At 41.7% G+C, this 144,179-nt stretch overlaps 3 protein-coding genes and 1 non-coding gene across 11 annotated transcripts; 2 read left to right on the top strand and 2 right to left on the bottom strand.

Annotated features, from left to right (window-relative positions):
- The first annotated feature begins 10,640 nt into the window (after positions 1-10,640).
- On the top strand, positions 10,641-14,392 carry LOC129783018 (syncytin-A-like). Its single transcript, XM_055792643.1, has one exon. It carries the CDS (start codon positions 11,537-11,539, stop codon positions 12,677-12,679), a length of 1,143 nt encoding a protein of 380 aa, XP_055648618.1. The 5' UTR covers positions 10,641-11,536; the 3' UTR covers positions 12,680-14,392.
- A 1,100-nt stretch (positions 14,393-15,492) lies between these two features.
- Positions 15,493-16,000, top strand: LOC129783220 (phorbol-12-myristate-13-acetate-induced protein 1-like). Its single transcript, XM_055793099.1, is given in 3 exon segments — positions 15,493-15,544; positions 15,853-15,911; positions 15,914-16,000. Coding segments are annotated over 3 exon segments (198 nt in total).
- A 32,510-nt stretch (positions 16,001-48,510) lies between these two features.
- LOC129783017 (zinc finger RNA-binding protein) lies at positions 48,511-94,892 on the bottom strand. 8 transcript variants are annotated; one of them, XM_055792635.1, is made up of 20 exons: positions 94,750-94,892; positions 94,399-94,483; positions 80,782-81,064; positions 78,199-78,343; positions 77,267-77,485; positions 73,455-73,699; positions 72,258-72,449; positions 69,719-70,019; positions 68,628-68,821; positions 65,839-65,958; positions 64,107-64,252; positions 63,589-63,751; positions 61,772-61,977; positions 61,373-61,523; positions 58,667-58,808; positions 53,784-53,881; positions 52,851-52,946; positions 50,256-50,367; positions 50,048-50,145; positions 48,511-49,305 (listed from the first exon to the last, which is right to left on the bottom strand). In XM_055792635.1, exons 1-20 carry the CDS (start codon positions 94,784-94,786, stop codon positions 49,126-49,128), a joined length of 3,213 nt encoding a protein of 1,070 aa, XP_055648610.1. In that variant the 5' UTR covers positions 94,787-94,892; the 3' UTR covers positions 48,511-49,125. The 8 variants fall into 8 exon arrangements, with proteins under 8 accessions (XP_055648610.1, XP_055648611.1, XP_055648612.1 ...); XM_055792636.1 differs by having other exon boundaries at positions 69,731-70,019; XM_055792637.1 differs by lacking the exon at positions 72,258-72,449.
- On the bottom strand, positions 83,607-83,742 carry LOC129783231 (small nucleolar RNA SNORA66). Its single transcript, XR_008745169.1, has one exon. It is a non-coding gene; the product is annotated as a small nucleolar RNA SNORA66 (small nucleolar RNA).
- Positions 94,893-144,179: the final 49,287 nt, after the last annotated feature.

The raw sequence follows: 144,179 nt of genomic DNA, 5'->3' as shown, positions 1-144,179 counted from the left end.
TGCAAGGCATGCCAGGAAAGTACCAAGTGTCTCCCACATGGGATTTCCCATTTTTTTTTCAATCCCACATCTGCTATATTGACTATATACAAAAATTATGACAAAGTGCAGATGACGCATAGGGAATGGGGGAAATAGGAGGCAGCCAGACCCTGAAAAAGATCTGGCAGACCAGCAAACAATGATGAATTCCAGAAATGGAATTTAAATTCTCAACAAAGATAGCAAGACAGAAAATAACCATAGTCAACATCCAAGGAAGGACTTCTGCAAAAAAACAGCAGTGATGGCGCAGCTGTATTCTTGGTGTTTGCAAAGACACCTACACACACGGAGGAGAGTTCTTCAGCAAATACTCCACCAGCCTGATAAACAGTGATCAATGCCGATATTTACTAATACCTACTTCTTCTGGATAGCAGTTCAAAGACTGGCCTTTATAAGGATATTGTCATTTTCACAAGTGCTAAAATCCACTTAACAAACTACCTAATGAATTTTGCCATCTCTTAAATTCTTTTTAGCTCTTTAGAAAGCTTTTCAATGACTACCAATGAGCTGAATCAGGAATGGCCTTACAAGGCGCCACCTGCAGCATCTTTGCTTTTTGCTTTCACAGAAAATTCAGCTCACCAGATAATCTGCCCCAGCTAATTTAGAATTGACTGTATAACAACCTAATACCAGGAAAATTCAATCAACTGAGTCCTTTTGCAGTTACTCCTTGACTAAAGAGCATGCAGTCAATATAAACTCTCTTACACTCCAGTTATATCAAGGAGGAGCTCTGGTATCCAACCTCATCCTCAACCAAATGCTACTGCTGTCAGTAGGAAAACTGCTTTGCCCACCCTGTCTTTGATGGGCACCAGATAAGACACACACAAGTCATCTTTCAGAAGCATTTTACAAATAATTAGTGCAGCCTGCTTGGCACACAAGTGCTTGTAGAGGAAAAAGATGGGTGTTCATCGCCTCTACCAGTGACAGAGTACTGTGATATATGAACAAGCCATGCAGTTCACCTTTTGCTAAGAAAATTATATGTTTAAGCTTTCAAGGGAAGCAGGCAAGAGAGAGCAACATAGGAGGAAGAATCTAAGAATTAGTGGTAGGGCCATTAGGTAATATTTAAATAGAAGATAAGACCTGTGCAAGTGGGGGTTACATTTGAGCAGTGGGCAGGCAGTTCTCCTTAGTTTCTTTTCCTGTCTGGTGCTGGATCACACCAACAACTGAAAGTCAAATTAGCTGGAGTATTTCACTTTATTTAAATCTGCATTCACCTCTTCTTTCACCATAGTGGAAGTGTCAACAGTGTAGCAGCAGCTGCTGGAGGCCGAAGCTTTGCTGCAGTTGCCACCAGAAAATCACTAACACAGAACAAATCTGTTTCCTTGAAAAGTGAAGTTGAGATTAATGCTTAAGGCTTGAGGATTTATGAAGCTTTACTTGTAACAATGAGAGAGATCCCTGGAGTAAAGGTACCAAAGAAGAGCAAACGAGAGTTAGAGTGATTTAGGAAATGGAAAAAAAAAAAAAGTCAACTGAGGCCAGCACACAGTGATCATCACCCATGCTTGGTGCAGCCGCACCCTGCCGAGCTTTCCCAAAATGCCCTTTGGTTTGTACTCTTTACAATAGAGCTGAGTTTCCTGCACCTGTGGTTGGACCTGTGAAGATCAACAGGAACCACCAACTCTGCGGTCTGCAGAAATGGGAAAAGGGGGAGAGAGAAACAAACAGCTTCTCAGTTAACACAAAAGCTGCCAACACCAGACAGCCTTTGGAAGATCAGAAGAACTTCAATAACGAAGAAGTACCAGAGATTTATTTAAGATCTTATAGGGACGTGCAGAAACAGCTTGAAGCCGATTCAGCACAAATAACTGAAATCAGAGAAAAACCAGATAGTTTCCTTTCTCTCCTACTCTTGATTTAATTTCTGCAACATTTGATTTCCTTTCAGCAAGTCTGCCCACTGGTATTATTTATACTGAGTCAGTCACATGTTGGCTTTCAATAACATGTTCCTGGTTAGACCGCATCACCCAGACACCGGCAAAGCTCTGAGCATGTTATCTCAAGATGATTCTCTCTTCTAAGCTATGTAATTGTGCTAACTTTAAGTTATGTTAAACAGAAATAAACTGGAAGAGTGCTCTGAGAGGCTTGTGCTCCTTGTGCTGCTGCTCTCTGCTCCCCCACCACAGCTGTGCCCACCTGATGACCTGTGGTCCCACTCAGTGGAGCCACAGCAAGAATCAGCTTTTGTGGCTGTTCTGGTAGAGCAGCTTCCCAGACGTCTGTGCTTCCCACAGCTACACTGCTTTATTTAAGGGAATTGAAACAAAAAAATGTCAGAGCTCACTGGTGTCTTGAAACTACAATGGACTTCTTTTTGCTCTGCCTCTGTTGTGCAATCCTATAATTGACAGCAGCCCTGACGTGTGCTGCTCCTGCCATAATGGACTGTGATTTGTCACACATCAGTAAGGCACAATCAGGTTGACCTCTCCCTACAGGGAGGTGGGCCAGATCTGGAGCTAATGCAAGTCAGCTCTTCTCTAAACAGTGAGGCTTCCTTCCTTACACCACTGCACTCACATACACAGCTCTGACTGCAGCAATGAGGTGGCACTCAGCCAGAGATGAGCACTTCAGATACTCCAGTTCACAGGCGGGTCTATTATCCCATTTTGTAAAGTCCCCCACTGTTCTTATTACCCTACCACTATTCTGAAATAAATGAATGCCTGCGATTCTACTAGCCCACTGGTTTGTGCCCAGCTGCCCTGGCAGGGAAAGCATCTCCTCACCCACATAGGCCCAAAAGAAGTAGCCATCTCTTGGTGTTGCCACAGAGATATATGGAGAAATTGCCTTTAAAGATCATCCCCCTTTTGGATGAGGAAATATTGCTAAGCAGGACAAGATTGAGTTTTATTTGGTTTTGGCCTCACTGGAGGAACGATTGTTTAAATAATTTGCCCAAGTATTAGATCTGTCTCCGAATTCACAAAGAACAAGCCCTAGGTCATCCCTGGCTCTGCCTAAATGAGCAAAATAGATGCACAACCTAACATGTGTGTGCCCAGCAGTATAAGGGACTGGTGTATCTCTCTTTCCTGCAGCCTGAGTTCATAAGCACTTTCCCTGCATTTGGGACTGCTGAGCATTGAGAGCACTGGTAGCACACGGAGGTCTTTGTAAGCACCTCAGCCTCCTGTGCCGGTTTCCTGGAGGAGCTGCCATAATTTACAGAGCAGCCGTCAGGCTTTTCTCAGCCTGTGTTATGGCCATGAGATACAGCCCTGAGAATCACGTGCTTCAGACCACAACATCTCTACCGTGAGGGACACAACATCATGCAGTCTGACATGCTTCTGAGCTGTTTACCTGCCTTTTTGCCATCTAAAACCCAAATGACTTATTTTTAAGAAAGTTTCTTAATGTAACAGGAATGATACAGTCAAAGGGCAGCTCTCCCTGAACGGGGCTGGGTTACAAACAAGGGTATTCACACTGAAAACCAACCCTGAACACATCAAATCAAGCAAATAAGCCTATATGCCATATAGGGTTATACCAAAGGATGAGGGATGAAGGCAATACCTTCTCAAAAAACTCTTCTGTGGCCAACTTAAAATTCACTGACACCAGATGCCAGGTCACAGCCCAGCAGAGCACACTGCAGGACACCACCAGAGCCAGCGCCTGCTGCAGCCCAGCCACCATCTTGGGAATGGCCGTGCAAAAACCTCATCCAGCCATAATCTTCATTTGGACAACTCACTCTGAGAAACACTCTATCCACAAACCAGAACTGCTGCCTCTCCCACATGCCACTGTCATGTTAAGAAGGGGGTTTTCCTCAAACCCTTTATATTTGATCAACCTGTCAGTTTCCCAAGAAAGACTTGTGTCCTTGTGTCCAACCAGCCTGTCTGCTACCTGTGTTTTGACAGCCCACTGTATCGGAGGGTGATTCAACCAACCTATTCAGGGACCCCCACTGACAGCATCACTGAGTCAAATCCCTTATCACAACTACTCAAATCTCCAGAGCCTTATTACACAACGAACTTCAGCTGAAGATTTTTATTATACAAAATACAAGTTTGTGACAGAGTAAGGTTCAAAGATTGCCAGTGATAATACACTGACTGCAAAAATAAGCTTAAAACAATACACTTAATAACAGCAAGCATGAGTTAGTCATAGAATAAAGTTCTTACCCAGTAGGCATCCCTATGGGAGAGAAGACAGGTTCAGCCTGTTGATAGATCCCAGAAGTTACAGTGGAGTCTCCCCTAACTTCTCCCCTCATCTGTCCACTTTTTATACTTCATAGTACATTGCATATTCATTCATCATACACAGGATAGGTTACAAGTTTCTTGCTTCTAGTGTAAATGAGCACGCATCCTCAGATAGCACTACTGAAGTTTTTCATTAACTACGCATGCTCTCCAAGTGGGGGTTTGCCCTCTTTCAAGGGGGCTATTTGAGTTGGAGGTCGCGATCTCCCACTACCACAATTACCTTTGTCCTACTTTTGACTAATTTTCTGTTGATGTATGGGGGTTGTAAGATCTTATCAGCTTGTCTTTTCCTGCAACCAGAACTTCCTCGCTTGAATGCTCCTTTCTTAGATAACGGTATTCTTTTCACCATCTGTTCTTTGTCACTCATCCTTCCCAAGACTGACTCCCTTGATTAGAAGTCCCTTCATTCATAGAGAGTGGGTCAGCTTGACCTAACTTTGTGCACAGATGTGTTTAACACTAAATCGGAGTGTGGTAATTCGAGAATTTAGACAGCAATCCCCTCCCCTTTTGGACTTATTTCAGTCCAGGACTGTGGAGTGGCTGGAAGAAAACGGGCATATTATGAGCAATCCAGACCGAATAACTTGGTTGTAATAACAGGCCGCAGCTCTAACAAGCTGCAGGTGTTATGAAGGACATATGCAAGGCCAAGGGAGACAAAGAAACTGTGTATTCACAGAGAGATAAGAGAGTTGGACAGAAAGATGAGAAAAAACAGGATGCCCGCACAAGGGGGGAGCAGCGTGTGGGCACCACACCGGGACCAATCATAGGGGAAGTGGAAGCATGTGAACGAGTAGTTTTAACCTATCACCTTTTACATAACAAAGCATGCGTAGTGTGTGTATTTTTAGCTGTAGAGTATAAATTGGTGTGAGTCTATTAATAAAGTGGCACTAACTTGATCACATTGGTCGTATAAGTTGTGTCCAAGCCTTCTGCGTCAACAAGTGGCACCCGAACAGGGACCCTCTTGTCCATGCTTCCAAGAGCGAAGAGGCGGGTCAGAGGGGGTGGAAGAAGCCGGCCGTAGCAGGCACTGCCCCAGTGCCTGGGAAGACGCGCGCGCGCAACCGTTGGAATCTCGCCCTGATCAGGTGAGCGGTTGGGGAGGAGATGGGGTCCACGCTGAGCAAAGAGGAAGCAGCAGTGGTGAAGCTCCTCCAACATATCCTCTCTAAGAGAGGGTTATCTTATGATGAGGGAAGCCTGAAGCGGTTGCTGTCATGGGCTCGGCAGAGTGGATTAATCCCCTCAGTGAGTGCAGCCTTTGAACTAGACACTTGGGAAAAGATTGGCGCGGCACTGTGGGAGGACATTAGTTCAGACTCTAAAGACAGTGGGAAGCTCTCCACAGTGTGGAGAATGATCCTAGAGACTCTGAAAGAGATGAAAGCAGAACGACAAACTACCACATCTGCTTTCGCTGCCCTGTCGGCAGAAGTTGAAGGTGCTAGAGCAAAAGACTCTGCTACTGCTATGACATTCTCGGGATCCTTGTTCCCAAAAGCCAAAAGAAGGGACAGGGATACGTTGCGTGTAGCAGTAGTGTGGCTAAAGGGCCGAGAGCCAAAGGAAACGAATCCGCCACCGCTTGAATCTCCCGATCCAAGTTCGATAGAGCAATCCCCAGAACGCACACGTAGCATCTCGACAGAGGACAGCTTCTATCCACCTCTGCCTCTGTCCACGCCTCCGTCACCCTGATCGGCATCTGCAGAACGTTGCTGTGGTTTGGAGAATGTGCAGCTGCAAGATCTCATGAAAAAATTGGAGCAACTTGAGACGTGGGTGCAAGTTTTGGCGCAGCCAGCTCCTACAGCACCGCCACTATCTCCCTTCTCTACTAATCCTTTTTTACAGGGTGGAGGGGGGGAGGACGTCTCTGGGGAGACATTAGCGGCGGGACCGTTACCACCGCCAGTTCCAATGGGAGGCGTGGGGGGTAATTGTAATCCATCACGTCGATAGCTGGGAGTCATTCGGGATGCAATTATAGAGGGGCAATTCGGGCAATTTGGGCCAATGGCATTTCCTGTGATAGTAACACCACAGGGTAACGAGTGGGAACCCTTAGATTGGAAGGTAATTAAAGAAGCGAAATTAGCAGTAACACAATATGGGTTAAAAACTCCATATACTAACTCAATAATTCAGCATATTTTCACGGCAGATTTATTAACTCCGTATGATGTGAGTATGGTTGTACAAGCTTTGTTAACAGCTTCTCAGCAGATACAGTTTTTTCAACGATGGCAAGCAGCCTGTGATGCTACCGCGGCCACGCCTCGTCAGCAGGGGGATCCGCTGTTTGGAGTGAATGCCCAAATGCCAACAGGCGCCGGCCCCTTTGCTAACCCTGAGTGGCAAGTGGGATTCCGACCCGAGGTGTTACAATTAACGCAGGAACTAGCTCTGAAAACGATTTTTGCCCTCCATGATGACAAATTAGCGCCAGCATTTACAGGGATAAAACAGGGACCTACAGAATCTTATCCAAAATTTATAGACAGACTGCATGCCGCTCTCATGAGTAATCCTGATCTGAATGAGGATATGAAAGCAAAGCTTCTTGATATGCTTGCTTATGATAATGCTAATGAGAAAACTAAGAAAACTTTAAGCCTCCTGCCGCGTGGGTCATCAGCTGCCCAGCTGTTGGAGGCGGCAGAAAGAATGATTGATCAGGAAAAAGCTGCCTTTATGGCTGCCGCGGTAGGAGCTGCAGTGAAGCCGCTTGCGCAAGGAAAAAATAATAACGGGAGTCAAGATAGGAGATGTTTTAATTGTGGCAGGATGGGACATATTAAATCACAATGTCATGTTCCAGGCTTACAGCAAAAGAAATGGTGTGTGCAGTGTCGGAAAGATAATCATAACACCAGTGATTGTCGGAAAAAGGGAAACGAGATGCGGAGCACGTCTCGCCCTTGAGCTACGACACAAGTCCAGGGTCCTTGGACCGCTGCTCTGCCACCACCTCCAGAAGCGCCGGAGTGGACCTGGCAACAGCAGTAGCTATTACTCTTACCGACACCACAGTTCAATTGGTTGATTCAAATCTTGTGGGACCTTTGGGACATGGTTTAAGTGCCTTATTAATCTTCAGTATCTAGGAAAGGCATTTTTGTAGTCCCAGGACTTATTGATGCTGATTTTGAGGGACGGATTAAAATAATGGTTTACACACTAACTCCCCCTATAACTGTTAAGGAGGGATCAAAAATTGCTCAATTAATTCCTTTTGAAGCAAAAGTGCCTAACGCGGAACAAAAAAAAAAAAAGGGGTGTAGAAGGTTTTGGATCCACCGGTCAGCCCGATGTTTTGCTAGCCATGGACATCAGTCAGGGAAAACCGGAGGAACAAATGGAACTGAGACACCCTAGTGGACAAGTGTGCAAATTGCAGATGATTATAGATACTGGAGCTGATGTAACGATCGTACCTTTTTTTAAGTGACCTAGGCAGTGGCCTCTAATGCCAGCGGGTACTGGCATTGTAAGGGTTGGTGGGACTCAAGCTACCTTTATCAGTAGAGATGTAATTGCATTTATGTTCTCTGATGGTAGGGTAGTAACTACACGTCCCTATGTAATGCACCTGCCTGTGGCACTAATTGGAAGAGATCTGCACAGTCAGGTGGGAGCCTGGCTCGTTACTTTGCCTTTTTAGGAGCGGCCACTGTTGAGCGGCCGATTCTAAAAATCAGCTGGAAAATTGATGATCCAATTTGGATTGATCAGTGGCCGCTAAAGTAAGATCGGCTGCAGATTGTTAATAATTTGGTGCAGGAACAATTAGATGCTGGACACATCGTGCCTTCAACTAGTCCATGGAACACCCCAGTTTTTACAATCCCAAAGAAGTCTGGGAAATGGCGTCTGTTACATGACTTACGAGCAATCAATGCTGTTATGTGTGATATGGGCGCCTTACAACCCGTGCTACCCTCTCCGGTTATGTTATCAGAGGATTGGGATTTGGTGATTATCGATTTGAAAGACTATTTCTTTACAATTCCTTTACATCCACAGGACGCTGAAAGGTTTGCTTTTACAGTGCCATCGATAAATAAAGCAGAGCCAGCAAAAAGATATCACCGGGTGGTGTTGCCGCAGGGAATGAAAAACTCACCTACGATGTGTCAATTGTTTGTTGCCTGGGCTTTAGAACCAATTCGTAAGCAGTGTCCTCATTTACTTATCTATCATTACATGGATGATATTTTGGTTGCAGGAAAACAGCTGGATTCTGAGACGATTTTATGTCAGCTCACACATAGTCTTGGAAAAAGGGAGTTGAAGATAGCCCCAGAGAAAATTCAAAAGAAAGGGCTGTGGTTGTACCTGGGTTGGATCCTTACAAATGGAATGATTCGACCTCAGAAAGTGAAAATTAACACAGCAATAGAAACATTGTCTGATGTGCAAAAATTAATGGGAGATATCCAGTGGGTTCGTAATAACTGCGGAATTACGAACGATGATCTGAAACCATTGATGCCACTCCTGGGAGCATCTACGCAGGCTCAGGAGCGCCGTCGATTGAATGAGGATCAGCAACAGGCGTTGCAGGTGATCACTAATAAGATAGTGACAACTTATGCTCACAGACGACTAGACAACCAAGCTCTTTCTTTTATGATAATTAACTCAGGAGGTGAGCGAGAACACCCATTAGGGATTATTATCCAGCTGGGAGAAGGGAGACCGCATTTACGAATTTTGGAATGGGTTTTTCTCCCTTTCCAGCCCAGAAAGACAGTGGTTACACGTCCTGAATTGTTTTCACAGCTTATTATCAAAGGCAGGCAGTGAATTGTAGATATCTCAGGCCTCGAACTGACAGTTATATATGTACTTGTGTCTCAACTGTATTTGGACTGGCTGTTGTCTGCTTCAACAGAATTTCAAATAGCAGCTGCTGATTTTTTGGGAACTCTCACTAACAGTTACCCTTCGGACAAACTTTTGCCATTGTTATCTCATCAGCGCATTGAACATTTGCCTTTGTGATCAGAGGTTCCTGTAAAAGGGATAACTGTTTTTACTGATGCTGGGTTGAAAATCTCGGACAGCTTCAGTCACCTGGAAAGCAGGAGAAACTTGGGAACATAAACTACTCCCTGGGGTGACTGGAGACTCTTTACAGACTTTAGAACTCCAAGCTGTTATTTGGGCATTTCAGCACTGTTTTCAAGAACCTGTTAATGTAGTATCAGGCTCATTATATGCTGTGGGTACGGTACAGCGTTTGGAACATAGTATGGTGAAACCTGTGCGAAATCCTGTATTGTATACTCTGTTGTTACAATTGTTAACACTTTTGAACCAGCGTTGGGACGAATATTTTATTGTGCATATTCGCAGTCATCAGAAATGTGGAGGTCTCACATTAGGTAATGCTCGGGCTGATCAGCTTGTCGCTCCAGCCTAGACAGGTCCTGTTGTTAAAACCTTTGAACAAGCTAGGTTATCACATGAGTTTTTTCACCAGTCAGCAAAAGTGTTGGCCAGGCAATTTCACATTCCTGTGGCTGATGCTAGAGAAATTGTACAGTCCTGCCCTGATTGTCAGAAGGCAGGAGTTGGCCTTGGTTTGGGGGTGAACCCTCGGGGACTTCGACCCCTACAACTTTGGCAGATGGATGTAACTCATATCCCAGAATTTGGCAGGCTTAAATATGTGCATGTTTCAATTGATACTTTTTCCCTAGCACTCTGGGCAACGGCACAAGCTGGTGAAACAGCACGGCATGTAATTAAACATATGCATGATGCCATTATGGCACTTGGAGTGCCTGCACAAATCAAAACTGATAATGGCCCGGCCTACGCTTCTTGGAACTTTACTCATTTTTGTCAACTTTGGGGTATACGTCATATCACAGGCATACCACACTCTCCCACGGGACAGGCCACTGTGGAACGAGCGCATCAAACACTGAAAGCGCTTTTGCAAAAACAAAAAGGGGGAGAGGTATTGGGTCCAGCAGAGTGTCTTGCAAAAGCGATATATGTATTGAACTATTTACAGTTTACAGGTGATAAAAATGAACCGCCAGTAATAATACATAGTTTGGGTTTGAGATCTGGGGTAAACCAGTGTGGAAATAGTGGTTTTGTTCGATACCGAGATGTCTCTACAGGAGAATGGAAGGGACCTGTGGAACTAAAAATGATGTGGCGAGGATATGCTTGTGTTGTTACAGATACCGGTGTTAGATGGATTCCAAGTCACTGGGTGCGGCCCTGGAAAGGAGATCTTAAGAGTAATGAAGTAGAGGATCAGGTTGAAGTAGAGGATCAGGTTTAATTTCTTATGTTTTACAGGACATGGGTCAATATCGACGGTAGTCTTACATCCTGAGGCACTTCAACGACACCAACATCAACTGAACTTGGTCTTGACCCCATGTGAACACAGACGCTCAGCTCAGAACAGATCAAGAAAAATGACACAGCTTGTAGAGAATGTGGTCTGAACTGTCGACCTTGGGTTTTAATACATTGCACATAGTGTGACAAGAAGACTTGGAGAGTCGCACGTGCATGTGATTGGGATAGTGTGTTTAAATGTCACTCACGTAATGATCGGGTTGTGTTTTGTTCTGAAGCGAGCGGGTTGTCTGACTTTGTAGGTGTGTTAGCATATTGGTAATCTGCTGTTAATATGGAAAGACAAGTGCGAATACTTAGAGAATAACAGTAGTTTTCTTGAGGTTTTAAGCTTAATTAAGGACCTTGGGTGAAGGATTTTTAGTAGAAATTAGTTTCAGGCTTTTAAGACGCTTAGCTTTGCAGTGTATTAATCAGAATAATAAGATAGTTGACAGGATTTGTAGAATTAGAATAAACATTCCTTGAAGCTTGCAGGTGCATTGGAGCAATTGGAAAAGGGAGGTAAAATGATGGCGACACCTCAAACGTGGAGCATAGTTATGTTGATTTGTTTTCTACCAGGTAGTGAGGGGATTTTTGACATTTTACCCAGAACGAATATTTGGGTAACATGGGCTGAGGTAACAGATTTTTGTCTGAGCTTGCAACAAGCAGATAACCCTTTTTGAACCTGTTTGATTGGTATTCCTTTGCAGGAGAATGAAACCGACTTTGATGGGTATTGGAATCCATGGAGCGTAAACCTGGCTAACAGAGAAAGCGGTTCTTGTTTAAGCCCGAACAGCAGATATGTTTGGCCCTCTATGCATGGCGCAGCTTGGCAGAAAACGGTCATTGAAAATTTAAATCAATTACATCAGTTACCTTTACAGGAGTTAGACTTATTGGCTAGCATTGTGCCTGTCGAATATGTTAATGTTACTGCAACCTCAATGCCAGGTTGTAAAAGCATGTCATCACAGCTCCGACCAGTAGATGGTACAGGGGTGATCTGGTTTGATAAACCGTGGCATAGTTGGTTTACAAGGCAAGGGGAACAGGGCCAGTATGTAGGTTATCTAAATGTCACAGGGCATTCTCTTTGGAGTAACTTGAGAACAGGAGGGTTACATGTAAGCACCACAGGGGGTTTTAAACTTCCGCCAGGAGTGTTTCTGGTTTGTGGAAATAGAGCATGGCCCAGTATTCCCATGCAACCTGTTGGTGGGCCTTGTTACCTTGGACGGCTAACATTGTTTGCTCCTCACATGAAAGATTTATTAAATGTCAGTAGGGATCATGGGAGATTGTGCAGATCCATTCGAACTTTTGATGATACATGTAATGACAACGTACAGCTGCCATCGGTAGCCGCTGCTATAGCCACATCTATTTTTCTTCCAGGAGGAATGGCAGCCATGAATGCAAAAAATATATGTAGATTAGCATGTTGGGGTCAGAAACAATTTAATTTGACTACACAAATGATAAGTGAGCTACTTACTGATGTAGAGGGTGTTAGACATGCTACTTTGCAGAATCGAGCTGCCATTGGTTTTTTATTGTTAGCACATGGACATGGTTGTGAAGATTTTGAAGGGATGTGTTGTTTCAATTTGTCTGATCACTCAAAAAGCATAGCTCAGCAATTAGCAACACTGCGCGAGAATATGAAGCATGTTACTGAAGGACATGATACTTTTTCTGACTGGCTCAATAGCCTCGGGCTAAGGGGATGGTTGCAGATTGTAGTTAAAGGAGCATTGGTAGTGGTAATAGTGTTCTTGATTTTGATATTGTTACTTCCTTGTTTGTTTCAATGTTTGCAACGCATAATGAATGGGTTAATTAAACGGATGTCTGAGAATGGGGTCTGGATTGCTCAAAAACAAAAAGGGGGATTTGTGGAGTGGCTGGAAGAAAACGGGCATATTATGAGCAATCCAGACCGAATAACTTGGTTGTAATAACAGGCCGCAGCTCTAATAAACTGCAGGTGTTATGTAGGACATATGCAAGGCCAAGGGAGACAAAGAAACTGTGTATTCACAGAGAGATAAGAGAGTTGGACAGAAAGATGAGAAAAAACAGGATGCCCGCACAAGGGGGGAGCAGCGTGTGGGCACCACACCGGGACCAATCATAGGGGAGGTGGAAGCGTGTGAACGAGTAGTTTTAACCTATCACCTTTTACATAACAAAGCCTGCGTAGTGTGTGTATTTTTAGCTGTAGAGTATAAATTGGTGTGAGTCTATTAATAAAGTGGCACTAACTTGATCACATTGGTTGTGTCTGAGCCTTCTGCCTCAGAACAGGACCCGTCCATTTTCTTTACATTTAGGTGGAGCTTGGGTGACTCTAGTCATACATATTGTTGTTACTGACTGGCATCACATGCCCAGTGATCTGTAGTAGTACCTTGGAGGCAGGTAACTTTGGGATGGAGGTGTGCACTAGTATTACAATGAAATTATTTTATCTGAGGAAAGTCATTTCACCACAGTGGTTGGCTCAGCAGTGGACATCTCATATATTCTTCATGTGACAACTTCTATGCAGCTTATCAGCTGTGTGGTGCCATCAAGTTCCCCTTCCTGCAGGGAGCACAACAGAGCCTGGCCGCAGTGTCTCCACTACGCTCCACCCTCCGTTACTCCTATCAGCATGTGTTGAGATGGAAGGGTGTGTTGCTTAGGGAGCCATGGTAGATTCTGTGCATGCCAACCATCCTGAAGATGATAGCTGTATTTTACCCTAAAAAGCTTTCTATAATACTATACTTCTGTTAGGTCCTAGTTTTCTATAATTCCCCCCCTCCAAAGTAATTTTCCCACAGCCAGCCCCACTGAACCACTGTGCCCGCTGCCTTCTGCCAGGGGCTGAGGTTTCCTATGCAGGGAGAGAAATCCCAGCCCTGTTTCAGGTGTGCCATTGCTTCCAGCACATATGCAGGAGAAAAGGTTTCTGAGCTGAACTGGTAAAAGTTTCCTCTTCTAATATACTTCAAAATCATCATTGTTTCTAGACACTTGACTTCAGAGGCTCCGATCCCACAGAAAGGAGCTTCTGGACAGCCCCTTGTGGGTCTGTATTATAATGCAGTGTCTTTTCCTGCTTGAAGCTGTGTTTTGGTGGGATAGGTGGGCATGTACTGGCTTTCAGCCACAAATCACTTTTGTTATGTCTGGCCTATCTGTGCTCTCTTTATGTTAAACTGTTTTCATTTTCCCTTGTCCTGGTTTCAGCTGGGATAAAGTTAATTTTCATTTCAGTAGGAGGTACAATGCTGTTTTTTGGATTTAGTATGAGAATAATGTTGATAACACACTGATGATTTTGGTTGTTGCTGGGTGATGTTTATACTAAGTCAAGGACTTTTTAGTTTCTTAGGCCCTGCCAGCAAGAGGGCTGGAGGGGCACAGGAACTTGGGAGGGGATACAGCCAGGACAGCTGACACAAACTAGCCAAAGGGATATTCCATACCATGGGATGTCATGCTGAGTATATAAACTGGAGGGAGTTGGCTAGGGCCTGCCGATTGCTGCTCAGAGACTGGTTGGGCATTGGCCAGCAATTGTATTGTGCGTCACTTGGGTGCTTTTTTTTCTTTTAGATTTTATTCCTCTCTCCCTCTCTTCATTACATTTGTTGCTATTATTTTTTTTAATTTTATTTCACTTATTAAATTGCTCTTCTCTCAACCCTTGAGTTTTACCTTTTTCCAAATTCTCCTCCCAGTCCTGCTGGGTGCGGGCATGAGTGAGAAGCTGTGTGGTACTGTTGCCAGCTGGGGTTAAACCATGACACCCCCTAAAAACAAAAGTCCATCCAGTGTGCCATCACACCAAATACCATCTTTCCGAGACAGGAAGTGGATGAGTGACTGGCAGCTCTCCCAGCACTGTGCAACAATCACAAAGTCATGAGGGAGACTTTATTATTCCAGTTCTTGTTTCTTGTAAAAAGCATCAGCAAAAATTACAGCAACTGCAGGTAAGCACACCCTTACGTGTGTCAGCCAGCAACATGTCATGTGGGCACTGAGCTGCCACGGGTAGAATCCAGCAGCAGGATTGAGGTCCTAAGTTACAAATAGCATATGATGTGGACCAGATTATTTCTCTATGACTTGTTTGAGGCTAAGGTCACCATCACCTTGAATAATAATACAGTGTTGTGTCAGGGGCATCTCCTGACTAAGAGGAAGCAGACCCACCCAGCCATGTCTTCTTGCCCACCACAAGCACAACCCATCCCTTGCTTCTGCTTGTCCAAGTACACCCCATGTCTCCACCTCTTCCTCAGCACAAGCACAACTCAGTCCATCTCTTCTGAACCACCACCACAAGCACAGCCCACCCTCCCATCTCTCCTTGCCCCTCCGCCTCTTCTTACCCAGAAGATGCAAACCCCATCCCTCCACCTCTCCTGGCCCACCACAAACCCATCCCACATCTTCATCTCCTCTTCCCCAAGCACACCCCATCCCTCCATCTCCTTCTCTTCCAGCACACCCCATCCCGCCATTCCTTTTTGTCCCGCAGCAGAGGTGCTGTCCCCGAGGCCAGGCCTCTGCGCCCGCCCCACCCCCGCACCGACCAGGGCACGCTCCCACATGCTGCCATGTGCCCGCTCAGTGGGAGGGCAGGATTCCCCGCGGTTTACTCACGTCACGGCGCGGGGAAAGCCCTGCTGCGCCGCCATTCTTAGCGCCGCGCTCCACCCCACCCGCTCACACTCTTGTAGCCACTGAAGCCGTGCCGTGCCCCGCCGCCACAATGATGCTCAGCAGAACCCTGCACAAGGCCGCGCCGCCCGCCACTCCCGCAGGTACCGGAGGATGAAAGGAGCTGGATGGTGGTGGGGAGCTTCTCCGCCTGGGCCACTGCCCGCCAGCTCCAGCACCCGGAGCAGGGGCAGTGCTCTTCGCGCCGCAGGTGGCAGGATGCACCTGGGGCCGCCCGTGTGAACGCGGGAAGGGGTGGGTTGAACAACCGCTGCTCGTAGTGTGTGTGTGTTAATACTGAGAAAAAAGCTGCCTTATTTACAATATTGCCAAGATCTCATTAGAATTTAAATCAATTATGGGTGGGCAGATGGCGGTGCGGGTGGCTGACGGCCGTGCGTGTGCAATGCAGAGTGGGCGGCGATGTCAAAGTGCGCCCTGCAGCTGCGCAAGATAGGCGACAAGACAAGTGGGACCTGCGGCAGAAGATCTTGAACCTCCTGAGAATGCTATTCTGCCCAGAAACAAGCTCCCCTCGGACACGGTGTGCTGAAAAATAGGGAAGACCTTGGTTTTGTTGATTTGGAACAAGAGACTTCACTGACGCGGGGAGATGAAGAAAGCTCTTTGTGTTGCACCTTCTGAATTTTGGGTCTGTTCAAATTACATTTTTTCCTGCCTTGTCATGAATTCTTGTTTGCATTGATAATGACTTTTTCAGTTAGCTCTTTTGAATCTGCCTTTGCAAAACTGTCGTTACATAGCTCTGGTCACTGTCACAACCAACTGTGTATGGCTGTTACTTGTTGACACTGATTTCACTAAGCAGAAGCTCACTGATTTTGCCTGCTTTCTGCATGGAGGACTTAACCCTGTCCCAGTGGTGTTACTGGGAGCTTTGCCACTGGCTTGAGCCACATGCATGGTTTCCTCCTCCTCTAAGCCAGCTAATACATTTTCAACGAGAACATGTTTCAAGAATAGTTGTTATTCATCTTAGTACTGCAAAATAACATGTTTTGCTGACATGTACACAGGTCAGTTTTTCAGGTATTAAAAAACAGATGCAAAGAGTTTCTGTTAGGCTAAACACCAGCTCCCAGGCTAGCACTGCATGCAACTTGGCAAAGCTGTTCATCAAAGGCAGCCCCGACTTCAACAGAAAGGCTCCCACTGTGTGCCCTGGTTTTGGTGGAGTCCTGGAGTCTTCATCAAGGACACTAAACAATGATTGTGCCTGTCCAGACTCTCAGGAAAATACAGCATTAGTATTCACATTAGTAGCTGAAATGTATTTGAATAAAAGGGTTCTGTTCAATGTATGCTGCTTTGAAATTCAATAGGAAATGAGGTGCAGGCTTCATAGAGCCCACCCAATTCTTCAGGACATAACACACATGTTATGAAAAAAAGGTATTCCCATAAATGCATTATCACGGGGATATCCAAGTTAAGTACTAGTGCAGTATTTTTCTGTCTAGATCTGCAAAAAATATTTGCTTTTTGTGAAATTTTGTTGTTTCTCTGAGGATTGTCAAGAGTGCTAGCATTCACAGCGAGCTCAGGAAAAAGACCTAGAACCAAGCAGTCAGTGCCAGTATATGAGCAAGCACCTGCTGATGTCCTCCCTAGGAGTCCTTTTGTTACTTCTCTAAAGGATCTGCTATATGACTGTCAACACGAGTTTGTTTTTCTTAAGGCCAAATCCGGATACAGGCCAGATGTTTTGCTGTATACCACATCTATGTATGTCTTGAATTCTTGCTGAGATAATAAATACAATGTTAGTGAGAAAAATGAATTGCTATAACTTAGGGTTTTTTTGCAGATTCTGAATGCATGATCATATTATACAAATTTCTTCCATGTGTCCAAGTCAGTGGGCATGCACTAAGGCAATAGCAGAGTGCCAGTAGTTATACATTGGGATATTAGGCTTTTACTTCTGCCTTTAAGAGGAACAAGACATAACCATATCTTTGAACTTCAAATGGGAAAGACACACCTATTTAAATATTTTCTAGTAACTACTGCCCGCAGAATAGTTTGGTGGTGTCAGGGGCACCATTACCTCTACCAGAGGTGTTGCAGCTTTGATGGAGAGTCCCTGGTGATAAATGAAGGATAGAAATCCAAGTTAAGATTTTTGTCTCAGATGCAGGCAGAAAAGAATGCAGCATTTTGCCAAGGTCAGATTTTTACTTTCTCCGAAGTTTGAAGCCAGAGTTTTGGAAAAGGGGTAAATGATACTGCCTACCACAAGGGAATAGCAAAGGGATAGTGCAGAGCTTATTCTTTCTCCCTAAAGCTGGGAACTGTTGGGAGAAGGGTTCGCCGGAGTCAAGAAATTACTCAATATGAGTTATGCGTCTTGCTCAACTTTATTAGTTTCTAACACTACTTATATAGAACCAATACACATGCATATTACCAAAGCAAAAATATAATTGGTTAGTAGTCTCTAAACACGCGCAGTTCTCACACCCCTAATTATCATGACTAAAATAAGCATTCTATCCACGTAGCTATTTGCGTTGCTATGTTTCAGCCTTGCGGTTTGCTACTCCCTATATTCCCATACCGCTCCCTATCTCTCTTGGCCTTGCACCTGCCTTCCCAACAGCTGCAGCTTGTTACAGCCACGGCCTGTTAGTACAACAAAGTTACTTGGTCTCAGGATTCAAGAATAGATCAAGGCCACTTTCTTGTTAACTTCAGCACAACAACTTCAGCACAATTCTAATTACAGGCCTATTCTAATACCAGGCCTGGATTGTGCAGATCTTCAGAGATTCTATGGCCACGCTTCTGCAGCCATTCTTCTACAGGGAACCAAAGACGTGTCTGTGGAGAGGAGAGCCCAAGTTCCTCACCTGCTACACTGTGCACATCAGCAGGCTTTCCCCTGACTTGTTATGCTGCTTTTCCCCAGCTTCATGGGCAGGGAGCACCATGCCTGGGGCATGTGTTCCCAGTGTGAGGAGGACTAAGCTTCCTGGCCAAAGGCTCTGGTTACTAGTAAACTAAAAACCAAAAATAAATAAATAAATAAATTTTAAAAAAAACCCAAAGAGAAGCAAATTGCTGTTCTTTCCCAGTTAGCCACCAGTGGAGACTTGGAAGAGCTTTACTTCAGGGAGCATCAGTGAAGCAATCCTGAGAAGGCACATCAGCATGATGCCATGTGCTACTGCAGGCACTGTACAGTGAAGTTTTGCACAGCCCCACCAGGAAACAAATTACACTCATAAGACTCATCAGCCTTGTGAAAACATCCAGACATCCTCAACCACTGCCTGCTAGAGGCAGGCCCCTCTCCAGCCAGGTGACTGACAGAGCGTGATGCTTATGACCTGCCCCTCCCAAAAGGGCAAGGAAAAAAAATCATCTCATCACTGGGGCATGGCATCCCTGTCTGAAGGAGCCTGACTCACCCCCAAGCACCTCATATCAAAAAAACAAAACAAACCTACCTACCAAAGCAACCTGCTGGAGTTGCCACCCTGTAGCGCTCTCCATTAACCACAGCCTGTGGGCACCTGCCAAAGCAACAAGTGCAGCCCCAGGCCACATTTGCACTGTGATCACCCAGGCAAAAAACAGCCTGGTGCCCCCAGACAGCTCATGCTCTCACACCTGAGACTGGATACACAAGCGGTATTTCCTAAACAAATTGCTAGACAGCAGATAACATCTTCCTCCTCCCCTCTCCTCCTGTGGAATGTTTTTTTAAGCCATCTGAAAAAGAATGTCTCATATGCTGCTAATTATTTTTAGCATATGCTGCTGGAAGAGACTAATTTTCTCATTTTTCTCCCATTGACATGAGACAGTCCAAGGGCATGACGTGCATTCGTAGAGGTGCAAGTAGGCTGGACAGGAAGGGCTGGGGATATGGTCTTTTGGTCTGGCAGGGTTTACCATGAAGTAGGCGACTGTCTGTCATGGTTTAACCCAGGTCGGCAACCAAGCACCACGCAGCCACTTGCTGACATCCCCCTTACCCAGAGGGATGGGGAGGAGAATCAGAAAGGAATGTAAAACTCAAGGGTTCGGATAAGAACAATTTAACAGCAGAGCAAAAGCAGCGCATGCAAGCAAAGCAAAGCAAGGAATTCATTCACTACTTCCCATGGGCAGGCAGGTGTTGTGTTGGGCCATCCCCAGGAAAGCAGGGCTCCATCACCTGTAACGGTTACTCAGGAAGACAAATGTCATAATGCCAAATGTCCCCACCTTCCTTCTTCTTCCCCCAGTTTATATACTCAGCATGACATCATATGGTATGGAGTATCCCTTCGACTAGTTTGTGTCAACTGTCCTGGCTGTGTCCCCTCCCAGTTTCCCATGTCCCTCCAGCCCTCTTGCTGGCAGGGCCCAAGAAACCAAAAAGTCCTTGACTTAGTATAAACATTACCTAGCAACAACTAAAAACATCAGTGTCCTATCAACATTGTTCTCACATCAGAGCCAAAACACAGCACTGTACTAACTACTAAGAAGAAAACTAACTCTATCCCAGCTGAAACCAGGACACTGTCTGATGGTGGAACTGTCAGTGAACAATAGTCCCAAAAGCTGTTACAGCTGTAAACAAGGGTCTTGACTCAAGTGCATCGCTATATTGTCTGGAGGATGGCATAAGAAACTGGCCACACCAAGGCTGCCATCCCTTCTCATGCATGGTCTCCTTGCTCTTTGCAATGCAAATCTCACCAGTCTGCAAGCCCTCCAAAAGCACAGAGGCAGGCATCACTAACTCCTTTAGTAACAGGAGATATCCCATGAAATGACAGCAACCTCAAATAAAACTGTTTCAGCCATTTCATATTACGGGGGCTTTAGCATCATTCCCTCCTCCGCAGGAAAGGACAGCAGGAGCACCACCTGGCTGGATTCCTCCATGCTTCTGTCACTGCTTGAAGGGCCAAGGCACCTTCCTGAAGGGGACAGGCTAGCTTGAAAACCTCAAAAGAAACCAGTTACCTTCAACAACACTGGGTAAAGGCTGGCAGACATACCTTGGAGCTGCTGTTAGGACATTGGCACCCCTGCATTGCCACCATGACACTGCTGCAGTGCTCGCCCGGGGGGGCCTCAGAGCAGATGATGGCCCTGGGATGGTGCCTGTCACCAGACTTTTGTGCTTTTGGGATTTTGCCTACGTTATCATGCTCTTCCCAGGTCAAGTACCATATTTGCACCTCCTTCCCTCAGCTCTGGGATCTGAGCCAGGATCACAGCCACCTTTGCCACTTGCTGCATGGTAGTGATTAAGGATAGATTTCTGCTTCACACTCCCAAAAGGGATGTGACTGAGATGTGACAAAGGCACAAGGCCACATCCAGGTCCCTCCTATCTGTGATCAAGAATTAGGGAAATAATTTTTCACAACAGCGGCTGCACTTTCCCCAGTGCCACTGTGACATTGTCAGCACATCAAGGAAATGGCTTTGCTAGGTAGGGAAAAATCCAAGCAACTACAGATTCAGGTAACTTGTTTCCTCAGCGCAACAGTATTAGACTGATTCAGCCGCACAGCGAGGTGAGGCCAGTGCATACGGGACCATCAATGGAAAGGCAAAAAGATTATGGTTTTAGTATTGGCTAACTTCAGAAAATACCCTGACTTCCAGAAAACATCCTTCTAGTCATAGCTTTACACACTGCAGGATGGAAGGGCAACTCCTTGTTTTGAGAAAGGATATTTATTTGCATCAAATGTTCTTTCTTATGATCATTTAATGAGAGGGATTTTATATTCTTAAAGCAAAAAACTTTAGAAATTATTGCAATCATCATTAGTTTGTGAAATCTTTTAGCCAAGTGCTTTGAGGAACACAACTACATGGAAAAAGCAAGTCATAACTGGCTTTCCTTGTAAAGGCAAATATCCAAAACAGGCCACAACTCCTTTTGCTAAGGGCTGGTGATGACAATGCGGTTTCAGCTGTACTCCTTGATGAGGAGAAACAACCCAACCTCATTTACCAGAAGTAGTGGGGATCAGCCCTAGATAATGCAGCATCACTTGCTTCCCACGTACCTATTGATACAGGGGTGCTGGGCTCAGGGTGGAGGTGCTGTGAGAGCTCTTATACCACCTAATATTGCATAGGAAGGAAGAAGAAGGAAAGAAAAAAAAGCATTGAACTGCTGGACTAAAACTTTGAATGTCCCAGCCCAGGGCAAGGCAAGGGTGAGGGGCTGTCAGCATGGAGGCAGTGGGGCAGACATACCACCTGCGGCAATGACTGGTTCTGGCGCTGGGCCTGTGTGGCCCTGGGCACCAGAAAGTGCAGCTCAGGGCCATGGCCTGGGAAGGTTTTGCTTCCCCTTGTCATCACAGTCACACACTGCTCCACAGTGTTGCTTCCCTGCATGTGCAGGCATTGCACCCATCCACTACAAGCCCTACTCCTGCCCAGCCACTGCCTCCGGGGAGGGCCATGGGGAACTTCCCCCCTGGGGGGCTCTCCTTCACGCCACCATGTGTGGGGACACACAGCAACCATTAGCCTTCAGTCAAATGTGAGGATGTAGCAATTTTGACACATTCCCATATAGATGAGCCTTTTAGATCCATAAACAGCCACACCAGAGATATGTGGATCTTATATGGACATAAGTTGGGTTGAGTGATGCTAACAGGGAACAGGAGAATGGCAAAGACATAAAAAATGAGAAATAAATCATAAACTTGATTGTAAATAACCAGGTAGGCATGTCTATCCCATTTAGATTTGAGCTCTGTAGCTCTGAGCTCACAGGAGGTACAAGAGTGGTTTATAGATGACCCACTCCCAAGACTGCTGCTCTTAATGAAAACTACATTTCACCTCTGCCATCCACACTTTTCTTGCAAAGGGGCAGGAAAAAAACTACCACAACTTCCAAGATACAAAAGCAGCTCCTTCTAACACTTAAAAGCTTTAATCCTGTTCACACTGAATGACAGTTCTTAGAGTGTGGGCGGTATTTTACTTCTAGCTTAGATGCACATATGGACAGTGTTAATGCTTAATCTTTGACTGTGCTCTCCAGGACAACTTTGTCCCTGTGATGCCAGTTCCAACTGTGGACCAGACAGACTTTAGCATAACAGAAATAAATACCTATAGGAGTACTAAGGATACCATTTATTTTCAAAATCACTAAAAAATCCAAACAAAACCGTTTATGGCAATATAGATTTACATAACAGAGACAGCAAATTGAAAAATGTACAATCTGTTTCATGTTATTGCACTCAGTTTTTATAATATACAAGGAATTTTAAACAGTTTTCATTAAAAGAAGTTTTATTTATATAAATAAAAGTGTATATATACAATATCATACAAGAAGCGTATCAGCCTAATACACAAAACCTACCTAGAGTAGGATCCCAATTTCTCACATGATCTAGTCTACTTATCATCAATATTTTCATGTATACATTTATATACCCTAAACATCAAAGCAGGTCAATATTCCCAGATGGGAATGGTTCCTTCAGTTTTTGACAAGAACCACTGCAGAACATTAACTAGGGTTAATTTTAAGTGAGGGTCATTAGAAAATATGAATCTCTCAACAGTTTCTTAACACTTATATGCCCTCATTTATTATTTTTTTTTTTTTAGCAAGAAAATTACCTGATATTGATTGCTCTCTCCCTAATTTAGGCCTAATCTCAGAGTTTTAATACAGATGCAGTCCCCACAGAAGCTGGAAAGAACTTCCAGGTACAAAAGGCTGCAGAATATGCAATGACAGTATCACATCCTGAGTTGCCCGGGGCCTGGAAGCAGCAAAGCCCTCCACCAGACCTTCTCCATCTAGGAGCAAATTCATCTTACCTGGCATGCCTTCAGGTCCCTGGTGAAGAGTTGTGGATCAAATGCATGATTTTACCCTAATTTTTGGTCTTCCAAGATGCAGCTGTGAGTCTCTGGAGAGTCACCACTCTCCTAGAGCTTGACCAACCCCTCTGGCATGGCAAAGAACCACTATGGGGACTGATATGCAAACAGCGAGGCCAAAAATGATTGTGAACCTACTGAATACTGATGAACTAATGCAACTCCCTCTGTCATTTTGGTGCAACCAGACTCTCAGAAAATGAACATTTACTTTGCCAGGTGTGTAACCAAAGGTTTACTACATCTGTTTAGTCTATCCATCTGGTTTGTAACAAAGCAGATCCATATTCCATAAATCCTAGGGCTTTTACGGGGAATGTTACCCCAATAGAGACGTCAGGAAATGCTAGTGTAATCATATCAACACTGGTAGCATCAATAAAGATGTTTATTGATCCTTCACAAAAAAAAAAAAAAAAAAAAAAAAAAAAAAAGAAAAAGTATTTTCAGGAACAGAAGCAATCGGGGTGAAATACTTTTTTTTTTTGCTGTAAAGTTAGTAGAGAAGCGTATCATTCTACCCATAGTAACTATCAGACTTAAAACAATAAATCTATCTTTTAAATTGTAGCCACTTGTCCTGGTTTCAGCTGGGATAGAGTTAATTATCTTACTAGGAGCTAGTACAGCGTTGTGTTTTGGCTATGATGTGAGAACAATGTTGATAATGCACTGATGTTTTTAGTTGTTGCTGGGTAATGTTTATAATGTCATGGACTTTTCAGTTTCTCAGGCCTTGCCAGCTAGAAGGCTGGAGGGGCACAAGGAATTGGGAGGGGACACTGCCAGGTCAGCTGACCCGAACTAGCCAAAGAGGTATTCCATACCATGGGGCATCATGCTTGGTATATAAACCTGGGGGGTTGTCCGGGGTGGGCAGATCATTGCTCGGGGACTGGCTGGGCATCAGTCAGCGGGTGGTGAGCAGTTGCATTGTGCACCACATGTTTCTTTCTTCCTTTTCCTCTGGATGTTATTCTTTTTCCTCCCCCTTTTCATTATAACTGTTATTGTCATCATTGTTATTATTGTTCTTTCATTTTCATTCTATTTCAATTATTAAATTGTTCTTATCTCAACCCTCGAGTTTTACATTCCTTTCCAACTCTCCTCCCAATCCCTCTGGGTGGGTGGGGGGAGTGAGCTAGCGGCTGCATGGTACTTAATTACCAGCTGGGGTTAAGCCACAATACCACTACTGAATCACACACAAATATCCCCACCTCTCTTTGATGTTACTCAGCCAACACATACCTACATGCATGTAAAAAAAGATACCCAACAGTATTCAATTACTGAAAAATGAAAGGCTTCTAAATTACTCACAATGAACAATACCTGCAAATAAGTGTCTTAAAATATTCACCCTGCATCATTTTAAGACACCTCTGAGTTTAATTTACAAAATTAAGACTTTACCTTTGAGTTCACACTGCTTTAGGAGTGAGCGAGCCATATGCCTCCCTGTGCTGGAACCTCCAAAATTTTAAACTGTGGACTGAAAAAAAGTGCCATTTCCTAAAACACAATTGTGATTTACCACATTAAAGTAGCAAAAAGTCGGTACTGCACTTGTATGTATTATACATATACAGGTATGCATTCACTACAGAATCACAGAATGGTCAGGGTTGGAAGGGACCTCTGGAGATCTTGCTAAAGCAGAGTTCCCTAGAACACATTGCACAGGATCATGTCCAGGCACGTGTTGAATATCTCCAGAGAAAGAGACTCCACAACTTCTCTGAGCAGCCTGTTCCAGCGCTCTGTCACCATCAAAGTAAAGAAGTTTTTCCTCATATTCAGATGGAACTTCCTGCGTTGCAGTTTGTGCCCGTTGCCCCTTGTCCTGTCACTGGGCACTGCTGAAAGGAGCCTGGTACCATCTTCTTGACACTTCCCCTTAAGGTATTTGTAGACATTGATAAGATCCCCTCTCAGTCTTCTCTTCCCCAGGCTAAACAGGCCCAGCTCTCTCAGCCTTTCCTCATAAGGGAGGTGCTCCAGTCCCCTAATCATCTTCGTAGCCCTTCGCTGGACCCTTTCCAGTAGTTCCCTGTCTCTCTTGACCTGGGGAGCCCAGAACTGGACACAATATTCCAGATGTGGCCTCACCAGAGCAGAGTAGAGGGGGAAGATAACCTTCCTCGACCTGCTGGCCACACTCTTCCTAATGCACCCCAGGATCCCATTGGCCTTCTTGGCCACAAGGGCACACTGCTGGCTCATGATTAATTTGTGATTATGCTACATAATTTTCACATTAAGATACCTTTTATGTATCTATTATACATGCTATTACAATCAGATTTTGGTCATTCCTGAACAAGCCCTCACCATTTAATTGGCATTGCCAAATGTCTTCTCCCTGGTTTTCAGCAAACATGCAGGGGTAACCTATTTTATCCCAGCACAGGCCTGCAACCTCACTGTGGTCCTCCAATCCAAAGTACTGCATCCTCCTGAAGACTCTCCCACCTCTGAGGTGACTGAAGGCAAAGACCGGTCCTGACAGAGCAGCTGAGTTTCAGGGTCACAAATGACTCAACGCCCCAGTCATTTCACAGCACTGATCCTGAATTAAACAGAAATCCTGCAGGCAAAGCAGCTTTAGGGCTACATACATCAATTAATGCAGCCCTTAAAATGGCATAAACTGTTGCTTTTCCTTTCCCCGCTCACAGTTTTCATTCCTTTGCCAAAAGAGTGATCCTATCTGCCACTGCCTGTGAGTCATACCAATTGTTTTGGGCCCAAGCCATGCCAGGAGGAGAGGGTTGGGCTCTGTAGCCCTTCAGTTTTTCAAGGAGGGGATTATCCTCCATTGTCAGATCCACAAATCGATCCCAACAACAACTGTCACACAATTCAAAAGCAGTACTCCGAAGTATTTGGCCTACTGTGGGTTTATGTACTCAGTGTGGTTCTTTACAAAAAGATCCTCTGCCCCCTCTCCTGTCAGTCACTTCCTAAGGAAGGGTCCACACTAAGGGCCCTGATACCTTCTGGTTGGTTCAGTATTGCAAGGGAATCCTGTCTGTGACACCTATTTTTAATGTCACAACCCAAAAGGAGACGTTTAGGACAACCTCCATCCCCTTGGGACCAACAACCAAGTTCATGATGCCCATGGGCTGAATTAAGGTGAAACGACACCAACCAACCAGTTTTATGATTTATTAATACAAAATACAAGGCATGTGCTTAAATACGATAGCTCAATTGCAATTACTTTACTGGATAAGCAAGTCCCATGCCACACATTTTTACTTAGTGTCCTGGTTTTGACTGGGATAGAATTAATTTTCTTGGTGTCTAGTGCAGTGCTGTGTTTTGGATTTGGTGTGGGAACAATGTGGTCAGGGACTTTTTGGTTTCTCAGGCCTTGTCAGGAGAGGGCTGGAGGGGCACCAGAAATTGGGAGGGGACACACCCAGGTCAGCTGACCTGTACTAACCAAAGAGGTATTCCATACCATGGAATGTCATGCTCAGTATATAAACTGGGGGGTTTGGCTGGGGCCTGCGGTTGCTGGGTGGCTGACTGGACGTGAGTCAGCAGGTGGTGAGCAGTTGTATTGTGCATCACTTGTTTTCTTTTCTCCCTTCCCTTTAGATTTTCTCTTTCACACACACACACACCAGACCCTAAGTGCTCTGAAGTCATATTACAGTTAAGTGATATAGTACAGTCTAAATACCCATACTTGTCAACAGGATGGCGTCCAACAATTTATACTTCTAACAGGCTCTATCAGGGGTCTATCAGCAGCCTGATGATATCTGCTAATATCAGCAGCCCTAACAGACAGATAGCCAAGGGCTAATTTGAACAATGCATTCACCTAACAGTGCTGGTCAAGGTCCAACTCAAGCCAAGTTTGAAGGAAATTGACTTCTGTAGTCAGTATGCAAATATGACTATAAAAGTCAATTATCTTACTCTATAAATAGTGGACAGCAGCCCAGAGCCGGTTTTGCTCTCCTGCATGGCAGTAGGCTGAACGACAGGATCTCCCCTTGAGTAGGGATGCCTCTCAAGGTTACTCCTTGAGGCTGAGAGATTCCTTGCTGCAACAGATTCTCGGTAAGTGATTTAATAGCATGCCATATTTTGAAATCTTAGCTAAGTAGTATAAAGGATTGATTGCGCACATATAAGCCTTTAGATATAAACCACTGACCAAGTCTGAGACTGTCTGGATCTAGCTGCACCTAAACTCCCCTTTCAGAAGGAGTTCAGAATCCAAGGGGGTCCTTTCTGAACCTCATGACTCAACGGGAGGTTGTCCCTGACAGTTTTGTCTGACCCTTTGTACATATCTTCTAACCATTACATTGAATTTCTCATTACTGAAATTCCTTCTTACCAACACTTACAACTGAAACTACATACCTAAACCATCTTTATACCCAATGTACAGATTTATACATTCTCATTAACTACTGTCCTTTGTCCTTCAACAGATAAATATTACTTTTCCATTCCATGAGCTTCCTCTACTCCTTCAGATGTTCACATGAGGCTATGACTTGGGTCCCATCTGTCAAGATGGATACTCAGGACAGGAGAAGCAGTATGTTTGATTGTTGGGCAGCAGCACCGGCTTGGTTTGGGTCATTGTTGTACTCGCCTGGTTCCTTGTGTATCTCGTTCTTTGTCGGTTCAGGTCACTCCCGCTGCATTACTTCCTACAACATACAACTCACGTCACAGATTATTTTCCCCCAAGGTTAAATCTCCTTGAGGCACACACCGGGTCTCCCCATCCTTCTGCATTACCCAACAAGTACACCCAGGTCCTTGAGTGAAGACAATCCCATGAATGGGTTTCCCTTTTCCTGCAGGAGGAGCAATCCACACCACCTTCCCCAGCCATTTCCCGATGTGCACTACAGGGACCTTATTTCCTCCCACAGTATGCAGAGGTTTTGTTTGGGCTGGACCAGGATGGTTAGCAGATCCTCTGGTGTTAACCAGCCAAGTGGCTTCTGCTAAATTTGCATCCCAGTGCTTCCATGCCCCATTGCTCAACACTCTCAACATAGTCTATAACGGTCCATTATATCTCTTAATCTTTCCAGAGGCTTGTGGGTGATAGGGGATGTGATACACCCATTCAGTGTCATATTTCTTAGCCCAGGAGTTTATGAGGTTATTTTGGAAATGAGTCCCATTGTCTGATTCAATTCTTTCTGGGGTACCATGTTGCCACAAAATTTGCCTTTCAAGGCCTATGATGGTGTTTTGGTCAATGGCATGGTTTACTGGGTATATTTCTAGCCACCCAGTAGTTGCTTCCACCATGGTGAGTATATAGTGCTTGCCTTGGCATGTTTGTGGCAATGGTCCAATATAGTCAATTTGCCAGGCCTTACCGTATTGAAAACCCAGCCACCACCCTCTATTCCAGGGACACTTCATTCATGTGGCTTGCTTGATTGCGGCACGTTTCACATTCATGAGTGACTTGTGTGACGGCATCCACGATCAGGTCCACCCCTTGATCATGAGCCCATCTGTATGTTGCATCTCTCCCTAGATGTCCCGATGTTTTGTGGGCCCATCGAGCTACAAATAGCTCACCCTTACGCTCCCAGTCCAGGTCCACCTGAGCTACTTCAATTTTGGCAGCCTTGTCTACCTGTTCATTCTGTCAATATTCTTCAGTGGCACGGCCCTTGGGCATACAAGCATCTGCATGATGTACCTTTAGAGCCATGTTTTTTACCTAGGCAGCGAAGTCCTGCCACAATGCGGCAGCCCAGATGGGTTTACCCCTGCACTGTAGATTGGTCTTCTTCCACTGTTGTAGCCACCCCCATAGGACATTAGCCACCATCCAGGAGTCAGTATAGAGATAGAGTGCTGGCTGCTTTTCTCATTCAGCAATCTCTAGGGCTACTTGGATGGCTTTCACTTCTGCAAACTGACTTGACTCCCCTTCTCCTTCAGTGGCCTCAATGATTTGTCATGTGGGACTCCACACAGCAGCCTTCCACTTCCGACGGCTTCCTACCACACAACAGGATCTATCAGTAAACAAAGCATAATGACTTTCATCTTCAGATAACTCATGGTAGTGCCTCTTGGGCACGAGCCACCTCCTCAGGCAATGCTCCAAAATCTCTGCCTTCTGGACAGTCCATGATCTCTTCCAAAATTCCTGGGAGGTTGAGTTTCCCCAGTCAAGCTCATTGCATAATCAACGCTACCCACTTCCTCCATGTAGTGCTGGTTGCATGATGTGTGAGGGGATGTTTCCTTTTAATATCCGGTGTAGCACAGGCAATCGCGGTGCCAAAAGGAATTGTGCTTCTGTACCAACAACTTCTGAAGTGGCTCGAACCCCCTCATATGCTGCTAGTATCTCTTTTTCAGTTGGGGTGTAGTGGGCTTCTGATCCTCGATACCCCCAGCTCCAAAACCCTAATGGTCGACCTCGAGATTCTCCTGATGCTTTCTGCCAGAGGCTCCAGGTGAGACCATGCTCCCCAGCTGCAGCAGTATATTTTGCACAGCTGGTCCTGTCTGGACAGGCCCAAGGGCTACCGCACGAGCTATTTCCTGTTTGATGTGCTCAAAGGCTCGTTGTTGCTCAGGGCCCCACTCAAAATAGTTCTTCTTCCAGGTTACTCGATAGAGAGGGCTCACAAGCTGACTATAATCCAGAATATGCATTCTCCAGAACCTCACAAGGCCTAGGAAAGCTTGTGTTTCCTTCTTGTTAGCTGCTGGAGACATAGTTGCTATCTTGTCGACCACATCCATAGGCACATGACGGCATCCATCCTGCCATTTTATTCCCAAGATCTGACTCTCCTGTGCAGGTCCCTTGACCTTGCTTCTCTTTATGGTGAAACCAGCTTTCTGAAGAATCTGAATTACTCTTTTTCCTTTCTCAAATACTTCTGCCTTGTTGCCCCACATGATGATATCATCAACGTATTGTAGATGTTCAGGGGCATCACCCTTTTCCAGTGCAGTTTGGATTAGTCCATGACAAATGGTAGGGCTGTACTTCCACCCCTGGGACAGTCAATTCCAGGTGTATTGGACATCCCTACACATGAAATTAAACTGTGGCCTGCACTCTGCTGCCAAAGACATTGAGAAAAATGTGTTGGCAATGTCAGTTGTAGCATACCACTTGGCTGCCTTCGACTCCAGTTCATATTGGAGCTCTAACGTGTCTGGTACAGCAGCACTCAATGCTGGCGTCACTTCATTCAGGCCACGATAGTTTACTGTTAACCTCCACCCTCTGTCAGACTTTTGCGCTGGCCATATGGGACTATTAAAGGGTGAGTGAGTCTTGCTGATCACTCCTTGGCTCCGCGGTTGATGAATCAGCTCACGGCTGGGAGCCAGGGAGTTTCGGTTGGTGTGATATTGCTGCCGGTGCACCGTCCTGGTAGCAATTGGCCCCTGCTGTTCTTCAACTTGCAGTAGCCCCACAATGGAGGGATCTTCTGAGAGGCCAGGCAGGATATATAGCTGCTTGATCTTCTCTGTATTCACAGTGGCTATACCAAAAGCCCATCGGTACCCCTTTGGGTCTTTGAAATACCCTCTCCTGAGGTAGTCTATGCCAAGGACACAAGGGGCCTCTGGGCCGGTCACAATGGAGTGCTTTTCCCACTTGTCCCCTGTTAAGCTCACCTCAGACTCCAATACAGACAATTCTTGACATCCCCTGGTCACTCCAGAGATCCACATTGGTTCTGTGCCCTTATGCCCTGATGGCACCAGCGTACACTGTGCACCAGTGTCTACCAAAGCCTTATGCTTCTGTGGGTCTGATGTGCCAGGCTATCGAATCCACACAGTCCAGTATACTGGGTCATCCCTTTCCTCCTCCTGGCCAAAGGCAGGGAGCCTCTATTCCTGTTCCTGGTCAGAGTATTCACTGTCTGACCCTTGCAGTGCCAGACCAGAAGTCCCCTCACCAGGATCAAGGGAGGAGATTTCAGTTCTTCTGTGTCTGGGAGAGCATTGATTGCCTTCTTGTGTCTCTACAGCCACTACGCTGACAGCCTTCTTGGGTGACCCCTTCTTAACAGCTGGCTTCCCTCTCAGTTCACGTACATGGGCTTCCTGCTTAAGGGTGGGTTCACCATCCCACTCCCTCATGTCCTCCCCCTGGTCATGCAGGCAGAACCACAGTGCACCACGTGGCATGCACCTGGGGCTCCCTTTCCCTCTGACTGGAGCAGAAGAGGACCGATTTCTTGGGACGCCCTTGACAGCCAAGGTGCTGGCCCATAGGAATAAGGGAGTACAGAGGTTTTCTTCAAAGTTTTGGAGCCAAGAAGATACTTTCTCCATAGTTGGTGTATCCATATCCAGGAAATACATCGCTGCCAGGCTGATAGAATATGATGCTGGGGTGCTTTGAATCACCTTCCTCCACATGGCCCATGTGCACAGAACATCCTCTGGATCTTTGGAGACCTCACCATTGTCTAGATCATTGTAGATGACTTCCAGTACCACTCAGGTACTGGATGCCTTCATCTGCAGTAGTCCACTTTCCTGGGGAGTTCACAAGATCTTCCTTGAATGGATATCTTGCCCTCACACTTGAGAGGAGCCACCTCCAGAGACTGCAGATTGCTGCCTCTTTTCCAATTCCTCTCTCAATTCCCCAGTTGCTAGCAAGGGATCCCAGCTATTGGGCTTCCTTGCCTTCCAGTTGCTGACTGTCAGCCCTGTTATCCCAGCATCAGAGCAGCCAGGCAGCAATCTGCTCACCTGGCTGGCGGCTGTAATCTTTCTGCATATCTCGAAGTTCTGATGAGGTCAAGGACCGGGTAGTTTCTGGCTCATGTCTAAATTGTCTCACTTCTTCCCCCAATTTCTTTGTCGAAGGACCAGCCTCTTGATCCAAACTTTAGTCTTCTTCCTCCTCCCTTACTAATTGATGATATGGCCCCATTGTTCTTCTTGTCCACCCTTTCTTTTTCACTACTGGGGCAATCACTCTAGTTGTTGGTGTCTGTGTCCCTGTCTCAACCATAGCGTCCTCAGATGCCGTTTGGGTCCTTGCCTCAACCACAGTCCTCTGAGAGTGCTGAACTGTGGCTCAATAGGCACAGGCCAGGCCCCAGTACAATGCTAGAAGCTGTTGGTTTTCATTGGGGTAGGCTATGGGAGGTGATAACCATCATAGAAATCTGCCCAAATTCTTCCACACACACAGCCACCCCGGGACTGGTCACCTCAGGGCACATTTCTGTATTGCCTCACCCAAAAGTTGTTTTCTCTTATACCAGGACAAAACCAAATTCCACAAAACCTGTAATATGCCAATAGTATTAATTAGTAGTATTAAACAGCTTACATAAGACCTCAGGAGCCTGCATAGCAAAACCATGCACATCAATCCTGGGCAGGGAGAGGGAGTTGTATTCCCTCATCTTCTCCACACGATAGCTCCCCCAGCACAGCAAAGCCATCAATGCCAGGGCAAAGCACATAGTCATAGTTTGTAGTAGCATGTTCCAAGGTTCCTTCATCCTCCCCACAAAATAGCTTCCCCAGAGCAGTAAGGCCATCAATGCCAGGACAAAACACATAGCCATTATTTCTATTAAAATGTTCCCAAGTTCAGCAAAATAGAGATAAGCAGTTCAGCCAAGAAACTCCGTGACCTGCACAGGAGCTTGCCACTTAATAACTGCTATAGCTATAGCACACAATATACAGATGGCCCTACATTGGGCACCAAAAAGGACTGTGGTGGGTATCAGTCCCTCCTATGCAGAAGAAGAAATGGACACAGAAAACAGCTCATTTAGTAAAGGAAGACAAAGCAGGGCAATCACAGGAACAGGAAGAAGAGATAGAGCAAGAGGTAACCACTCGATCCCTATCCCTTTATGAGCTTCGGGATATGCGAAAAGGTTTTGCCCGTCATTGCAGTGAGCAGATTATCACCTGGTTCCTTCAATGCTGGGATAATGGGGCTAATAGATTGGAATTAGAGGGTAGGGAAGACAAGCAGCTGGGATCACTTTCTAGGGAAGTGGGCACTGACAAGGCAATTAGAAAAGGGACACAAGTCCTCAGCCTCTGGAGGCAACTCCTGTGAAGCAAGAAAGAAAGGTATCCCTTCAAGGAAGATGTTATATGTCGCCCAGGCAAGTGGACTGCAATAGCGAGAGGTATGCAGGACCTGAGGGGATTAGCCATGAAAGAGATGATTTATTATGATCTGAACGACACACAGTTACCCACAGATCCTGATGAAGTCCTATGCACCTGACCCATGTGGTGGAAATCTGTACAGAGTGCGCCATTGTCATATGCCAACTCATTGGCAATAATGAGCTGGAAAGATGACGCACCACCAACAGTGGATGAAGTGATTTGCCATCTCCAGGACTATGAAGATAACATGTCTTCCTCCATCTCAGCTGTGCAAAAACTGGTTCAATGACACGATGAGGATATATCCCATTCCCCACTTGTACAGACCCACATCTCAGCTATTAATAGTAAGCATCCTCCTGCTCAAGAGAGAGAATATAGAAGGTACACATCATGTAGTACCCTGTGGTTTTACCTGCAGAACCATGAAGAGGACATGAGGATGTGGGATGGAAAACCTACCTCAGCCCTGGAGGCATGGGTATGTGAATTGCAAGGAAAAACAGTTACAAATGGGGATTCTTTTAGGAAGGCTGCTGCTCTGATTTCTAGGGGGCAGTTTCCCAGACAGAGTGTCTGATTTTACTCTTGATCCTGTGAAAAGGAATTCTAATCCATTTTTAAGTGGGCAAGACTGTCACTGCTCCACACGACAGTCACTTTGCACCGCTTGCTGCCGTGGTAGAGAATCCTATGACCAGGACTAAAGGGGCCCTGCCTCCAGCCAGGTGGAGGAGATGGACAACTGGGTTTACTGGACTGTGTGAACCCAATGGCCTGGCATGTCAGACCCACAGAAATATAAAGCTCTAGAAGACACTGGTTGTCATGTGTGGTGACGCAAGTTGAGGCGGACTGAAAAGAAACACTATGTCTGCATGGCTGGGTTCGGACAAAATGGCCCCTTTATTGTTTATACAAAATATTTATATATCTTAGACAGTACAGGTGTTAGACCCTGATAGGTTTTTGTGTTCTTGCTTGCTATTTGCTGTTGCTGTAGGTGCCCGTATGCTGCGGTTCTAAGTTACGATTCTTCACATCCTGTTTACATACCTGACAATTTGTGGCTGTCTTAAAGGTACACGGCTAAGTCTTTGAAGTCAACTAACTTGTCTGCAGACCCGCTGCAGACCCCAACAGTCATGGTTTAACCTCAGCTGGTAACTAAGTACCATATAGCTGCTCGCTCACACACACACACCCCGCACCCCCAGAGGAATGGGGAGGAGAATTGGGAAGGAGAATTGGGAAGGAATGTAAAACTCAAGGGTTGAGATAAGAACAATTTAATAATTAAAAGAAAATAAAATGTAAAAATCCAATAATAATAACAACAACAACAACAACAATTCTAACAAAAAGGAGGGATAAGGGGAGAGAAATAAAATCCAAAGGGAAGGGAGAAAAGGAAAAAAGTGATGCACAATACAGTTGCTCATCACCCACTGACCGATGCCCAGCCAGTCCCCCAGCAGCAATTGGCAAGCCCTGGCCAGTCTCCCCCCAGTTTATATACTCAGCATGACTTTCTATGGTATGGAATATCCCTTTGGCTAGTTTGGGTCAGCTGTAATGGCTGTATCCCCTCCCAATTTCTTGCGCCCCTCCAGCCTTCTCGCTGTATAAACTGTATAAATATTACCTAGCAACAACTAAAATCATCTGTTGTCCACACTATTCTCGCACCAAATCCAAAACACAGCACTGCACCAGCTACTAAGAAGAAAATTAACTCTATCCCAGCTGAAACCAGGACAGTATCCACCCCTTATTCCTTACCATTTCTGTCATGCTACATTTTCCAATACATCATCACCTTTCCTGTCTTTTAATATAAACACACAGATATCATTCTCTTAGTCTAGGGACCATCCTTCTAAATCTCTGTTGAGTTCATTTAGTCCATGATGTTGGGCTCCATCTGTCATAACAGTCTTTCACGGCAGGAAAGATGGTATGAGGTGCTGGACTGTTGCATCTTGAAGCCAGTTCTGATTCTATCACAGCTGCACTGGTCTGGTTTCAACAAAGTCATTTTTTGTTGGTGTGGCAATTGGAAGGGAGTCAAGGTCAGAGCTTGTGGTGGGTTGACCTTGGCTGGATGCCAGGTGCCCACCAAGCTGCTCTATCACTCCCCTTCTCAGCAGAACGACGGTGGAGAAAATAAGATTTAAAAAACCCTGTGGGTCAAGATAAAGGCAGTTTAATGAAGCAGTAGCAAAAGTTGTGTGCGCGGAAGCAAAGAAAAACAAAAGATGCTATTCTCTACTCCCCGTCAGCAGGTAATGTTTGGCCACTTCCCAGGAAGCAGGGCTTTAGAATGCATAGTATTTGCTCTGGAAGACAAACGTCGTAAATAACAAATACCCCCCCCCCCCCCCCTCATCCTTTCTCTTATCTTTTATATCTGAGCAGACATCATATGGTATGGAATATTTCTTTGGTCAAGTTGGGTCAGCTGTCCTGGCTATGTCCCCTCCCAAGATCTTGCCCACCCCCAGCCTAGTGATGAAGGGGGGAAGGTTGGAGAGACAACCTTGATGCTGTGGGAGCACTGTTCAGCAGTAGTCAAAACACTGGCTTGTTATCACCACCTTTCTAGCTACCAATAGAAAGCACAGCACTATGAGGGCTGCTATGGGGCTCAGCCAGACCCAGATCTGCAAATCCAAAGTGGTAGAGATGGGCGCCACAAGGCACCCAGTGTATTAATGGGCATATAGAAGTGTCAATATAAAAAGTTATATAGCAATTAACATCACACAAATCAATACATTGCCTATTTTCACCCAAAATCAAATCCCCTTGAGGCATACATCGAACTTCCCCATCCTTCCACATTACCCACCAAGTGCACCCAGGTCCTTGAGCAAAAGCAATCCCACAAATGGGTTTACCTTTGCCTGAGGCAGAAATGATCCACTACTTTCCCCAGCATATATTTAAGGTGCCGTACAGGAACTTTATCCCCTTCTACAGTATGTAAAAGCTTTGATTGGGCGGGGTCAGCTCAGCTGGCAGATCCTTTAGTGTTGACTAACCAGGTGGCTTTTGCTAGATGCGTATCCCAATGTTTGAAAGTCCCACCACCCATTGTTTTCAGTGTCGTCTTTAACAGTCAATTATATAATTCCGTTTTCTCAGATGCTGGTACATGTTAAGGGATGTGATATACCTACTCAATTCCATGCTCTTTGGCTCAAGTGTCTGTGAGGTTCTTTTGGAAATAAGTTCCTTTGTCTTATTCAGTTCTTTCTGGGGTGCCATGTCACCATAAGACTTGCTTTTCAAGGCCCAGGAGAGTGTTCCGGGCAGTGGCATGGGGCACAGGATATGTTTCCAGCCATCCGGTGGTTGCTTCCACCATTGTAAGCACATGGCACTTGCCTTGGCAGGTCTGTGGGAGTGTGATATAGTCAATCTGCCAGGCCTCCCCATATTTATATTTTAGCCATCATCCTCCATACCATACCCTTGAAATTCTCATTCCTTCCCAATCCTTCTCCCCATCACTCGGGGGGGGGGTGGGGTGGGGTGGTGTGGTGTGGTATGTGTGTGAGTGGCTGCATGGTACTTAGTTACTGGCTGGGGTTAAACCTGACCCTGGGGGTGTGGGCCCTACTGACACCTGCCCCATTGACCTACAAAGGGATGCACCCCACCAACACCCTGGGGATGGAGCCCCCCGGATTATTGAGTACGCATCCCAATGAACCCCTGCAGGGGGGATGCACCCCTCTGCCCCTCATGGTGGAGGCCACCCACTGACACCCGGGGGGGTGGGGGTGTTGCACCCCACCAACCTCCGGGGGGAAGATGAAGTGCCCCAGTACCAGGCTGGAGGAATGCACCCTGCCAACTCCAGGAGGTAGAGTCTCCAATGTAATGGGGGAGGGCTGCCACCGATCCCCAGGAGATGGAGCCTCGCTGGTACCGGGGTGGGGGCTGCACTTCGCGGACCACAGAGGGATGAAGCCCCCCCGTGCCGGGGGCGGCCGGGGGGGGATGACTCTCACCGACCGCTGGGGGTTGGAGGCCCCCCGGCCCGCTGCGTGCTTGTCCCGCTCCCACAGCGACTCTCGACAGCGAGAGGAGGGCCGCAAAGCCCAGCCCCACCGCCCCCGGACGGCAGCGGCAAGCCCCGTCCCTGCGGGAGGGATGCCGCCAGTGGGGCAGGCACCGGATGCCCGCAGCTCTCCTGGCCCGCAGCCCCGCGCCGCGTGGTGCTCCCCGCTCACCTCGGCGGTGACGGGAAACCCGGCGCCCAGACACCTGCTCGGCGGCCCCGGGACCGGGCTGCCCCCGGTCCAACGCCGCTCCCACGCCACCTGCCGCACCGCCGCGTTGCCCCCAGGCCCGACCCAACGAGGAGGGCGGCGCGGGAATCCCGCGAGGGGCGGCCAGACGGGGCGGGCGGCGCGGAAGCCCTGTGAGGGGCCGTGCCGCGAAACCCGCCCAGCCGGGGTTGTCCTACCTCCCCGGGATCCGGAGGGACCGACCGGGCAGTACCAACATCACCCGATCGCACCTCGTGCTGCCGGTGAGCCGAGGGAGTCCTGGGGAAGTAAGCGTGCGGCGGAGGTCGCCAGGTGCTCGAAGAGTTGCTTAAAATCTGCAGCCCTCGAGGAGCAGGCGTTCTTTGCAGGTTTTTAATATTTTCGGACACGTTACCCATTTTTTTAAAAAAAGAGCTAAAAGAATCCTTTTTTTAAAATTTAAAAAAGTTCTCCTTTTTACTATAAACTTAAGGTTATTAAAATGAAAGTACATTTTAAAATGTTTGGTTGCTTTTTCAGGTTCACTTTTCCTAGGCACTGCAAAAGGAAATGGTCAGCAGCTCTGTTTTCTTTCAAGCCAAAGTCTTTTTCTGACTCATGCTCCTGTACAAGGCTCAGGGAGTGCATTTCCAGTACTGCTGTTCTAAAAATAAAATAAATTTAAAAAAAAGTATTCAAATCAGCCAAAGTGTCTCTAAAGTATTGTCTTTATTAAAGACTGTCAGGTAATCACTTTACAATTTGGTCCAGATGCTCTGCCTGTCAGTCCTTTGAAGATGGTTGCTCATGACTGCAGTGTCTGTGCAAGTGGAGTGTTGTCTAGAGGCACTTGTTGCAGTGACAGGCTTGGCATGACGTACCAGGCAGTGCCTTAGTACTCTTCAACACTCAAAAGATGCTGTTACTTGAGCTGAATTGTTCCATGGATGTAGAATACTTCCATGCAAACAAAACAGTATCACAGAATGCACTCTCAACCACCCTCCATGAAGAGCACAGAGCTCTTTTCTAGCTTTTCAGTGGTGCCAGACAGGCCCTGTATCACATGATGAAAAAAAACCACAAACCACCAACCCTTTTCCATGCTGCTGAACTCTGGGATGAGGCAGAAAAACATAGTTGTGTGATTCCTGCCAGTGACCTTGTTTCAGTGAGGAAATCCCAGGCACACAGAGCAAGTAATAACTGCTGGGACTGCTGGGGCTGGCAGGAAAGTAGCTCCCAGCAAGCAGCACACCTAGTTTTCCACCAGTGCTGATGACAAATGCTGACACCATGCCACGTTGCAGTTAACCAAGCAGCGCTCAGGAGGACCATGTCCCACTGTGCTTTTCCCCCTGTGTCTTCGTGCTAAAGTACGATCCTGTTAGGTGGTCCCTGCAGGGATTGGGTTAATCCAGCACACAATTCAATGAAATGTCAATGAAACCAGATTTGAGGGTGTATGAAGTTCTGCCACCAGTCAAGATCCCAGGTGACTAATGCTGATCTGTGCTTCTGCCAGTGCCAGGTCACAGGGGATCAAGGCCCCTCCAAAAGCAGTGCAGTATCAGACTGATTCAGTCTCTGTTTGTGATATTTCCACCCTGATTCTAGGGGCCTGTCTTTGAACAATGCTCTGTTCATTGTTTATCTGCTGTGCTTGCAAATGGTTCTTCTATGCTACCAGCTAGCTCTCTGAAAACAGTGCTGGCTCACAACAGCAAGATGGATGATGGAGTGAAGCAAAAGAAACTCTGAGAATTGTTCCCTTTGACCCCTGAGTTAAAAAATGTGATTATCTCCCAGTAGGACATGAAAAAACCCCAGAGGTTCCACAGCAGAAACAAGTGATGCACCTCAGATAGCAGACTAGAGTGCTGAGCCCTTATTTCAGAGCATGGCTGTCCCCTGTGATCAATTCTGGCAGGAAATAATAGCTGATAGCTATGTAAATGTGATGATTAACTTCAGCAGCAGCAGCATATGGGTCAGAATCACAAAAAATCCCCTAACTTCCTATTATCCTTTATCTTCATTTTTGAAGGTCCACAAGTCCAGCCTATTTGTGCAGCTTGTCGCTAGGACAAGGGAGCAGATTATGCCTGAATCCCTTCTCATTCAAATCAGAGCAATTCATTTCAGGGTTGCACCAATGTAGAAATAGCATGATAAGGGACTTTGCTTTATCTTTCTTATGCCCCCACATAACAACAACATTTAAATCTCTCTAAAATCAGTCATATGAGTTTCCCCCATTTTCTACACCAGTTGTAAGATAACCTTATAAAGCATTGAAGGTTTGGTGCTCCTGCTGCAGAGCATTTGGCTTCTGGCAGGGTTATACTATGGAAAACTCGTAAACAATGTCTTTTGCTAAGTACTTTCATAGGCAGCTGTTGACATTCAATTTTGTAATGTAAAACAATCGTTGCTTATATCTTCTGATATCAGGCCAAAAGGTGGAAAAGGTACTGTGATATATGTGTTGGGTTAATTCTGCAGATCTCTATGGAAAGGTCAACTTTATCTACAACTGGAATCAGTAATTTTGGAGGCTGCCAGCAATATTTTACATTCTCCTCTTACACATCTGAGAAATATTATTTTTCTACTGCTCTTTCTGAAAGTTATGCAAGTCTTCTGCAATGTGAACATCAAAATCCTAATTAAACATGGTTTCATGAGTATGGATCTTTCAACACTGATATATAGGATTTACAATACTTGTATTTTGCAACCTGGCCAGATGTTGGTAGGATTAGTAGCATTCTGTGTTTTTCTCGGACACCAGCTGGGTAGAGATTAAGTATATCACTTAGTGTTTTCCACACTTCACCTCCCAGAGAATGCCCAAAATCTCATTTTATTTTGTTTTAGATAAGGGAAGAATGCTGAAAGTAAAACAGCTATCTGGACCCCATAGGAACCTGGAAGAGGAGCTGGAGCCCAAGAAAAAGGGGAGAAACCAAAAAGCAGGGAGAAAGATCAGGTTAAGGCGATGGAGTAAGATTCAGCTTTTGGGATTCAAACACTGCTTAGATCATATAACCTCATGTGGCTGTATCAGCAGGATCAAATTTCAGTATTGTATTTTCAAAAACCTGGAGTACTTTCAGAGTTGCTACACAGCAGATTTTAGTCATCCTAACAACATTTTATCTCAATGCCAGCTTCAGCAATCTGTAATTTTGTGACATTTTCCGAGTGCAAGCAGGATTCTCTGCCCTGACCTGTGCCACTAACAGTGTCCATCTGCTGCTGCACTCTGGGGAGATGACTGGTCAACATCCAGCGATCCAGACAGATCTGCTGAGCTATCACCTGCCCTTGACTCTCTCTGAAATCCCCAGATGTGGGGGTTCACAGTATTCTGAAATTTTTCTGTAGATGATTTGATGCCGCTCGGGTAGAGCTTAGTGGCTTGGTGACAGACTGTCTGGCAGTAGGTAGAGCAAATGAAAAAGCACATCATCTTCATATCCAGGTGGGATGTACGTAATGCTTCCACTACGAACAGTAAAAAGTGGGGCAATATTTGTGAAGCATTTGGGGTTGATTAACCTAAATTGTGAATTCCCCCCAGCAGCTTCCAAAATTCAGTCTGTGATTTAAAAACTGCAGCATGACTCCAGACACATTGTGAGCTCCACTAGCAAGACTTGTGTTTTCCTGTGTTTATGGAACAAAACTAGGACCCTTCATCTTTAATACTGCTTTTACAGTATTTTACAGTCTGCCCTTTACACAGACACACATTCTCCCATGTATATAGCTGGTATAAAATAGATCAAGGCCAAGCCACCACTGGCTGTGCTATTATAATTTCCATTCTCGAGGAGACTAAAATGAATCGTCCTGTTAATTTCCTTGTCTGTGTGGAAAATTTAACCAGCATGATTGCAGTAATAACCTAGAGTTATCTTGGTCCTCAGGTGGACACTGATCCAATTTTATTTGGAAATAATTACTTCAAAAGCAGAGTAATTTTTCCAGGATGGTATCTTACTCTGAAAGAGCATATCCATACAGCTTCCACTGCAGCAGTAGTGACAGTGATTTACTTTGCATAAGCAAAGCCCAAGAGAAAGAACACATTACATATGTATCCTCCATAACATGTTGCAGTAAATATAAGACTAAAAGGGCTGAATAAAAAAAAATCTTGGAAGTTGGATGGAGACGCACACAGACAGTGAACAGTCACGCCAGGTTGAGTCACAGCCACAATTTGGCTCTACACAGCCTTATATCATCTGTAATAATGACACTCCATTTTGTCCCAGCCTTAATTTTGATCACCCACTACAAATGGGAACCACAACAACAAAATAATTATTCTGAACCAATACTTTTTTACTGCCTTTTGAAATCCTACTACATCTTTACAGCAAGGGAAAAAATAAGCTAATGGCTGTGAATTCATCAGCAGGGATTTCTCTCCATTTATGTCTTTCCCCCTATATTTTCATAGACTAACTGCAAGCCTTACTATGACATAAAGTTCATAGAATTATAGACTCATAGAAACATATAATCATTTAGGTTGGAAAAGACCCTTAAGATCATCAAGTCCATCCGTTAATCTAACACTGCCAAGTCCACCACTAAACGCCACCATCTACAGGTCTTCTAAATATCCCCAGGGATGGTGACTCAACCACTTCCCTGGGCAGCCTGTTCCAATGCTTGACAACCCTTTCAGCGAAGAAATTTTTCCTAATATCCAATCTAAATCTCCCCTGGTGCAACTTAAGGTTGTTTCCTCTCATCAGTTTTGAGGCACAATAAACAGACCTGTTTTAAGTGGAGAAGCATGTCTCTATTTCAGTCATTTTTACAGCTGAGAAACTCCTGGGTTTACCAATAATTACACATCAGAACTTAACTTTCCACCAACCATCTGGGTCAGATCCACTTTCTCCACCATGCAGGGGAAGCTCTGCTCCTCTCTGTGCCTGGAAGCACCTGCCTTTTGCTAGAAGCTGAGATCATGGAAACTGAATTTATCTTGTTTAATGCTGAACTGGTGGCTTGCAATTCCAGAAAGTAGCTGATGGAAGGTGTATTGGATTTGCATGGCAAGATTTTTTGGGGGGGAGCTACAGGGGTGGCTTCTGTGAGAAGCTGCTAGAAGCTTCCTCTGTGTTCAATGGAAGCTGGCTCCAAGATGGACCTGCCACTGGCCAAGGCTGAGCCAATCATCTATGGTGGTAAAGACTCTGTGATAACATATATCAGAAGGGGGGAAAAAATCTGCACAACAAATTGTAGCAGGAGAGAGGAGTGTGAATATGTGAAACAACTCTGCAGACACCAAGGTCAGCGAAGAAAGAGGGGGAGGAGGTGCTCCAAGTGTCAGAGCAGAGATTCCCCTGCAGCCCATGGTGAAGACCATGGTGAGGCAGGCTGTCCTGCTGCAGCCCATGGAGATCCACAGTGGAGCAGATATCCACTTGCAGCCTGTGAAGGACCCCACGCCAGAGCAGGTGGATGCCCAAAGGAGGCTGTGACCCCATGGGAAGCTGTGCTGGAGCAGGCTCCTGGCAGGACCTATGGAACTGTGGAGGGAGAGGAGCCCACACTGGAGCAGATATGCTGGCAGAACTTGTGACCCTGTGGGGGATCCACGCTGGAGCAGTCTGTTCCTGAAGGACTGCACCCCATGGGAGGGACCCATGCTGGCGCAGTTCATGAAGTTCTCCTGTGGGAAGGACTCGTGTTGGAGAAGTTCATGGAGGACTGTCTCCTGTGGGAGACCTCATGCTGGAGCAGGGGAAGAGAGTGGGGAGGAAGGAGCAGCAGAGAGAACGTGTGATGAACTGACCACAACCCTTATTCCCCATCCCCTTGTGCTGCTCAGGAGGAGGAGGTAGAAAATTCAGGAGTGAAGTTGAGCCCAGGAAGAAGGGAGCGGTAGGGGGAAGGTGGTTTTAGATTTGTTCTTATTTCTCATTATCCTACTCTGATTTGAATGCTAATAAATTAAACCGATTTCCCCAAGATGAGTCTGTTTTGTCTGTGATGGTAATTGTTGAGTGATCTCCCTGTCCTTATCTAAACCCATGAGCTTTCTGTTATATTTTCTTTCCCCTGTCCAGTTGAAGAAGGGACTGATAGAGCAGCTTTGGTGGGCATCTGGTGTTCAGCCAACGTCAAACCACCACAGAGGGTTTGTAAGACTCCTGTGCCCTTTTTGTTTTCTTCTGTGGAAACTGGTTATTGCATTAAGATAACCTGCTTAATTATTTAGGTGTTTAAAGAAGGCCACCAAAATGAAATGATTGCCCGAACATTGCTTCCCTGTTTGCAGTGTTTGTGGTTTAGGGATATGTCCCTCCATACCCTTTTTAAATTTGAACAGAATTTGATAAAATAATGCCATCACTGGAGAGGAAACTAACATCTGGTCCGCAAAACTGCTGGCTGAGCCGCATTTAGATCATTTCTGAGTCTTATTCACAAAGGTTGCTATTTCAAATGTAGAACAGGCTGGGGGGAACAGGACCTCCCCAAAATACCCAGTTTTACCTCCTTCCAGGGACAGCATAGCTAAAGCTTGTAAGTCCCAGGAGCTTCACGAGCCAAGAGGGTTTGGTAGATTTTCTGAAAAAATTAGTATTGGATTGTACTTTTGGCCAAAAGTAATTACGTGTTCTTTAAAGTATTTTGCGTGAGGTCTTGGAGAGATTGCTTATGTCACTTTTCAAAGTCTGAGAACCCAAATATTTATAAATAAGTCAATGCTTTCTGGAATGCATTCCTTGTCTGCATAGTCTCTTATCCATATTTAAGCCCAGTATGGCATGTAGGCTGGAAATTTTTATGCTAGTCAAATGCTGAATTTAAATGTACAATAGGACAGTTCTTCATAGTTATGCAATTGCTGAAAAATGAGATGGACTGCCTGATTCAGACTGAGAGCTTCCCTGGAAAGAATTTGTCATCATCTTTTGCTCTGAACAGTGCTGAAATTACTGCTAGCATTCAATAAGTGTTACTAATATAAAAAATAAATATACAGGCATTTTACTGTTTAAATGTCTATGACCAATGATCTTCAGCTAACAGGCTGAAGAGAGGCTGAAGATTTGAACTCTTTCATATTGTGTTTCTCATTTCTTCTAGGCGAGTTCCTTAGAAATTTTGAGAGAATAACTTGCCTATGCACTGCAAGGACTTAATTTGTGTTAACCTCCCTCAAAAACATGATATGCAGTTATTGTAGTGATGTTTCTCAAAGCCCAGCAGGTAGTTGTCGTCACTGGAGGCCTTGTGCATCCACTGTGTGGCCAAGTAAAGCAATAAGCATCCATAGCCAGGTGTCTGTGCTCCATAGTACATGTGCTAGCTGAGGACAGCATTGAGAGCTGGGAAGGGAGGAAATGCACAACCTCAGCAATGGGAAGCCAGAGTTCAGACTGTGTTGTTGACTGGCTCAGGACACGTGGTCCTCGCACAACCCTCTAACATCTGAGCCTCTGATTTTTTATTATTTTTTTCTTCCCCGTTGTAAGAAAATTATTTTGTGGTAGCAAGGGTTAGAAAGAATCTGACCTCTTAAACAAAAAGGCTTGCTTTAGTACCCAACAGTCAAAGATACAAGTATGTTTCTGTTACCCTTGCTGCACTTTGAAGGGGGCTAGCCTAGATATTTAACTGACTTTATTATTTCTAGCTTAACATAAAGCTATTCTCACAAGAACAGGTGAGAAGGGTCTTGGCAGCTACAAAAGACTGTGACCCAAAATGTTCAGCCCTGACTGCTCTTCTCTCCTTGAGCACTGATAGATCAGTGATGTGGAGCAGGGTGGCATCAGTTTCTGACATTGGCTCTGTGTTTTTCAGGAATGCCTTGAATGCAAAAAATCTTCCAGGGCCACTATTTGACAAAAACATACACAGAGAGGCCAAGAATTTGACTGTTGTTTTACCAAACAGCGATAATAGTCTGTGGTTCCCTGTGCCTTATGAAACTAAATTAAAAGGCAAATGCTGATTTAAAATGTTGAGTTTAGTTAACTAAATACGTTATTTAATGCTAAATAGATTAAGAGGTTGGTTTCTAATGATGCACCATTAATTTTAGCATTGGCATTTTCTGGAAATCACTGATATTGGATGGGATCCTGGGAAAAAGCTGAGACACCTGCTTACTACTCCTCACTTCTGATGCTCTGCCCCACAGATGGTTTCTATCCCCTTGCTCTACCGAATGCTTGCTTATAGTCCCCCTTACACTGCAAAATGCAGTTTCTGTAACTGTGTCTGGTTTGTCCTAATAACCATTCAGAAAACAGCACCAAGCTTTCTGGACAGGACTACTCTCTCATGACAAATTCTGTATTTTGGCAGCAGCCCATCACTTCAAAGAAATCAGCTTTACACCTTCATTCTGGTCTGGAGCCAAGTTCAGCCCTGGTGCAGATCTGTGCCAGTCCCTTTTCTGTGCTGGATGCTCCTATTTCCACAACAGCACAGCTTAGTCCCGTTTGGATTACTAACAGGCTCATTACTTTCATCTCCCAAGTGAAACAGTTTTTCCTGCTGTCCTGTCTAACCTTCCTAAGCTTCAATTTGTAGTCACTGCCCCTTGCAAGACTGTCCAGCACTACTGAAAAGAGGTTAATATAACTGCCCTCCATTACATCTTTGTAACTGCCTTTCAAGAGGAAGGAGAAATGGGATAAAAAAAGTGTTAGCAGTTCCCTGGAAAGTACAGTGCTTGGTCCAGAAAGGTGTATGGGAACTAGTCAGTTTTGACTGCAAAATGTCCAGCAACACAAAGTTGATTACAGCCTGTGAAAATTAGGCTGCCCAAGGTTTAATACGCTTCCACTAGCCTAATTTTGACTTTGCTTTCTAGCCTTGGACTGACTGAAGATATTTCTGTTATCGCCTGAGTTCTAAATGGCTGCTACTCATCTGTAGCATGAACAGAAATGTCTTTTACATCTCAGTTTTAATTCCTTGAGTTGCTTTTTTTTCACCTGCCATAATCTGAGGGCACTGGGAATTTGTAATTTTTGTGGGAACTTAGTCTTGATCTTTGGTTTTGGTTTCGGTTTCCTCCTCCTTCCACCCCCATTTTTCTGCTAGACCAAAGAAGATGCATACTTTGTAGTCTTGTGCAAAGGAGGAGAAGCTGGCCTGGGATTTAGTGTTGCTGGAGGAATGCTCACTTTAAAGCAGGCTGGTGATTAGATCAAGTGCTCATTTATCAAGACTCACTGCAAATCATTCACAGTCATAAAAGTGTCTCTCAGAGGCAACTGCATACCATCTGCTACTGAAATCAAAGGGTGCCTGGGAAGTGTAATTTTTATTATTGGAGATGGATGCCAATTATATTTTCAGTCTTTAAAAGTCTGTTACTGGATGGGATAGGCTAGATCTAAATTCTATGCATGTAAATAAAATTATGCATGCAGTTGCAGTGCATGCAGCCTTTAGGGGAAGTTTTAATTTGCAGCCTTTGAAAATGAACTCTGTGCAGCGGTTTTAAATTATTTTTTTTGCAAATCCTGAGAATTACCGTTTCAGACCTCAGCAAACATTCTGGATTTCACTTCACAAATTTGTTTTGGTGTTAAGACCTGTTGGTTATCAGTATAAGAGGGTTGATTTTTTTATTTTAAAAAAGAAAAGCCTTATACAGCATTCTGAACCAAAGATGTTGTGTTCCATTAAGTGATGCTGGTGTGTAAAAAGTGATACCAAGCAACTGAAATACTGTTCAAAAACAGATCAGCGAGAAATATCCAAGACAACCGGTGTCCTGTATGACAATCCCTTTACACAAGACATGCATTTAAATTCTGCTCTGAAACAGAGATCCATTAAGTGCTGAGATTAGAAGAAATATATTTCCTCAATCTTTGGGGCCTGCAGCAGCCCTTGCAGGGATGTTCTGTTTTTTGCTCTTAGACAAGACCAGTATAAGTAAATGTATTTTACATTAAGCAGTCATTGAGTTAGAACATGGTCACAGTCTAGGGACCAGATTCCACTTCTCTTGCTACAAAGGTTGTGTTCCCTGTCTCTGGCCCAAACATTCGCAGTGTCAGCTGTGAGCAAGGGGAAGGCTCAAGAGTGTCCCACCCTAGAGACCACTTCACCTAAAGATTGGGACACTACCTAAAAATATGATCTTGAGTGCTCTCAGGCTGATTAGCTGATGAAGTCTTTCTCCTGAATGCCATTAGCCATGAGACCAAGAGCATCAGCTTCTGCTCTTTCCAGGTCCTCTTTGTTCAGTGTGTGTAAAGAATGCTCCTCAGGTGGGCCTCTTAGGAAGCATTTTAATGTCCTTGACCTACTGGGTTTCTGGGTCCTAGCTGGATTTAGGGTTGTCATTGGGTGCTGAGCTGCTTAGATGGGCTGTTCTGCCCACATTTTGGTGCAGAAACAGAAATGCCTAGTGAGCTGCAAGGTACTGAGGAGATGGGTATGTGAGGGAAGGCAGATGTTTTGGACATGACCCCTGTATTCCAATTACCTCTTGCATTTGGGTGTCTACATCTGTCATTGATGCTGTTATTCTAGCTTTGACTGCCTGCTTAGACTGGCTGAAAATGTACTGTCTTGGTCCTGTAGGGTTGTGGCAGGTGCCATCATCATCTTACAACAACTGTTGTAAGACCATACTGTATATATTAGTTTTTATACTGCTAAAGCACAACAGCAAATTTGATTAGATTAAAACAAAATTGCCCTAATTACACTGTTATGTCACACTAAGGAGACAAATGCCACAAGATTGCAAAAACATTTAATTCTGAGCACTCAAATGGCAGGAAAATTATGTGTTGTAACCCCTTCACATTCAGGAAAAAAATCTCCATAATCCTGCAGTCTCACTTTACAAAATAAAGTTCTGTAAAATATTAACTGGGAGGGGAACAGTTTATACTATCTAACACAAAGTAACTTATACAACTAGTGTCAAAGGCAAACAAAAAACCTTCTAAGTAAAAAGTCAAAATACACATATCAACAGAAGCACAAATGCTGCATTAAAGACAGTCAAGATAAGATGACAGTGCACTTGTTAATAAAAAAGACAAAAAAGAAGAAAAGGTACTAAAGTTAGCAACACATTGAAAGAAAATGCAATGAGGAAAACATTTTCAAACTATTTTTTCTAATGACAACAGAATTTCCATTTGCAGTCTTTCCATCCATAATTTGTCTGATACAGTACATCCATTAAAATATTCAGAATCTCACAGAAGAGCTAGGTTGTTCTCTTCCAAATCTAATTACAGAGTTGGTTTTGGATGTTTTAAACAGACATTATGTCCATTTAAAAACAAGGCAACAAATGGACTTTTCATCACCTTCGATCCTAGCAGTGATGATAAATGTTTTTAAGAGTTATCATAATCTTTTTTGTCTTTTTTTCCCTCTGCTTCAAATCCATCAACTCCATCACTGTCCCTTCTCCTTTTACGATTATTATGGATGTTGAAGCGTTGATTCATCTGTGGTAACGGATCCATTCCTAAAACTTTGTGTATTTGACGAAATGCAAGGAGTCTCAGTGCAAACTAGAAAAAGGGTAGAAAGAAGATATTTCTGTTATGAAACAAATGTCAATTTTAAGTACTTTGTCAAACAATTAATGAAGAACAGTAGTAGTGTATGATATTATCCTTAGCTCTTATTATCCCCCTCTTCCTTCCCCCAACAAAAGTCAACACAATAAAATGTGTATGTCACATTTGCTGCTTCTGTACAAAGTACATCATCTTAGCTTAAAAATAATATACATGTGTTTTAGTTGCTGGACTTGCACTGAAGCAGCCAAGGCTTGTCACATGTCCCATTACACATTAGTAAATTTAGCAAAAGGATCAAATGAAGAGGTAGGGGCAGTAACCTCTTAAGATGCAAGTGCGATTGGTCAATACTGTAAGTGGATACAGTATTAAAAATTAAACATACACAGATTTATTTATAAAATATTAAATGCCAATGTAATTTTAAATCTAATAACATACTGCTGTATAGTGAGCATTTTTATGGAGAGAGAGATATATATAGATGGGAGTGCTTCAAACTTTTCAGGAAATACATTAATTTTAGTGCAAAAATGAACACTATTATACATCCTCTGTTGTGTCATTTTCATTGCCTAGACTGATCATCTGAAAAACAAGACTATATCCTAAAAAAGGAAAATTCCTGTACACCGTATAGCTCAATTTTTAAAAAAACAAACCAAACAAAACAAACCCAGCAAAAAACCCAGCCATCAAATTTAGTTACTTCACACATATTTTTCCTTACCTGCGCACTTGAAGTAATATCCTCTCGTTGCTGGTCTGTCATTACAGTGAGTGTATCAAAAGGATCTTTCTCACAAGGGTCCAGAAGGCCAGGACCACCTACAATGGTTAGGCTAATTAGTAGCACATCTCTACCTTATTTCAACCAAGATTACAGATTTTACATTAGTTAAGCATAAATATACAGACACTGATCAAATGCAACTTGCCTTTAAGGATGATTCCTGAAGATATACACTCAAAAACTCTTCTCAGTGCATCCCCAGGACTCTGTGGTCCAGTAGCACTGCTAATTGCTTTTTCCACAAGCAACTCCATAGCCTAGACCAACAATAAGAAAATCCAGCCAATTTAGAAGATTGATTAAAATTTAAAAAAGCTACTACTGGTGTTCAATACAGAACTTCTGATACTGGAATTTTGAAGAATATTACACATCACAGAATACTTTCAGTTAAAAATGGAAAAAAAATATTTTAGATATTTTATAATGATGAATAAAAAGAGAGCTGCTACAAGATTAACATTGAGTCCTGATACTGATATGCTGCTTCTCATCACAAGTTGTCCAAAAGTTTTGTAGAAATTTATACAGTAGTAGCCTACACATGCAGGTAGACAACATGTCCAGACATTTTTTGAGAGCATGAAACATGGTGGGCCACCGGAATCCATCAGCCACATGAATAAACAGCACACAGTATGAAATGATGAATTTGATTCATCTAATGAAATTAACAGGATGCTACAGAGAAATTATTTTTTTCTACAAGAATACAGAAACTTAAAGCATCAAAAATTTCATGACCTTCTAATGTTTAAGCGGTTACTAGTTCTTCAGTTTAGCAAAACTGAAGTTCACAGCAAGTTTTTTCTTGGATATAGGCTAACACTAACTCAGATGTTAAACGAGTGTAAAAAACCCAAAACCTTGATGATAAACAGGTTTTCTAAAATTCACACATTATTTGATAATAGTGAAAATGGTTTAAATTATTATCTGTATTTAAAATATTGCCTTTTTTCTGTGAATATGTCCATTGTTCACTTTTATTGGACTATTTTTTCCAGAAAAATCCATAAAAGAAATTTGCACAAATAAAGAATAGCTTTCCTTAGCTTTCTCAGCATTAAATGGATGTTTCAATACTACCCCTTTGGCAAGTTTCATTTTCAAACAATATGTGTCTCTTGTTTTTTGGTAGGGATTTTTGGGAGTGTGTTTTTTGATTCCTCTCCTGAGTTTACAGTTGTTCATATGTTGCCTTTTATTTTCATTATCCAAGAGTAAACGTCTATTCTAATGCATGCAAGTAACTATAGGCAGTGTTGATTACAATCCTTCACTAAGGGTGCCCATTCCTTTCTATTTTAGCTCAATTTAAATGACAGATTTCAATTCTTGAGCACGGTATTTCCATATTCCCACTGTGACACTCAGGATCAATCTTTTGAGTTTTAGCAACAGTAATTTAGTTATTTTCAAGTATGAAGCAAAATACAGTAGGAAAGAAAAAAAAGCAGATCATGTTATTGCATTTATTCAACTCTAGTTCTTTTGGATCCTCATACAATACACTGAAGAACAGATATTATGAGAAATAAGAAACAACATTACTTATTCTTCATCTATGTGCCTGCTGTGTGTTGCAGTAGCTCTAAGGATGCTTTTCTAAAAGTATGCCAGGGTTTATTCTTTGGCAACTCAGTATCATAGCGATATTGAGGGCACATACTTCTTAGCTTCTTTTAAGCTATATTTGCACAGCGTATCTTTCATCAAGTATAGCATGGAAACGGGATTACTTTTTTTTACTTTAAATATTTAAAAAACCAAATAACTGCTCTACATTTTTTCCAGAAGCAATAAATATCATCAGAAGTAATTTAATAAAATTATCTGCAAGCTTAGTACAGTTGTAAAACATTTCTCATTGAAATAATGCAAACTACTGTAACTGTCTTGACGTTAGTGCTCTTCCTGCCAAAACTGAAAAATCTACATTAGGAAGTAGCGCAGTACAAGAGGATTTGGTCTATGAAACAAAACAGTCAGAGCTGAGTTTACCTCCGCACATATACATTTCAGAGATTTTGTTTCAGACTAGCTTTTTCCAGTTCACAGATTGAACATCTGTTAATATTTGGAGCACAAGTTGCACTTCTGGAGAGCATCATTTAAGGTAGTCAATGTAAAAGGAATGCTCCAAGAACACTTGGCTGCAAGAATTGAGAGAGGTAACTGGGTACAACCTAGAGATCTGTTTCTAAGTTACACTGATTAAAATTCTAATGTTGACACATCCACAGACTAGTACTGTGGTATTTCATCTTGTAGAAAGGATATATTAATGAGCACAGGAATTACTGTGATTTGTTCTTTCAAGTAGCCTTTCTGTTATCAGAGAGCTATCTGGACACAGTTGACATTACTTTCAATCAGTTTCAGTAAAGTTCAAGCAATTCAGATTAGGTGGTTAGAAAAAAATAAATTTTTATATAGAGAGTAAAGGAAAAAACGCTAAAGCCTAGAAGAAGAATTCCACCCACAAAGAATTCAAAAGAACAGGAAAATTCCTTTTGAAAAAACAATTTCAGTTGCAAATGACAAAACTTCAGAAAATTAAATTTTTAGAGGGAATCTGGATCATTTGTTGGGGGGAGAAAAGCCCCCCCCAAACCAAACAAAACCCTACATTACTCCTTGAAAAAGTCTACATTTTTAAACTGTAGTAACACTTTCCTACGCTTTACTTGCAGTACCATGTACTTTAGAAAGACTCATTCAAAAGTACATTACTCACCCAGCTTGGAAAATCAGACCAAGTTGGAACCCGTTGACAGAGGTCACGAAGAATACGTATGATAACCACACAGGACTGCAGACCATTAGCTCTAGCCTTGTGAGCAACACAAAATCATATTAATTAATCCCAGCACCTACAGCAAATAGGGCTTGTTGAAAGACTAAAACACCACTGTTCAATGGAAGCTCAGATACAAGATTGAAACAAATCAATCATTCTACAACTTTATTCCATGAGCTGCCATTCACAGCAGTATTTTATACAGGGTTAGTAATTTAAGGTGGTGGAAGTCAAAGTGCACAGGCTATACAAGAATAATATTTCTTGATCCCCTGTGCACTTTGACCTATGTTCACTTGTAACAATAAATACAGTATGTTTCTATATTAGAAATAAAGTAAAGGTCTAAGAAATGGGTATAGAGACCGAAAGGTCAAGGGAATCTGTTTGGTTTCTTTATCGTGCCTTTGCCAGAATGCAAAGTCACTAAACCAAACAGTTACTTCTCGCCCTTCAATCTCTACACTTAATACACTTAAAGAAATAGGAAAAAAAGTCTTAAATCTAAACCCAAAGCTTTAAACACAGAATCCATTATTTAAAACAGTTACTCTGCAGCCTTATGGAATATATAACAAATATACGACACATGATCACCCCAAGCGAGTCAAGCTTTCAACATCAACTTCTCAATGGCAAAAAAAAAAATATAAATAATTAAAAAAAATAATGTGAAATTCAAATGAGCAATATCTGCATAAAGCAGTTCTTCCATACTCAACCTTCTACATTTAAATTTAGGGACCAGAAAAATATTATGTATTATTAGCATGAACAATGCTGAGTGTTTGCACACAATTAAACATTTATATTGCAACTGAACTTATCTCTCATAAGGCTACAAGAAGAAAGTAAAATTATGTTCCGAACCTGGAACCACTTAGCGTGGCGTAGAGCAGCCAGAGCGTCAAGGCATTTTTGCCTGTCCAAGACGTCCGGTGGATCTTTCACCATACCCGAGGTTACATCTAAAATGGATTGAATTGGCAAAATGCAGTGAGGAATGGGTGTTTGACCAGGTGAGCAAGACACTTCCTTAAAGTAGATTCAGTGTCACACGTGCCATTTAAAGTTTAAACACTTGAACAACAAATGTAAATGCTCAATAAAAGCCATTCAATTAGGATTAGGGCATCAACCCAGTATGAAGATCAAGAGCATAGCTCTCAGGTTATTTTTGAATGCATTGCAGATTATGCAATGCATAGTAATTCTTTATTCAAGCTAACACTGGAAAAACACATATCCCCTAAAATTAAATACTGCAGGAAGGATGGTTGGACACAGTGCACCAGCACAGAGAACACAAGACAGAAGGAACACAAAAATCCACTTTAACCAAATAGAAACATTCAAACTTAATTTCTTGTAAATTTTGTCATGTTTTATTTGGGACCTACTCTTTTAAAGAAAAACTAAGTATATAAAAAAAATAAATCTTAAAAGCACTAGACGTTTAGTAATGAAATTTTTATCATACCTTAAAATAGAAATTATTTTGCTTTTAAAAAAACTGACTAAAGGAACATGAAATGCTCTTCAGTATTAAGAGCTCCATTACTTTCTAGTACTCTCTCTATTACTCACATTCCTCAGCCCATGATATACATGCTCCAATATCATTCAGGATGCAAAGGATTTGAAAAGCGATTGCTTTACTTAAGATTCAGCAGGGGAAAAAAAAGCAAGGAATAGTTTAAAACACAAAGCAGAATGTCTGAAAAATAAAGAAAATATAGTAGATCTTGTTTATTTAAATGTTCATGATTAATTAAATTATCAAACCAATTGCTTTGTTTCCCAAAAGGAAAAGACCACAAGGCCCTTTTGGAAGTGGCTTAATCAATGAAACTGGAACCACTGAACAATATGAAATGGTATCTTCAGGTTACTTAAAAACTGTAGGGATATAATGCAATGATCAACTTTAAAGGCTCTTTGTTTTACTAATTATGAAAATGGCTATTGTGACTAGTGACAAAGTATATTGGTAGCATAGCTGGCGATACACCAGAGAAGAGGAAAGAAAAAGCCCTTGCTCAATGGCACTCATTTCACAGGAGCCGGCTGTATGGAACAATATAGTTTACTCCAGCAATATATAAATTTAGATAAGTCTGAGAATAAAATTTGTATATATTTTGAGTCTCACAAAACATGCCAACAAGGAGAAGGTTCTAGGGATGCTGCAGAGAGACAGCTCTGAAACCACCTATTTATACACAGATGTAAAATAAATAGTAGGATACTTTACCATACAGAGAACTAAAAAGCCATGAATGAACATCATGCTACAACTTTGCAATATAATAAATAAACTCAATCTGAAGTACTACATTCAGATTTGGGCATTTTTTTTTTATAGGACAGTTCCATTGCTCTGCACTGGGCTAAAAGGGAGAGGATTTCAAAATAAGAACAAAGCTGAGAAGAACCTGGGTATCTTCTCGCACAGATATTAAAACTTATGGACTATATGTTAAATTGGAAAGAAGAAAAACTACACTAACAAGGCATTTACAGAGCAAATGAAGACATCTAAAACGGTATTTCATTTAAAACAAACACCAAACTTATACAAGAGAGGTGTCAGGTAAGATAACTGATGAAACAAGTACAACTTGTATATAAAAGACAAGGAGTACATTTGGAGAAAACCCACAGCAGGTAAAGAGAGGCAAAGTAAGATTGAAAAGTTAAAAATAAAAATCTGGGTCTGCTGGGTCTAGTAGCCTAATCAATATTTTACATTCTTCTAAAACTAATATGCAAATAGGTAACACTGTGCAAACTTTTATCACAATAATTCACTACATAATTTGAAACTCAATTACTTCTAGTCAGAAGTTGCAAGGCACCTATTGCACCGAGAATATATCGGCTGAAAAAATGTATCAAGGAAACTCTTGTAATACTTAATCTGTGGATTTCTGCATCTGTTTCACATTTCAGGATTAACCCCTTAAAGACTATTTAACTAAATTCAGATGCCTAACCTACACCACCCTGTCAAACTAAGACAAAAAATATGAATTAATTTACAAAACACAAGCATGAATTCTTACCCTACATAACTTATTACTAGCGTAAGGGGTTAATCTTCAGTTAGACATGCTGTGTCCACACTACCTCTTTGTTAAAAGCTAACAGGTATATCAATTTTGGTAAGTTTTATTATGAGAAATACATATTACCCAGTCAACTATTTCAAGACTAGTGTGAACACTGCCTTAATTCTAGGAGAGACACAAAGACAAATAGAAAAAAAAACCCCACACAAAGTAACAGTAGATGCTAGGAGTATGCATCCAACCCCACTCCTTTGTAAAGCATGGCAGGTGTGACACTGAGCTTTAGAAAACCTTGGTCAAAAATCCTTCCGATGTGTTGGCAGCAACCCCTGACAGGAATCAAGTCCCTCTGCTAGAAGGCTTTGGACCAGGGCTGTTAGCTAAGAAAAAAAAAGACGCACACATATATGCGTTTTTAAGTATGTACACTTTGTTTGCTGAAGGAAAGATTCCACAGCAGGGGTTAGAGTACTTTGAATATATAGATTTGGTAAACTGTCAAATGCACAATACTGCAAGGAACAGTAGCTATGTGGTTAACAATTTTATTTCACACTGTATTTATTATTATTTTTTTAGCCTTTTATCATGTAATGGGATTATTACACATCAAACAAGATTCTACACCACATGCAAGTCTCAGTCTCATCTTTACTCAAACTTGTTCTTCTGGTAAAGCCTTCCTTATCACCTGAACAAGCTCCCCAAGCAAGCTAAAAAAACCCAAACAAACCCCAAAAACTAAACCAAACTTTAAACCACTGTAAGACACAGAGCATGAGAAGCTGCAGTAAAAACACCCACAAACACATACTACTACTCTGCAGCAAATAAGCAGCAGTCTTTATAATAAGGCCTTCTTTGCTGCAATAATTTGCAATTCAGTCTTCTACTTGCTCTAGTTTTAGAAGTGAACTTTTCTGCACATCCATTTTATACTGCTCAGTGTCTTGAAGAGAAATCTAACTTGATTTTGCTTGCTTAGAGGCAGTACTGCATTCACCAGTGAATAAACTCACAGTGATCATTTTAACTCATGTGGGTCAGACAAAAATACAGATTTGCTTCCTTTAGGTGGCATAAATTAAGGGATTGATTGTAGTAATTTGAAATTGATTTTCTTTTTAGTCTATATCATAGAATTTTAGGCCGGAAAATTGAAATTGAGTATTGTAGCAGAAATCAATATTGCACTTTTGCACAGTACATTAAGAAATAAACATGGTGTTTAAGGTTAACTGCATTTAATGGTTAACATAATTTAATAGTCAAATCTTTCAAATTAAATTATTCTTTATAAGCTTAAATAATACGTGAATTCTGATTCAGCACAGACAAACCAAGAATCATGTTACACTTAGACTGTCAAAAACCAAGTAAATTGGTTTGGTGTGATAGTACATGTACAAAGCCTTTATAGCTAGGAATAATATGCACAGCTTAAAAATCACGTACAAAGCACTCAAAGACTCTTCAGAAGTCATCCAAACTAGAGAATGCATCCTGAAGTTTTTCTTTCTGATTACGTAGGATGACTTTGTTAACACAGCTTGCTTACAATGCACTAGTCTTAGCTACAGAACATTTATTAATGCAATATAAAAAAAAACCTCAAGTATTTCAGAGGACAAGTAATGATGAGATGAAATAAAAAAGGTCTCTGTGGCTTATATAAGTACATATATACACAAGTACATGTATACATACACACATACGATTTTTTCAACCTGCATATGAGAAGTGTTAAGATAGCCTCAGATTTCCTATCTGTAGGTTCACTGTCAAACACCAGAACCTTGTTAGCCATGATCGCTTTCAACTATGAAAATACAGGATTAAAAGGAAACAAAAGTTAATTTTATCTGACCCGTAAACAAAAAGAACCAACGTACTGCAGACATTAATCATGCTTGTTGGCTTAAAAGCTTTTGGAGCTTTGAAAGTGTTACAGAACAGACCCTTAAAGCAACACTGCTGGCACCAGAGAAACTGAACTTCAAAACCAATTTGATTTACAAGCTCCACCTTCTGCTTCAGCTTGATGACAAAGCCATTTCTTATTGTACTAGTCTGGGTTTTCCAGTTGGATAGAAGACTGATTGTAATACCAGGAGCCTAAATATACTCAAAAAGCACTCCAGATCAAAAAGCAACCTCAGAGAGCTGGAAAAAAAAATCGCATCATCTTTTAAAGTTAGAAGCACTGTTACCATCAACAGTACTATAAAAGTGCATTTTAAGTGGTGCTGCTATTTGGAATGTGTAAGTGATGGTAATACTGATTCAGTTTAAACTCAAACCCCTCTGATTTTTCTAAAACCATACAATCTTTCTCTTAGGGCAAGACCGCTCTAGAAAATCAGTTTACAGACACTTGCTATAAAATACTTAGTTTTCCACATAATTTTATGGGGGGTGGGGGTGGGGAGTCAAGTTTGTACCTTTTCCAGAAAGCTGAGGTTGGACATAAAGTTAGAGTTTTTAAAAATGAAAGCATCATATAAGCATTTATTTTAACCAACTGTTCTCTACCGAGACTGGTTGTTGAAAAACAAGGTTTCAATCAAATACATTAGTTGTGCCAGCATGTTGCCTTCTAGGATCATAATGCCATCTTAAGCAGAATATATAAACATATAAAAACAGGTGAGAAAGAAGTAACATCTTTAACAACTTCCCAACCTCCATCCCTCATGTTCTCCTCCCGAATGACTGGAGATGTCAGTGTGATAGTAACTTGCATTTTGGGTTCCACACATGAATTTAAAATTATTGCTGCTTCTGGGACTGCACACCTGATATCATATTTCTCAGGACTTATTACCTAAATATTGAGAAACAGAAATTTCTATTAGAATGTGGCCAAGAAAAGTATGGGGAAGAAAATAGATTTCAACATAGTCTTTTTAATAGAAAAACAGAAATGCAATATAATTATATGAAGCAGATATCTCTGCATTCAAAGAAACAACAGTATTCACAATTTTTATATATATATATATATGGATTTGCATATTGTTTCCAAATCATTAATGAAAATACACAGCAGTCACCAAGCATGCAAAAGAAAAATACCACCCATAAAGAAAATCCATATATTAAGTAAATAACATAACGAGAATCTTGACAGTGTTTGAGATTAAGTGGCACCGAGGCTTTTCTTTAAATGCCAGTTGGATATGTTTCTCATTGGAACATAGGAGCCTTTAAAAAGCACAAAGATGCAGTGGTTCTTTGAGCTCATAGTTACAGGATGGGTACTGCTAGGCACATTCCATACTTGGCTATCACAACATCCTCTGATGAAAGCAAAGGGTAAGATAAACACCAGGGAAAGAAAAAAAAAAAGTAAGAGTAACAAGGTGGTTATTCAGAATTGCTTCTTGCAACTAGACTGAGTAACTCTAAATACCCCCAAAAGGAAGCTGTAAGCACCTCTATCACTGTCTTCCACAAACCAGAGGGACAAGTAACTTCACAAAGCCAGACCAAGATGTGCATATTTCAAAACAAGAACAAACCCAAGATTATCTTTAACTAATCTGATCCTGCTAATGCTTCTACCATGCCACTGATTCTGCCAAGAATTTTACCAGACTACACTGAAATAGTAATGCTGTGACAAGCATTCTCTAATGATGGTAGACAGGCTTTGTTCAGTAGAGCACACTGGAGTTTAAGACTTTATTCTGTACTTTCGTTTCTTGTGGAAATACAGCAAATACTTTATATGAATTCTGCTGAATGGTTTAAGACTGCATGTACTTTTGGGGTTTCTTTGGGGGGGGGAGGGGTGTGAGGTTGGTTGGTTGTTTTTGTTTTTTTTTTAAAGGCCCAAGTTAAAAAAACCCTAAACATATACAAACAGAAACCCACAAGACTTAGTTAACTAATTGTGGGACTACAAAGCACTGACACATACAAACTGGAAACAAGACATCAGTACAGAATAGCATTAATGGAGAACTTTGACCTTCAGGCAGAGTGTGGCAGTTTGACCTTGGCTGGATGCCAGGTGCCCACTAAAGCCACTCTATCACTCCCCCTTTTCAACTTGACAGGGGAGAGAAAATAGAATGAAAAGCTCATGGGTCAAGATAAAGACAGGGAGATCACTCAAAAATTACCATCAAGGGCAAAACAGACTTAACTTGGGAAAATTAGTTGAATTTTTTACCAACAGAATAGGATAATGAGAAATAAAACCAAAACTTAAAACCACCTTCCCCCACCCCTCCCTTTTGCCTGGGCTCAACTTCACTCCTGATTTCTTTACCTCCTCCCCCCAAGTGGCACAGGGGGACAGTGAATGGGAGTTGTGGTCAGTTCATCACATGTTGTCTCTGGACACTTATTCTTCCTCAGGGGGAGTACTCCTCATACTCTTCCCCTGCTTCAGCATGAGGTCCCTCTCCCACAGGAGTCAGTCCTCCATGAACTTCTCCAACGCGAGTCCTTCCCACAGGGCACAGTCCTTCAGGAACAGACTGCTCCAGCATGGGTCCCCCACAGGGTCACAAGCCATGACACCAAACCTGCTTCAGCATGGGCTCCTCTCCCTCCACAGTTCCATAGGTCCTGCCAGGAGCCTGCTCCAGCACAGCTTCCCATGGGGTCACAGCCTCCTTTGGGCATCCACCTGCTCTGGCGTGGGGTCCTTCACAGGCTGCAAGTGGATATCTGCTCCACTGTGGATCTCCATGGGCTGCAGGGGAATCTCTGCTCCAGCACCTGGAGCACCTCCTCCCCCTCCTTCTTCACTGACCTTGGTGTCTGCAGTGTTATGGCTCTCACATATTCTCACTCCTCTCTTCGGCTGCAATTTGTTGTGCAAGTGGTTTTTTTTTCCTCCATCTTAAATATGTTATCACAGAGGTACTACCACCGTCACTGATGGGCTCAGCCTTGGCCAGTGGCAGGTCCATCTTGGAGCTGGCTGACATTGGCTCCGTCAGGCACAGGGGAAGCTTCTGGCATACTCTCACAGAAGCCACCTCTGTAGCGCCTCCCCCCCCAAACTTTGCCACACAAATCTAATACAGAGCACAAGCTTCCTGTAACACTGCACAAGTTACCTCTATCACTGCTGATAACTGGATAATAGTCTTTCTTCTGCTCATTTCTACTTCCCAGTTAAATGAAATCAATTAAATGATGACCGATACTACGCTGCTACCACAAACACCTAGACACTTGCATGGATACAATATACAGAAAGCAAAACATGCAGCATAGTCCCTGAATTCAGATAAAAACACTCAGAAAATGAAAAGAAACTGAACCTGAGCTATGAAATGCAGCAGTCAGCCCTGCAGACATTTGACTTGAGGACAGATTTTTACAGTATCTTTAAAAAAATTAAAATCCAAAAATCTAAATACTACTTACTGCAAGTTGTTTGGGAAGACTTTCAGCAATACGACTGAGTAACATCTTTGAAGGCTTCTCAGCACATAACAAAACAAGATTGACATTTCGGTCTCCACGGAGTAGCAAACCTTTAGCCAAAACGCCTACCCGTAAAACTCCTTTCAAAGCTCTGTGAAATATAATTAGAAGCTGCATTTAAAATATAAAAACCATAAAACTAATCCTGAAGGTAGAAAAGTGAAATAAAATAGGAGTGGAGTATTCCATATACTCTTGAGGCCACAGCAACCTATGCTGTATCAAAACCCAAGGAGAACAGAATCCCTGGAAGCACTGATAACAGTGCAAGGAAAACCATAAAATTACTTCAGGAACAAGTGATGAAATTCTTAAAAAATAATAATAATAAAAAAATACCTGTCTTTACTGCCATCTTTTTTGTCATCTCCCTCTTTGCTCTTGCTTTTTTCATGGTCAGTCATATTGTCAGAAACAAGTTTCAAAGCACGCTCAGTAATAGAAACAATTTTTTGGACTGCTTGAAGTTCCTCCTCTGTTGGATATATAGCTGCATGTTTGGTCATCACATAACGGTCATCAGAGGAGTCAGGGCGGCGTAGAGGCTAAAAGACAAAGAAGTACATTTCTGAAATTTGGGTATACTTCCAAGTTCACAGATGGTATGTGAGCAAAACCCAAACATGTGGCTAAACAACAGAATATTCAAACCTCAAATCATTGAAATGTAACAAAATATGAACTGAAGTGTCCTTAACAACTTACACTGGTCACAATCAATCATGTCTGAAAAAACATGAAATGTATCAAAAATAAACAAATTATGAAATCCCAGGATCAAAAGTACCTCCCCAACCTAAATAACTACTCTCTTTCCGTTAATTGGGAAATACTTGCATACTGCTGCAAAATAAAGTATCCATGATTGCTTTCACAGAATCACAGAATTCAAATAGGAAGGGATCTAGGTAGGTAGGTCCTCTAGTCCAACCTCCTGTGCAAACCATGGTCAGCTATAAGACCTTATCATGTTGCTCAGGGGTTTATCCAGTCGGTTCTTGAAAACCACCAAAGATGGAAGCTGCACATCTGTGTGAGGAAAAAAATAATAATAATATTCCTGTATTCAGTCTGAACCTCTTTTGTCTCAGCTTAAAGTTGTTTTATCTTGCCCCCTCACAACTATAAAGAGCCTGGCATCATTGTCTTTATAATGCACAGGTATTAGAAAGCTATTATGTCCCACTGAAGCCATCTCTTCTCCAGGCTGAAGAAGCTCAGATCCTTAAATCTCTCCTCACAGGGCACGCTCTCCAGACCTCTGACCATCTCAGTGGCTCCACAATGAACCTGCTATATGGGTTATCAGTACCTTTCTTGTACTGGAAAGCTCAAAATTGAATGCAGTATTGCAGTTTGGGTCTAATGAAAGCTGATCACCTTCCTTTATCTACTGATTATGCTCCTGTTAACATCACCCAGGATGCTGTTGGCCTTCCTTGCTGCCAGGGCACACAGTTGGCTCACGTTCAGCTTGCTGTCTACCAAGAACCCCAGGTCCCTTCCAGCAGGGCTGGGCTGCTACCCAGCCTGTCACTTCCCAGTCCCTCAGTGCAAGGGGTTAGACCTTCTCAAGTGCAGCATTAGACATGTGTCCTTGCAGAATTCTATAAAGTTCCTGTTGGTCCATTCCTCCAGTCTGCCTAGGTCCCACCCTGAACTAATTCAGTTTCATGTCAGCTGCAAACCTAATGCGTGTGCACCTTTCAGATCATTGATAAGATGCTAATGAGACAAATCCCAGGATAAACCCACGTGGTACTGCACTTGTTACTGAACTCCAGGTAGAGTATGACCCACCACTAACCATTATCCCCTGTGGGACTGACAATCCAACCACTTATTATCCATACATTTTTCCACAATTAACTAAATAAAGTATAATGCAATTAAATAAGAACTAGTACACAAACCCAGAATGACTTGTATTTCAGAAGAAACAATATTTGTCTTCAAGGCATCCTTTTGTCATATAAGTGGATTTATTTTGGAAGACAGGTCCATCTACACAGTTTCATTGGTATATATTTTTTTCTTCACTTTTTCAAATCCTTTATTAAGAAACACTGGAGACAGCTGAAGTAGCACTGAATAATTTATAGTTCTTAACCGTGCCTCCTGGTAAGTATGATTCCCCCCCAAGTTAAGAGACTCACAGCTGGTCCTTGGGGCTGAGGAGGCATTCCTGGTCTAACTCCCAGCAGGCCTAGAGGTCCTGGAGGACCATGAGGATATCCTCCATCTGGTATTCTGCGACGGTCCTCCCAGTGATGCTGCTCTTCCTCCATTCTCCTCCAGTACATGTCCTCTTCATATCGCCTGAAGTGCATCAAAGTGCTCTCTTTATATAGCTGTTAATACTTCCAACCATTCTAAATAAATTCTCAGATGTCCTCACTAACACATTTCTAAGTCATGAGCAAATACCAGTGAACTCCAGAGGGTAACTAAAATGAATGGTTATTTTGAAAGTAGGCCTGAATTTATAGCAAATAATTCTAGTAAGTCTACATTCCTCAGAGCAACTGAACATTAACAAAAACAAACAGAAATCCAGAGAGGTGACAACTTAAAATAAGACAGTACAGACTGCTTAAGTAACTACAGAAGCAGTTAGTTTTAGATAATCTGACTGCAGCTTTGTCTCATTCATTGACAAAACAGAATGCATTACCTCATTTCCATCCTCCAGCGTTCTTCCTCTTCTCGCCTTCTCCAGTATTCTTCTTTCTGCATCTGTTTCCTCATCTTCTCTTCTTGAATTTTTCTTGCTCGAATACTGGGCTTTACTTCTACTTGTAAATCTGGGTTTACTTTTTTCTAGTTCAGAAAAATAACGAATGAAATGTTGGTTTGCCTCTTGTCATCTCAAGGTTACGGAGTTCTTCTGATATGTTTAACACACACTACTGGCCTACAATAAAATCAAGGGGAGTAAAATGCAGTTTTAAAAACTGCACTGAATGAATGGTTGAATAAGAAAAATGTGACCAGTATCTTAAAGGGAAAAAAAAGCAACATATTACAATAGCATGAATTCCCTCTTCAATTATATGAGAACAAAGCAATTTAAGATTAAAATGTTACATGAAATACTAAGTAATTTGCTGTTCATTCTGTAACAGGATGACTACTCTATAACCTGAAAAACCCATTTCATCTTAACTACAGTGTGCTTCCTAGTCCCCTGTTCCTGAAGGGTCCCTCATACAGGGGCATAATCATGAGTTACTGAATACATTCTTCTGGCAATTTTTTCTCTTTTTTCATCCCTTTCATGATTATGCAGGCCCTCTGTATCTCCTGTAACCACAGTAGATTCTTCCTATATAATCTTATAATAATCAAAACGAAAACCATATGTCAGTATAGGTCTCTCTCCATTCACGACTAAAAAGCCTGCAACTTATTTCTCAAATGTCTCCACAAAGGGTTTATGTGGTTTATCCTGCCAAAAACATTGAGCACTACGATTTTACGCTATTTGAAATTCATGGTAAACAACATAACACACCTACTGTTGCTTGCATATGTTGTACAATATTTTAATGTTGCAAAAGTTGCCTGAAAGCATTGCTCAAAATGTTTAAAAAAAAAACCCAAACCAAAATGTAGTTTCAGAGTTTGCATTACTACTTTAAAGACTACTGTCCTGTTTCCAGCTGGGATAGAGTTAATTTTCTTCTTAGTAGCTGGTGCAGTGCTGTGTTTTGGATTTGGTGTGACAACAAGGTTGGTAACAGATGTTTTTAGTTGTTGCTAGGCAGTGTTTATACTAAGTCAAGGACTTTTCAGTTTCTCAGGCCCTACCAGCAAGAAGGCTGGAGAGCCACAAGAAACTGGGAGGGGACACAGCCAGGACAGCTGACCTGAACTAGCCAAGGGGATATTCCATACCATGGAAAGTCATGCTCTGTATATAAACTGGGGGGGGTTGGCTGGGGCCTGCCAATCATTGCTCAGGCACTAGCTGGGCATGTCAGCAGGTGGTGAGCAACTGTATTGTGCATCACTCGTTTTCTTTCCTCCCTTCCCTTTGGATTTTGTTCCCCTCCCTTTCTCCCTCCTTTTCATTATAATTGTTGTTATTATTACTGTTGTTTTTATTTTCTTTTAATTATTAAATAGTTCTTATCTCATCCCTCAAGTTATACATTCCTTTCTGATTCTCCTTCCCATCCCTCTGGGTGAGGGAGGAGTGAGCAAGCAGCTGTGCAGTACTTAGTTGCTGTGGTTTAACCCCAGCTGGTAATTATATTCCCCAAGAAATATATTTATCTAGGGGACTTGTATATGCTGTTTACTTAGAGTACCTACTTTTGACTAGTCTTTAAACGTAAGGTTGTGTAATCAGTCAGCTGCCATCTGGTAGATTTTTAGATAGAAGCATTAGCATTTCTACTAACCTTATACTGAAGTCTGTGCCGCCTCCCTTTTAAGTGCATCTCCTTGGCATTAGGATCATTAAAACTGCACTCACAAAGTTTACAGTGAAAGCGGATCACCTTTCCTTCATCATTTCTTACCTGGAAAATGAAGTTATAACACACTGGGTTCTGAGGGTGTTTTTTTAAAAAAAAAAAAAAACAAAAAAAAAAACCCACCGAAAAAACAAAACAAGAAAACCAAAGCTGATGTAAAAATTAACCTAATTCAGTGACATGGGAAAATATCTACCCATCTTAAAACATGCTAAAAAGTTCACACAGTAACTGAAAGAAGGGAAAAAAGAACTTTCAATTCTGACAGACACAACATTGTGTTTGGTAATGAACAAAGAACAAAGTTCTTCCATTCTAAAGAGTACACAGCTTTAAACTCGAGCCTAAACATATTGAGTCAAATAATTACAAATCTGTAAATGATGAAAAATTTACATCAGACTTCATCCACACATCTCATGCCACCCACTGAGCTCAAAAGAAACATGCACAATACAAAAATGTAAACATATGCACAAGCCTTTGCACGTTCAATGCCTTATCACTTTTATCTTCACAGAGGACCCAGGGAATTACAGGCCAGTCAGCCTCACCTCAATCCCTGGGAAGGTGATGGAGCAACTGATCCTGGAAACCATTTCCAGGCACATTAAGGACAAGAAAATCATCATCAATAGTCAGCATGGCTTCACCAAGGGGAAGTCGTGCTTGATCAACTCAAACTTCTGCAATGACATGACTGGCCTGGTAGATGAAGCAGCCGATATGGTCTACCTCAGGGGTCCTCAAACTTTTTAAACAGGGGGCCGGCGCGCGGATGAAGTGGCAGGCAGTCATCTGCGGCTGCTTGGTTTCCCCCCCCAACCCCCGGGGGGGGGGAGTGGGGGGGCGGGGGAGTTCTGTAAATACCGGGGGCCAGATTGAGGACCCTGGGGGGCAGTATCCGGCCTGCAGACCGTAGTTTTAGGACCCCTGGTCTACCTGCACTTCAGTAAGGCCTTTGACACAGTCTCACCATAATATTCTCATAGACAAGCTGTTGATGTATGGGCTGGATAAGCATACAGTTAGGTGGATAAAAAGCTGGTTGAATGACAAGGCCCAGAGGGTGTCGATCAGTAGAACAAAACCTAGTTGGAGGCTAGTAACTAGCAGCCTACCTCAAGAGTCAATACTGGGTCCAGTCCTGTTTTAACATCTTCATTAATGATCTGGATGATGGGGCAGGGCGTATCCTCAGCAAGTTTACTGATGATGCAAAACTAGGAGCAAGTGGCTGATATACCAGAAGATTGCACTGCCATCCAGAGAGAGATCTCAATAGGCTGGAGAAAATGGGCTGACAGGAACCTTGTGAAGTTCAACAGGGAGAAGTGTGAAGTCCTGCACCTAGGGAGGAACAACCCCATGCACCAATATATGCTGGGAGCCACCCAGCTGAAAAGCATCTTGGCAGAAAAGAACCTGGGGTGGGGCCTGGTGAACACGAAGTTGAAATTGAGCCAACAATGTGCCCTTGCAGCAAAGGTGGCAAATGGCATTCTGGCCTGCATTAGACAAAGTATTACCTAGCAGGTTGAGTGAGGTGATCCTTCTTCTCTAACCCAGCACTGGTGTTAAAGAAAACATAGTTTGAATAAAGAAATTTAAAGTGTTAAAGCTGATAACTGGCAGAACCAGGCCTTGGCCCTTGTATAGCCCTAATCCAAGGCTGGTTTAAATAGAAAAAAAAAATAGATGAACAATTTGTTTACGCAGGTGCTTTCTGAAAAACAGATGGCTTTAGAAAAAAATAATCGTTATTTGTTTTAATGCAGATGAATAGGAATTGCTTGTTCAAAGACTAAGTGTGCTTGAAGGATTGTGTGAGTTAAAGCCGGCAGAAAGAAAATCATGATCCAAACAGGACCTAAGAACTGAGGCAGAGACTGGAACCAGAATAGATGTATCAGCTGGGACAAGGTCAGGTGATGGATTCCAGAGCTGATAAGACCAAAAGAAACTCCTAAAACCTCAGACACTGACTAATGATCTGATTAGTGTATATAAGCTGTGCTGCATCCCTTTGTTCTCTGCCACTCACTGAGGTGGTGGCCCAACTCTGAGTTGTGATTAAAGCAACCTAGCGGTACCCACGTCTGTGTGAATTTCCCCTTTAACAACTGGTGAGGCCACACCCGGAATCCCACATGCAGTTCTGGGCTCCCCAGTGCAAGAGAGACATGGACATACCAGAGAGCATTCAATGAAAGGCCACAAAGATGATGGACTGGAGCCTCTCTCCTATGAGGAAAGGCTGAGAGAGCTGGGATTGTTTAGCCTAGAGAGGAGAAGGCTTGGGAGGGGATCTAATTAACGTATTTAAATACCTGAAGGGAGGGTACAAAGAGGATAGAGTCAGGCTCTTTTCAGTGGTGCCCAGTGACAGAACCAGAGGCAATAAGCACAAACAGAAACACAGGAGGTTCCCTCTGAACATCAGGAAACACTTGTTTTGTTTTGTTACTGTAAGAGTGACTGAGCACTGGCACAGATTGCCCAGGGAACTTGTGGAATCTCCCTCCTTGGAGATATTCAAAAGCTGTCTGGACATGGACCTGGGCAACTGGCTCCAGGTGGCCCTGCTTGAGCAGGTGGGTTGGACCAGATGATCTCCAGAGGTCCCTTCCAACCTCAGCCATTCTGTGATGTTTCACGTTGAATAATTTTTTACTAAAGTAGTTAAAAAGTAATCCACATTTTTACATCAATACCTCCTCCACATAGTCATGGCCTACTGGCTGGACATCACTTTGCAAAGCAGCAAGAGTTGTAGGAGTCACTGGTTCAGCTGCTGTGTCTGATTTTACTTCGTTCGTTTGTACTGTAGCAGCAGTTGTTGTTTTAACACTTTCAGCTGATTTAATTTCTTCCAGTTTACTTCCTGTTGTCTGAAGCTTATTACCACCTACAAATAAAAAAAGTAAAATCATTAACTTTCATAAAATGAGAATATGATTACACATGATGTGAAAACTGAAGACTATTTGCAATGTTCTGGCTAAAGCATTATCAGACTTTTAAAATTAATTAAAACTAACATATTTTAAATACAATTAAAGTTTTTTTTAAAAAAGTTTAACAAAAAGTTATTTAAACACCTAATTTTTTATTTTAGCAAGAAGCAATATTGCAACTATATAAAGCAAAAGTTTATCATTCATTTTCATGCACTGAATGGGAACAACTCGGCAAATATATTTTAATTGATGACAAAAAAAAAAAAAAAAAAAGAGGAAGACAGATATTTTTTTGTTAGTGGATCCAAAAAAAAAAGTACTTCAAAACCTTATAATGTTTGTACTAACAAAGGTAGTATAATCTCAGTGTTGCAATTGCATAGGTCTTTCCTTCAAGAGTAGGATAGCTTATTGAACGACTGCTTCCTGTCTCTACCTGTCTGTCATGCTTATTTCATGTTTCCACTGTTAAGATTTCTAGCGTTACAAGGGTGTTTCAGTTGCCCAGTTATCAACTGCTAATCTACTGCAGGTTGCCTTAACAGCCCAGGCTGTAAACTGAAATTAGGACCGACTGGACTATAAACTGCAATACTCCAACAACTACTACATAAGAAACCAAAGGTGGGAGAAGCCTCCAAGAGAGGTCAGGTGGAGACAACAGAGCAGAAAACACCATGAACTGTGAAGCCAAACTTTTATATATATTCTTATTTTCACCTATCATTAATTCTCTTAAACACAACAGTTACACATAAAAGTTAACTAAATACATTTGTATTTGTTGCACTAAAATCTTAAAAAAATATATATAGAATAGGTTAGGCTTTAAAATAAAGACTGACTTCTGTACTTGCCAACAAAGTTTATTTTCGGTGTAGATATTTTCTTTACAGCTATATTAGCAGGGGTTGAAGATGTTTTGTTGTTGGACACTGCATTAAGTGGTGCATTTGCCGTGGGAGTAAGAATTTTCACTGCAGAGGATGCAACAGAGGAGTTCACAGTGCTGCCGCTAGTTAATATATTCGAAGCAGAGACAGTTGGTTTAGAAGCAGATATGGATGTTGAGGAAGTAGCTTGGGTAACCACATTTGGTTCAGTTGAAGGAATGGGTTTGCCAAGCTTTGTGTGCAACTTGACTACCTGTAAGAATAAAGAGAAATTCATAATATGATCTTCCTGGGATAACTATAAAAAATGAACTTGTTATAGGTTACGGAAGCTTTAACAGAAGCATCAATATTGCTAAAATATATATATATAAATCAATATAACTAAAAAGTTATTGCTTCTTTACAAAAAGTGATCGGGGGGACAGGTGGATGGACACGACACACGGACTGACATGTAAAAGTTCTTGTCATCTGTAACAAGGAAATACTTAATAGTTATCTCAGATTGCTTATTTCCATTAGAAATTCAGATATTTACTCCAAAAGCTGCATAGACAAGAACAGAAAGCCAATAAACTCACAAGCCAGTAAAACTCAAGGAAACATTTTGCTCAAACTTTCAACCTTACTGTTTTGTTGCCTGGTTGCTTTTTATTCTACCCCCAAAAATTGTAGTACATTGAACTATTGTGGTTCCAAATAATATTTGTAAATAAGAGTTATTTAATTCAGATTCAACATCACTGTCTCTTTTGATCATTACATTTTAAGAGTATTTTTATTAATAAACTTTCTAGGTTACTTCGTAAAACAGTAGATATTCCTCAAAGGGGTTTTTTGGGGGTTTTGGGGTTTTTTGTTTGTTTGGGGGTTTGTTTGTTGGTTTTTTTAAAGCACATCTGCAGAGACTGTTAAGGAGGATGCAAGAGGCATATTTCAGAGCTCTTTAGTATTTCACAGAAAGTGAAGAGGTACATGCTTATTCTTAGAAGTAATAAGCAGAGGCCTTTTCACAATATGCTTGAGACAGAATACTTCTTTTTGGTGACAGCTGATCATCACCTGAAAAAGCAAAATGCATGTAAGTCTGTAAGAAAAAACCATGCAAAATGAAAACTAAAGATTGAGTTTGAAAGTAGCTGGAAAAAAAACCACCCAAAACCAAAAAAAACCCTCAAACAAATCTGCTAGACATGCCTTTAATGCAAACACATATACACAATCACGATATGAACACAACTGTATACACACATCTTAGGGTTTTGTTAGTTTTTAAGCATGTTCCCCGTCAGAATACAGACATATTAATGCCACATAATACTATAAATTTAAGTTCAAGCAACTCTTCAGAATTACTTTTTTCCAGTAGAATTCACAAGATACTTCAGCATACCAAAGAAATAGAGTCCTTTGAGATTTCATTTTTACACTGATGACAACCTAAATTAGCATTAGTTAGTGCCTATCTATAAGGAAGAGAAAGCGACATCCAAATATATAAAGATAATATATACCTATGGAGTTACTGGGCACAACCCAAAAATTTAATGGCTCAACTTCATTAATGAAAAAAAGAACACTAGGAAAGTCTATCTAAATTATAATTTTTGTTCTTGTACTAACAAAAAATAATATTGGGAAAATTGTCTTACATTTGCTATATTTATGTTAATAGGAATGATGTTATTGATGCCACTTCGTACAGTGTTCTGAGATACAAAGAGCTATAAAAGCTGAATATTAATACTTGTATCTGTTACTGACATTAACCTTTCCAGAGTTATGAGGAAAATCTGTAATATCTAATCACACATTCTACACAGCCATTCCGTTCACTATTATATGGTCAAATTTAAAACACTGGTCCACAGGGGTTCACAGTACAGTCCGCAGTCTTTATTCCACAATGTCTACCTAACTGCACCCAGACAGTAGGGAAAGTATGCTTACCAAAACTCTTCCAAACATAGACATTATAAAGTCTACTACAGGACATTGGTATATGGGAGCAAGGAACAGTTTTCCTTGCAAGAAATACCAAAAAGTGATGCGTAATAGTCCTGTCCTTTGGCACTGACTCAGCTTACAGTGTTTCAAAGTGCACTGAGAGTTTCTCAGCACCAGACAAATAAGAAAAATGTCAAGAAAAGTCTTGAAAAGAGTTAGGGGGCACAAGCATGCTACTGGATGTCCTCATTGATGCTTTCCCCATCTTACTCTATACCTTCTTCCTACAATTTACATACTTTCCCCAATATATCCTCTTCTCATTGATGCAGTGGCAATATTTTTCCCCCTTGCTCCCAACAAGGCCTTTCTAATAGTGAGCTTAAAGATAAGTTTGAAACAAAACCAGAACTAAATGTCTTTAAACAAAATAATTCAAATTATATTGTTTCTGCATATTTTCTCCTCTCTTAGATGAGAAAAAATTATGGGAAGAAATATACGACTGACTTGTATAATAAGGACAAGAGAAAGTTCTTACTTTCTGATGCTTGGCTCCACGAATATGGGCAGCATAAGCATCTGCCCCTGTACAAGACACATCACAAAGCTCACAACGCAACTGATTCTGAGTTCCACGAACAGAAGTGCTGCTGTTATTGGTGTTCTGGGAAGCTTTTAATGCTGCTTCTTTCTTTTTGTGTTTCTGGCCTTCTAAGTGTTCTTTATAAGTCTGTTTAAATAAACAATACACACACAATAACCTGTCTTCGTACTGCTTGTTCATCACTCGTGAATACGTGTAATATAGAACATAGCACAGAACATATGCTTTGTATGAGAAAATACTTCCTACATCAAACATTTCTTCCATATGACATGCTCTAAGGAATAAGCAGGCCACTTTAAGACCAAGGAATTTTCTTCACCGCCAGGATTCCACTTTTAGGTAATACAATATGGTCTTTTCTCTTCTACCTTCTCACTTCCTCAATCAAGTACTGGTCAACAGATATTACCATTGAAAGCTTAACAAGACCAGAAAACTGCATCTCTGTTGCAGTTTCCTGAACTGCATTAAATTGTTCTTGATTTTTAATTTTCCTTAAACTGCAAAACCACAGTTATTATATGTATCCAGAGAATAAAAAAAAATAAATTCAAAAGAAGGTAATGCATAAATAAAGCTGTGCTGAAAATGAAATGCAGAAGTTGCTATTTGTTCCTATACCAACAGTGGCAAACTACAGAGCAGACAGGGTAGGAAATAATGACAAATTTGCCTAAAGAGTAAGAACTGTTTCACCAGACACAAGCACTCTACATGAATTGATATCTACTTTTTATGCACTTGTACCCACCGTGAAACTAAACTGAGATGCTGGAATACAATGAAGAATAAATTTTCAGGCTTACCATTCACAAAGTTTTGAAAAAAGTATTTTCTAAGAAACTTGCTGTGCTAAAAAAGCAAATCAAATTCAAAGTTTAGAATACTTCTGGAGTCCAAAGCACAGCTGAAGAAGCTTCACTATACAAGCTAAGGGGATCTATCTTTTTGTCTTCTCATAGGACCTCTTTCTATAATAGCACACATTTTCATTTAATTGTAAAACTTTAGTAAAAGTATAGAATCAAGTCTTTAAAAATTAACAAATATTCTTAAAGGGGTCATTTTTTTAGCTGAAAATATTACGACTGAAGTATGTAGCAGAATATTGTATTTATATATATATACCTGTGGTCCAGCACAGCTGATCTTACAAACATCACAGTAGTGGATCTGGGGTGGTTTGGGAGGTTGCTTCGGTTTCAGCTGCTTATTTTGGAATGGTGCCTTTTTAGTAAAGGTAGTCCCTGTCCAAGCGGCTGTTGCAGCAGCAGCAGCAGCTGCTGCCACTGCCTGTTTCTGTTGCTGCTGCTGCTGGTAATAGGATGATGCAGCTGAATACACTGCAGCTTCATAGCCAGAATAAGAGGTACCTCAAAGATCAAAATAAAATGTTACATCACTGTACATCATGTATCAATTACAAAATCCCAAAATCCCAAAATCCACTAATTCCAAGCATATTGAATACTTGGGGGGGGGGGGGGGGGGGAGGGCAGGATATAAACAATTTATTGAGATCTTGTGATGCAGTCTGAATTTTTCTTGATGTTTCACAGCCCACAAATACATAGCGTACCACTTGTATCAGGAATATATTTGTTTTTAGACAAATCAAACATAGTTATGTTTCATATATCAAAGCATCCCTAAGGAATACGTGAAATTATGTGAAATTTTCTGTTAAGACCGAGTATGATGTAACAAGATATCTATTGGAGAGACAACAGCAGGGCACAGGCAATTCAGGAGGTTCCTGGAATGCATTGATAACTTCCTTCTCCAAGGAGAGGTGCCATGCTGGACCTTATTCTCGCCAACAAGGAGGGGCTGGTGGGGAATGCAAAGCTCAAAAGCAGCCTTGGCTGCAGTGACCCCAAAATGATGGAAATCAAGATCCTTAGGGTAGCGAGGAGGGCATGCAGCAAGATCACCACCCTGGACTTTAGGAGAGAAGACTGGCCTCTTCAGGGATCTGCTTGGTAGAGTACCATGGGATAAAGCCCTGGAGGGAAGAGGGGCCCAAGAAAGCTGGTTAATGTTCAAAGATCATTTCCTCCAAGCTTAGAAGCGATGAGCGATGCATCCCAACAAAGACAAAGTTGGGCAAAAATGCCAGGAGGCCTGCATGGATGAACAAGGAGCTGCTGGATGAAATCAAACACAAAAAGGAAGCATACAGATGGTGGAAGCAAGGATAGGCAGCCTGGGAGGATTAGAGAGAAACTACCCGAGCAGCCAGGGATTAGGTTAGGAAAGCTAAAGCCCTGACAGAATTAAATCTGGACAGGGATGTCAAGGACAACAAGAAAAGCTTCTATAAGTACATCAGTGATAAAAAGATGACCAGGAAAAATGTGGACCCTCTCCAGAAGGAAACAGGAGACCTGATTACCCAGGACATGGAGAAAGCTGAGGTACTCAATGACTTCTTTGCCTCGGTCTTCACCAGGAAGTACTCCAGCCACACTGCCCAAGTCACAGAAGGCAAAGGCAGGGACTGGGAGAATGAAGAACTGCCCGCTGTTGGAAAAGATCAGGTTCGAGACCATCTAAGGAACCTGAAGGCGCACAAGTCCAGGGCACCTGATGAGATGCATCCACAGGTGCCAAGGGAACTAAGCTAAGCTTCTATCCATCATGTTTGAGAAGTCATGGCAGTCCGGTGAAGTTCCCATGGATTGGAAAAGGGTAAACATAACCCCCATTTTTAAAAAGGGAAAAAAGGAAGACCCGGGAACCTACAGGACAGTCAGTCTCACCTCAGTACCCAGCAAGACCATGGAGCAGATCCTCCTGGAAACTATGCAAAGGCACATGGAAAACAAGGAGGTGACTGGTGACAGCCAACGTGGCTTCACCAAGAGCAAGTCATGCCTGACAAATTTGGTGGCCTTCTACAACGGGGTTACAGTGCTGACGGATGAGGGAAGAGCAACTGACCTCATCTACCTGGGACTTGTGCAAAGCTTTCGACATGGTCCTGCACAACATCCTTGTCTCTAAACCGGAAAGACATGGGTGGACCACTCTGTGGGTAAGGAATTGGCTGGATAGTCACACTCAAAGAATTGCCGTCAACGGCTCAATAGCCAAGTGGAGATTGGTGACAAGTGGATGGAAGGGATACCATGCAGAGGGACCTTGACAAGCTTGAGAGGTGGGCCCATGCAAACCTAGTGAAGTTCAACAAGGCCAAGTGCAAGGTCTTGTACCTGGGTCAGGGCAACCCCAGTATCAATAACAGCTGGGTGGAGAATGGATTGAGAGCAGCCCTGAGGAGGATGACTTGGGGGTGCTGGTGGACAAGAAGCTCAACATGGCCCAACAATGTGTGCTTGCAGCCCAGAAAGCCAACTGAATCCTGGGCTGCATCAAAAGAAACATGACCAGCAGGTCAAGGGAGGTGATTCTCCCCTTCTATTCTATTCTCATGAGACCTCGCCTGGAGTACTGCGTTCAGCTCTGGAGCTCCCAACATAAGGAAGACATGGACCTGGTGGAGCAAGTCCAGAGGAGAGCCACAAAGATGATCAGAGGGCTGGAGTACCTCTCCTGTGAGGAAAGGCTGAGAGAGTTGGGGTTCTTCAGCCTGGAGAAGAGAAGGCTCTGGGGAGACCTTATAGGAGCCTTCCAGTACCTAAAGGGAGCCTACAAGAAAGATGGGGACAGACTTTTTAGTAGGGCCTGTAGCGACAGGACAAGAGGGAATGGCTTTAAGCTAAAAGAGGGTAGATTTAGATTAGATATAAGGAAGAAATTTGTTACTGTGAGGGTGGTGAGACACTGGAACAGGTTGCCCAGAGAAGCTGTGGATGCCCCCTCCCTGAAAGTGTTCAAGGCCAGGTTGGATGGGGCTTTGAGCAACCTGGGCTAGTGGAAGGTGCCCCTGCCCATGGAAGGGGGGCTGGAACTAGATGATCTTTAAGGTCCCTTCCAACCCAAACCTACAGTTCTATCATTCTAAGTATTTTAATAAAAGATTTATCAAAGGCCATATAGTAAGTAGTCTTCCAGAATCAGATTTACTGTTCAAGTTCCAAAATGAAAAGGAGGACAGATGGGGGGGCGGGGGGTGGGGTGGGGTGGCGTCGTGTAGAAAAGAAAGATAAAAGACAGAATTGCTACTGCTATTACATTCTATTTCACTGATTTAAATTGTTCTAGTACAAAGAAGCTGCTTGCCTGCTAAAACCTCCGCAGCACACCCTGTCTACACACTCCTTGTTTTCTAGTATCAAAGTTGAATAAATCAAGGAAACTGGGCTTTCGCACCTTTGAGCCGGTTTTCCCATAAACTTTCTATATCTACACGTTCAACCATTTTAATCCTCTGATCAGGTTCTGTTTCAAGGAAGTCTTAAAATCCATTTTTAAACAGAAAACAAAACAGAAAGTTCAAGGTAGCTATAATATGCCAGTTGATTACTATCTGGCCATAAAGTTAACATCTTTTCATCTTTAACTACTTTTTGGATTTCTAATGTTTGAAGGAAAGTTATTTTTTATTTAGCACCCATTTTCCTCCCATTTTGGGTCAAGACAACCCAAACTTACAAGATTTATATTGGCGCGCTCCTCTCTGTCACTGCTGTTTGATGGCAGCATGCTCCCAGTTTCCCTGGGTTATATTTGTGTGGATGTTTCGTTATTTTTTCTATCCCCCATCTTTTCTCTCCAAACCTTACAGTAAGTCATAAAACACCATGCACATAATGCCAACACTTTGGATTCTCACATGTAACAAAACAGGCACGTACAAACATCAAACCTCTTTTAAAGATACATCAAAATATTTTGCCATTATTATGATTTAACTGGTTGATACTTCTCAGTAGACTAAGATGCAATTGAACACAAACTGCTAAAATTCTGAGCATTTAAATCCTCTCCTGTAACAACTGCAAAGTTCCCAGCAACTTAATACACAAAATTCTTACCAGAATAAGTAACCGCTGTTGTACTGTACGTTGCACTTTGAGTATAGGATGGAACAACAGTAGCTGCAGCTGCTACTGGCTGCACAGTAGAGGATACCGGATATATAGAAAACGTAGTTGTTGCTGGACTTGGGGTTGCAGGTTTTATAGCTGTCACTTGTCGTGTTTGCTGGGCTTGGGTATACTGAGTTGCCCCTTGGCTATATCCTGCTTTTGGAGCTAATTAGGATAGAAAATAGAAGTGTACGAATACTGACATGCTTTAGTTGAATGAAATGCAAACCATATTAAGTGATACTTAATGATATGCTGGGGAATAAACACATAACAAGTGGGTTTTGTTTTAGTTTGGTTGGGTGGGGTTTTTTTTCCTTTTTGTTTGGTGTTATTTTATTCTGTTTGGTTTTTTGGTTTTGGTTTTTTGGTTCTTTCTACAGTACCTCAGATTTATGTATTTTTAACTGTGCTGCCATGTTTTTAAACAACCTTCTTGTTCAATGGTTTTACTAGTGTACACTAAGCCTAAGAAACATTTAAACTTTCCTATTATCCCTACTTATAGTACAAAAAGTAAATAGGATTTACACATTGTAGCATTCATGATACCAATAATTAAAGTACATGCATTAAGTAACTAAAGAATAAAAAAAAAAAAGTTGTAATCTGAACCCACCACTGACTTTTAAAAGTTTGCCTAGAAGTATGTTTTGAGTGTGTTTAATAACAATCCAGACCTCAAAGATAGTTACTTATGGCAGTGTCACAATAACGTTCAAATTCTAGGTACAGCAAATTTTTCTACACATTGACAGGGATTACATGTGAAAACTAAACTAAAACCAAATCTGGATAATGTGAAATATTTAAAGATATATTTTTAAGGTAGTACGCAGACTGTGTATAATGACAGGAGTTTGAATCATGACACCCACCTGTCTGGTAGTATGATTCAGCTACTGAAGGTTGAGGCTGGGCAGCAGCAGCCACAGCTGCAGCAGTTGCTGTTGGTTGTTGATAGTATTGTTTGCTGTCATAAGCGACAGCTGGGGCGGTAGATCGAACATAAGAATAGGAATCCTAAAAATTCAAAAGAGAAAACCCAGCAAATTTCTCCTTAAATATATATCTGGAGTAATAAAGATCATTAGCAGCAGCAAAGAATTTTCTTCTATTCTACTACATTAGATATTTAAAAAATATTTAGAGACAGTATATACTAATATATGCATTAAAGAAATTAAATTTATGTTTACAGATACTTCAGGCCTGAAGACAACCCTGATGGCCTTTTTCAGACTTAATATAGGAATTAACCTCATGCTATTAAGTCACTTTCCCTTCCAAATTATTTTTGTTACCAAAAAGCAACTATTCTCACTAGTTTTTCATGACAACTGTATCAGATTACATTCCTGTAAAACATGAAGTAAAAAAACACCACAGATTTCCACAAACTACAATAAATTCACAAGTTTACAAACATGAACCTTTACTGGCTTTAAAAATCCCACAAACAACAATACTTTTCTTGGTTATATTTTTTAGAGTATGAAAGTTATACTTTTAAAGCCTTCTTTACTTTTTGGTGTATCAACTATTCCATTGGGGAACCATATCTAGTTTATAAGGGAAAGGTAAGTAGCCCACTCAAAAACTCCAGAACTCAGGAGATGGTTAGCAAGCTTAGAAAGGGAGGGCTTGGAAGGCACTATATGCACGTACATATATTCTCCCATCCTCACCATATTTATGGTAAAGTGCAGAGTTGATCAACTGAGGGGTAGCAAGGCACAAACTACATTAGCCGAAATGTACTAACGTATACGATTTCATTTGATTTCAAAGAAATATAACAATAAACCTCTTTTCCATCCAGCCTGTGTAAAGTAGAATTATTTTTCTTTAGTTTAGGGGACTCTTTTCTGCCTGAATGCATCTAATAATTGACTAGTTTAATGACCTTGTATTTATGAGTAAATGTGCTACTGGAAAGATTCCTACATTTTGATTCATTACCATACATGACAAATTACAAAAGCCATACAAAGGAATTTATAACATAGAGCAACAGTAGTCCTTTTAAACAAACAAAAATACTAATTAGAATCTAGATAATGCCTTGATAAGTTTAGGACTAAAAAAATTAAAGAATTATTACAAGGGACATAGTATTTCAGTGTCTTCTCATAGTAAATGCACATTTTAACTACGGGCCATGCCATAAGAGTTTGGTAACTCTTGCACATAAACACACCAGCCTAGAAATATCCACTAAAGACTGACTAACAAATGCTAATGTAGAAAAAAAGCTGATAAAAATACAAATAAAATTCACATTTCCAATGGGAAACTACCTGGCCATGTAAAATCCCTCATCTTTCTGCATCTAAGCTGTCTGAAACCAATGGGCTAGGGTTACTGATGTACATATATGCTTGCACTGTGTGAATCTGGACAGACAGGGAAAACTGCAATTTCTCACTCTTTCTTAAAAACTGAACAGGAGTAAACACTTATGTTAGATAAGTCCCAAGATAACCACTACAGACTGAAATCTTCCAACTGTAAAACTGATGCAGCACTCTGATTTGTATTGCTAAGTTTCTTTATTCCTGGACTGAAGAGAAATACAAGTCACTGACAGGATGTTGTTTCATATGACATTTAAGCCAGCGTAAGAATGGGAAGTTGTCTGAGGTACCATCACATCTCTCCTCACAGCCCTACACAATCCCACCTTTATCTCTTGCATTGGCATCACAACTGTGCAGAACCAAGGAAATTCTGCAGAAGTCTGTCAAATCTGTGGAAAGATGCTACTTCTTTTTTGGTTGGTTAGTTTTCTGTGGGATCCTTATCCTGAACTGACCCACCCAAATGCTGACAACTGCTAGATTCAATGCAAGGAAGTGTCAAGCAAAGGTCAGGGCTAGATGAAAACAGACAACAGTTCCCTTTTGTAGAAGCTTGTAGCCACACAAGATTAGGCAGTGGTCTCACAAAGGATACCCAAAACCTACTCAAAGGGTAGTTCCTCTCCTAGGGTAATCTTCTATCCTCTTACATTTGGTACTAGGGCTCCTGTGGCACCCAGAAATCTGACAAAGGAACTATATCTCCCACTGAAAAAAATTATTGGAACAGTTTTTTCATCTAAATCAGTTCCATGACCCAGTTTACCACATGCCACTTGAACATTTAGGCTAGCTGAGACAAATATTTCAGCAGAGGTTCACAAAATCATTTGGAGATAAATGTCAATTCATTGCTTACTGTGTGGACATCTAAATCTTAGCTCCTGCAGTACTACTGCTGATAATCCTCTATACACAGCATATGAGACTGCAGTCACTTCACATTCTATCAGTTTTAGCTACTAAGTAATTTGAGTTGCAATCAAACTGATTCATGGAAGAAAAAGATATAAATATCATCACATTCTCTTATCCAAGCAGGCCTCCTCCTTTGAACATATAATTTAAAAATCACACAAGCAATTGCTTATTTTAACACACCTGGTAATTCTGCGTAGTGACAGGTGGTGGTGGTGGTGGAGCTTCTTGTTGCCTCTGTGTATAACCATAATCTGTAGCTGTGTGCGATGTAGGATAGCCTCCATAAGCAGCAGCTGTTGCAGAGGCCGCAACAGCTACTGGAGCAGGCCTGGCTACTGCAACTGTAGCTGCTGCTGGAGCATAGGCCGCAGTAACAGTGTGTGCAGCAACTGGTGCCTGGTGGACAGTGTAGCTAGCAACTGTAGTTGGATGGGAATACGCTACACCTGAAGCTGGCTGCTGGCTATATTGGAAAAAGACAGTAAGTAAATAATTAGATTGATTCAACATACTAGCTAATGCCTAAACATTTCAAAATCACAGATTTGATTAATACCTGTCTATTCTACAAACAGACCTGGAGCAGCTATCATACATTTTAATGGCTTTTATTACCCCTCTTCCACCCCCATGAAAAAGGCTGTATCATTTTGAAGTTTCTGTGGATGCAGACATATTATGTAGGTGGTGACTTTCTTCTTAGCAAAGGGGGTGGTGGTGTGTTCCACTGCTTGAAAAGAACCCAAGTCTTTCATTTAAAATAATACAGAAGCCTTACACTATTAACTTTTCATGACCAATAAGTTTTTAAGTGTTTTAGTAGTTCTTCAATAAAACTGACATACCTGTCAAATTCAGAAAAATACTGCTTTTCTGTGAGAGCTCATTACTGACCTGCACTTGCATGATGTTTTTCAGTAAACCATATTAAAGTAATGAGATTTTAAAGACTTGCATGAAAATTAGCTGAGAACTCTTAAATTTAAGGCAAAGACACTTTAAATACACACCTCTGATAAGGGACTTTTCCCACAAAAGTTTAGAATTATAAAAGCTGGTCCCACTCACTCGTACAGAACTCTACTGCCTCACAACACAAAGCATCAAAAGAACAGTCAGTCAGATCGAGCAAGATGACTGCTACCAGAGCTCTGGCAAGCTTCCAGACACATGACGAGACTAATCTGCCTCTCTTAAATTTGCAGGTAGGACATTAATATGTGGCTATTTACTAAGAATGAGTAAATATTAACAGTGGAAATAAAAAAAATATGGCTTCAAAGGCTTAATTATTTGAACTGAAACTAATATTATTGTCCTATATTGATCTATAACTGTGCATTATGATTAAAAGCCTACAATAGTTATTTTTATTTTTAAACAAATAAACTGGCAAAATATCACTATCTGGAACATTGATATGAAATGGGGATTGAGTGACTATTCTGAAATTTTTAGTACACTTCCAGCACTGCTTTTCAATAATATTTAAGAATGTCTATACCACTATAAAAATATAATTCAAAACCAATTCCATGCCTATTAGAGAAGGCAGCATCCCCTATTTTTTAGAAGTAAATAGAAAAATTAAATCTCACTTGAAGCAAACATACTCAGTGGCAAAGTGGAACTGCAGCATGGTTATGCTCAAAACCAAAAGGAACAAGAAGTTATAGTATTTTTTTTCCTAAAGACTACAATATTCTCTCTGACATAACTACCAGAAACAAAGCACCTTTTAATTATAGATACTATTATTTTTGCAAAAGACTTTTCCATAACTCCCTTGTATTTAGTAATTTTTTATTTATTTATTTATTAAGAAAAACTGATTTTGTCAATTACAGCAGAACCCATTAACTTTAATATATTTAAAAAAAATAATAAAATTCCTACAGCAGAAACACACAGAGAAAATATTTGATTTACATGCCTGGACTCCACCTTCTTCCCATCTTAAGCCCCTGATTGCTTAAAAGACCACTTGCATTCCATCCAAACTTAATTAAGCTGTGAGTTGTACTCACAATTATGTTTCATTTTATTTTCAGCTTCTTAACATAACAGTGGAAGGAAAAGACCTGAGCCATTCTGGTGTAGCTCCCACCACTGCTCGAAACAATTCCTCCTACTTGATGTATATAGGCAGTTTCTCTGTTTTGTCAGTTTAAGATGAGAAATTAGACTCCACCAGAAAATTCAGGAAGATTATTTTATGATGGTAAAAGTCAATGACAATCTATAAAATTAGGCTGCATTATCTACATATCTAACAGTACAGAGGTGTAAAATATTAAAAAGTTCTGAGGTAATTCACATTATCGTATGCATCTACTAAAAATACATTAAATTGAGAAAACAGACAGCAGACTATTTAACTCTGACTGCACTTGAACACATCAACAGTCTAATACTGCCAACAAGGAAAATCTTGCTCCATCCTATTCCCACTCTTATACATCCCACCTCCCATATACTAAACTTGGCTATGCCATCCTATTCAATCCCTAGTGCTAGTTCTGCTACTTGTCAAGCTATTAAGTGCACTGATTTAACTCATTAATCTAGCAGAAAACTGAGATTTTTTTTTTCCTGGGCTCATTTTCTAACATGGTAGAAGCGTTACAAACATTGGAGCTCGTAAAACAGTCTGCTGAGTGCCAGACCCCACATAAATTATATGTATGGAAGTAGGGGGGGGGGGAATGGGAGGGAGAGAAAGAACAGAGACCTGTCCAGGAAGCATTAATTTGGCTCTTCATGTTTCATGAAACCATGCTTAAGTTACTATTAGAAAATACAATACAGTGTTCACAACACACTATGAGGTAATAATATCAGTCAGTTTATCAAAGAAAATGCTTTTGTTCTCAGAACATATATGATTAAGTCTGCCTGACAGTTTTCAGTATTTAATATTGTGAAGAGATTGTGATCATTATGAGCAGGACTATTAAGATTCTGCTACAGTTTCATTTCTTCTGTGCTATTTTTGTATCAAACTTCCTTATCATGGTATAAAATTAACAGTCCAAATAATTTGATTTCTAAGGCTAATTAGTTCTATGACCACGTTTACGTTAGCAAATCTGTTCCCCTTGCTTCTGCAACATCATGCAGAGCTAGTGACCAAGTTTGCAAGACTACAAGAAAAATATTCTAGAATTGACTCCTCCTTCCTTTTTAAAAGTTATGGTACAGAAATTCACAGACACAATTTATGATGTTTCTTTTTCTCCCCCGGTCTTACTGAGAAACTCTTAACATTATGACCAGACACTTTCATGTAAGTAATTTATATCAAAAGATTTTTGTGACGACTTCATTTAACTTACAAGAGTTTTTAATCCTGGTTTGGTGATTAGTGCCTCATCATATTTGCTGAGATGAACTTACCTCCTCCCAGACTAATTTTGCAAGACTCCCTATTCCACTGATCTTTCTTGCAGTTGTTCTTTGCATCTATCCTAGTATTATGTATTCTTCCTTACTACAGATGGCAAGAACTGTATGCATCATTTCAGATGACGTTTCAGCTGTGGTACACACACTGCTTTCTTTCCAAACAGTCTACCTTCCTCAGAGCAGCTTCTTGTATTGACAATATTTTCCTTGCATCAAATATCACAATACACCATACTAATATAAATACTAAAGTAAGGCTCAAGACCAATCCCCAGGGTACTCCACTGCAATTATTCCTATTTGATAATCACTCTTTAATTCTACTAACTGTTCCTATCAGCTCCTTCTCTACAATCCTTTTACTACCTCTACCTTAAGTAATAATTTTCCATACTGCATCACATCAAGTATTTAAACTTAGTCCCAATAAATAAGACTCCAAACGACTTAGGAATCTGGTCAAGTTATCAAAGCAACAATGAAATACAGTATGTCAGCTGAGCTATGGTAACAAACCACATGCGTGTTCTTCATCACAACAAAGAAAGTAATTCAGTTTAGCTTAATCCCCAACGCAGTGAGAAAAAAGTTGAACCAAATTACAAGCAAAGAAGCTGATTGACCTGGCAACTTAGCAAGTTTTCTTTGTAGGTTAATTCTTTCCCAAAATAAATTCTAATATCCTTATTAGCATCTTTGAGTTCAAGGAATTCTAGCGCTCTTCATATGAAAAGATAAAAAGATACACAGTCCAACTAGCTTTACTGACTAGGCAGAGCTTAAAAATCACAGAATAATTTAGGCTGAAACAAAGATTTGGAGGTCATCTGTTCAAACCCTGTGCTCAGAGCACAGCTAATTTTGAAGTTACATTCGGTTTCTCAGGGCTTTGTGCCCAGTCGGGTTCTAGCCATTTCCAAGAATGGAGATTGCAAGACTGCTCTAGACAACCTGTTCCGGTGTCTGAGCACTCTCAAGATTTTTTCCCTTAGTTTAGAAAAGATTCAGTTTCAAAAGCAAATGAGTTCTAGAGAAACATTTACTTAAAGCAAACTCAGTTTGTGAACATTCAATTCAAAGTAACTTCATATTACAATTCTTACGGTGTTTTAACTTACTATCAAAATAAACACCGATCTTTGATTTAAGAAGTTACAGGCAAAGGACTTGGAAGCTTCAAATCTTACTCTGCTGTATTGCTCTAATAATAACTCTTCTGCCCGAGATTTTCATTTTAAAAGAATACATTTTATTCATACCACACCTATTTCTTGAGCTTATCATAATAGTAACAGTGCTTCCCCACCAAGCTCACTTTAGTTTCTATTTTCTAGTAACACCACACATTCTTCAATACTCATCATCTGGCTCAGATTTCTATTTCACTGTGTTTTCACTATCCCAGCCACAGCCAGTTTACAGTCTACATGTTGCACTCAACTGTTCTGCTCCACATTCTGTAGATGTATGTTTCAGTCAATTACAGAAGGTCATTTCCAGCACTTTACCTAATGTTTTTTTGTCTCTCCCTACCTGCCCTCAACTGCTACATTCATATCCCTATTTCCCCATGCTTTTTGCTTCCTCCTCCCAAATAAGCTTGCTTCTATTCAGAAGTTTTACACTCCAGCATATACCTAGCTTACTCTTATCTTCCACATCTTATCTAAGGAACCTCAAGATCAAGAGAATTAATTCTTTACACACAATTATTGTACTACAGTGCACAAAAAAAGTATTTTTGTAAAACACCTTTGACTCAAATCTTTGAATAACAACTATACGAATTTCTACTGACATTAATTAATGATGGAAAACACTAATCTTTCTGATGCATTAGTATCAGAAAAAGTACCACATATTATGAAATATCACTATGATATTAAACCTTCTAGATAAGACTGACTGCAGTGAGCTGTGACTGTGTATCTTTCTCCACTCTAACCTCCAATTCCATGTCAACCTGAATTTCTGGGGAGCAAAGGGCCACACTGGCTCACAATCTTGCAGAATTCATCCCAGAGCAAAGGCCACAGCAAAAATTAGCCTTGTCCACATTGCTGTCTGGTATAAGAAACTCCTTTCACCAAGTGAAATGAAGTTTTCCCAAGACAGGTGCATGTTTTGTGTTGATACATTACAAGCTGGACATAAGACTAACACTGAAGCTACTTTCATGGTATCAATGTTTAATATTGCTGTGTACACTCAGAACTGTGATTTTGAAACAATAACACATGTAAAAATCTTTTTCCCATTTGCAAATTCTAAGTCCCCATTCCAAAATACTAAGGTATCAAAGTTATTAAGATCTCCCTGCCCGATTCTACACCACAAATTAAGCTATAGTATAGCTTATAAAATTAATTAAACTATAGTATAGCTTTTTTAAAAAGTATAAGTCTAGGTAGATATTTAGCTTGGAAAAGTCCAGCCTGAATACTTACATTTGGTTAAGTTGTATTAAAGCATCAGCAACAAAAAGTCCACACCCTGAGAACAAGCTCTGAAAAAGAATGTGTTAGCCATCACTACTCCACATTAGTTATTAAAATAACTAGATTATTTCATATTTCTGTTAGTAATTTTTGTTCCCCTTTTCAAAACCCCAAATATTCAAGAAGCAATTAAAAAAATCTTTTTTGAACTGCACAAAGATCTTCAACAAGGAAACTGTAGCAGTGTTTGTTATACAGAAAAAGAAATATGAGCTTCCAGAGTGAAAAAAAGATGGCAGTACACCTAAAATGATTTTAAGTCAGAAGCTGGCTAGGAGGCAGAAAGTGCCGATCAATAGGAATTAACGAAGTATTGGTGTCCACTTCACAAAACATTGTTCTCCAGTTCCAAAACCATACAGGTTTGCCTAATTTAGCTATTTTATATAGGTCTGCAAATGGGCAACATTCATTCACACACACAAAAAAAGCAGCTTAGGTGAGAACCTGTATTATTATTAGATCTAAAATAGCAGAATCCTTACTTGTTACTTTAATATAGTGACACTGATAGAGGGTCTGGATTTCCTGGGATTTATCAGCCCAAGACTGACAAAGAATTAAGAGTATTTGAATTTGAGAAACAAATACTAAATTATCTTCTGGAGAACGCTTTGCTTTTGTCCTTTTTCATTTCCAGCTATTGGCCTTTTCTAGTAAAAAAGTGTTGAGGTATTTTTGTAAACAAAAAAAACCCCAAAAAAACGGTAGAAAGCTTTCTTTATTGCACATTAACAATATCAAGAAAATGCAACGCTTTCATATAATGCTATCTATTTTGTCAGGTAATAAATTCAGGTGACTTAAAATTATAATATATTTTATTTTTCACATTAGGATATCTGTGCAGTCATGCATTAAGAAACTTAAGGTATCTAGCAACTATTGTCAGAGGAATACACTTTCAGAAAAACACAGTCTATTTCCATATAAGATATATAGAACATAAAAGGTATATATAGAGGAAAGCACACAGAAGATTCCCTATAAGCCTTGCTTTTCATCACACTGACTGATTTAATTTAAAAACAAAAATTAATTGTAATTAATGTGCACATAAGCCAAAGGAATACAAAAATGCTGATCTCCAGCATATCTCTGTACTAACAATCACCACACACATTAACACTACTACTATTTCAGCTCTGTTTAGGGTGATGAACACTGAAAATTCTCTTCCTAGAGGTAAAGGACATTTATTTTTCTTTTTTAGTTTTCTGAAGAGTGCTATTTTGATATAGAGTTACAATCAGGACTAAAACCAATTTTGTCTCTACCCAAATTACCAGCTGCCTCAGAAATGACAACTTCTAAAACATATTTCTTGCAGGTTTTTTTGCATGCAAATGCAGAAGTGATTTTCAGGCTAACTTAGCATAACACTTAAGCTACTCTTAAAAATAATTTTTAAAATACAAATATCTTGAACTAAAAAAACCCAACAATCAAACACCCCACACAAACAAAGTTTTATTTCTCTAATTGTAACTTTTAGGAATATTCGAACGTTTCAGCATTAAGGAAACTATATTTGTTGAGACCTAACTGCTAGATTTCTCAAAGTTTCATAGACTACTCTATTAGTCAGAATAGCAAAACATACAATTCTGCAGTTTTTCTTTCAAGGATATGAAGACTGAAACAAGTATGACCTAACTCTCCAAAAACTGAAAGAAGCACTACAAACTGCTGCTTCCTCAGTTTCTAACCTAGAAAGAGACACTACTGAGTAACTGGTCAGATGAAGTTTCAGGTGTGTTAATGGAACCTGGGCAAAGTAAAAACAAAATAATAATTAAAAAAAAAAAATCAAATGAGCTTTTTTCTCCTAATCCACACTTGACAATAAACAGCCTAAAATGATTAAATGAAATATCGCACTACGGTAAGTTGCATTTTAGAAGACTTATGTTTTTCTATAGCCTGTCACTCAATAAAGGCATAAAACTTTGAAGACTGAATTTATATTTTTAGAACTTTAATGAAAATTATTGTTTCCTATTATTAGTACCCTGTGAACAGAACATTGTTTATAATACAATTCACTAAACCCGAAGGCATGCACATGTGCAGTCCTCTTGAATTCTGTTAAATTTTAACAGTTCCTGGTAACATATTCTATGGTTTAACTACACACAGCCTAAAAAGACATTTATCTCTAGTAATTTTGAGTTTCCCTTCCTCTTCCTTGTTTCTAGTAACATCTTTGCATCATTCAATTAAAACCAAAAAAATACCGATTTCTAATGGATAGCTAAACCATATACTATCAATAACTCACCTCAAAGACAAATATCCTCATGTTTTCAATACACCCTTACTGCTTTGTTCACCTTCACATTTAGTCTCACTACCTGATTGATATCCAATCAAATTCTGCAATGTTTTCCTCACTGTACATCACAACATAACTGCAAATGCCTGTAACAGTGATGCAATATATGCTCTGTATCTACCTCTCTTTACTCAGTTGCACACAATGGACAGCTCAATGCTTATAATACTTCCTTCATTACCAAAACCAGACTTGAATAAAATCAGTGTTAACAGCTTTGTTCACAATGATAACACGAGACAAAAAGAACTGAGCTCGAGATGTTACATCGGCTGGAAAAAGTACCAACTACTAACATTTTCCCTGTCAAAATCACAGAATCAAATAATGGCTGAGGTTGAAAGGGACCTCTGGAGATCATCTGGTCCAACCCACCTGCCTAAGCAGGGCCACCTAGAGCCAGTTGCCCAGGACCATGTCCAGACAGCTTCTGACTATCTCCAAGGAGGAAGATTCCAAAAGTTCCCTGGGCAAGCGAGCAGCTGCGTGGTCCTTAGTTGCTGGCTGGGGTTAAACCATGACAGTGAGGTACTTTTTCTCCCCACCATTAGTCAACTGCAATACTGGCATACAGCCCATGTTAACAAACCCTGAGCCCCTTGTTACCTTTGTAATGTTGGCATATCTCCTTTGAGAGCGGGACCTCACCGACTTGAAAATAAGCCTATGAAAATCTTTTTTATCAACAGCAGTAACTTACTAGAGGCTTCTTGCATACATTAAATAAGCTAGACTAGCATGTTTAAGACGGCACTTTAACATAGATTGGAACAAAGGAGAATCAGCATCATGCAGCTCAACCCTATTCAGTGAAGTCCCTTTTGCATATCCTTTAAGATGGGATGCAACTCAAGAGATCATAATTTTCATAAAATTCACAGAAATAAAGCATTTGGAACTTTTATACTATGATATATGTACATCCATCCTATGATAAAACCATAATTACTTTCATTCCCCATGCATTTTAAAATGGGGTATATATAACACAATACCGTAAGATGAATAAATGTTTTTCTTAAGTTTAAGTCTAGTGGCACATTTTCAGTTCAGAATAAGCCTGAAGTCCTACTCACTATTATTGTCCCTATCTTCCTGTTGTCCACCAGTACAAGTCCAAATTATGTTTAGTAATACTTTAAGCTTGGGCTAGTAGGCCTGTGTGGATTATAGCCTTAACATCTCTGAAAGACTGAATACTTTTGTAACCAGTATCTAGTTGAAGAAGAGGTAACTGGGGCAGACACAGAAGACAGAAGTTAATTACAAGTACTAGCAAATGTGAAAAAACACTCCACCCCCAAACAATTCTCAATAGCCAACTTATCCATCCACAGCACTTCACCTTCCTTTGCTGTTCTGCACCAGTCTCAAATATCCCATAAAATTGTGCATTGTACTTGAATGCCTAACTAGCTATAGTTGCAAGAATTCACTTCCATATGGCTGCCTAGAACTCACAGGCACTGTGATTGGCTCTGGACCCTAACTACTACAATTGCCTTTGTCTGTGAAGGCTCACCTCAGTAATATTCATGCTATTTGATAGCAATTCAAAGTTAACAAATCACTCCTAACTACCCAAGAATCTCCTGTCTGTGACCTACCTCATTAGAGCAGGGACACAATGTGAACATCACTAAGATGAAACTCAGACACTCAAAGATTCTTTATCTTCTTAACAGAAACCAAAACCTTAACACAAGGTTAATTAAGACCACCACATTTGCACACACTTCTCCATCCAAACATTTCTCAACATCCCCATCTCTCCATCAGCATCCCCACATTTCAGTCAGCCAACTTTAAAATAAAAGCATAACTATATGCCTCTTCTCCAGCACTGAATCAAGAATGCTAATATTTTTTACACATATTAAGTTGCTCATTTCAAACTGAATACACGCACAGTGGTTCAGGTGCCCTACAGAGCGCACATGCGCACACACACATTAGAAGACTAGTAACACCAAATTCCACATTTATTTCAGGCTCCTAAATAGATCGACTAATACAGTTAACTAAGTAACATGAGGTTTGCATTGCACACAGGTTTATAACCTTAGGACCCAATACCACCACTAGCAGAAAGTACAAAAGTATTGCAACATTCAGAGAAATTTCCTGTATCGTTATTTGCATAATTTAATGCTTCTCTCATTAAGTCATGATGTTATTACCAGGTAGTGCACAAAGAATTTTGAATGAGTGGAGCAGCAGGAAATTTTATGCAGTGACAACACTGAAAGGAACAAGAATGCTTCTAATCCATTATTTACGGGTTTAAAAAGCACTTAACTCTTGCTACCTTTGATTAAATATGAAACAAGTTAAGATTTTAGGTGTATTTTATGAAAACTAATATTTATGAACCAATAAAAACAGACATCTATTCCCCTTCTTATCTGGTCAATTCAGGGAACTATACTGCTTATGCTGTTACAACAGTAAATACATTATCAACTCCTGCACACACTACTTATTAATTCAAGATCTAACATCTGAGCAGCTACCAATCTGGCCTTTCTAACTGCTTCAAATATCAGTATTTAGTATTAAAACTATATTACTTGGACAAATTTTAATTTATCCTTCATGTGAAGGATGAGGGAGTATTTAAATTATGCACCATAGCCACACATAAACTAGAATCACAGGAAGACACAGTGATTTCTATGCCAATAATAGCATCATCTTTTCAATTGTTGATTTTAAGGAGCTATTTCCTTGAACCCAATAGTTCTAATACATTGTCCCTTCACTACTACTAATGCAAATTAGAATATTGTCATTTTGAGAAACTGGAATTCCAACAGGGTTTATACTGGTCTACAAGTCTAGATTTAAATACAGGAAACCTTTACTACAAGCACCTTTCAAATATTTAGTTAGTATAGCAGATTTTTCTCCTTTGAAATTATCTATCAGAAACTAGACTCTCTTCTTTCTGATGCAAAGTTGTTTTGGGGTTTTATTTCTGCATGACTCCAGCTAAAGATTTAACAGTTTCATACTTTGAGATATTCCAAGAAAGGCTTATATCCTAAAAAGAAGTGCACAGATTTTTTGCACTTAGCTGAAGTGCTGAAATTGACAGCATTCTATATGTTATCATTAGGGAGTACTGACAGATTCCTTTACAGTTGGAGCCTAAAGTCCTCCCAGTGCATCAGAATTTTTAACAGCCTTTTTGTCAAGAGAGAACCAAAAAAAATTTGACTAATGTTTTTTATTATGAAAGTTTCTGTTACTTGCTATAAAAACTACAGCACTAGGACTTCTAAATGGCATACATCAAAAACCTAAGGTCTTCAGTTTCAAGTGTCTGATTTGCCCTCCTAAAACAACTTGCTATTTTGAGTAACTCTTTTAAAATCCATGGATTAGTCCTGTGGCCATAATTTTTTTGTTGTTGTTGTAGATTTATGAGACTCACTCACATATTAACTATGCAGATAAACATCCATTCGTATTCTCTATTATCCTAGTTTCTAACGACATAGGATTTTTTTTTGTTCTATGAACTGTTACTTTGAATACTGGTAACAATCTTAGAGGACTTGTTGCAATAATAAATCTTTTATTATATATACCCTGCCACCACCATCTCTTTTGCAAATATACTGGAGTGGAATATACATTTTGTAGCACTCCGTAAACAAGCTACTAAGGACCTGCCAAATCTGCTCCATGAAGGTAAGCTCCCTTTTAGACATTTTAAGAGACTCCTGTGTTTTCTGCTCAACTTATTAAATTAATTCTTGTGAAAGGACTGCTTCGACACCAATTACTTTGTCTCTTCACTTTCAGATGCAGCAAATATACAAACCATTTACAGGATGCAGTCTTTTACTGATACGCAAATAGAATAGTATCTTGCGCTTATGACAGCAAAGGAAAAAAAAGTGCCTTTCAATCTGTTTTTCCATTTTCTCAAGAACACATTTAGGATTAACTACTGAAACAGTTTTGAACTTGAAATTTATTCCAATTATACGTTTTTATATTGCAATTCAAAAGGAAATTTCAAATGAGTTGTTCAGTTTCTTAAGCCTACAGATCACCTCAGTTCCACAATAAAAGGAATAATTTTTAAAAATTAGTCTCCACTTCAAAATTGCAGATGTACAGATCTCAGTTTATTTTTCACTTAAAGACTGTTTATTTACTTAAAAAAAAAAAAAATCCTCTATGCTATTTAGAAACTCCTTCATACCCCATGATGAACCAGTTTCAAATTTCACTATAACTGTCAAGTAAAACATAAACATACTGTGAGCACCTAATCTTAAAAGAACAAGATGACAGGTGAAGTTTAATTCTCTCCTTTAACTGTTATACATTAGAGTAAATGAAAATTTATGCACTTTATGTCCATTTCCAGGAAAGAACAGATAGAAAGAATAGATTGGGAGTCATTCCAAGACCCCCATGAAACTATATATTCCTGAAACTGTCAGGTATGCATTTTTTTATTAGCTAGTTAACAGTAGCACACATCTGCATTCATTTGTTAATAACCCCTCAGATATTTTCTTTATTCTTCTGTTTTTCCCATTAACCAAGACTTAGGAGTCAAGGAAAGTCTTTATTACAGATTTATGAAACAAATAATTTAGATTAAAATGTGGACTTCAAGGTGCTACTCCAATAAAACCCAAAAATGTGAAGATGTTCCCTGACTGTATCTGGGTTTTGCCAAATTAATAATTTGATTTCAGAAAAAGTGAGATAACAGATGCTAACAATTACTTTTTAAACACACTGATACACAATTTGGATGCACAAAGAGTACAAAGATACAAAGGTTTAAGGCAGTATGTCTATACAAGATGTACAGTTACAAGTCCCTGAGCTCCACTATAAGACTTGCTCCTGGTCTTAGATATCCAAGTAGGAAATCTTTTTAAAAGGTGTGTGGCCCTGAAAGTGCCTTCTCTACTTTCTGAGACACATTACTTATAACATTGCTTCAGTGGAATGAGACAGTCGCCTGTATTTTCTGGTGCTTCAGCTCTTCCCTTATCCATCCAGTCTCCCGTAGGTCGGGTTGGTGTAATTTTAACCTATGTTAAAAAATTCCATTCTCCCACGCTGACGCAGGGGGGGTAAAGACTTGGGGAGCAAGCCCCATCTTCGCTGAAGATGAAGGGCCCAGGAGCAGCAGATAGTAATTCGCTGGTGTTGTTGACTGCAAGTGGCCATTTTAATTTAAGGGCCTTGGGACCTGATGCTGCCGCTGATTCTCCTCCTCCTCCGTAGTGCCCGGCTCCACCTCCCCACCACTAGGGATACAGGGAGGCCCTTACCAAGAAGATAAGGAAACATACCCGCGGGCAGGGCAGACCAGCAGAAGTGTCCCAAACACAACCACTCCGGAGGAGCGGGGCGCAGGAGAGACCCCACACACGGGGCGGGGGGTGGGAGCAGTCCCGAGCATTCACCCCGAGGGGGCGGGGAGATCCCGGTCAGGGACGCGGGGCCGAAGGCGAAGAGGGGAGGGGTGGTTCCGGGCCCAGACAGAGGGAGAGGAGGGGCGGGAGGGGTCGCGGTGTTTACCTATACTGGGCAGCAGCCCCACTATGGGTGAAACCAAAGTAGTTGCCGGTGGCCATTTTGGCATCTTCTCCCAGCCGGCTGGGCACTGTGGCGACGATAACCAAGAGGCGGCGGCAGCGGCGGTGATCGGGGCCATGACAGGAGACCCGACGGGGGGTGGTGGTGGTGGTGGAAACAACAACAGACAGACAAGAGACAGAAAGCGCGCGAGCGCCAGGTCAGATATGGCGCCTCAGGACCCCCGTTCATCCGCTCCACGCGCAGGCCGCATCCCCTCCTCCTCACCGCCGCCCCCCCCCCCCCCCCCCCCACGCGCACAAACACACATAAACACCGAGCGCCGTTACTTACCATAAGTGAACGAAACTACCGGGCATATAGGAATCATGAGTCCAAACTGACAGTGATAATGGCGGCTGAACTCTCAACTCTCTCCCACTCCTCCCCGCTGCGCTCGCTCCCTTCCCCCCCCACCGGCGACTACGATGGACTGCGGCTGGACCCGTGCGCACGCGCAAGACGTTTCAGAGGCTACTGGGAGTTGTAGTCTGGCCCATAACTACATACCCTTCCCCCATCCGTAGAATACTGCGCTTACTGCCGTGGAAGCTGCCACCACGCTTGAGGCGCGAATCCTCATATGCGCATGCGCGGACTGTGCAAAGGCTCTTGGGACCTGTAGTTCTCCCTCCCTGAGGCCTAGGCGCGCGCGAGAGCTGCTCTTAGAGGACTGTCGCAGGTATCACTCGCCTGCCCCTTTCCTCCCTCCATTATTCCGTGTTCTGCATCTACAGTTCGCGTTTCAAAAGTGAGTTCGTTACCCAGTGTGCTAAGTCAAAGAAAAAGTATAAAAACATGAGATATTGCTTTTAATACAAAGTTGCCCAAAGTTGTGCTAGGTGAACTAGCACACCTTGGTTGTTTCCACAAACAGATTTATACATGATTTCATGAATATTAATTTTTTAACTTCCAACCCTCTAACACTGACTGGATGGTAATCTACATAATGGTTACACAATCTTATTGGCTAACTGCATGCTCATTGAGGAAGGGTCTTTGTAGGCCAGGGTACCTGGTGTAAGGGGAGTGATTTTTAGTATTATAATGAAGGTAGTTTGCTTAAAGACACATCTGGCTATTTGTCCAACAAGTATCAGATATATCTTGATTGCAAGAGACTTGTGTTACCAACTTTCCAGAATGTAATTGTTCTTCAAAGTCGCCTTGTCCTCAGCAGCAATTACTTGAGTTAATCATCCTTGATAGTTCTTTGCATGGGACACCCTGAGTTGAAATAATGTGTGCATTCTGTTTCTTCAAGAATATGTGCAAAATGTTAAACAAAACCATATGTCCATATAGTTTTTGTTAGTTAGTTTATATGTTCTGGTTACAAAATTTGATAACACAGTCACATCACACCTGTACCTGTGAACTCATTGCAAGGATAGGGTCGGATTTTCATTCTTGCCTGCAAAGGCACAACACACCAAAGTAGGTAGCTCAAGTAACAGAAATCTAGGAGAAACGGGTCACCACCACCCTTGCCATATACTGGTGTTTGTCCCTATGCATGTACTGCACATGTCAGTATTTACCCACTTTCCCGCTGTGGTGAAATTTATTAAATTGCTTACTACTTATGAAAAAGCCTTTGTCTTTAATTAGGAATCGCTTAACTTGGACAGGGAGCTCAGGGAGCTCAAGGACAACTTTAATGAGCAGGTGGTGTTTGTCTTGAGCCTCCCGAACAAGCAAGATATGAGCAGGAACATCCAGACAATAAATATTGTGTGCAGCTGTGTCATGACGGTAACTCTACCACGCTTGGGCATCTGGCCAATGTCCTGGGCATGTGTGAACCTTACGAATCATGAGACAGTGCACACCTGCACTTAGCCTAAACTTAAAAGTTTGCATACACTAGGTATGTAAACTGTTTTTGTTTTTCACTGAGTATAAAAGTGGGCAAACCCTGGGACTGGGCCAGAAGCCTCACCTACGGGTGGACACATTGCATAGGGATTTCCCAGTTGCTGAGAGACTCCTGGCACCAGCTGCAACGGGGCTTCCCAGCCAAAGTGTGGGCCTGGATGATGTTAAGGTGGTAATTGGTGATGTATCCTTTTCTTAGTCTCTGTAATGCTTTGCAGTAATGATTTGATGCTTTGCTCCTATTGCTCTTCTATCATATTTTGCATAATAACTATTACTGTTTCCTTTTATCATATTGCATGCTATTTTCCTTTATTGTATTATAACATAATAAACTGCATTTATTCTTACATTTGATTTGGAAATCATTTTTGCTTGGTATCCAGTCAGTCAGCAAAACACCCAAACAAGCACATTGTCAGCTGAAGATTGACATATGCAGCAGGTACCTAGTTAGCACTCTTACAAAGCCATGGAACTAGAAGGCAGCACCTGCAGCTAGTGCACACATGCAGAGTTCACAGCAAGACCTAGGACTTGTCTAACCTTGCAACAAGTTTTAGATTCACCTGGGCCCCAGGGTGCACCGCCACAACCCCACACGTGAAGAGCAACATAGCTGTCATCCAGCCATCTGCACATCATCTGACTTGTCCCTAAAGCACCACAGCTGACACACATACACAAATAAATTGTGCAATAGTTCCCATGTGCTTATTGTATATGTGAGGTAAATACTCACCTGTACAGGGCCCATTTATCTGAAGTTTCTAGGAACCAACAGTCCATCAGATTGTTCCTAAAAACTGTTGGGCAGTACATTACAGTCAGTGCAGTAACCTCCCGTTCAAAGTGACTGATTTTGTATCTGTTCCCCATAACCCTGTTCCACTTTCCCTCTGAGAAGCAGATGCTTCTCAAAGCTCTGAACAAAGCAAAACTTAAATCCTTAAATACTTGCATCTCATTTGTGTACTTTGTCCTCACTATGATATACACTTCTCTAATCATCTAAACCAGGGGTCCTCAAACTACAGCCCACAGGCCAGATACAGCCCCCCAGGGTCCTCAATCCGGCCCGCGGTATTTAAAGACCCCCCCACACACCGGGGTTTGGGGGGGGGGGGGGGGGGGGGGGGGAAACCAAGCAGACACAGATGACTTCCTGCCACTTAATCTGCGTGCCAGCCCCCTGTTTAAAAAGTTTGAGGACCCCTGATCTAAACTAATCGAGACTCCTAAAACACTCGCTTCTGGAATAAAGTGATCATTTTAGAAGTATTTCTTTTCCATAAGTCCAACTTATTCAAAACATCCCTGCTTGGGATCTCCCACAGTCCTCACAAAAACACAGGTTTCCCTTATCCCACAGTACCAGCAATCATCTTAGGCAGTAAAACTTCAACAGAAATATTTTTGATCATAAAACAAACGAGAAAAGTAATTTATCATCTAAAGTTTATATTATTGCAGCTTGTATTGGGTTTACATGACAAGGTTTCGGTGGGGTGGGGCTGCAGGGGTGGCTTCTATGAGAAGATGCCAGAAGCTTTGCCCATGTCCGATAGAGCCAGTGTCAGTCAGCTCCAAGATGGACCCACTGCTGGCCAAGGCCAAGCCAATCAGCAACAGTGGTAGGGCCTCTGTGATAACATATTTAAGAAGGGAGGAAAACTGCTGTGCAACAGCAGCTGGGTGAGAGAAACAACTCTGCAGACACCAAGGTCAGTGAAGAAGGAGGGGGAGGAGGTGCTCCAGGCACCAGAGCAGAGATTCCCCTGCAGCTCATGGTGAAGACCATGGTGAGGCAGATTGTCCCCCTGCAGCTCACGGAGGTCCATGGTGGAGCAGATATCCACCTGCAGCCTGTGGAGGATCCCATGCCAGAGCAGGCAGATGCACCTGAAGAACCTGTGACCTTGTGGGGGTCCCACATTGGAGCAGTTTGTGAAGAACTGCAGCCTGTGGGAAGGACCCATGCTGGAGCAGTTTGTGGAGAACTGTCTCCTGTGGGAGAGACCCCACACTAGAGCAGGGGAAGACTGTGAGGAGGAAGGAGCAGCAGAGACAATGAGGGATGAACTGACCACAACCCCCATTCCCCATCCCCCTGTGCTGCTTGGTGGGGGGGGAGGTAGAAAATTCAGGAGTGAAGTTGAGCCCAGAAAGAAGGGAGGGGTAGGGGGAAGGTGGTTTTAGATTTGTTCTTATTTCTCATTGCCCTAGTCTGTTGTTAATTGGTAATAAATTCAATTAATTTCCCCAAGTTGAGTCTGTTTTGCCTGTAATGGTAAATGCTTAGTGAACTCCTTGTCCTTATCTCAACCCATGAGCCTTTTGTCATATTTTCTCTCCCCTGTCCAGTTGAGGAGGGGGAGTGATAGAGCAGCTTGGTGGGCACCTAGCTTCCAGCCCAAGTCAAACCCATCACACAGCTGCATATGAAGCATAGCAGCTTAAGATGCCAAACATCCTTGCCAATTCACTGAACATAATTTATTGGTCATTATTATTAGCTTTGCATAGGAACTTAATATTATCCTAATCAAGCACAATAGGAAAAGGATCCTGCATGGGAAAAATAATAAGTTTCCAACTTCTGTGGTGCACTTTCAGTCAGAGTGCTTTTATGTGAAGAAAGCAGCTATTGGGTGAAGACATTTAATTGCTATTACTTAGAAAAACAAAAGCCCTAATCCTGAACCTATATACAAGAGTATTTCAGGAAAGGGTTCTACACAAATCTTCTATAGCAGAACTGAAAGAACCTCTGCCACAAGAACCTCAGTGCACTTGGGATACAAAAATGAGAGATACCTATACTCCCCTCTCCTTGTTTTTATGAAAAATTGTTCACAATTGGACCACCGGATCACAGTACTTGGACAAACAGGAAATGGAAGTTTTCTTTGTTCCATTCTTTCAAGTTTTTTCAGTTATAAACCTTCCTATATACTGATAAACATATATATTCAATACACACTTCAGTAAAAAAATAAGCATCTATATACACACACGGACATTAACATACCTTTTAATGCTGTACCGCTAAAGTTATATTTTACAAGTGGGTAGGTCTGCAATTGCCTATTCTTTCTGGATTGATGAGGTAAATTCGGAATATTTACACTCTTTTCAATCTTTGGCTCCAAAAGCTGAAGAAAAAAACCCACCTTTCTTTTTCACAATACAGACTTCTGTCTTAGTTTTCATACCTTCTTTCATCCAAGTAATTTCTAGTCATTCTAATTAAAATACTCCACTTTATATCTTGTGATTTCAGCCTTGCATATGTCTGTGCATAAGCTCCTGTTTGGCAGCCCGATTAGGCTGCAATTTCAACAGAACTTTCAGATTACTTTTCCAGTTGAATTTTGCATATTGAATCTTCAGTGCATATATCACTTTAAAAAGATTGCAACATACTTTATGAGAAGTCACACTTACGAAGTATGACAAAAAAATACTAAGTTTTCCCATTTTCTTGGGAAAAAACCAAAACCAAACAGTGGTATTATGCAAGTCTTTCCCTCAGCATTTTCCTAATAAGAACCTGATGCTGCCTGGTGACTTTGTGAACTGTTACATAACATCTATTTACATTACTACTAGCTTGCAGGATCAGATTCATAGTCTATACTTAGAAAACCTCAGTGGGTTATTGTGGTGACGCAAGTCAAGGCGGACTTAAAAGAAACCACTATGCCTGCGTGGCTGGGTTCGGACAAAATGGCCTTTATTGTTTATACAAACTATTTTTATATCTTAGACAGTACAGGTGTCAGACCCTGATAGGTTTTTGTGTCCTTCTTCTTGCTTGCTATTTGCTGTTGCTGTGGGTGCCCGTATGCTGCGGTTCTAAGTTCCGATTCTTCACATCCTGTTTACATACCTGACAATTTGTGGCTGTCTTAAAGGTACACGGCTAAGTCTTTGAAGTCAACTAACTTGTCTGCAGACCCCAACAGGTTATAAAACAAGATTGCATCTCTGTAAGACATGCAACATATTTGCTTCAAAATGAAACCATAATAAATTCAGATTAGATCCTTTAGGGCATTTTGAACTTTACCCATTTCTGTACCCATAACTGGAAGGAAAATAAATAGAGTGATAAAGTAAAAATCATGTGGCAGAGAGAGAGAAAGGCAGAAAAGCTTTAGTGAAATATTCAAAAGATTATTTTTTTTTAAATAGGAAAAAACCTTCTTAATCTCTGTTCCTATTAAGATTAGAGAAGAATAGCCAATAATTTCCAGAATGAAAACATACACTGGAATGCAAAACTTTAATTTGTGATTAAGTAGTACAGCTACTCTATTTGTGCAAAGTTCAATGCATCTAAAAATTATCACAGACAAAACCAGCAAACTATCATTCAGAAAAACAAATCTTTGACCTTCATCTCATCTGTATGAAAGGAAATCTCCAAAATATGGTGAGAAGAAGAAAGCACCATATAATGTGCAGTGTCATCAATCCTACTAGTTTAATTTCCAAGATGCGCATCTCAGCTGCTACCACAGGACTTCAAGGCTGTAGTTGAAACACGAGGAAAACTCTAAATCTTTTGTACCTTCTCTGTAAACCAATAAAACTGAACAAACCTAGACTCTTTTTTTTTTTTTTAGCAGATGTAGGTAAGATTACTTAGAGGCAACCTTCCAGTTTGTTTAAAAAACACTCTCAGCTGGCCTTTGTGTGACCACCAGAGGGCAGACAGATGCAGCAGAAGATTAAAGCTTTCCTACACTAAGTACAGAACATTTTAACAAAAGCTGCACTTATTTCTTGAAAAGGTAATTTAATACCTACTGCTTTCTTTGTAAAAACCCTAAATAGGAGTTTTTAAAAAACACTATAAGTCCAATGCTATCTTCGCACCTGGGAATTATTTCACATAGCTACACAGAGACATCAGTTTATCAACCTTATTTTAAAGGGAAATTACATTTTTTTAAGCAGTGAAAACAAAGACCAGATGTTTTCACCAAGGTTTTAAGTGATTAAAGCAAAAAAGTGTTATCTTTTAACAACAGGATTCAAACGTTGAGCAGTGATATGGTATCAACAGAAGATTAATGAAATAATCTATTAAATCATAAATGAAAGTTATCAGTGTTTATAATACCACATTTCAACAGAAAAAAAAAAAGAAAAACAATAAAACTCGATGTCCCAGCACTCAATCCTAATACAAAGTCTCACAAGTGTTAATGCAAACTCAAATTTTGCATCATATGCACACGGTAAATGAACCAGTTGCAGTACACAAGCAAAAATACTTCCTAGCAATATCCTTTGTATTGGGTCTGGCTGAGCCCCATAGCAGCCCTCATAGTGCTGTGCTTTCTATTGGAAACTATAAAGGTGGTAATAACACACCAGTGTTTTGGCTACTGTTGAACAGTGCTCGCACAGCATCAAGGCTCTCTGTAGAGGGATTTCTAAAAAACCGAGGACATATGTTACCATTTTCGGGGTTGGACAACCCAGGCCTGTTAGTTGAAGCTGCAGAGCAGCTTTAAATTGTCCTGGGAACAAGCAGTGGGAGAAGGAAAACAAGCTGTGCACAAACAAGAAGCCAGGTGCAGAGCAAGTCCTGGGAACCGCGAAATCAGCACACTCTCATCGGCACACTCTGATAAGACACTTGCAGCATGCTCACCGATCAGCGACGCGGACCCCCACGTGGCCAGAGACTTTTATCTAATCACCTGTGTGCAAAGTCGGGTGAGCGGCCGGTTTAAGTTATAAATATGACCTGTTTGTTTAATAAAGTGAGCACGGCATGTAGCCATATTGGTGTGATTGTCGTGACTTGGCTGACTCTCCACGGGGGACCCTCTTCGTCTGGCGCCCCAACAGGGACCCATTTATTCGCTTAAATGCGGCAGTCTCCGTGCATCGGACCCGAAGGGACGTTGTCCGATTAGGGAGCTGGAGGTCGGAGGCGGGCGGAACCTGGAAGGCGAAAAGCGGAGTCCAGAGTTCGGTGTAGAGCTGCAGATCGCACCCCCGCCGGCGGTAAAACCGCGTAGAGTAAATCGCGGCAGGACTCTCCGCTAAATTCCTCTCGGGGGGGGAAGCACTACGGAAGACCGCAACGAGTGCGGCGGGGCTCCCCGCTGATACCCTTTCTGTGAGAGGGGGAGCTCTGAGAAGACCACAATGGAATTAGACGCGGCAATTAAGCTGTTAACTGGCATCCTCCTTGGGAGAGGGGAGGGCGTTAAAGAGACAGAAGTGGACACCTTAGTTCGCTGGGCACGAAAAAAGAATAAGATCCCCGAGCCCGCGTTATTGTTTAGTATTGCGGTGATATGGAGAAATAATGTGAAATGGGGATAATGGACATGGATTGTGATTGTATGTGTCTGCTTAAGGAATGTGGGTATGGTGACTAGTCATGGGTGCGGTGACAACTACAGTTTTGAGGAGACGCCTGCCCCTCTTCCTCTAACAAAGGGGAGACGGGGAGACGCCTGCCCCTCTTCCTCTAACAAAGGGGAGACGCCTGCCCTTCTTCCTCTAACAAAGGGGCTATTTAAAAGAGAATAAGAAAAGATGAGAGACATTCAAATGCTATCTAGAGGGAGGGAGTGCTAAGTCTCCTTGCTGGAAAGATTGGGTGGTCACAATCACCTGAAGAAGATCGGATGGTCACAAGAACATGAATCACCTACAAACCTGCAAGACCACCACATTCCAGGAAACGGACTGATAAGCTAATTAACATACGAAGCGGGGTTTAGGTAACGAATATGTATAGGTGTTAATTGAATATTCATTTGTTCATTGTATAAATGTGAGATGGTTCGTCACTTCGGGTATGCACGCTTGTGGAGGAGCGATCCCCCGTGCATCTGCGCGCAATAAACATACCTACTTTATAACTTTCGAGTTATAGAGTCTAATTCCGCACGTCAGCGGAATGGAGAGAAGTGGGAAATTGCCTCTGGGATACTACGATCGAGGGAGGCAAAGAAGGAAAAGAAGCTAAAGCGTTAGGAGCTACGTGGCGGTCGATAGTTAACACTCTGGAAACTATGAAGGCGGAAAAAAAAGTAGCGGCGGCAACCATAGAAGCGTTGGGGGGAGATGTGGTAGAAAAGCCGGTGGAGCAGAAGGGTGATTCACCTAAGCCTTCTCTCTTGGCTACACTTTTCGGAGTTGAGCATACTCGTCCTATGAAGGGTATGTCCGCCCCTGCGTGTTCAATAGTGCAGGAGCTTTTAGATAAGACAGCGGACAAACCGGAAGTTCCTCCTCGGGAGTCTGCTGTAACTGAGCCGAACCCGGAAGAGGCTGCTGAGCCTCCCCAGGAGGGCGGGGCAGCGAGTCCTGCTGCACCAATCGGAGCTGTGGGTGGAGCAAGGCCGAAACGGCGGGTGCCCACAGCTCGTAGGTCTCGTCAGGGCGGGCAAAAGCGCCGTCCGATGTCGTATCCTCCTCTTCCTGAAACATCATCGCACGAATTTGAGGAGGAAGGCGGGGAGAAACATTGTGATAACAATACAGGGAAATCCATACAGGAGGTAATAGATAAATTAAGAAACGTGGAAAAGCGAGTTGAAATGAACCTGCCTACTACTTCAATACCTTTAATTCCTCCAGTTAGCCCAACTGCCCCACCGATGCTGAACTCGAGAAAAGATCCAATTCTACAGCATTGGTCTGGTGTTATTCATGATGCTACTTTGGAGGGTGATTGGCAGGTGACCAGCTCGTTAGCTGGTCCAGTACTGATTAATAATCTTGATGCACATAATTGGGACATGATTTATGGAAGGTTAATGATCAGATTTTAGCGATGGGAGTGTTGTAACCTGCTCTTCCACCTTTTATGATGATCCCTCAGATTTGGCAAATTGTTGTGATAGACTTGAAAGACTGTTCTGTCTTTTTTACGATTCCCTTACACCCTGATGACACACAAAGAGACTCACTAATGATGATTTGCAACCGTTCCGATCCTGGTTGCATGGCACCGAAGCCAACCATCCTCGAACTTGTTCACCAGAACAGCGGGCTGCCCTAGAAGTTGTGTCCCGCAAGATTCAGACTGGCTGGTGTGGCCGCCGAATGGAGAATCTTCCGTTATCTTTTTTGGTTTGTAATGTTGCCACTTCACCTTTTGCCCTGATTTTGCAATGGCAAAAGGAAAAAGGGGAAAATACGGCGATCGTTTTAGAGTGGTTGTTTTTGCCATTGCAACCCAGACATCGTATTTTAAGTCGTCCTGAAGTGTTGCGACGGAGGGAAGACACAGTCACTCAATATGAGTGATCAGCAGACTTCGTTTATTGTCTCTTACAGTCACCTTTTATGCCTTCTTATAAATAGCTCATACATATTACAAAAGTTAAGCTCATTATTGGTTAGTTGCCTAAATACCAAGCCCACCCCTAGTTTCTCTTCTGTAGTTTTCTGTTCCCACCTGCAACATTCTTTTCCCACCAAAATCTTCCTGTTATTGTGTAACAAGGACAGCCAAAGACAGTGTATTTTGCTTTACTTCAGATAAGCTGAGAGCGATGTGCATTTTTGTCCAGCCAGCTGGACTATGTCTATGTGACCCTTTTCAGCTAGCCAGTTATCCACACTGAAGCAGTAGCGGCCTTGTTGAGAAAAGGAAGAGACAGGATTGTTGAAACTGGTGGGACTGAACCGGCAGGTATCAGTATTCCAGTCCGTGGTGATGATTATGAATGGCTCCTGATCCATTCAACAGCCATACAGGAAGCCTTGATGGGCTATACGTGTTTTCTACACAACAACTGGCCAAAAGGACCTCTCTGGAAGATGTTAGAACATTACCAGTGGATTGCGAGACCGTTATGCTCAAAAAGACCAGTTGACGGGCCAACGGTGTTTACAGATGCAGGACGAAAGATGAAGAAGGCTGCATGTGGTTGGCAATCCGATAATCAGTGGCAGAAACACGTGACCACCGGTGAACCACGGGACAACCTTCAAACCTCAGAACTGAAAGCAGTTTTTTGGGCATTGGGAAGCTGGAACAATACACCTGTAAACATAGTATCAGACTCGTTGTATGTAGTTGGTGTAGTACAGCGTATTGAAGATGCCTTGTTGAGAGAGACAAAGAACCAACATCTTGGTGAAATGTTTATACGACTGCGTAGTACTCTTCGACAGAGAAAACATGAATTTTGTATTATGCATATTAGAAGTCATCAGTGGACCGCTGGGTTGGGCAAAGGTAATGCTAGAGCTGATGAAGCAGTCAGCTGTCCGGCAATAACTCCTCCAACAAGTAACTTTGAAGAAGCTCGTAACAGCCACGAGATGTTTCATCAGAATGCAAAGTCTTTACATCAACAGTATCAAATACCCATAGCAGATGCAAAGGGTATTGTCCGCTCCTGTCCTCAATGTAGTCATCATGGACCTGGTTTAGGGGTGGGCACTAACCCAAAAGGTCTGAAGGCACTTCAGGTTTGGCAAATGGATGTAACACATGTACCTGACTTTGGGAAGCTTAAGTATGTGCATGTCACAATTGACACTTATTCTCATTTTATATGGGCCACTGCACAAACCGGTGAAAAGGCATTACATGTGGAGAGACACTTAATGTCTTGGTTTGCTGTCATGGGAGTACCTGTAGAAATAAAGACAGACAATGGTCCAGCTTATAGTAGTCAACGAGTCGCTAGGTTTTTGACAACTTGGGGAATTAAACACGTTAAAGGGATTCCTCACTCCCCAACGGGGCAAGCAGTTGTTGAAAGGGCAAACCGTACCCTGAAGGATTATCTTCAGAGACAGAAAGTATCGCAGGACATAGATGTAACTAAACGGTTGACTAAGGTGTTGTTTACCTTAATCTCTCCCTTATGGAGGATAGAGAGGGACCACCTGTTGTTATACATCACCAAACAGCGCGAGGGAACCAAACAACTACAGTTCCTGGTTTGAATGTTCTGTATAAAAATATGGCTTCAGGTGTATGGGAAGGACCTAATCCGGTGTTATTTATCGGTAGAGGTTATTTTTGTATCTCCACAGATAAAGGACCTATATGGGTCCCTAGCAAGTTTGTGCGACCTGTATGTCAAGATCAGAAGATGGAAGAGAAGACTCAGAGCGAGCAGACAGAATGAACTGTCTATGTTGTATGGGATGTAACCCGTGGGTATTGTGCCAATGTATGCTATGTGGGGTAAAATGGTTCTGTAAGCCAAAGCTTAAATGTAAATGGAGTAAAGAGTGTATGTGTTTGATTGGTAACCGGGCATGAAGCAAGAGAAAGCATACGACTAGTGTAATACCATGCTGATTGGAGACAGTATACATCATCAGAATCTGTGAGCACAGATTTGTGGGGTGGAATGTAAAAAAAAAAAAAAAAAGGTGGAAATTGTAGGACTAAACATGTTTAAGTGGTGGACTTGGTTTACGGTCTTGATGAATTTTTTACCCATTGGCCAAAGTATTTTTGACGTCTTGCCTAGAACAAACATATGGGTGACATGGGCAAATATCACGGGAGTAACAGACTTTTGTTTAAGTCTGCAACAGGCAGACAACCCTTTTAGAACTTGTTTAATTGGTATTCCCCTGCAAGAGAATGAAACAAATGTTGATGGTTTTTGGAATGTTAAAACAGTGGATCTGACTTCCAATCAGAATGGTACATGTATGAGTCCAAATGGGCAATATGTTTGGCCTTCTATGCGTAATGCAGCGTGGCAGAAGACGGTTATTGAGAATTTAAATCAGCCACATCATTTACCTTTGCAGGAGTTAGACCTATTGGCTAGCGTTGTACCTGTTGAATATGTTAATGTAACTGCAACTGGTATGGCAGACTGTACCCACATGTCATCACCACTTCAGCCCGTGAATGGCACTGGAGTAATTTGGTTTGGTGACCTGTGGCAGTTATGGCTAACATGTCAAGGTGAACGGGGGTTTTATACAGGGTTTCAAAATCTAACCGGTTCACCTATTTGGGGTGAATTGAAAACTGGGGGTTTCAATATAGTTGTATGAGGGGGTTATCAGTTGCCACCGGGAGTCTTTTTGATATGTGGGGACAGAGCGTGGCCAGGGATTCCTTTGTATCCTGTCGGTGGACCATGTTATTTAGGGCGTTTGACTTTGTTTGCTCCACATATGAAAGACTTATTAAAAATGACTCAACAATCTCACAGATCACGGAGGGCACTGCGCACCTTTGATGAAACATGTAATGACCGAGTCAATCTACAGTCTGTAACAGTAAATGTCCTAGCCTCCATATTTATGCCAGGGGCAATGGCAGCATTAAATGCTAAGAATATGCGAAGGTTAGCGTGTTGGGGAGAGAAATAATTTAATCTTACATCGCAGATTTTAAGTTCGTTATTGCTTGATGTAGATAGTGTTAGGCATGCTACATTACAAAATAGAGCTGCAACAGATTTTTTTGTTATTAGCACATGGACACGGTTGTGAGGATTTTGAAGGGATGTGTTTTGTGAACCTTTCTGATCATTCCATATCGATGCACAAGAAGTTGTCATAACTGCAGGGAAACATGAAGCATATTCTTGCTGATGATAATCCCTTCGATGAATGGTTGAGAGGATTGGGGATAACAGGTTGGTTAAGGACGTTATTGATGGAAGGAATACGCTTTGTTATAATCATTGTTGTAATGTTTTTAGTTTTTAGCTGTTTATTTTCTTGTGTGAAGAAAGGTTTAACATCTATTGTGAAACAGACGTGGGTTGTTTAAAAAGAAAAAGGTGGATATGTAGAGGGATTTTTAAAGGACCGAGGACATATGTTACCATTGTCCGGGTTGGACAACCCAGGCCTGTTAGTTGAAGCTGCAGAGCAGCTTTAAATTGTCCTGGGAACAAGCAGTGGGAGAAAGAAAACAAGCTATGCACAAACAAGAAGCCAGGTGCAGAGCAAGTCCTGGGAACTGCGAAATCAGCACACTCTCATCAGCACACTCTGATCAGGCACCTGCAGCATGCCCACCGATCAGCGACACGGACCCCCACGTGGCCCAGAGACTTTTATCTAATCACCTGTGTGTAAAGTTGTGTGAGCGGTCGGTTTAAGTTATAAATATGACCTGTTTGTTTAATAAAGTGAGCACGGCATGTAGCCATATCGGTGTGATTGTCGTGACTTGGCTGACTCTCCACGGGGGACCCTCTTCGTCTCTCTTTCAAAAATCCCCCCCCCCCCCCTCCCAGTATGCTGTGGGTGGGCAAGATCTTTGGAGGTGATATAGCCAGGACAGTTGACCCAACTTGACCAAAGGGATATTGCATACCATATGATGTCTGCTCAGATACAAAAGCTAAGAGAAAGGAGGAGGAGGGTGGGGGCATTCATTATTTACAATGTTTCTCTTCCAGAGCAACTGCTACACACATTGAAGCCCTGCTTTCTGGGAAGTGGCCAAACATCACCTGCTGATGGGAAGCAGAGAATGACATCTTTTGTTTTCCTTTGCTTCCGCATACATGACTTTTGCTATTGTTTAATTCAACTGCCTTTATCTTGACCCACAAGGATTATTTTCATCTTATTTTCTCCCCTGCCTGTTCTGCTGAGAAGGGGAGTGATAGAGTGGCTTGGCAGGCACCTGTCATCCAGTCAAGGTCAACTGACAACAGTCTTTTTTGGCGCCCAATGTGGGGCAAGACAACAGCAGTTTTATATTAAATATGCTATAGCTATAGTAGTTATTAAGTGGCAAGCTCCTGTGTGGGTATCGCATGCCAGTCTGAGACCGGAGCATGGTTCTGTTTGTATTCTTGGGAACAGAATTAAGACTCAAAATGGAGTCAAGAGCCAAGGAACTTTATTTACCCAACAATACATCTGCAAATGCAAAGGGAGAGAGTGAGAGATAAAGAGAGAAAGGAAGGAAAGAAAGAAGGAAAGAATGAAAGAGTTCACAGCAATAGCTACCACCCTGGAGCTGTGGTGTCCCGACAGTCCGATTCATTTCCAAGTCCAGTGGGGGAACATTCCATCCGATGTTAGTTGGTTCCTTTTTTTTTATAGAGTTGTTACAAGCTGTTCTGCTTAACCACACCTTCCACTCGGTAATCGTGTACGTGCCCAACATGGTTGTCAGGGGCCTCCAGGCACCTTGATCCCCCTGACCCCAGGTCTGGGTCCATGCACAGGGGTTTGGTTAAGTTTTGCAGGATCAGCCTCCCCCATTGCTCCGTCGGTCTCCTCCTTTAACAACGTATAGATAAATCTCTGCGGTGGCAGTGGTGTTATCTTCCCGCCTTAAATCTCTTCTGTGGCAGTGGTGTTATCTTCCTGCCTTAACAATGTATAGATAGATCATTCACTGTGGTGATGGCATGAGTTTCCTACCATAGCAATGTTGAGAAAACACATCTGCTGTGGTGATGGTGGGTCTCACCAACCCAGTCTCTTACAGTGGGTCACAAAGTTTGTTTGCTGAACTGCTTATCTCTGTTTTGCTAAGCTTGGGAAGATGTTAATAGAAATAATGGGTATGTACTTTGCCCTGGCATTGATGGCTTTGCTGTGCTGGGGGAAGCTATTGTGTGGAGAAGATGAGGGAATACATCTCCCTCTCCCTGCCCAGGACTGATGTGCATAGTTTTGTTATGCAGGCTCCCAAGGTCCTTGTTCACCCTTATGTGAGCTGTTTAATACTGCTAATTAAACTGTTGGCATATTATAGGTTTTGTGGAATTTGGTCTCCTCCTGATGTAGGAGAAAACAACTTTTGGGTAAGGCAATACTGAAATGTGCCCTGAGGCAGCCCGTCCCTGGGTGGCTGCGTGTGTGGAAGGCTTTGGGCAGATTTCTATGATGGTTATCACCTCTCATTGCCTACCCCAATGAAAACCAACAGCTTCTAGCACTGTACTGGGGCCTGACCTGTGCCTATTGAGCCACAGTTCAGTACTTTCATGTGGCGATTGAGGCACAGACTTTGCAAGGATGTTGAAGCAAAGACCTTTATCGTTAGTTAGTTACAGCTTTTATAAGTTTATACTCTACACGCACCACTAAAAGCTTTATTATTGGTCAAACTCTATTGTCCACACACCCAGCCGCTGTTCACTATAGGCTCTGCTGTTCACGCTGTCTCCTTATCTTCTAGAAGCGAGATCACATTCCTCCTTTGTTTCTGTTCCCTCTGGGTTTCTTCTCATATGCCCTCAAAGTTACTTACTTCTTTGCTGCAGGATCACAGCTGCACATTGACAAGGCAAGGTCACAGCTGCATATTATCTATGTCAAACAACCCACTGTCTCCATACTCTATACTTTCAGAGGACTGTGGTTGAAGCAAGGACCCAAACAGCATCTGAGGACGCTATGGTTGAGACAGGGACACAGACACCAACAACTAGAGTGATTGCCCCAGTAGTGAAAAAGAAAGGGTGGACAAGAAGAACAATGGGGCCATATCATCAATTAGTAAGGGAGGAGGAAGAAGACTAAAGTTTGGATCAAGAGGCTGGTCCTTCGACAAAGAAATTGGGGGAAGAAGTGAGACAATTTAGACATGAGCCAGAAACTACCCGGTCCTTGACCTCATCAGAACTTCGAGATATGCAGAAAGATTACAGCCGCCAGCCAGGTGAGCAGATTGCTGCCTGGCTGCTCTGATGCTGGGATAACAGGGCTGACAGTCAGCAACTGGAAGGCAAGGAAGCCCAATAGCTGGGATCCCTTGCTAGCAACTGGGGAATTGAGAGAGGAATTGGAAAAGAGGCAGCAATCTGCAGTCTCTGGAGGTGGCTCCTCTCAAGTGTGAGGGCAAGATATCCATTCAAGGAAGATCTTGTGAACTCCCCAGGAAAGTGGACTACTGCAGATGAAGGCATCCAGTACCTGAGTGGTACTGGAAGTCATCTACAATGATCTAGACAATGGTGAGGTCTCCAAAGATCCAGAGGATGTTCTGTGCACATGGGCCATGTGGAGGAAGGTGATTCAAAGCACCCCAGCATCATATTCTATCAGCCTGGCAGCGATGTATTTCCTGGATATGGATACACCAACTATGGAGAAAGTATCTTCTTGGCTCCAAAACTTTGAAGAAAACCTCTGTACTCCCTTATTCCTATGGGCCAGCACCTTGGCTGTCAAGGGCGTCCCAAGAAATCAGTCCTCTTCTGCTCCAGTCAGAGGGAAAGGGAGCCCCAGGTGCATGCCACGTGGTGCACTGTGGTTCTGCCTGCATGACCAGGGGGAGGACATGAGGGAGTGGGATGGTGAACCCACCCTTAAGCAGGAAGCCCATGTACGTGAACTGAGAGGGAAGCCAGCTGTTAAGAAGGGGTCACCCAAGACATCTTTTGTTTTCCTTTGCTTCCATATGCATGACTTTTGCTATTGCTTAATTAAACTGCCTTTAACTTGACCCAGAAGGGTTTTTTTCATCCTATTTTTTCCACCGTCGTTCTGCTGAGGAGGGGAGTGATAGAGCAACTTAACTTGTTGGGCACCTGGCATCCAGCCAAGGTCAACCCCCCGCTCCCTTACACTTTCTTTCCTGACACTTTAATAACATTAGTGTCTGTATTATAGGGTACCCTTCACTTGCTCAGCCGCTTTCTTCCTCCCCCTTTTAAAATATTAAGCACTGAATACTAAAACTTTATCTTAAAGTGCTGTCCCTCATTCTGCCTGCCCCAAAATGTGTTTCCTACCAGCTCTACCATTTGTAACAAGAGGACTCAACAACTGCAGTTAATAATTACCATGTGATCAGAAGCATGAGTGTGGCATATGAAGGCATGGGCTCAGGTTGTGGCACAACCAGAGATGCTTTATTGTGCAGAGAAGTTCATATTTATATCTCTGAGCCTGGATACAAATTCCAGCTGTATGTTCCACCAGGCTCAGGGCAGAAGCCGTTCATGCAATTACATAGCTATATATGGTTATAAACATGCAAACACCTTTTGGCCAGATAAACATGTTTTTCTTTCTTACTTTCCTTCATAAGACCCATCTGTTTTCTTACTTCCTATTAGTAATGATCAGACAGTCTCCGTCCTCCTCTCCCACATCTCCCCCTTTTTTTCTTGTTAATTGCGATAAGGCAAAGGCTGCATGCAGCTGCGCAACCACGACCTGATTCATGCTGTGGTCAACTAAACGCTGAATACAAAAAAAGAGACATGGGATATATAAGGCAAACATCAATAGGGTGGTTAAAGCAATTATAATAAATCCTGCAATACTTTTGATCCACAGCCCGAAGTTTCCCAGCCATGAGAAAAGACCAAAGGCACCCCACCCTTGGCTCTGCTGCAGATCTTTGTTTAAGGCTTTTAAGTTTTGTATGCTTTTGTGAATTGATTCAGAGTGGTCACTCAGATTCATGCAACATATCCCATCAAAGTCTTCGCACCTGTGTCCCTCTGCTAACAATAAAAAAATCAATAGCAGTTCAGTTCTGTAGCGATGCATGATGGACTGAATCAACATCTGTTAATAAGCCAGAAAGAGCAGTGCTTGTAGCATTGCTTTCTTTAGGAATCCAACAGCCTAATTTATTGAGTTAAGGGCAAGTGTCATTCCTACAGAGGAGATTAGAGAAACAAAAATGCGTTGCGCTGCATTCCAGATCTCAACCTGAGAGTTATAGTCTGTTGTGAGGTCTGTGTTGCGTCACTCTCAAGAGTGGTGTAGTTTCCATGTATTAATGGGTGAGCCATTGGGGTGAAAGAAAGAAAGCTTACCAAATGTACAAGCCCCTCACTCACCCACCCCCACCCCCCCCGCCCTGCTCAGAATTCCCATCCAGGCCCTGTCCCCACAGATTAAAAATGTGTTGTTCAGAAGGCCACCTGGGGATATTCCTTTTTGAAGTGACCAACAGCCCTGCAATGATAACAGGCAGCCTTGCTGGCTTTGTATCCTGGTTTTATTTGAGCAGCCAGTGCAGACGCAAGGGCTGCCACATGGTGTCCTGTTGTTGCAGTTGTCTTAAAGTTTTACTGAATCTTTCTATATTTTGTGTTTGTTTGTGTAACAGCTATAGAAACATCTTGATTTTAAAGAGTTAACCTCCATGTTAACTATGCTGCTTCTTATCTGAGACTGCGTTACTTGAAGTCCCTATTCTATAGACCATAATAACCTTACTCCTTAGTCTTTAGACCATAACCAGAGCACCTAGGTTCTATTGTGTATAGGATGAGTTATTGGACAGCTTGGCAAGGCCGATATCCAGCCATCCAACTTGGCAACAAAACTTACCTTTAAGGTGTCCTGAAGTGAACTACCTTCATTATAATACTAAAAATCACTCCCACAGGTCAAGAAGACCCTTGCCCAGGTGAAGACCCTTCCCCTGCGCAAGCGTAGTAACAGAAGAAGGTGACACAGCATATATTATAATTATATGCAAATTTCTAACCAATCATTGTAACTGGGAGTGTACGACCTTTTCATTTTGTGTATAAAAGTAACAGTAAAATCTACACAGGTGTGCTTGATTTGTGGAGATGCCACTGAGCACCCAGCGCTGCAATAAAGGAGTGCCTGCTTAATACTCCATTGGTGTTAAGAGGTTTGATTTCCGATTTCAGTGACACTGTGGTTCCTATATTTTGACATGCTCTTACCATGTCTGACAGCATAGGGTTGTGATTGCGAAAAGGCTGCAATGCCCACTTGCAATCTTCATTGGCATTATCATACTCTAGTTGTTTCAAAACCAACCCAAGAGCTTCCCCATGCTCAGCATGTTGTTGCATAATATTTTGTAGCCGATCAATAAAGGTAGTATATGACTCCTAGGACCCTGCAAAACTGTGGCGAACGACTCACTAGAGGCACGCTCAGATTCCGGTAATTTCCAGACTGCTTTAATAGCTATTTCCTTAATTTGTAAATAGGCATCCCTGGGATACCCTGCTTGCATCATGGAAGAGGCATAATTCTTTTCTCCAGCCAGCTGCTCATACTTAATAGCAATCTCCTGATTAAGGTTTTCAAGCGAGGTCACTACACATAACTCACAAAAATCAGATAACCACATCATATATTGCATCGGAGTTAGTACCATGTGAAGCAATGACCTCCAATCATGCGGTGCAAGTGTATAAGACTCTGCCATCGCTTTAAGAAAGGACATATCGAACATACTATAAATCCCCTCTTCCCCCACTGCTTTTCTTAACTCTTTAATAGCCTCATATTGCACAGGCTGCCACTCTGGAGGCTGATTTGGCCATTAAAATACTGGACATGCCATCACAACTCCCAAATCCCCTCGCTTAAGTGCTTCCCACTTGCATTCCCGCCACTGATCCCCTGGACCCCCTTTCACCCTCCCCGAAAACACAGTCAACACATCGGGGGGGCAGGAAAAAGCTCTGGTTCCTTTTCCGGATCTATAGGACCTGGATCAAAAAGGGTTCTCAGTGTCAATAGAATCGTTGTCCAAGTTGTCCTGTTTCCGCACTTGGTCCTGTGCTGTGAGGGTCACTGCAACCGGCAACGGGAGCTTTGGGGGCAGAGGAGGTGTGGATGGAGTTGCCATCATTGACGGTGTGTTGAAAAGAGTCGTGCTGTCAGTGGAATTTACAGCTTCCCCTGGTTTAGCACTGTTAGTAGAATTAGTCCACGCTTGGCGAACAGTAGTCAGGATCTGCCACCAAGTTGATAAATGTTTTCCCACAGCAGAGTCCCCCTCCACAGCAGCATCATGCAATCATCTGCTGACCGCTTGACAGGCAGGAATTTGCAAAGTGCCGTCAGGCAGAAAGTCCGGCACCTTGTCACGGATCCATTCTAACAGAGTCACTAGCTGCGGACCTGTCACAGCTCATTGCTGAGCTGCAAGCAGCCATCGCAATACATCCAGGCTGTGCTGCTGATCTTGGGATAACTTCCCTTCCATGGTTCCCAACTGCTCACCTTCTTTGTAGGTGATGGGTGCACAAATTTAAAGTTTCCGTGGATCCTGGCTCAGTTGGGCTATGCCACTGGTTCGGGCTCCATGAGCCTCCTACTCAAGCCCCTGTTCGGGTGCCATTTATGGCATATGAAGGCATGGGCTCAGGTTGTGGCACAACCAGAGATGCTTTATTGTGCAGAGAAGTTCATATTTATATCTCTGAGCCCGGATACAAATTCCAGCTGTATGTTCCACCAGGCTCAGGGCAGAAGCCGTTCATGCAATTACATAGCTATATATGGTTATAAACATGCAAACACCTTTTGGCCAGATAAACATGTTTTTCTTTCTTACTTTCCTTCATAAGACCCATCTGTTTTCTTACTTCCCATTAGTAATGATCAGTTTCCATCCTCTCCCACACATGAGCTTGTATTTTTCGTAATTCCCATTCAAATCTGCATAATAAAGTATTTCTTTGAAGAAAAAGGTAATACTTTAATATTCTTCTCAACCAGAGACATGTGCAATATGAAAGGAGGCAATTGGGTTCTAACTAGGAACATTTAAGTCCTTTTAAGACAGCTACATGACATCATATGATTAAGGGAATGATTGATAAAATCAAATTTACTGTTAGAAATTTGAATTTAGGACAATTGAAACAAATTAGTTGTTAATAGTTAATTCAATATATAAGTATAGCCTGCTAAGTGTTTCATTAAGTGCAGATAAATCCTTTGTTCAAAAGAACAACTTCAAAAGGAAGCACCCCCACAAGGTAGAGAAGCTGACTGGAAGTCCACCATGAGGAATGAGCTCAGCTAAAACTGGGGGAAAGGTAATTCTGGCAGGGGGAGATCATGACCACCGACTCAGGAAACCCCCCAGACCCAAAAAGTAGTTGAGACTGAGCATGCGAACTAATTAACATGATAAGTAAGAGAATTACTTGACAAATAGGAAACTGAGTATTAAGTAGTGAAGGAGTTAGGTAACTTGTAACCAATGAAGGCTGATGTCTTTGTATGCTAAACTGCATAAACAGTGTAAATTTTTGACAATTGGCGAGCTAGGCATTTGTGGGTTACCACCTAGTTCCCTACTTTGCACAAACTAGAATAAAAGAATATAAATACCTCGACTTGGTGTGTGAATTGGCACTGTACGCTGGGTAATGAGCCCACCTATGGGATAACGTACAGAAGGAAAGAGTCTGATAATGGAACAAACCCATTATGAAAAAATCTATTTTAATAGCTCAAAAAGTGAACTATAACCCTTGGGTGAATAGATGATTCACTCAGAAGGTAGCAGAAGAAATTTACCTTGGAAAATCAAGGCTCCTTCCCCACTTTTCTAAAGCCAGTATCTTTTCTTAGTATCTTCTTCTTTTTAAACAGAAGAAAATATAGTAAGGGCAATTTACCAAAAAGCTCAAACAGCCACTAAACTCAAGTAGCAGAATAATTCTTAAAAGAAACCCATAATTACAGAAAAACATAAATGAAATCCCCAGTCCTAGCAAACACTCCCCTCACTGACCTTTTATTTGGGAATTCAGATGTAAAAATAACCTTGATGCTTGGTTTGGAGGAAACACTGCAGGTGGGAGAAGGTAACTCATTAAGATCCAACAGAAATATCTCTTTCTTTTAGTCATTTTGATTTATTTCACAGCTAAAGGACTTGATTAAAAATGCATAAAGAATTGTTGAATTGAATGTGATGCTCCTAAAACCTTGGCATTCTTTGTGTACCAGGTGTTGACCTATAAGAAAGCAAACCAGATAGCGATTACAAAGACCTGAACTTCCATTACTATTCTAATATGAAAAGGTAGTAAAAGCCTTGAAAAGAATAGTCATGTTTTTTTCAAATTAATATTCCATATGTGGAGACTATCGTGTATAGAATAGGTTGGTTTGTTTTGGGGGTTTTTTTTGGAGTTAAGCATTAAGTATGAAAAGATCATCTGTTCATCTTCCACAATTATGTGGCTTGACAAGCTTGATATTTGCACAGTGGTGATAATTACTATATTTACACACATATGATTTACTGTGCTTTGATTCTGTGTAAACAACCATAGTTTTATTTTCCAAAGGCTAGGTATGTAGTAAGAACTATATATTTTTATATTTTTATTTTTGTTTTGCAAGTTAATAACTTTATGATACAGCCAATTTCCAATAACTAGTTAAAAGAGTGCACTTTTAATTTCTGGTATTCCTGTTTTCCTGCTACTAAAGTGAAAAAGGGTCATACTGAGAACCAGTTTTCCTCAGATCATAGTGAGATCTGTACAGACCTCACGGATCCCTTCTAAAAACCTCTTCTCCCACCTCCCATAAGTACTTTTTCAGAAACTGCTTAGGACTTGGAACCGCTCATGCTGACTTTTGCAGATTATCCCCATTTCAAACATGATGTTTATCTTCCTGGCCCATGTTAATGAACAGGGATCTTTGGAATTTAGAAAGCCCAAGACTTGATTTCAAACACTTTATTGAGGTGTTTGGTTTTGGAACTACAAAAGCTGATCACCCACCACCCCACTACCATCTGTACCAATAATAGCTTCATGTGGAAGCTAGGATGGGGACTAGAATCTGCTTCATATTTCTGAATAGTTTTTTTACACTTTTTACAAAAAGCTTGTATTGTCATATTGTTGTCTAAACTCCTGAATTCTTGAACTCTGATTTAGTGCTAAACTCTGATATAGTATTTAACTATATGTGCACAGAGTTTAGGTCAAGGTGACCCTCTAGAGTTTTCAAGAATGACAAATGAAGGGACTTCTAATCAAAGGAGTCAGCTTTGGGAGAGACAAAACAAAGAACATCCTGTCTTTGTGCTGTAAGCCATGTGTATTTAGACTATCTTGGTCCTGTTAAACTCTGATTAGTCAGCTCTTATGGTCTTTAGCCTTGCCCTAGAAGTGAACTATCCTCATTATAATACTAAAAGTCACACCCCCTAAGGGAAAGACCCAGGCCCACTAGAAGACCCTTCCTCAGAGAGCATGCATAGTAGTAACATAAGTTAGGTAATGGATATGCAAATATATAGCCAATCATCTATGTGGACCTGCCCTCTGGGTAAGGAAAGTGCGATAAGATTTTGTATATAACGTTTGTAACTTTGTACTGTGATATGCTAATTTTGTTTGCTAGCATACAGACTTGCGCAACTCTGTAATAAAACAACATCTTGTCTCAGCGTGAAAGACTGGCTTATTGCACACCAGGAACGGACTTGCATTTTAAAGGCAACAATGGTAGCAAAAGCATGAATCTAGAAGTAATAACAATGAGAAAAGGACTAAACTAAAATTGGTATGTGAAGCACTTGCATCCTGCCACGCTTACAGCACAACTACATGACCTATTGGCACATTGATAAGCAAACAATGACAGGCTACATTAGTTTTGTGTGAAGTTGTATTGACTACGATAATATTTTAGTGTTAATAAATCTCATCATAAACCAAAAGAAAGAGTCACCGAAATTCGGGAATAAAACTCCTTAACACCAATGTAGTATTAAGAATCAGGCATTCTTTATGGCGGCACCGGATGCACGGGGGATCATGACATGCAGAAAACAGACTTCACAATGGTTAGATTGTAAAGTAGGTATATTTATTCAGCGCTGGGCGGCACGGGGGGTAGTCCCACCAAAATCATGCACGCCTTTTTAACATTTTCAGACCTATTTATACATGTTACATTTCTTTATCTAAAAACACACGTAATTTTGGATACATTGATTATATTCAATCTCCAGGCCACACCTCCACTGCAAAGCATTGATTAGAAGTAATCAGCAAACATGCTAAAACAGTAAACATATCTAAGTAACACCAAGCGACTTTTATGCGGACTCATCATGACATATAACTCTTAGCAACTTAGAAGCATTATATGTGCAGTTTTGATTAAGTATGTGCTTGTTTATCAGGCTAGGGTGCCTTGGCTCAACTCCCCCCTTTTCTTTTTCTTGTGCCCTTTTCTAAGGGCTTTTCTTCACTTTAAGCATAGTTGAGAACATTTCATACTTATACAAAAAATTAAACAGATTATTACAAAAATGATTATACCTCTTAGGAGATACTTGATCCACTTTACCCATCCCAATGGAAGTAACGACTCCATCCATGATGTTGCCTTACTCCATAGCTCAGAAAAACCCCATGAAGTATCATCTGTCGTGACCTTGTGGAGTATTTCAAGTTGAATCTTCATTATTCTCAAATCTCTTTCTATTTTCCCATCTTCATTTATGTAAGTACAGCAACTAGAATTAATTATTGTGCAGACTCCTCCATGCGATGCTAATATCATACTACTTTAGAAAGTTGACGCATTTCTCCTTGTAGGGTTTGAATAGCATCACTAGTAGCATTTCCAAATTCTTCCATAGCTCCTGAAATATTTATTATTGCCTTCCCTAATTCGCTTACTCCTAAAACCGGAATAAATCATCTAACAAAAGAATGAAATGTAGAAGGTCATGTAATTAAGGGGTTACTTGTTTGCTTTTGTCTCTTTATTATTTAATTATGTTTTTCCATAATCTTTATCATATAAATCTTTGGTTATCCATACATCTGGCATTACTGACCCAAGAGTACAAGCTCCCTTCCAAAAAGGAGGCAACTCCTTTCTAGCAACAGTGTCATTACAGAGCCAATAGAGTCCCTTCTGGGGAGCATGCCAATAAAAGGTAGAGTATTGTCTCCTTAAATAAGATCCTGCTAAGGTGACATTTTTATTACGTTGAGGATATTCTCCAACCAAGTAATTTCCGACTTGACTTTTTAAACATCTGACCGACTCCGTTATGATTATTTGTCCTTTAACTGGCCATTCTTGGTCCCCTGAACTGTAATTGAACAAAAACCTTTTGGGTTTTGTCCAGAGCACCTGCCATGTAGAATCATTATTTAACAAGGGAATGGGAATCCCTATAAGGGTAATATTGCGCTCATCGCTAAGTTTTGGAAATTTGTGACATATCCAACAATCACTTAAATTTATAGCCACTGCTATCTTTGCCATTAGGTTGACATGGATATTTCAATTCCACTGATCAGGCCAGTTTCCCTGAGCCTCCCTTCTTATCCTCCTTGTTTTTCGGACAACAAGATGGACAATTCTATAATCCATTCCGCTTCCTCTGACTTGTATCAAACACCTATAAATTCCTGAATCCTGAATTATAACCTTCTTTATAACTATATGAGATAGTCCCCCTAGCAAAGAATTTTTTTCTCCTGTTACCCTGTCTTTATATTGTTGGTCCTGTTGGCTCCAATTTTCTTTACCATCTATCATTAAGTAAACATTCTGGTCCCTTTCCCAATAATCTTTTCCTTCTCGTCTAATTACTTTTTTATCCCAGCTTACAAATATAGCATTATAATCTGAGGTCTGTGGTTTTGTAAATGCACATTGTAGTGCAACTGCTTGCCCTTCCTCAACCTTGTATTGTTTATGAGGGGTCCAGACCTCAAGCCATGCATCCACCAATACCAAGCACATACTTACTACAATTATTCTGATATTTTTCATAATTGTTGTCTTCTTATTCATATCTTCAATTTTCCATCTGATTCACTTGTCCATTTACTTGGTGCTTTCTTCACCCGAGTGTGGTGGATCCAAGAGTTTTGTTCCTTGATCTGGATGGCAGTAAAGGAGGTCAGAAGTACTTGAAACAGTCCTTCCCACTGTGGTTCCAAAGTCTTTTCTGTAAGAGACTTTATATATACATAGTCTTCTGGCTTAATATTATGCACTGGTTCATCAAGGCCCCTTCCCCAGGCCCCAATCACATGTTTTCGGATTTTATTTAATTGTTTCCCTAGTGCGGTCATATAAGAGGTTATAACCTCGTCTCCTGATTGGATAGATATTCCTCTCTGTATCGCATATGGTTGTCCATATAAAACTTCAAATGGACTCACTCCTGTCGCGACGGAGGGAAGACACAGTCACTCAATATGAGTGATCAGCAGACTTCCATTTATTCTGTCTTACAGTCATCTTTTATGCCTTGTTATAATTAGCTCATACATATTACAAAAGTTAAGCTCATTATTGGTTAGTTGCCTAAATACCAAGCCCGCCCCTAGTTTCTCTTCTGTAGTTATCTGTTCCCTCCTGCAACATTCTTTACCGACCGCAATCTTCCTGTTATTGTGTAACAAAACCAGCCAAGGACAGTGTATCCTTGCTTTTTGCTTTACTTCAGATAAGCTGAGTGCGATGTGCATTTCTGTTGAGCCAGCTGGACTATGTCTATGTGACCTTTTTCAGCTAGCCAGTTATCCACACACTCCCTCCTTAGTTCTAGGTTTTGTCCGTATTCGTAAAAGTGCTAAAGGTAGAGACTGGGGCCAGGCTAAGTTTGCCTCTTGCCCTAACTTCACAATTTGTTGTTTAATCAAATAATTCATCTTTTCCACTTGTCCACTTGACTGTGGGTGATATGGAGTGTGCAGTTGCCAGTCTATACCCAAATAACAGCTAACTTGTTGTACTATTTTGGAAATAAAATGTGGTCCCCTATCTGATGAAATAACTGCTGGGACCCCAAATCATGGTATAATTTCCTGTACAATTATTTTAGTTACTTCCCTTGCCTTTGCTGTTCTGGTTGGAAATGCTTCTGGCCAACCTGAAAAGGTGTCTGTTAACACCAATAAGTAATGATACCCCCCTTTTCTTGGGAGTTCAGTAAAGTCAATTTGCCATTGTTGTCCAGGTCCATTACTTTTCCCAATTTGCCCCATCTCTAATTTGGGAGTATTTTTAGGATTTGTCTGGAGGCATATTTCACATTGTTGAGTTACCTGTCTTATTGTAGTATATACATTTCTGGCCACAATTTCCCTGATTAGGTGTTTATATAAAGCCTCAGCTCCCCCAATGTCTTTTCCTATGCTCTTCCCATATTAAAGGCCACAGTAAGTAAGAGGGAATAATTAATTTTCCCTGTGGGGTATAGGCCCACCCTTCTTTGTTATATGAGCCTTCTAAATCCGTAATAAGTTTTCAATCTTCCTTAGTATATTCTGGTTCGCTTTTTAGGGAAATTTGTCTGTCAGGGATTAAAGCTCCTTTTATTTTTGCTTTATTTTGGCAACTTGTTTTGCCTCTCTGTCTGCCAACTCATTCCCTTTTTCTAAATCCGAGCTCACTTTCTGGTGTGCCTTTATATGCATGATTGCTACTTTCTTAGGGAGTTGGACAGATTCTAATAACTTCAGGATCTCTTCTGCATGTTTAATGTTTTTCCCTTGAGAATTTAACAGTCTTCTTCCAAATTGCTCCATGTGCATGTACTACTCCAAAAGCATATTTTGAGTCAGTATAAATGTTCACAACTTTACCTTGGCCCAATTCCAGGGCACGAGTTAGGGCAATTAACTTTTGTGCAGAAGTGTTCATAGGCAAAGCTCCGGATTCTATTATCTCTTCGCTGGTAGTGATGGTGTATCCCGCATGTCGGTTACTGTTTAGCACATAGCTGCTTCTGTCTGTGAACCAGTTTTCCTCCTTTTCAATAGGGCTGTCCTTCAGATCTGGACTGCTTGCATATGTTGCTTCGATGGTTTCTAGGCAGTTGTGGTGTACTGGTTCTCCTGTATTTCCGCTGAGAAAAGAGGCTGGGTTGACAATATTAGTGACTACAATTTCCACATCATCCTGTTCTACTATCATAGCTTGATATCTCAAGAAACTTTGTGGAGAGAGCCAATGTCCACCTTTTGCCTCCAATACTGCCGATACTGTATGTGAAACCATAACAGTCATCTTTTGGCCTAGAGTAAACTTTCGGGCTTCCTGGATGTTTAATATCACTGCTGCAACCGCCCGCAGGCATCCAGGCCAACCTTTGGCAGTTGTATCTAACTGTTTAGAAAGATAAGCAACTGCCCATCGATATGGGCCTAGATTTTGTGCTAATATTCCTAGGGCAATACCCTGCTTCTCATAAGAGAAAAGAAGAAACGGCTTACATCTGGGAGCCCCAAAGCCGGAGCTGACATCAATGCCTTTTTCAGTGATTCAAAGGCTTGTTCAGTTTCCTTGTTCCATTCAAGATGTTTCTGCTCAGTGGCAGTTAGGGCATACAGTGGTTTAACGAGTAATCCATAGTTATAGATCCACAACCGGCACCACCCCGTCATTCCCAGAAAGGTTGTCAAATCTTTTACTGTCTGTGGTCTCTGAATCTGGCAAATTGCTTCTTTACAGGCTTGTCCCAAAGTTTGTTGTGTTCGCTGTCCCACACTAATTTCGTATCCCAAATAATTTACTTTGTGCTGTATTATCTGTGCTTTCTTCTTAGATACCTGATACCCCTTGGAGTCCCAAGAAATTTAGTAAACTCACCGTCCACATCATCCAACCTTCTTCTGTCTTGGTAGTGATTAGGATATCGTCCACATACTGCAACAATTTTCCCTCTTCGGACGGGGTTTCCCAGGATTCTAAGTCCTTTGCAAGTTGGTTGCCGAAAATAGTATGACTGTTCTTGAATCCTTGCGGCAACACTGTCCAAGTGAGCTGGGTCTTTCGACCACTCTTAAGATTTTCCCATTCAAACGCAAATAATATTTGGCTGGTCTCGTGGAGAGGGAGGCAAAAGAAAGTGTCTTTCAAGTCTAAGACAGTAAACCAAATCAATTCAGGTGTTAGTGTGGTTAGCAATGTATATGGGTTTGCCACTACTGGGTAAAGGTCTTCAGTTATTTTGTTTACTGCCCGTAAGTCTTGGACCACTTGATATGATCTGTCGGGCTTCTGGACAGGTAATATAGGGGTATTAAATTCAGACTCACACTCTTTTAATAATCCTAACTGCAAAAATGTCTCCTATTACTGGCCGGATTCCTTCTCTATCTTCTTTCTTTAGGGGATACTATTTAATTCTTACTGGTTTTCGGCCTTCTTTAATTTTTACTTCAATAGGTAAAGCATTTTTTGCTCTTCCAGGTGTATCAGTAGCCCATACCCCTGGGTACATTTGGTTTACAACTTCATCATTCATTTTTATTTCTAAGGAAGGACTGGTTAATGTTAGGCTTAATATTTGAATATATTGTTGATCTTTTACTTCTAAAGTAATTTTTCCCTTTTCAAATACAATTTTTGCTCCCAATTGTTCCAACAAATCTCTCCCCAAAAGCGCCTTCAGAGAGATAGGCATATATAAAAAATTATGGATGCCCCATTGCTTGCCCATTTTATGTTTTATTGGCTTACAAAAGTATGCCTTTTCACTTTGGCCAGTTGCCCCTTTTACCATAACATAATCATTTCCCAGAGGCATTAGAGCTTGATTCAGAACTGAGTATGTTGCCCCTGTGTCTACTAAAAATTCTACCTCTTGTTGTGTTTTCCCTAGCTTAAGTGGGATCCGCTAGGGTAGATTCCCCAGGTTTCCATCAGTCTTCTTTTATATGAGCTATTATTTTCTGCGACTGTCGGTTCCTGTTCCTCGGGTATTCTTTTTTCCAATGTCCAAACTTTTTACACAATGCACATAGATTTTTTCCTAATCGAGCTGATTGTTGCAGTCACTTTTTCTCCTCTCCTTGTACCACCGCTATTATTCTCCTCTGTCCCTGCCTGTTATTATCTTCCCGACTGCTGAAAACTCGCCAGGCCTCATCCAATAATATCTCCAAGTCCCTACTTTCTGTGGTTCGTAACTTCTGAAGTTTTCTTCTAATATCAGCTGTAGACTGATCCAAGAATAGTGAGACCAACTGTTGTATCCTCACCTCTGACCCTGGATCTAGTGGTGTGCTGTGACGCATTGTATCTCTCAGTCGATCTAAAAATTTGGATGGGGACTCAGTGGGACCCTGTTTAATAGCATACAACGCTGACTAGTTTATAGTTTTAGGGATAGCCCTTTCCATTCCTTTCAAAATCCATTCCTGATATTCTTGTAACATTGTAGGACAAGGCCTCAAGGACAAGAGTCCAAGTACTGATAGCCTGATGAATAGAGACTTGTTAGAACTTGTAGGGCACAAGCCCTGGGAGCAAAGGAACAAGCTAACTGCAGGCCCCTGAGCCGGCACAGTTGAGGAGGCAACCGGACGGACAGAGAAACAAGTAGCCAGATAAGGGAACGGATGGCGCCAATATGTAATCAAGAAAGCCGCGTAGAAAGAAACTCCCTAACCTTGGAATAGAAATTATTGCTAGGTCAAGATAAACTAGTAAGCTCCTATTGTTCTAATGGTGTGCCTTAAATATCAACCAATCAGTGTTTTTTACGCTTAAGATTTAACCAATCAGTGTGTAATATGTAGAAGGTAGAAACGTATATATTTGTAAGAAAATCACTAATAAATGGACAACTTGCTTGCATCAAGCGGCGTCCCGTCTCTTCATTCGCCGCATAACATCTCCATATGGACTGATTTTGGATCTTGGAGGGGAAAATATTCCTTAACATCTCCCCCCGTAATTTTATCATGGTCTTCAGCTAAGTTCCCTGGCGTTTTTAAAATCAGATGATTTTCGGTCTCTGTCATATATTCTAATAACAATTGTATGTCCTTCCAGTCAGGATTACGCTGTTTTATAATAAACTTGAAATGTTTAGTTACACTTATCAGGTCATTTCTATAATCTTTTGCTACCTTTTTCCACTCCCCCAGGTCTTTAGTGGAGAAAGGTACTTTGAGTATCACTGCCCCACTATCAGGCCCCACCGCCTCTCGGAGTGGCGCTTGGACCACAGCCAAGGTCGTCTTTTTCCCAGTGCGGGAAGATATGGGGCTGTCAGGGGGAGTGAGCGTTCCATCCGAGTCCACATCCTGCCCCTGTAGTCGAGGGGGAGGCTTAAATAGGTCAGTCAAATCTTGTTCTGATGCCTGGTGAATTTTACCTGTTTTAGTACACATTTGACCAATGCTGCAAGCTGAACAACACCGTTCAATTTGCCTTTAAACTCTTTGTTATTCTCTCACTTGAGTGTGAGTACCATGGGATCTTGTGGGGGTACCATTCCACAGTCCCTTTGCCACTCCGGATGGTTCTGGAGGGTGAAAAACATATCTGCATATGAGACCTCATCCCATTTTCCTTCTCTCCTTAGAAATAACATTAGTTGTAACAGAGTATTATAATCTATGGTCCCATTGAATGGCCACTTAGCATCACCTTCTAGTTTATATAGCAGCCACCATTGATTGCAATATTTGATAAGAACCTTTTTACTTTCTGTTCCTCCAGACCCAATGATATCTTTCCAATGAGGGGCTCTTTTTTAATATTCCTCCCCCTTGGTTATTTCCCATCTCTTATTAGTTTAGATCTTGGTTATTCCTTTTTGCAAATTGCTTTTTACACTTTTTTATAGTTCTTTCCCAGTTTTCTTCCCACACGTCCCAAATTTCTGGAACTAAATTTTTCTTTCCACACACTAGTTTCACTATTTATGTTTCTTGGTGATATCTCTCCTGATCATAAAAGTGTGATATTTGGGGAAAACACTTTGGACAATCAGGCTTTCGTCTACTAGATGTACAATACCATCGCTTTCCACAAGATCTACGCCTTAGTAGGACCCAAGCAGGGTGCCAGTTTTCATATAATCTAATTACAAATCCACATATAAAGCAGGGGATTATCCCTATCTGTCCATTAATTCTTGAATTCTGAGGTGTTTCCCCAAGAGGCTGTTCCTAGCCCAAAGCCACTTGCTACCCTTCGGGTGTTATATATGCTCCTCTTAAATAAAACCGTTGTTTGTTTTCCCTTCTTATCCAATGTCCACTGTCATTCAAATATTCCCAAGACTCAAGCCCAAACCACTGAAGGAGTGACTCTCTATCCTCCTCCACTTTGGTATATTTCACCCCTCAGATATCACAATTATATCAATCCAATTACGAGTTCAATTCCTTCCAAATTGGACAACACTTAGGGTCCGATTCCTTAATCATCCAAAAAGTTACTACTAACACACATAAGCCAATAATTGTTATTAACAAATATAACTTGGTTTCCATGCACGCAATTGTATATTTTAGATTTCTTACCACCTTTCCTTATGTTTTTTTATGCCAATTTCCGCTTCGATCTAGTCGTTCTACTTGGCAGCTGCAAACAGAAATTATCCAAGCGCAACTGCAAGTAGGTCCCGCCTACCCTTCACCTGTCACTTATATACCAATCATTGACAGGTCCATCCTGGTTCTTAATAATAAGATGTGGTGGCAACCCTGGATTTGCTCGATCTACCCTCAAGATCGCTAGAGGCCACTCTACTGGTCAGCAAATCCTTTACCCAATTCTCAGAATACTTCTTTTGCACTTGTTTTGCGCTGCACGCCAGACATCTCTGTGCGATTTACCAGCCACCCCCACTAGCCACGCGTACAGCTTATAGGCTTCTATTTTAAAAACATACCATTTCATTCCGCGGCTTCAGGAGGTCTTTGTCTGCTCCCACAGTAATCGGCCAGCAGCAGAGGCTCCACCGAGGAAGTTACTCGGGGTGTGCCCAAGAGCGTCTGTTCCACAGCAAGTTCTGCGGTCGAGCAGAGAGTCCTCCTGGCTGGCTCGCCAAAACTGACATGCAGAAAACAGACTTCACAATGGTTAGATTGTAAAGTAGGTATATTTATTCAGCGCTGGGCGGCACGGGGGGTAGTCCCACCAAAATCATGCACGCCTTTTTAACATTTTCAGACCTATTTATACATGTTACATTTCTTTATCTAAAAACACACGTAATTTTGGATACATTGATTATATTCAATCTCCAGGCCACACCTCCACTGCAAAGCATTGATTAGAAGTAATCAGCAAACATGCTAAAACAGTAAACATATCTAAGTAACACCAAGCGACTTTTATGCGGACTCATCATGACATATAACTCTTAGCAACTTAGAAGCATTATATGTGCAGTTTTGATTAAGTATGTGCTTGTTTATCAGGCTAGGATGCCTTGGCTCAACTGTTCCACCTAATGTGCATGCCAAACTATTTTGTGGGTCCCATTTTATGTTACACAGCTATACATATTCATTACATTTCTTGGAATTATTTGCCTATGTAGGAGTCTTCCCTGGAGGGACCTTCATTAATATTATAATGTCCTTTTAAACCTGGGCAGTTAGGCCTCCAGGTGGTCATCCAGATGGTTTGACGGTCCTTGTCTCCTCTTCACTCCTTTTCATCCCATTGTTTGCTCCATGACTCTCCCACAAGTATTTGCACATATCCTCTAATTAGCACTCCTTCACAAACCACAGAACCATCTCGGCCTGCTTTTTCTGCTGCAGACCCTCTCTTATCACTTAACACATTCCTTGACAAAGATAAACAATTGTACATACAACAACTACAAAGCCTAAACAATAGCTGGCCACAAGTGTCACCGAAATCGGGAATCAAACCTCTTAACACCAATGGAGTATTAAGCAGGCACTCCTTTATTGCAGCGCTGGGTGCTCAGTGGCATCTCCACAAATCAAGCACACCTGTGTAGATTTTACTGTTACATTTATACACAAAATGAAAAGGTCGTACACTCCCAGTTACAATGATTGGTTAGTAATTTGCATATAATTGTAATAGTTGCTGTGTCATCCTTTTCTGTTACTATGATTGTGCAGAGGAAGGGTCTTCACCTGGGCAAGGGTCTTCTTGACCTGTGGGTGTGATTTTTAGTATTATAATGAAGGTAGTGATGTGCGGAATCAGACTCCACAATCTTAATTAGATTTTAAAGTGGGTATGTTTATTCAGCGCTGGGCAGCACGGGGGTGTGGGTGGGGGTGGGGGTGTGGGGGGGGTGGAGGGTAGTCCCACCAAAGCCGTGCACGCCTGGGGCAACAACTTGCCTCAATTTATACAATCAAAATTGCATATACATAAGATTTCCAAATACGCCTATACATATTCATAACCTAGCCCGCTTCATATTAAAATTAGTTCCAAGAAGTCATTTCCATAAGTCCCTCCCAACTGTGCTTGCATAGTGCCTCTTGGTGGTGGTCATGGGGATGAAGGCTTGGTAGTCTCCCTCGCTCTGAACTTTTTACCTTCTCTCTTTGTGCAGACTCAGTTGTTCCTTGGTCTTTTTCCAAACTATAGAGTTGGTTTTAGCTAGTTCTCATCACTCCTTCAGGAGGAACTGTAAATTCCTTGATTCAGTTAATTTACACAATAGTTAGTAAAACAAAGCATTATTTATCAACAACAATCTAGGTAATCGTTAAGCAATTAGATCTACTAAAATTTCTTTAACCTCTTCCCTCAGTAGTTCACTTCAGGACACCTTAAAATTAAGTTTTGTTGCCAAGTTGGATGGCTGAATATCGGCCTTGCCAAGTTGTCCAATAACTCATCCTATACACCATAGAACCTAGGTGCTCTGGTTATGGACTTGATATAGTGAAAAACCTAGAACTCTGCTGCAGACAGAAGCTACATAGATAACAGAAACATTAACACCCGAGAAAGAGTGAAGGGCGGGAACTTAGCACTTTGAGAAGGGACAATTAGTACCGATGTAAATGAGCTCAACAAGAATGTAAATAAGGAGCCTTCTGATGAGGACGTGCTAACTGCTCAAAGAAAATAAGCCAAGGTAAAATAATTGTGGTAGTAATAGATCAGCGACCTCCTACTCAAATGGCCCCCACCCCAAAGAAGGTGGATCCCCCCCTCTCCCCCCCCCCGGAGATCATGCTGATATAGATTAAAAGCAGCCCAGTGGGCATGTATTAGCTGTATTGTTTAGAGTGGACAATAAGGAAGGACTAATCGTTAACTAGCAGATGTTTTAAGATTACAGAAACTAATTAACAAAGACTGCTAATGTGTGCAAAGATAAACAAGAACTTCAGGTAACTGCCCAAGAAGATGTAAAGTACATCTTGAAGAGGTGCCAGAGGGAGAAGATTCTGGATGTTTGGAAACCTTATGTATATGCATGACTTTGTATAATAAATATCCATCGGCTTGTTGAAACGGTGTGCAAGTTAGGAGGAACGATCCCCCTTGCACCCAGTACCACAATAAACATACCTGCTTTATAACTCTCCTCGAGTTGTAAGGTTCGGTTCCGCACGTCACTCTAGAGAATAAGGACTAAGGTTATTATGGTCTATAGCATAGGGACTTCAAGTAACAGTCTCGGATAACAAGCAGCACAGCAATTGAAACGTCATTGGTTAATCAGTGCTAACATAATTCTAACATGGAGGTTAACTCCTGAAAATCAAGATGCTCCTATAGCTATCTATTTCACAAACACAAAATATAGAAGGATTCAGTAAAACTTTAAGATAATCTGCAACATAAGGACACAGTCGACCTGCAACTAAAATATTGTTTTTTTATACACTAGAACAAAGGTTCATGAAGCAACTACAGCATTGTATCATCTTTCCACCTTTTTTTCTTGAGACTTTGGGCCCTTCAAACCCAAAGCCTCAATATTTACCTCCAATATATTCTTCTGTCGTTAGAACATAATCAGATAAAACAATTACAACACTGAGATATAACACATGATATAGATTAAAATCAGCCCAGTGGGCATGTATTAGCTTGATGTGTTTAGAGTGGGAAATAAGGAAGGACTAATCGTTAGTTAGCAGATGTTTTACACTTGAACAAAAGGTTAGATAATGGATGACATGTAAAGAACTCTAGTAGATAACAGAAACTATACAACAATAGGCTGCTAATGTATGCAAAGATAAGCAGAAACTTTAGGTAACTGCCCAAGAAGGTGAAAAGTACATTTTAAAGAGGCACCAGAGGGAGGAGATTATGATAATGAATTTTTGGAAACCTTATGTATATGCATGACTTTGTATAATAAAATATCTGTCGGCTTGTTGAAAAGGTGTGCAAGTTAGGAGGAGAGATTCTCCTTGCACCCGGCGCCTGCTTTATAACTCTCCTCGAGTTGTAGAGTTCGATTCTGCATGTCACACAAGCAAGGATACATACAGCTACTATAGCTATTACAAGTGCAAGCAATTGTTTCAACCAGTTCAAATTTGGTAACCAGGAGGTCAATCTATCAAAGATTTCTTTGAACCCAAGGGAGGTGTTGTCTTCTGTCACCTGATGCATTAATTTAGTTTGGTTTTGAATTTTATTCAGGTCTGTCTGTATTCTTCCTAATTGGTCAATATACACGCAACAGCTGGTGTTTAGCACTGCACAGTTTCCCCCTTGTGATGCTAAAAACATATCCAGTACCATTCTATTTTGAAGGACTTCAAAATTCAGAAAGACCTGACACTTCTATTTGCAGAGCCTTTATAACATCCATAGTGTGACCTTCTATTTTTTCAATCACAGCTGAAATGTTAACTATTGTTTTCTCTAATTTTCTAACTCCTAACCCTGGGATGAACCATCTAATGAAGCTGTGAAATGAGGTTGGTCTCTTAGCGATAGTGAAATGGTTAAGGCTCGGAACCCAAGGAAGATGTTGTAAGTACCTTAGATATTTAGTTGAACAAAAGAGGCTCCAGATGGTTGTAAGATAAGGGTTGGGTGTAAAGTAAGGGGGCACCCAGATAATCTCATGGTAGACAACTCAGTTTTGAGAACAGATACACAGGACAAGAGAATGGCAACAATAGCCTCAAAGGATATGATCTATTGATCCCATACTGAATTTGCCCAGAAGTAAAGGTTGATCAGTGGGTGAAGTGAAGAAGACTACAAGCCTTCATCTGAAGACCCCGGCGACCACCCAAAGACCACCAGAGAAGATGACTGCGCATGCGGACCAGACATTTGCATATGCTAATGAGTTCCAGGAAATCTCATGTAAATGTGAATGAGTTCTCAGAAATCTTATGAACATGTATAATTTCATGATATATAGTCTAAAAGTTTGCCAGATGGGGGGGGGGGGGGGGGGGGGGCACTTATGGTAGAGTTATCCCCAGTGCTACCCCAGCACTGCAATAAAGAATACCTTGCTTAATAACAGTCTGCTGTTATTGAGTTTAATTATATCGGACTCCTTACCCAGCTGCACCTAGCCTCCCACTTCGGCATGTTTAGAAAGCAAGGGGGTTTGGATGATGCCGATCTTTGTGTTTTGGCGACCCAGATGGGACCCTCTCTGCTTGGCTGCAGGACCCGGTGAGAACAGGACTCTCTCGGGTACCCCCAGAGATTTCTCCAGAGAGACTTCTTGCCTAAATCAGATCACTGCAGGAATAGAAAAGGACCATCTGATGAAGGTATTATTTTTCTTCTTTTTTTTTGGTTTTTTTTTTTTTGTTTTGGGGGACCGGTCATTTGGGAGCTATCTGTGATCCGCAAGACAAGATCTTCCATTGGATAGCATATACCGAGTTGCCAAATTGTTATAAACGATAACAATTAAAACAATTTTATTTTGGGTTCAATCAATTTACGTTGAGAAACAATAAGCAAAAACAGCGCTGGGTGCGCGGAGAACTCAATTAGTTCCACCACACGCACACCTGAGTCCTAAAAGCAGCGTCTTTTATCCCCAGATCTTGACCAATCTCTTCTCGCCGGATGTTCGTCCTGCTCTTTCCCCATTGGGTCGTTAGGGTACACCTTCTCCTCCTATTGGTTCTCCTTTGGCGCGCTTTTTCAAATCTCAAGGTCTTTGTCTCCTTTGGCGGGCCTTCTCTGGCTGGTTCACTTTCCTTATCTCCTTCGGTGGGCTTTTCCAGGCAGCGATTGCCTCAGGGGAAGGGGAAGCCATCACATTGTCTTAAAGGACAACCACACGTGCCCACTCACCACAACTGTGATACAGGTCCCAGATTTACACAGGGTACAACAATTACACTTATCACAGTACATTCTATTTTTGACCTGAATCATGACTGCGTTTATCACACTAGCACCTTACTGGTATACATTTGGGTATACTTCAGTATTTGTTTGGGTATACTTCGGTATGCAATTGGAATTTTAGTATTTTTGGCTTTGGACATGTCCTTGGTATTCGGTTGATCTGTGGAATTTTGTGATTTGAATATTGATGACTTTGGCAAGACATGGAACATTTGGATTTGAAACCATGCATTTGGTAACTTTGTAATCTGTGTACCTTTGTTCACCCCCCTGAGGTTTTGGTTGTATAGAGGTTTTTAAGGGGGCAAATGAATGTTTAAAGGAACGTTTGGATTTGGAATTTGTTTATTGTAACTTGACTCGGTATCTAAATCTTTATGATTGTGTGATATATGATTGTGTGAGTGAGGCGTACAAATACGTACAAAGTGAGTGCGGAGTCCAGATCCACAGTTCTGTTATCCCGTGAGGGAAATGGCCAGAGAAGGATGAAGTGATTGATAAGCATGGGAACCTGAAAAGTATTCACTACATCCAGAAAATAATTGCAGACCTCTGTTCATTTTGGAATGCATGTGGTGTGATCAGAGGCTGTGGGTCAGGTTTTAGCTGTTGTGTTTATAATAATTGTCAGCTGTGTGTGTAAGTGTTTGAGTCTTAGTCCCTGTCCTTGTGTTGTATAAATTCCAGAATGGGAAACCAACAGAGTGAGGTTTTGAAAAAGAGTCCTTTGGGCTGTGTTCTGGCTCACTGGAAAGATATTGGGGGACCACCTGGAGGGAGTGTGAACCGTAAAACTCTGATAAAATATTGCAATTAGTGGTGGCCTTTATATAAGTTAGATGATGGAGAAAAATGGATTTTAAATGGAACTCTGAATTATAATATTCTGTTACAGCTTATGTTATTTCTGAGATAAGGTAAATGGGATGAAGTGGTTTATGCAGATATGTTCTTTACTCTGTAAAATCACCCAGAGTGGCAAAAGGAATGTGGAATTACTTTAGCACCCCAGGACCTCGTGGTCCTGGCGATAGAAAAAGAGAAAAATAAGAATGGGAAGTTAAAAAGATGTTGCTTGGCTTGTAGCATTGGGCAAAGATGTTTAAAGGTTGGTTTAGGCAATGTTGGATGTGGTGTTTAGTGAGTTAGAAAAGCAGATGGTTGTGAGAGCAGACAGAAATGATATCAGAAGAAAGTTACAGAAAGTGCAAGGAGTAGATGCAAAAGATTTAGAAAAATTGCTGGAGGTTGCGTGGCAAGTATCCCAAAACAGAGATAGTCAGAAAGAGAGCAATGGGCAAAATGATTGCTAATGCTACTGTGGCTGCTTTATGTACCATGGGAGGCCAGGTACTCTCTTGAAACCCATCAGAAAACAACACTAAATGGAGGGAGAGAGGCCGCGAGATGTGGTATAAATGCTCCACCTAAGAGAAATCAAACACACCTGATAGATCAGTGTGCTTATTGTAAGCAAATGGGGCACTGGAAAAAGGGTTGCCTGAGACTGGGCAAGTTGGTGATGGTTACTGATGTGGAAGCTGATTGATGGGAACCAGAGGGAATCTTCCCTAGCAGAGCCCTTGGTAAAAATTCAGCTAGGGAAGGAAGGGAAACCTGTAGAATTTCTAGTAGATACGGGTGCCACATTTTCAGTACTAAATCAGACCTTATTGCCCATTAGTGAACAAAATGTTAATATCACAGGAGCAACTGTACAAGTTGAGAAAGCTTTCTTTTGGAAATAATTAAAATTCAAAATTGGGAAGAGTATGGGGATTCATAAGTTTCTCTATCTGCCTGAGGCTCCAAGACCACTATTAAGAAGGGATTTATTAGAGCAATTGAATGATGAAATGCAGGAGCAAAATCACGGACTCAATGACATATCAATATGATCCTAGTTGAAGCCACTTTACTTAAGTTTCTGCAAACTTATATACAATTTTCATATTCATACAGACGTCACACCTTAATTCTATTGGTTACATACACTGTTCACACACTGCTATACAGATACTAATTGGTTAAAAGCATACAAGCGGTTAGTCCCATCATTAAAATTGTTGACATTCTTGCGGTCATCAGTTCCCAGCTCAGCTCCTGTTTTTCTGCCCGCTTAACTGCCAAAGATCCTGTTTTCTTTGTTCCAGGTGTCTTTCTCACACAACCTTGCGGCCTTGCTGAGCAGATAAAACTTTTAATCATATCAAGCTGCTAAAGCAAGAGTGACTTTTGGTAGGCCAGGTGTCCCTTTTCTTCCAAATACATTGCCACAATGAAATAAAGTTTAAAGATAGGGAAATTGAATTTAAAATACCAGAAAAGAACCACATTGAAAGTTTGACTCTTATTGAACCCCAAATTAGGGAAGAAGAATTTATATAAGATATAAAAGACCAAGTATACCCAGGAGTATGAGCCTCAGGAATACCTGAAAAAGCTAAAAATGCAGAATGGGTTGTTATTAAAATTAAAGGAGGGGCATGACCTGTTAGGGTAAAGCAATATCCCTTGAAATTGGAGGACAGGCAAAGAGTGAAAGGTATTACAGAAGAATTTATAAAATATGGACTATTGATGGAGTGCCCTTCAGAATATAACACTCCTATTCTGCCTATCAAAAAGCCTGATGGCAAAACGGCATATGGCATTAGTGTAGGATTTGTGGGTGTGGGAAAATCACCTTGGGGGGGGGGATTAGAGAAAACTAGGACCTAATAGAAGTGTAGTAATCCAGAAGGCTTTTTAGGGTAAAATAAAGCTATCACCTTCAGGATGGTTGGCATGCATGGAATCTACCATGGCTCCCTAAGCAACACATCCTGCCAGCTCAGTACCTGCTGATAGGAGTAATGGAAGGTGAAGAGGAGTGGAGACACCGTGGCCAGGCTCTGTTGTACTCCCTGCAGGAAGAGGAACTTGATGGTACCACACAGCTGATAAACCGCATACCAGTTGTCTCATGAAGAATCCATGAGGTGTCTGTGGCTGAGCCAACCACTGTGGTGAAATTACTTCCCTCAGATGAAATAATCCCATTGTAATACTAACGTACACCTCCATCCCAAAGTTACCTGCCTCCAAGGTACTACTACACCTCACTGGGCACATGATACCAGTTAGTAACAACAATATGTATGAATAGAGTCACTCAAGCTCCACCTAAATGTGATGGAAATGGACTAGTCCTGGACTGAAATAAATCCAGAGGGGGGGAATTGTTGTCTAAACTCCCAGATTAACCAATTTGGATTCAGTGTTCACAAAGTTAGGTCAAGATGACCCACTCTCTAAAGTTGTTATGAATGAAGGGACTTCTAATCAAGGTAGTCAGCCTTGGGAAGGATGAGAAACAAAGAACAGATAGTGAAAAGAACACCATTATCTAAGTTATGCAGAAAGAAGCCTTCAAGTGAGGGAAGTTCTGACTATGAGAGGAAACAGGCTGATAAGGTGTTGCAACCCCCATACATCAACAGAAAATTGGCTGAAAATAGGACAATGTTAATTGTGGTAGTGGGCAATCACGACCTTCAACTCAAATAGTCCCCCCAAAAGAGGGCAAAACCCTGCTTGAGGAGCATGCATAGTTAGTAGAGAACTTCAGTAGTGCTATCTGAGGATGTATACTAATTTGTATTAGAAGCAAGAAACTTGTATCCTGTGTATGATGACTGAATATGCAATGTACTATAAAGTATAAAAAGTGGATAGATGAGGGGAGAAGATAAGGAAGGCTTCATCATAACTTCTGGGATCAGTCGATGGGCTGAACCTGTCTTCTTTTCTAACCACATTCAAAAGGAAAGGAAGAAAGGAACACGTGGTGCACAATGCAACTGCTCACCACCTGCTCACCGATGCCCAGACAGTCCCCCAGAAATGATCTGCCTGCCCCAGCCAACCCCCCAGGTTTATATATCAAGCATGACGCCTCATGGCATACCATGAGGTATTCCATAGAATACCTCTTTGGCTAGTTCGGGTCCACTGACCTGACTGTCCCCCCTCCCAATTCCTTGTGCCCCTCCAGCCTTTTTCACTAACAAGGCCTGAGGAACTGAAAAGTCTCACATCAAAGCCAAAACACAGCACCATACTAGCTCCTAAGGAGATAATGAACTCCATCCCAGCTGAAACCAGGACAATGAAATAAGCAAAGGATGGCCAGGATGTATTTGGGCAGTGGTTGCTGTTTTTCTGATCATTCAGGAAGCTCGAAAATTTATTCTGGGTCAGAAGATGATTGTACACACTTCCACACTGTAACCTTAGTTTTGGAGCAGAAAGGGGGATACTGGCTCTTGCCATCAAGATTCTTGAAATACCAAGCAGTGTTAATGGAACAGGATGATATAGAAATTGTCACATCTACCCTTCTAAACCCTGCTTCCTTTTTGAGTGATAAACAGGAATTGGAGACATGGAGACAGGAATAGAGTACATGATTGCATAGAAACTATTGAGACTGTGTGTGCAAGCAGACCAGACTTGAAGGAGGAGCTGTTGGAGGAAGCTGACCACACATGGTATACTGATGGGAATAGTTTTGTAAAGAATGGAGTTCCAATGGAAGGATATGCTGTGACAACCACAGACCAGCGGGTGGAAGCAAAGTCTCTTCCTAAGGGCACACCTGCAAAACGAGCTGAAATAATTGCCCTGGTAAGAGCTTTGGAGCTTGCCAAAGGACTGCGAGTGAATATTTGGACAGATTCAAAGTATGCCTTTGGTATAGTCCATGCCCATGGAGCAATTTGAAAAAAATGAGGACTCTTAACTACTCAAGGGAAAGGTATGAAACATGCTGATATAATTTTGTGACTTTTAGATGCTGTACAACTTCCATCAGCAGTGGCGATTATGCACTGCAAAGGACAACAGAAAGGTAACACTGTCAGGGAAGCAGGAAATAAATTGGCTGATCATGAGGCAAGACAAGCTGTGGAACAAGGTGAGGTATTAAGTTTAATTGCAAACTTGTTGGACTGCCTAGTCAAATTGAAGATGACACTGCTCACTATTGGTGGGATTACTTCTCAGGATACTCGCCCTCTGAACAGAAAATTTTAGATATTTTAGTTTTGATTATTTATTTTGTTTTATTGGTGCGACAGGGAAAAGCTTTGGGCTGTCCCAAAAGAGTATCAACTAATACCAGAAGGTACCCTTGCTGTCGAGGTAATTCTGAAAAATCAATTTGCCAATAATCTCTTGGGGAATTTCCTGTTTCAATTATACCTGAGGGCAGGTGCCTTATATTCAGGGGATTATTTTTCAAACACATTGGACATTTTTCAGTAATTGACTTTACTATTTTAGTCATTCTTGCACTAATTACTTGAGGTCTTAGACTAGCTAGCATTGATTCTATTCCCCAATGAGTTTGCTGATGTTTTTCTTTTACTATTTGTATCATTAAATGCAGCAGAATTATTACTTGATGTTGTGCAGTTACAAGCCAACCATAATCATTTTCTTTTGCCTTTAAATAAGAAGCCAATTTAAGATCAGCCTGGCTATAACTTGGCCTAGTATTTGGGATTAAACCAGTTTCTCTGGAATCAATGCTAAGATACTTTGTTGTGCAACCTCTTTTGCTGTTTTATCTGCCAATTTGTTTCCTTGATGAATCAAGAAACCCCCCTTCTGGTGCACCTGGCAATGTAAGATGGCAACTTCTTCAGGCTTCATAACAGCTTCTAGCAATTTCAGTATCTCTTCTTTGTGTTTTATTGTGGAGCCTTGCGCAGACAGCAGGCCCCTCTCCTTCCAGATGGCTCCATGAGCATGCACTACGCTAAAGGCATACTTAGAGTCAGTCCATATATTTACTCTTTTTTCCTTCCACTAAGTCCAGTGCTCGTTGTAGAGCTATAAATTCTGCCTCCTGCGCTGAAGTATTTACTGGCAGGGCTTTGGCTTCTATCACAGTCATCATTGTCACCACTGTGTATCCAGCTTGATGTTTTCTATCCTGGGCAAAACTACTTCCATCAGTAAAAAAATCATAGTCAGGATTCTCCAGGGGCTCAACCCGCAAATACGGACGACTGGCATATACTTGTTCTATGGTTTCCAGACAGTCATGAATCAAAGGTTCATCTGATGTAGATGTCAGAAATAGGGCTGAGTTGGTGGAGCTAGTTGTCTTTAATTTGACGTCATCTTGTTCCACTAAGATGGTCTTGCACTAGTCTATACTTATTTGTCCCAGGCTACCTTCCGTTTCCTGAGTACATGAAGTTGTGGTAAAAAAAAAATTCCTAGGAAATAATACAGGTTCTGATTCCTCCATCGAGATACCCCTTTGCACTCCTTTAGGATGCATCCTGAAAAATTGGAACTATTTTGGTGGGGATCTCTTAACTAAGAGAAAATTACACAGATACTGTAATCAATTGTGGCTAAAGTATAAGCTGGACAACAGCGAGAAATGGCCAGAAAATGGGACTTTGAAATATAATACTATTGTTACTGAAAGATCAGTCGAAGGAACTTTCTAAGACTTGTTTTGAAGTTTAGAAAGCAGGCATTCTTTATTACAGTGCTGGGAGCACAGGGGATATCTCCTCCTAATGTGCTCACCTTGTCCTCAAATACATGTCCCTTATATTCTGTATAATCATACATAGGCATTAAATTCCCCCAAATGCCATACATATTCGATTGTCTTCCCAGGATTCGTTTACATTAGTCCCTCCTTCTTTTGCACATACGTAGTCTCTTCTGAATTGAGTTGAAAGGCTGCTTTTGTGACCACCGACCCAAATCCATTTCTAGATACTTCATGACCTGATCATCTTAGTCCTCTTATGATGTTTTCTTGGCAAAACCTGCTAGGTTTCCATGAGATTCAATTAGTTGTTCTCTTTCATCCCAGGTGTTCCTTTCAAATTGGATCATACATCTCATCCACATTGATGTGAGAAAATATAGTGAAAAAACTAAAACTGCTGCAGACAGGAGCTGTATAGAAAACAGAAACATCAACATGTGAGAAAGAGCCTCGCTGTCTTCGATAGAAGAAGGTCGGGAGCTCAGCCCACTCAGCACTTCAAGAAGGGACAGTTAGTACAGATGTAGATGAGCTCAACAAGAATGTAAATAAGGAGCCTTCTGACAAGGACATGCTAACTGCTAAAAGAAAACAAACTGCTGAAGAGATAAGACTCAAGGATAGGAGGGTAAAATAACTGTGGTAGTGGGAGATTGGGACCTCCTACTCAAATGGTCCCCCTGAAGAGGGTGGATCCCCCGCTCAGGGAGCATGCGTAGTGAATTTAAAATAAACTGTACCTTTAAATTGAGGCGAGAAAGCAACTAACCAATAATTAGTTAGTAGGTATAGACTTTGGGAGGAACTAACCAACTTCTCTGTATAAATATGTATAAATACATAAGTGTGCAAGTTAGGAGGCGCGATCCCCCTTGCACCCGGCACCACAATAAATATACCTGCTTTATAACTCTCCTTGAGTTGGAGAGTACGATTCCGCATGTCAATACAACACCTGGTCGCTTTGATCACTATCTTAACAATTACACTATTATAAGGACTTCTCGATTACAATCTGATAATTTTAATAATGTTGTACATATACTAAAATTATACATTAAACCTAAGGTTATACATTAAACCTCTGGCATCACTGGTATCACTATATTGCAGTTAATGCTTTTCTGTAGAAGAGCAGGTAAATGGGATGAAGTACCATATGCTGATTTGTTCTTTGCCTTGCATGATAATCATGAAATGAGGAAGAAATGTGCATTGTTAGACAGTGATCTGAATGGTATCTATGGATTGGTTGAAAGTGGATTAAAGAAGACTCAGAGGTGCTGTTTGGCTTGTGATATTGGGAAGGGGTGTATATTAAGGGAAATGAGGAGCTGGAGGATGTGCAATTGTTGGTAACACCGATCAGAGGAGAAGAGGCTGGTAGCAATTCTGATGAATAATCTCCTCAAATGGAAGAGAAATTTCTCTCCCATTTCAGGAGGAACTCAGGCTCAGCACCCAGTTATACGGGTACCACTCTGGCAGGCAGTGGGAGTTGAAGGTTTGTCAGTGTTTACGCATGTCCCGTTTAGCAGCTCAGACTTATTAAATTGGAAACAGTCAGTGGGATCATATAGAGATAATCCAGATAAAATATGTCAGTTAGGTTTTCTGGCAGGACTCGTGACCCCATGGGGGACCCACGCTGAAGCAGTTAATGAAGAACTGGAGCCCATGGGAAGGACCCACACTGGAGAAGTTCATGAAGGACTGTCTTCTGTGGGTGGAACCACACGCTGGAGCAGGGGAAGAGTGTGAGGAGTCCTCCCCCTGAAGAGAAAGAAGCAGCAGAGACATGTGATGAACTGAGTGCAACCCCCATTCCCCTGCATTGCTCAGGGGGAGGAAGTAGAGAATTTAGGAGTGAAGTTGAACCCAGGAAGAAGGAAGGGGTGGGGGGGAAGGTGTTTTTAAGTTTTGGGTTTATTTCCTATTATTCTACTGTGATTTCAATGGTAATAAGTTAAACTAATGTCCCCAAGTTGAGTCTTTTTTGCCTATGACAGTAATTAGCAAGTGATTTGCCTGTCCTTATACTGACCCATGAGCTTTTCACTATATTTTCTTTTCCCCCCCTGTCAAGTTGAGGAGAGTGATAGAGCAGCTTTGGTAGACACTTGGCATCCAGCCAAGGTCAATCCACCACAACATGTAAACAGATAAGCATAAACCTAGCATTACTTCACCATCTCCCAGAGTTAATCCACAAGCTTTTCCACTTGGACATAATATTTGCTTCTAATGGACCCTTAACAGTTTTTTGAGTTGAATCCTGTCACAGCACAAACAAACTAGTAGGCTGTAATAAGGCTTTTACCACTGGTCAGATTTTACTGTCTGTACTGTTTCACCTTCCTCCAGAGACAAGACCACACCACTCAGCCACCACTTCCTATCCTTAGGGCTATTTAACTACTTAGCAGGAACAAACTACAGCTGCACATTGTCCATGTCAATCAACCCACTGCCTTGGAGGCAAGGCCACAGCTGCATATTATCAATGCTGATCAACCCACTGCCTTCATTCCTCTACAGTATCCTTCACTATCCATTTCTAATTTTCTTGTATGCATTATTGCAATCATAGTATGCAAGTTACTGGTATTACTAAGACTATAAGGAAAGGGATTTCAGAACCCCAGAGCTAAGAGGCAAAACAAATCACAGGATATCCTTTAGTTTGGACCCAAATTGCACAAAACAAGCCTATTAAATTCTCAGTATCAGTTATCCTAGCCGTGAGGCACTGATAGTTGGGCTAAAACCTCCAGCTGACAGACTACTAAACTAGAGGACATGCTACACCATTCCTGCTCAGTCAATTCAGAACTTCCTCCCTTAAGTCAGAATTACTTCACGTGCACTGGAATCTTTCTGGAAAGCTATTAGTTAACTGGACTGACACACACCCCCCATCCCACCCCGGGGACACAGCAGTAAGCAAACTAATTTTACTTTAGGACCAGGAACCAAAGTCAGATATTGCAAATCAAGGCAAGCAATCAAAAGGAGACATAAGAAATAGCAGTTTTTCTGGATTAAATATGAAGAAACAAAAGCCCCTGAGAGCATAAAAATAATCCCCCTTTGCCATTCATATAAACACTTGCTCTCAACACTCAGAAGACCCAAAACAAAGCTTGAAGGCTGCATAGTAAAACTAAAACCACCAGGAATCCATGTAATGAGAAGAGCAGAGACTCGAGACAGGTTGAAAAGAGGCAAAGGTTATAAAATGAGTGGCGGTGTTGTGAAGAAATTTGTAACTACAGTTGGCAGCCAATGCGGCGAATGAAGAGACGGGACGCTGTTTGATGCAAACAAATGTCGATTTATTGTACAGAAGCACGAGTTTATATATACTTTCAGAAGCTGCGCGTTTTAAACAGATTGGTTCTTTAAGCTAAGCATTGCATACTAGGCAATCCCCGATTGGTGGTTAACTACCAGCAATTAACAGCAAGGTGTTACCTCTCCTTGGCGCCATAGGTCCCCCACTCCCCTATGCTCTCTCAGCATAACTCATCATGTTAATTGTTGTGTCTATTCACACTCCTTGTCCTCCCAGGTTTCGTGACCTACAAGCTCGAGCACATTCCCCTCAGCTAACTGATTGCCACGCATGGTCCTAATTTCCAGCCCGCTCCTGCATCTCCCCCTTCCTGTTGCACAAAAAGAACCTTTGAAACCGAACGAGTCATTAGTTTTCGTAAGCATTGTAAAAAACAAGGTATAAGTAATAGAACAAATTAAAAAAGCTACTAAGACATATATAATTGTCTTTACTAAACTTCTTAACCATCCCAAAATGCCCCAGCCACTAAACAGTTTATCTAACCAATTCCAAGAATCACTCTGGGATGGGAAACTTCATCCTTCAATTGTTGGATGCTAGCATGAATCGACTCTGAATGATCTGAAATGCTCATGCAACACATCCCTTCAAACTCCTCACAGCCGTGACCTTGTGCCAAAAGTAAAAAATCTATGTCCATGATCGACAGATTGGTCCATGTTCATAACAATATAACTGTAGAAATTGAGACGTTGTCCAATCTGGTCCACAGCAGCGGTGTTGAAGGGCAGATTCTTATTTCATTCTGTAGGGTTGGTGTCGGTGTCATCTGTCTGTGGTAAAGGTTCACGGAAAGGTCGTACATTCTTCGCTGGGATCCACCTGGGTCCCTTTTCTGTGGAGACACAAGCATAGCCTTTTCCCCATGTAACAAGAGGATACGGTCCCATAATTTTACCTGTTTCTGGATCTCAAACCAATACTGGGCTTTAACCTGTGCCTCGAAGGAGCCATTTGCAGCAAAATGTCGAACTATCAGTGGGTTGTTATCTATTAAAGAACAATTTAAAAAATTAAAAACATACAATGCTTTCTGTAAGCGTTCTTCAGGAATAGCCATTCCCATTCCCCCTTTTTGTTGTTGTAATAAACATTTTAGAGATTGATGAGACCGTTCAATGAGAGATTGACCGGTGGGGGAATGAGGAATGCCAGTAACATGAGTTATTC

The sequence above is a fragment of the Falco peregrinus genome, chromosome W (genome assembly GCF_023634155.1).
Source record: "Falco peregrinus isolate bFalPer1 chromosome W, bFalPer1.pri, whole genome shotgun sequence".
Lineage (NCBI taxonomy): Eukaryota > Metazoa > Chordata > Aves > Falconiformes > Falconidae > Falco > Falco peregrinus.
The sequence above is the reverse complement of the archived record's forward strand: the minus strand, read 5'-3'. Positions and strand labels throughout refer to the sequence as shown.

Bases quoted from the DNA above. Each gene is read 5' to 3' on its own strand.
- LOC129783018 (XM_055792643.1), top strand. From the start codon at position 11,537: ATGCATGGCGCAGCTTGGCAGAAAACGGTCATTGAAAATTTAAATCAA.
- LOC129783017 (XM_055792635.1), bottom strand. From the start codon at position 94,786: ATGATTCCTATATGCCCGGTAGTTTCGTTCACTTATG. The intron at 77,486-78,198 runs GTGGGTGTCATG...TATCCTAATTAG, and splicing joins TGAATCATACTACCAGACAG to CTCCAAAAGCAGGATATAGC. The intron at 70,020-72,257 runs GTAAGAACTTTC...TTATTCTTACAG, and splicing joins GTGGAGCCAAGCATCAGAAA to GTAGTCAAGTTGCACACAAA.